Genomic DNA, 144,179 nt, shown 5'->3' with positions numbered 1-144,179 from the left:
TTGCGTTTATTGTAAACAGTAACGCAGAAATTGTCATCCAAAGTTGAGCTCGGATATCGCACGCACTCACGGCCCTCCGCGAGAAACTTTAGCCAGTACTAACGCGCTAACACGGCTATTATCTGAGCTTTGTTTCGGCCTCAGCGGGCGTAAACGTCCGCTTAGACGCATATGCCCGTTTTCCTAATCAAATAAAAGCCATCACGTGTGTCGAGTTTGTATGAGCTCTTATGCGGGCGCATCGCCAAAGCCTCCGCGAGAACGAAAGTTTGCCGAAGCCATGAGGAAAAGACCGCCACTCCAGTAGCGCATTCCATGCGCATGCGTCAGCAGCAGCACGGCAGAGCTGTTTTTGCGTTGATTCACGGTACAGTGGGGCTGCAACGGGTACGACGACGACGGATGAAAATCGGGACTGCGTCAACCCTTTAAACGACAGCAGCGCTCCCATCTTCCAGGATTCCCTCCGCTAATTTTACGGTCTTCCGCATGCAGCGCCACCAGTGGCATTCCCAAGCGGGTTTCTCAATTGCTCGCGCGATGCGCCTGATATTTACTAAAGAAATCCTCGGTCACGCTGGCGAGAACCGTTAGCACCGTTAGCAGTTTGATTGGGGTGATTGCGGCGTGCAGCTGCGAATGTTTTCATATCCCCGGGCTGTATTTCCTGTTCGACGAAGTGGAGTTTTGCCAGGAGGCGCAAAAAAGGTCAGTGCTGCTTATTTGTGTGCTGGTAACGGTTGTTGTTCAGTGACATCCTTGTTAGCTGCGTCCGATAAACATACCGCTTCTCAGCCCGTTGTTCGTGTGTCGTCCATGCTTGTGGTCGCGGCGTGTAACATTTTGTGTTGGAGAAACGTTTGCAGCCGTAATTTACCAAAACTTCTGCGTTCGTGGGTCAGAGTCGGCTGGGCATTTCTGGCTGCGTACGTTAGCCATTGCTATAAGGAAGTTGCTGGTTTGCGCGTTTCATGATTGGATGTACCCTTACTGTGTGGGTTTGCTTAGTTGTATATTGACGGTTGCTGTGCATCTTTGCGGTAGCGAATCTTCTCGGGTTAGTCGCTCGCGATAATTGCGCGTGCACACGTGTACAACTTCCAACTAAGTTTGTCGGAGCGTTCGGCCTTAGATTTATTTGTAATTTTAAAACTTGCGTGGTAATTGCGGCGTTGTGTTAGTCTGCTGAGTAGAATGCATTTACTGTGCTTAACAGACCGCCGACCGGGAGTCTTCGACCTTGCCCGTTGCGCGCAAGGTAGACGCTATTTCGAGTTCTGTTGATGTGCTTTCAAGGCGTCATCCTACGTTAATATGTTCCATGTTTTCATGTTTCATATTTATGTTCCATGTTTCTTCCAATCCCTTTGACCAATTGAGATGATCTATTTTACATTGCCTGAAGTGCAGAGAAATGGAAGGGGCAGTTGTCTTAGCAGTACCGCAGTAACAAACGTTTCTTTTGTAGAGGGGAAGAAATGTGGAAACACGCAGCGGGTATATAGAAAGTGTGCTGCCGTTTCTATGCTGTTAATGTCACTGGTAACTTGACACTTCAGAATAATTATCCATATATCCATAATTAGTGGTTGCTACTTCACGAACCGCGTTAGAAATAAGCCACTCTTGCATTTTTATGCCGTCAATGTCGGTGGTAACCCGAGAGTCGAAATAACTTCCGACAACGCTGAGGTGATAAGTTCTTGCATCACTATGTGCACCCAACATTAACCCATTTCTGTGCTTCCTTTAACTTAGAAAATATACTGCGAAAGCAGATTGCTACATTCTGTATTCGATCTGTATAGCCTGTCCAGATGCAGACTATGGCTGACTGTGGAGACATTTGTCTCTACACTAGTAGTTTGCGACAATTGTTTTCCTTTGTCTGAAGAACAGAAATTAAAACGAATTATTTCCATTCCTTACATATACCTCCGAAATCATGGCTGTGGCATTCACTGTGGCTGAAGACATCTTCGGCACGCCGAGGCGTCGTCGTGGCAAGTGTGGCAGGTTATGAATTCATTGTGAAAGTCATAAAGCCACGAAAGAGTGCCTCTTGAGTGTTGCGTATTATACAGACGTTCACCACTCCGCATGGAGCAATGACAGGTGAGCCTCAAAACGTTCAAATATTTTTATATTTAAAATTGTTTCCCCTGAAAACGTTACCAGGGCTCGTGCTGCAAAATAAATTTTAGCACAACTAATCAGGCATTGTACGAGATCTTGTAGTACCCCCTTCTTAAAGGGAAGCGTAAATTTATGCTTCGATATTTTTATACTGTTTTTATTTTCTGGGAAATAGGGCGGACCGGGACTTAAAACAACGGAACAAGGAATGCATACTGCCATTTTCCTGGTTCTTGAAGGCGTGTGTACACCGTTCTTGAAGGCGTGTGTTCACAAAAAGGAAACACATGAAAGCCATTGTACGGGATGAAATCATTACATTCTACAAGTAAGTACGCACTCCCAGTTCTGGAACTTTGATGGTCCCTTTTTAGGTAGTTGCAATATACGTAATGGCTTCGGAACACCATTTCAGTGACAACTTGACCTGTAGGTGAAAACGACAGTAAGAGCTTTTGGGAACACGTAGGCAAAACTTTCCCGGAAATGCACTCCGAGGAGGCCCTGCCAGGAACGCCTGCATCTTAATTTTAGTTGGGTAAGTTGGCATTTTATTTTTGTGGGACTGAATTTATGGTAGTGTTTACTGAAGCTGGCATTTTATTTTTGCGGGACTGAATTTGTGGTAGTTTTCTTTGCAGCAAAATCTTACTGTTAAAAAGAAATCGTGAACTCCAATATTGGTAAATACCTTCACATTCAGCCTGTTTCGGATGCTGCAACATGTGGACAGAAAAAAATATTATTTTGCATTCAAGTTTTGCAAACATGTTGCTTTCACATTAAGGGTTGCTGCTGTGATAATACGGCACCACGGCCACGCCCACTGCGGTTGATTTCCAGAATTAGAGAACGGCCATTGACAGCCTGTGCTAATATTTTTTGTACATTGTTAGCCGCATTCCCAGAAAAGAAACCAAGAAATCGCTGATATTTCGATCAATTACTGTGCTATAAAAGGGGTATCCTAAGCAACTCACTCATTTAAGGCCATCGTCTAACAAAATTTTCTTGTTCCTTCCTTAAAGGTACATGATGTGGTCCAGTTATTCTCGAGGTCCAGTTATTTTGAGAGAAGAAAATAGCAGCGTAAATATTGTCTGCAAGAAACACGTCATGGATTTTCCGCCTGCGTTGTCACATCAAGATGTGGTCATCCTCCTCGCCGTATATTTTATCTTAATCTCCTGAAACTTATGCGACTTTGGAGAGTTCTTGGGACTTTTGCAGAGAGTTCTTGGCCATTTAACAGTGGCCTGGTGTCATTTAAGTTGAAAGCTCTGTTGAAAGACTTGGTGTGGTCACTCTGCTTGGTGTTTTAAATTATTGTTAGACGTTGAAGCCTATTCGGAAAGATATGTCATGGTTCCAATGATTGGTAGATGCAAGCGGCATGTCAATTGCAAAAGTGAAGTCGTGCTTTCCTTTGCAATTTTTCATTATTGGCACAAAGCGCAGGCTGCCTTTGCAGCTACTCTGTTACTCTGTTAATGAAGTTAATGGCACTGCACTGTAACGTTTTTATTTTTCAAGTGCAGCTCGAAATTTTTTTACATGGCAGTGCTGCTGTTGAGGGGTGCAAACGTGAGAGTAATTATTTACACAGACGGTTTGGGGATTTATTAATCAATTTTTGTACTGTATCTTAGCTGACACCTAAGCCCTAGAAGAATGCGAAATATACATATTTGGCTTGAAAAAGTTGTTTTGGACTAAGTTGCATTTCTTGCTTGTTAGAGGCAGTGCTTTGGTCACAAGCATACTGTTGTCATGATACTAGTAGGGTTTGTATAGCGCGGAACTGTGAATTTTACCTCAGATAAATGTTCCGGCTGGAAATGGTCATTTTCTGCCCAAGTGGAAACAGATATGTCTCCGTATCTCAAATGTACGCAATCATACGGGCGAATAAAATTTGCTTAGTGTTTTGAAAAGCATTGTATCAGTCCTAATGGTCGGTTTGGTATGTATTTAATGCGAGTCTTGTTTCTTTTACATGCAGCCAAAACCCAGAACAGGATGCGGCGGATGAAGCCAAAGTCTCTGTGTGCCGCTCCAGGTATCTCAGACCAACTTTTATATAGAACTGTGCTCCGATAGGCAACTGTTGGGAACTGTCAGGAACCACACTGCTGCGGCGGTTTCTGTTTTCCAATTGGTGGTATCACTGTGGACCATATGTCAAGGCTGTGTTAGAATGATGCTTGCGGTTTCCTTCTGATACCAATGCATCCGCCAGCCTGGCAAATGACCTCAGTTTATACCAACAGGAAAGCAGATATATTGGAGAAGTGGAGTCCCATAGACAGCTTCTCAGCGCCTATCGGAACACCGTTTTATATAAACAGCTGGTCTGAAGGTACCTGGAACGGCGCACCGGATAAATCCATAATCATTTTACGTGGATCAGTGTTCCAGTAACTTACACTACCCGTTTATTTGGAACAGTGATCCGTATACTTTTATTTGGAACGCCGATCCAGATAATTTAGCTGCAAAAATATGTGGTGCACTGTTCCACTTACATTTTCAGGGTATGTGGAACACGGTTCCAAATATATAAGTGGAACTTTTTTGCGAAAAAGTTCCAGTGACTAAGTGGATCTTATGTGGATCCAGATTAAGAGTGTAGAGCTGACTAGACAGGACTGGACAGACTGAACTGAACTTACTGAATGGACCCTATGACTGGAATGTTTGAATTGGGAAATCTGACATGACACACTGATTGACTAACACAACGCCTAGCACCAACTGTTTGGCAGCTACTGAATTTTTTTTATTACATTCACTTTTTAGTGTAGTTCTCTCAGAATCTTATTAAGTAAAAAGGACTCGAGTCGGCTTTTGCAAATACTGGGTTGTCTCCCAATCACCTTATAATATTCAGCTTTTCTCACAATAAAAGTCGCCAACGAAATTGCAAATTACTTGGGGCATTTTGACTATCCCAACACTCGAGTAAGGCAATAGTGGAAGGCTGGTTAAACTACTTGTATACTGGAGTCACCGGTGTATGTTTGGTCACTTGACAAACATACAATGACGATTGAGGATCAGTTTACCTTTACATCAATTAATGAATTCACAAAGAGAACTTTCTTTTAATGAAAACTTTGCTCAATGTGAAGACGCAAACACAAATTTAGGGCTTTCACATCGGAAGCGGCTCAACGATTGGTACTTTTTGCAAACACTGCTAACGCATTTAAGGAGAATAATAAGTGTTATTAAGGTCCAAGAAAACTGTTGGGTTGTTACTATTAGCATTTCCCAAAATCCGGCATATCACGGCGCACTATGGAGTTCACACTTCGCCGGAACACGGAAGTGCTTCGCTGCATCTACTAGCAGGGTATCTTAACGGCGCTGCGTTAGAACAGCGCAATGGAGACTCTTCAATTATCGTGCGCTTCACATCATCTTAGCAGCGGCGCTTTGTCTACTACTTGCACTTTGCGGCCGTTGAAGAGCTGTCGACATCACCAGCGCCGTAAAGAACGTGAGCACGTACTGCGGTACTGAAATTTCTTAGTGTTTCTGGTTCAATCTATGGTTCATGCAGTATGGCAGGAACACACTGCTGTTCATTCCTGCATCGTGCATCACAACATTGCAGCCTTAGATATTACGAAGAGCTGCAGAACACGCAGCGCGGTCATACCCATCACTTAAAGCAACGCAGCGTAAAGTTCCGGCGACCTGCTTTAGTTCATTTTATTGAGCCTGACATTGATAGCAGTGAAATACTGACGCGCTCAATGCTCGCCTAGTGGCAATATACTTTCGCCTAAGAACTCTCATACTTGTTGCGCATTTAGACAAAGAATAACTTGCGTCTTCTAGTGCAGGCACTTGCATGGGCCCTGTGAAATTCACCCTGAAACAAAAGACAATCCCAATAACCCAATACAGTGGAACCCCGTTACTACGTTTATCATGGGACCGCAAAAAAAAGTAGCAGCCGGGAAAACGTAAGAGTGAGGGAAGCAACGAAAATAAGCCGGCGTCTATCCGTCGTCTTGAAATGACCCGCTATCTAGAGCTTCCTTGTTCCAAACTTGGTTTCTGTCCGCTCCGATAAATGTAGCGGTCGTTTTTGCATTTTTATGTGGACATTTAGTGTGGCCAAGGTCAATTAAGATGGGTGTCAAGCCATGTTAGTCGTCGTAAAATCACTGTACTACTTGGTCACCGTCACCTTACTAGTGAAGGTCGACGGCCAGCAGCTCCTGGCACCCAGAGCGAAGGATCTCTGCTCACTTGATGGATTCCCGAACTAGGGAACCACTCCCACTTGAGAAAGCTCGAATAAAAGTTTCTCTCTCTCTCTCTCTCTCTCTCTCTCTCTCTCTCTCTCTCTCTTTCTCTCTCTCTCTCTCTCTCTCTCTCTCTCTCTCTCTCTCTCTCTCTCTCTCTCTCTCTCTCGGCAACAAAATCAGGCATCCTGAAATCACCGCACCACTCGCTCACCGATCCGACCATCGCGCTGCGCGAACACGGGAGTCGTGATACGGAAAACCAAGGAAAGCAGTGCCCCTTTCACAAAAACGATTTATTTCTTCAATGTGAGGCTAAGTCTCTAAAACAATTGAGAATAGATGCTTGCCGTTTCTTTCGCCCGCTCGCAAGCACCACTCGTTTCTCAATAACCTGAAAGGCAGCATCGCTTTCAGCGTCACATTGACGTGCCACGTATCTTCAAAGGAGGTCCATTGCCGCCACGGCTTCTCCAAAGCTTGTAGTATCTGGCAAGTTCCTAGACACTACACGCTTTAGAGAAACTGGCGCAAGTGATGGTATGGGTAGCGTAGAACGCGACGAGAGTAGCAAGGAAGGAGCAGCAGACGACGAGCCGAGACCGATCTCAACGCTACCGCAGCGCCACCGCCTGGTCGGCGGCAGCACCGGCCCGCGCCGCGGTAATGGGAGGCCGCGCTCTTTGCCAACTTTCCTAATCTAAAAACGCTGCACGGTACCATTACAACTCTGCGGCGGCGCTAACATCACGCACTTCCGCAGTTCCGAAGTAAAACTTCTGTTGTAGTAAGCACAGCAATAATGGTGATAGCAGTTTCGATGGATGGCAATCTAATGACGGCCTTTCCAACTCCCTGGCGGCTTCTTCTAGCAAGTTCAGAGACAAAGACTGGCCAAGACTCATAAAAAGTCAAAAGGGCGGTACCCAAGCTGCTTTGGAGTGTCAGGTTCCGACGCATCATGGGGGAACAGGTCCAGAGTTGCGACGTTACAGCGGGCTTCGCAATACATTACATCCTATGGGAGCTATGCCGGGACCGATTATAAACAAGGTAACGGCCAGAAAAACGCAACAGTGGGGAACGTAACAGTGGAGTTCTAGTGTAGTTGTCTTGGTTTTCGCCCAATATAAAGCTTTTTATGTAGGCGTAAGGGCGTGTGTTGATTAAAGGAGCCATGAAGAGAAAATACAACTTTGTTTAATTTGAAAGAACTGGGATTCAGTATCTCACTCAGCTGCATTAGAACCACAAAAGATTAAAAAAAAAGCAAGTATTTAAAAACTTTCAAATTTTGCGCCACAGTGACGTGTTATGAGCCAGAATGACGTCATACGGGCCAACAATAAAATGTAATTTTCAGTGCGTTAACTGCACGTTAGCATTCCAGTGATGCGGTCAAATTGAACTAGATGCCCCATTACAGACTTCCAGTCATGTGTCGTCGCGACAGATCAGTTAGGCGGCCGCCAATCGCACAAACAAGGTTCCGTGACGTCATAGAAAAGTTGCGGGAAATTGGCTAGGGGGTCGCCATGGCTTCACACGTTTTGTTTAATATCTCCGTTATCTTTTCGAAGATTGCGATGATATTGGTATCATTGTTATCGGGACTAAGCATTCTTTCTTATAAACCCAAGTTGTATTTTGTCTTCATGGCTCCTTTAAGTATTTAGCACCGGGAGCACGCAACTTGCAAACGACGCGGTGTGGCAGTGATGACGAAATGCGCGCGGAGAATAGGTACTCCCCCGGTTATCACACGGTGCTTGCGTCTTATCTCTACGCGGTGCTCCTAAATTAGTAAGGTAGTAGCTGCAGCCGCGCGCTCATGTGCTTACCCTAAGCATGAACGCCGTAGTACACGAGTAATTAATTTGCTTGGTCAATGACTTTACGTGCCAATTTAAGCTATAAATAACGAAATATTTTCTACGGACGTTCATAATATTCTGCAGGCCCCGTCCTTTTTCGTACTTAATTTGCTGATTTATGTAACATACACAAGTTCATACACTGGTTTTGCGAATTTTGCATTTACCCACCCTTAATTAGAGAATCTGGCCGATGTGATGAATTACTTTTTGCGATTATTTGTTAGACTTCTCGATATAAAATACACAGGCATCTGCTCTGGTACATAGCAAAACTACAATTTAAAATTACTTGTATCACTTTTCTTGAGCCTGCCAAATTACCTTTTACAACGGCAGACAAAACTCTTCACAGCATTTACATTTCCAGCACAGACCGGTCTGACAAACAGAATTTTATTTCCAATATTCACTTGCACTGTCCCTTCAAAACTATTTATAACATTCTGCCCTCCCTGCATGTTTAAATCTTCCTCCAGAACACACTGACACATTTTATATGCTGAAACATACCCGATAAAAATTGCATTAGACGAACAGTTTGAACCATATGGAATGCCCTAAATAAATCAATTATTGAAAATGTTAGGGTGACAGCCCTAAGTGACCCAATTTCCAAAAAGCCGCGATTGTTCTTCTCTTGTTAAGAAAAGGGCCATCGCTGAAAACAGTAAATAACAAGTGATAGTGAGACGATGAAAGTTCGGCCGGGTTATAAACAAGAGCAGTTCAACGTGCTATTGCAGCGTTCTCACTGCAGATTTTTTTTTTCAGATGTTTGGTCCTTGTTGGGTTGTTTTTATTTGTGACCCATACCATGGTCGAGGCCGGCCAAGGGGTAGCAGCGTGGAGTAGCTGATATGCGCACGACCCACAATACTAAAAAAATTACTGCAACGTGGTGTGTGCAACGCAGCATCTAAACGTGACGACACTTCAGTACAACTGGTGCTTAGCAGCTATACATTACATGGTTTTATTGAATCTCCGAGTTAGGCTAGCCTTCTTGCAGAAGTAAGTGCTCCTTAGGATGAAGGAAGAAAAGGCACAAAACAAATGCAACCAGTGTGTGACAGAAAAAAAAACCAGTCCAAGTTATTCCCAGCGAAAAATAATAAACGAAAGCCAATAAATGAGCCGAAATGCAATGCAGCCGCAAGGGTTTTTTCTAAGAACCACATGGATTTCCCCCTCGAAAGCGCGAAAACAGTTAGGAGGCTTTCAAAATTTATTTTCCAGATTTCATTTTTAATGCCACACTGAGTAAAAGGGCATACTCTTATACCGGGAGGAATCACCCAGTTATCATATTGGCACCCCTGAAATAGTTTCAAGAATAAAAGCGGTCAGTCCTGCGTCAACGCAAGAGCGGAATTGTCTGCGCGCTGGTCCGGAGCAGAGGAGACTGTCTCGGTCGTGTTCAGCATAATGACTCTGTAGCCTTTATCCTTGGAATTGGGCTCGCTCCTTTTCACATGAAAATAACTTCTCAACCACAGTGGGCCTCAGGTTCACGATACAATGCTCCTTTCAGATATCCATGGCGGGGATAATAACTTCATTCAGCCCTAAGGAAACCAATGAACCCTGACGTAGTGTAGAACCAAAAATATACTCAGATGAAGGTGCCTGCAAAGTAATGCCACCAGTTCTTTTGAGCGCTTTTTGGTAGAGAGATGGAAAACAAGTTGTGTTCATAGAATACAATGCCCTCTATTTCAATTCTTAGGTTACATAGCAGACATTTCAATTGTTTCAATGTATAAATACGACGACCTTCCCATACAAACAACCGAGAGAAGCGTGGCTGTGTATCCACAGTAATGAAAAGCTCCATTGTTTGTATTCTTTAAATGTTATGAAAATTACTGGTAACTTGTATTTTTTACAGCTGATTGTCTATAAAAAGCCCAATCCCTACTTTACGCTATCCACAGACATTTCTGTATTGCAAATACCGCCGCTGCGTAAGATTACTGGTGAAGCTGTTATCCCTTGATATTAGAATGGCTTCCTTATTATTACCATGTATGCTTTTTGCTTGCTGCATCTTCATAAAGAAAGCAGAAGCGACCGCTGTAGTCGACATGAAAATGGTAAAGTAATTTACTTTCCAAAATGTTCTTTTTTAGCATGCCCAAGCTACCCGAAAAAGAGCTATTAAATAATTGTGTCAGTGCCATCAAGCAGAATGCACCAAAAAAAAAAAAATTTAAAGGTATTCTTTGTATCAGCAATTTCGTTCCTTTTTATTTTCATAAAAAGCTTTTTCAGGTGGGAATATGAAGCTTATGTTTCTCCTGAGCGTATTGTACGAAATATCTAATATATTCTATTTCAGATGGCACCTGGGGTTTGTGCCAACATTTTACATATATACTGTAGTTGCTGATTGTTCTTGCGCTTCATCTGTGCGAAGGACACTAAGCCGAAAGCATAGAATAGTGAAAATGTTCAGGGTTCTACACTACTTCTTGTTTTGAAAGTTCATCGTTCCTGGGCGTCATAAATAGCCTGAAGGGGAAAAATATTTTGCCACTATATGCGTTCTGCTCCTACCGCAAAAAGGCAGCATCGGTTTTGCAAGCATTCTTCTTTGTGCGTATGGCAAGCACTTGCAATTTCAACACGGTAGTCTTTCTGGGGTTGCTGAAACCTGAAATTTTGGTCTGTGGTCGGTCTTCCATTTTCGAAATTCATCGACCGGCCGAAATATACAGCAATTCTGGAATAAATACAGGCAGAACATTTCCAAACCCTGCAATCTCTCCCTGTATTCCATACTTGTCAGCAATGTTGAGCACATAAAACATTAATCGTACTTGATGCAAAACAACAAACCTACTGGTATTAGGCAGTGTTTTTTATGTCATGATAGATGTGAATTTGATCTTTGTGATAGCAAATAAAGTATCAATGATGAAAATCGCATTTTAAACCAAAAGTAACAAAATAGCTCGCGATGGAGTATGAACCTCGTCGCAGCATTCTGAGTTCAACGGAGACAAAAGCATAAGCTGTACGGTGCGTGAGCGGCCGAATGCGGGAAAATTGAGTTGATTACAGCAAGCCTGTACCGGGTTGATCTTGGGTGGGGAGAGACAGACGAGGAAGAGTGAGAATTGATAGGCGGTAAAAAGGGAGAAAATTACGTGGCATGGGCGGCAGAAGACTGGCGTATTTCGACAACATTTGGTGGTAGGAGAATATTGGCCGGCATTTTGCTCCTTGAAACCTAAATGAGCGAATACTGAGCGTAGCTAACTCTGTAACTTGTTGTTATGCTGTGTACACTGCAAATTTCCTGAAGTGAAATTACACGCATACGCACTACAAATTTTACAAAAGCTTGTGTTATCTGCTCTTTGAAACGCGTAGCTTTCAGAAAAGTCACGCTTGTATTTTTTTTTTCTCTTTATGAGCTTTTCTGGAATACACACTAAAGCTTGACATTTGGTTTGTGGGGAACGCATTATTGCTTGTAATGCAATGCGGAAGAATTGAACGGAGTAGAAGAGGACCACGAGCGGTGAGTAACAACAGGAACCCGTCCTTGCAACCGTTTCTATCCACGCTTATCTCGCAGTCGATTGAACCTTTTTTTCTGTATGCTACCTTCTGGTGCCCTTCTACGTTTGCGGTCACACTTAAAAGCATGATTTGATGCAGCTAATACAAGGGCGGTAAGTAAATGTCGCTGGTGCTAAAACAAAATGCCTTTGTGTATATTGGCATGGATATAAGTAAAAAGTAAACAAAAACTTTCACGCACAACATAATGACTAGTGCGCAGTCCAGCAGACACCAATTACGCTTTTCGGATAATCACCCTCTTTAGCGAAAACCCTTTTGAAGCGGGTGAATATTACTCAAAAACAAGGTCATAAGACGAAACAAACGGTTCTTTTAGCGTCATTTCCAACGTAATTTGTCGCGCAGCCCCCGAGAAAAATAGTAGACAAGGTAGGCATGCGTACGCTTTATTCCCCGCGAAAGAAAAAAATCTCTGCGTTATGTCCTATAATAAAAACGTAACCAGGTTAACGTGCTAAAAAATACTCCCAGTAATTTCTGCGTGGTCTACAAACACCCGGTTTTGTGCGGGCTTCACTTGATAGCGCAGGCGGGCAGCCCCGTCTATTATGCCGTTAGAGAAATAGCATACTGTATATGCAAGGGGACCTGAGAAAATGTTGAGGTACAGTATGCAAAATGAATTTGCGACCGAATGTAATTACAACCAGCACCATCAAGCGATATCAAGAGACCTGATTTTCTGAAATACACAAGGCTTCAGTCCTTTATATTACGGGAGTGGAATGCGTGACGTCGCCGTGGGGGGCTGGCTCTCTTCAAGCAGGAGGGGGCCTATCTTTGCCACTCAAGATAAATAGTTCTTGTGTTCAGTATATGTTAACCTTGGTACCTTTACGTCGTAGCAGTTTTTATAACTGCAGTTTATCGCTGTATCGCTGCAGTTTATCGTTTTATAACAGTTTATCGCTGCACCCCATTATCGATCTGATGGTATCGACCACAGCCACAAAGTTGGAATTGACATTTGCGACACCCAGCATTTCTTTCACTCTTTCTTGCCCAAGACTAGTAGGGAATGGAATCACCTTCCTTCTAGTGCTGTATCTATTACTGATAACGAACAGTTCCGAAATTTTATTGCTCGAATTGTATAAATAGTATAAAGTCTATAGATCTGTATAATCTGTAAAAATTGTATGAATCTGTAACTTCTCTTCTCTTGTTATGACTGTGAGTTGCTGTTTTTTTCTCGTTGATCTAGCTAATATTGTATAATTAGGTTATATTGTACTTCATTTTTTTCTTGTTTGTTTACCTGTATTCTACCCCCACTCCCCTCTGTAATGCCTTTGGCCTTGAGGGTATCATAAATAAATAAAAAAAATAAATAACGTTTCAATGTATCTCGTGACTCTTGTTCTGCTGGCATGTCGTCAGATTAGGTCGGTGCGTCGGTCGTTGTGTTTTCAACACAAATCAAAATTCCCCAGCTGTTCGTCAGTTTTTACAGATGTCTTCAATTTTTTGCCACTCTTCTTCGCAGTTTAGCAAGTAATTCACTATTAGCCACCACGTTTCCTTACAGAAACAATTTTACACTGATTTTTTGAAAAGGCGCAGGAGAGATGATCCCATTTAAATATATTCTTTCTTGAAATTGTATCGCAAGAGCAACGTTTTCTTTTCCTTTGGGAAAAACCTCACCCAGAAGTGTTACCCCGAATGATAATTTTTTTCATTAGGGCTCCTTTTAAATGGCCGTGAAAATAGATGCAGCAGCTAAAACAAGCTTTTAGAATATTTTGGCACTCAGTAGGGAATAGTAATCTTCTACGGTCTTATACTAAATTATTCGGTGTACTAAGACGTTTTTACAAAGACATTTTTAACGAAATGAAAAGAAACTTAAAACTGCCGCAATTCGACGGTCTGATTTTCAGTCGTATTAATTTGTATTGTGTCTACCTTGCACAAAACATGCAAATACTTACACACAGTTCTCTTCTGTCAAAGTTCTACAATGGATCTGCCTTCGTTTGGACTACCAATGGGACAGTTTCTGACAAAGGCATAATGTGTAAAGCGGATAGACTTGAATCTGGATATCAGGACATAATTTATTTCCACCGTCAGCTTTTGGAGAGCGGAAAGTGGTGCGTACTGTCTCATAACCATCGATTAACCTTGGTTGAAAGTCTTTTTTTGCACGACTTTTCTTCCACGATGTTCGAAGTATCCTCTGAGTGTTTACACAGTTTACACAGATTTACACAGTTCAGTTTTACAGTTGAGTTGAGTTTACAGTTTACAGTTGAGTTGAGGTTTACACAGTCTGAGTGTTTAGACAGGTTAATTGATATCGGCGCTCCCTAAAACTCGAAACTGATATTTCTACAGGACTGATCGCTACCTTGAAGGAAAGTTTGATTCGAGGAGAATTCAAAATAACACTGCGAATATGTATGTCCGCAAAAGAGGTAAGCGTTCAGTTATTTTGCATGTACCATATACCTAAATCAAAGTTTCAGTAAAATATGAACAACAATACGTCATTATTATTATCGCCCAGTGAGTTTTTTGATTGGCTACTGCCATGGTTTCTTTTGAAAAGCCTATTTTTTAATCTTTTTGTGTGCGGTAAAATTTTCCAACTCCCCTTCAAAGTATAACTCCATGTTAACGTTTACACTGCCACAACAAGAAGTTCAGACAATTGACACAAGATTCTTTTTTCAACGCGAACTTTTGCAGCACCGCCCCTCGCTTGAAAGAACGGCCTATCTCAAGTCTATCTCTAATCTCTAATCTAGCCCATCTCTGATCTAGCCTATCTCTAATATTATTGTAAGTGCTGACATTGATCCGACATCTACACCATGGATGGGCAATCCGTGGAGTGGGGTCTCCCAAGAAGACGCTCCCTGAGCTCTGCTGCTCCATTGAGTGCTGTGTCCAGTTTTTGTGCACAATTTTCCCATCGCGTCCAAGCAATAAACGCTACTTTAACTATACGTTTATAATTGATATATATTGTTACCGTCTAGAGACATGCAGAAATATGTTTAGGCAGGAGAAAGAACGACAACTTCCCTCCAGAACTAGAGATACGTCAAAATAAAAAAAAAAGTAGTAACACGCTGACGCTTCCTCTAATAATAAAGAACCGGTAATGCAGTGTACACACCAGATACAAATATTGAGGACAAACGGAATCTCCGTATAGGGGTCTAGTGCTCCTTTTTAAATTGGTTGCGGACACAAAAAAATCGCTATCCCTCCTACACACTGCTTCCTTAAAATGCACCACTGCATTTTAATCTCGACCCCATTCTTAGCGAAACCAAATCCTCGTTTAGGAAAAATAGTAGCATCGTCACTTTGACGTAATTTTGGTAACTTTGAAAACAACCGCAAACTTCTCGTGCACCTAGCTGCGTTAACCGAGGCGATAAAATCCAGGCTGTTGCATTTGCGCAATATCAATGGCCTTAGCTGTGTGGTCAGGTGAGAAGAAGCTTAGGTATCAAAGTGACGTGGTGACTTCCCAGACATATTCTATACTCGGAACTGTGTAATACGGCACAGAATAATTAGCTATAAGCCATAAGCCATAATTTCCCTTTCAGAAATCACCAACTTCTCTTTAAAGTACGCTCTCAATACCACCCTGCAAGAGGTATGCAGAACTTTCCGTTCTCTTCAGTGGAAGATAATTCTGAACTAAATGCTAAAGTTATCGAAGCAGAGGCACGAGCAGCCCCCTTTGACTCTCGGTCTAGGTCGGCTGCTGGAGCAGACGGCATCACAAACAGGAAACTCCGTAATCTAAATGACCCATTTATCTTACCACTCACAAAGTACCATCATCATTTCTGGAGACTAGGCCCTATAACTCAGTTTTAGAACCATACTAAGATTTCTTTTATACTCGAACCGGTAGAGCCGGTCATCATCAAAAATCTTCTACCCATCTCCCTCACATCATGCCTTGGAAGAGTGTTATAGCAGATCATCCATATTCGCCTGACGGGTCACTTCACGTCTAATAGTTCTATTCCGCATTCTATATTTCCTATACATCAGGATTCTCCACTGGTGATATTCTTCGTCAGTTGTGCAGGGATGTACTTACTCTCCATCAAAACTGTAAATATCAATTATACTTCCCCTAGACCTCACGAAGCAAGAAAATCTATCACACAAGAAAATCTTGCAATTTCGGGCAACAATCTTCCCTGGAAAACGTACTTACAACCACGTCGGCCACTTTCTCACGTCTTAAATTGCAAATAATAAACTTCTAATCAGACGTTCTTGAACTTCCCTGAGGTGGCAATCCCTAAGGCGGCCTAATGTTTCCGCTGCTGTTTGTTATCGCCCTTCTCAACATCCGCAAAAGGGTAGAAAGAATCGCGCAACCTGAGTTTAGCCTCAATTCAGGCGATATCACGCATAACGTACCTAGCGGTAGCGATGCCATCAGAGAATGAACCCTAAAAGCTAGTTTCCAGGGGGTTTTAAAGGAGGTCCTTGCAGCAGGCCTGTACTTGTGAGCTCAAAATTTTATTGCAATTGTTTATTGAACCCCCTCCCCCCTCCCCGGACATAAACATTCAAATTGGAACTATAGTCCCGTAGGAAGGAAGCATCAAAATTCTCGGTGTCCTTCTACGGCGCAAAAGAGAAAACACTCAATTGATATTGTGAAATGTATCGTATGTAAATCGTATGAGCTATTTCGACGGATCACCGATCGCCACATGGCACTATAGCAAGAAGAGAAACTTCTGCTGCTGCAAGATTTTATGATAGGCCGCGTCATGTACTTCATTTTACAAAAACCGAGCGTAAGAAAATTGATTCATTTGACTCATGATCAAACTGATTTATCTTTATATTTTGAAAACCGAGCGTGAGACAATTGATTGCATATTTAGACAACCTTATAGGGCTGCGTTACAAGTGCCCATGCACGCCTCTACTGCTCGACTGCAATGTCTGGAGGTGTGTAATACGGCGGAGAAAGTGGTGGAAGCCATTAAAATTATCCCAGTGCCGAAGCTTCGGCACGCCACCACCCGGAAGCACATAATAGGTTGTCCGGAGCTGCACGCTCCTTTTTATTACTGAAAAGATACCCCCTTTTACTGTTTAGCAATGCTTCTTTTATTCAGCAACATACCGCGCAACATGCACCCCATCCATCACAAGGGTTACAGGAGCAATCAGTACGAGAGCTGTCTATGCGCTTTTCTATGACAGCAGATCTACTCTATGCCTTCGAGGAGGACTGTCGGCATCACGACGGATACTCACTGGCAGTGCAGTACGACCACATGCCCTCTCTTCTCACCGCCCGCCCTGGTTACCCTCCTCTCTATCGGTACCACCTGTCCTACGAAGGCGGAAGAAATGGTGATTGCCTTAGCTTTAACACAACTGCCGCCCTCCGCATCCTTAATCTCTGATTCAATCATGGCGATTCAAAATTTCTCTAAGTTCTCTCGGACAACCCACTAATCACCCCGGTCGAACTGATGTGGACCCCAGCCTATACCGGTGGGGGGGGGGGGGGGGCGAGGTGGCCCACGTTACTGCTGGATAACTGACTATCGGGGCTCACCAGAGCCCCGTCCCCGAACATTATGCCAGATCGGCTCAAGATAGCCTTCAGGGATATCACGACATGGTCGCACACTGCCGTCTCGCCGGCTGGGCGTTTTTCCCGCTCATGTCATCTTTCATAACACGCTGGAACGCACACGGCTACTATTTCAGACACTCTTTCTTCCATGTCCTTCAGTACTCAATCCTATCCATCACACAGTACCGGCCCCCAACTGCTCTTCGTTGGGTGGTCTAGCCAGCATGTCCCACTCTGTGTGGTCATGACCAAGTGATCAGTTCCCCTCAATAAAGTGTGACGAGCAATCGAAAGGCGCCTTGCGTAGCTGAGATCCAGGGATCGAAATCTCCTTGAACCGAATCACCGCTGTCTCAATCAGGCCTATTGCAGTGAAGAAATAAAAATGTAGAAATAGGACAATTGCGCAGTGAAGATGTAATTTATAAGAATCCCTAAGCTGTTGCCTAAAGAGTGCATGGGAATACGTACACGCCTCCAGAAATTTTTTCTTGCGTCAATTTCTCCCATCTTCTACCCCTGGTTCCACTTTAAGGACCTGCGAAACTGTAAATGTTTTTTAAACACTGCTGTTTTTTTTCTGAATGACCACTGGGCCAATCTTCAACATTAGGGAAGTAAAAACATGTAGTTTAGATGGGGCCGACAACCCATCCTTTCATTTACTGCATTGCCCTCTGCATTCACAATTGAATTATAAGGAAAATCAATGATCATCGGAAAAATAGGGCAACTTATAGGATTATAGGGCAAATACGGTAAATGATTCACAATCGGATAATAGGGCAAAACAATAAGTTTTAGGACATTGTTTATGAGCAATTTCTGAGAAATAGACATCTGCTGAAATAAATTTGTAGCATAAAATAATCCGTTCACTTCACAATTGCTGTAACATTTTTGTGTTGATGTGTTGTTTGAAAGCGCCACTTTCACTTGCCCTTTTCTATCCCAAAATCTCTCAGATGTGCTGGTAGCCTGTGATAGCGAGATAACGTGCAAGATAACATTACGTTTCCTTTACTACTTCGTAATATATTCCAAAACAACGTGATGAACAGCAGACGCAGTTTCCGGTTTCGCTATTGTACCGTCTTGCATATTTTCTCGTAAAATTTAAATAAAATGCGCATTTTAGGTCTACTATTAAACACGCCACCCAGCGCTTTTTAAACGTCGTGATGAAGAGGGAGACAGAAATAAAACTACCGATGAAGTATTACCTACAAAGAAGACAATTACGCTGCAGAGATCAAGTATTTCAACGGCGGAAGCACCATCCTATCACATCAATACGCAGCTGAGCCGAATTTCCGGTGTGCAGGTGCAGTACCTAATTGCATGTTATCAGGTACATGAGAAAGAAGGAGAAAGATATCATCACATCAGCCAGGCAACCAAACTGCTCTCTCATAAATTGCTTTCTGCCCTCCTCTTTTTTTATTTTATGAAGCTTTCGGCAAGGCCGAGCATATTCATAATTTCCATTGATGTAGTTAACATCCTTTAACCATCCCCCAGTCTAAGTCTGCCCTGTGTAGGTTTCTTTTTATTGTAGAGCTCTCGGTTGTCAGTGGTACCGCTAAGGGTGCACGACGTGAAGGATGTCGATTTGCGGAGGGTGGGATCAGCATAACGACACTAGGAGGTTCTTTTCTTTGTTTTTTAAGACCAGGTCCCCTACAACACGGTGGGGGCACTAGTATTCTTCGGGAACCTTATCAGAACGCGTATGGTAATGCCGGACTACAGCGTAGCACGACAAAACCAGGTACGAAGTGCCGTGGGCTGTGTCGGCGGTCATAAAAAGAGGTGTGCAACTCTGGAGATGACAGTGGGTCGCAAGTCATGTGAAGGGAAATGTAAAGGCGGGCGATGGCGGCATATTGAGATGCTTACGCGCTGTTTCTGAGTAGAGTGTTTTCAAGCGAGGTCTTCTCACCACTACAAATTAAGAACTTAAAAGGCGGCAGTCTCATGACGGGACAAGTTAGAGGATAGTATAATGTGAAGCAAAGCAAAGTCCCAGTGGGAGTAGCATTTAAAAACGTACATTTAGTGCATACCTCGTAAAGCCTGGTTAGCGCATCCTGTTCTGCTTGCGAGCGATAGGAAGTAGTATGTTGGCACGTCGTAGCACAAAAGCGGATGAAGTGGTTGACTGTTTCCGACAGCAAATACTGTCCTCGCTATGACAACAGCCGGTGAGGAGCACCATTGTGTTAGAGAACATTGGACAAAGGGAATCAGGGACGTGTGTGGTGCAGTTGGTAGGAAGGACCAGCGTATTGCGTATCAGGTTGCATCATCGCGGCCACTCCGATTCATTTCTTGCTGAGGAAGGGGGCCAATCAGATCTAAAGTGACGAAGAATGGTTTTACTGGTACACCAAATGAACAAACAGGCCGTGGGCGCAGCCTTTAGCACCTCACTTTGTTAGTAAACTTCGCATGCGGCTACCTAGCCATGTACGGGGCACCAAACCCTCGTAGAGAAATTTGTCGTCATATGCTACCTTTTATTCGGGAAACCTCCAAATGCTCTTCCGCTGGTAGGTTATGAACCGGCTCAAGGACATCAAAACGAAGGTTCTGAGGGGGAGCTTCCGAATTTTTTAATATTATCGAGGTAGCGTCGACCGGCGGTAGGGTCAGTGTGATTATCCCGTTAGAAGGCGGCGGAACTAACCAGGGTACATCGCACTGTCCTTATGCACAGAAGAAAGCCGCCAGTTCAACTGTCGTCTCCAAGGGTGTTCGCCTACGTGAGACATAACGCTTTTACGCTTGAAATCAGGCGCCAATCTCATTGCCGTGAACAAGACACACGAGAAATCGCTGTTACTACCCGGCGAACATGGGCGGCTGATTACAAGCTGAAAGGGGTTGTGCCTTACTTGCGAGAACACCCTAGCAGATTACGGTTGCACTAACGGCTTTCTTCAGCGCATGCGAATTGTGTAATATGTTCTTGCTCGTTTCATCGTTTGCTATCATGATAAAGCACGGGCCAACCCGCAGTTTGGCGCCCCCTATGTGTTTTGTTTTAATTCCGTGGCTGTACAGCAGAGAAGAGCATGCTCCGGGCCATCCGGGTCGACTTTGTGATGGTAGAAGATACCTAAAAAACACAACCTGTATGGAAACCACGCAACTGAAAGATCTGAAGGCTGGATGGTTTGGGTGTCAGTGGTACACCGCAAAGAGTAGTCACGGCACCGCTCGTAACAAAAGCGGAGGAAGGAAGAAACAGTCAGTAACAAGTCCGATTGGCAGAGAACGACGACGGTATGTTTAAACTATAGAACAGGAATATCTCTGGAAGTAGAAAGACCGAGCCTCAAGCGTCAAGTGGGATCCTTCAAGAATGCAACCAGCGTAGCAATTGCCATCCACCAATGTAAAAAGTGTGGGTCCTCAGCTATATAGGCACGTTACGCTGATGCTTGCCTCGCAAGCAGCAGCGCCATTGTCTGTGTTGTGGTAGTTCGGGGGGCCATTTCTGTTGTGAAAGATTCCACGTATATCACGGGCTCGGTCCTTGCCTTCATATTACTTAAGTATCGGCGCTCTTTTCGAGACACCAACAGCCGGGATTATCGCATCTATGGTAACGTCATTATAACAAGGCCGAGAAGAACGAACAGCTTAAGTGGTGCAGGCGAAAATACGTCAGTTTCTGCTATTGTAGCCGACTAGTGACATTGCAGTAAATGCAAATGGCAGGGAGTAACCGATGCATCCATCACAGCCGTCTTTTTACGGCAAAGCAGTATATGTCTCACTCCCCCTCTGCTCCCTCCTCTCCCCCCCCCCCCAATATTCATTCCGCCGCTCCGGGGCTCCCCCTCACTACTGCTTACACCTCTTTCACAGCTACTTTCCCCCTCGTCTCCACCGATGCCCCTTTGGAAAGTTGCGCATTCGGCAGCTAAGGGCGGTAGTGCGGTTATTAAACGATTGCAAAAAATAAAGAGAAGCCCGGATGGCCATAAAAAATGCACTGACGATTACTACACTCCCTAATATGAAATTTGTACGCAGCGCGAGCTGCACTCTTCTCGGTCACGGTGCACTTCTGCTGCGTCTCACTAAGTGTTCGCGTGGTCAGTGAGCGTACGGCGGCTTGCGCTACTCCGTTGCTACCTCGCAGTGCGCCGCCGGCGGCGGACAGCATGTTGCAAATCATGTTTGAACCTCTTGCGCAAATGTCACGTGGTTCGGATTAGCCCCACGCAAGGGAGCAGCAAACATGTTGTTGCATATCGTGTTTGAACCTCCCGCGCAAATGTAACATGGTTGGATTAACGGAGAATGGAACAGCGTCTGTGGAAAGTGTCAGAGGGAGGGAGCTCCTTGGTGGCGACACATGAAACATGTGTGAGGGAAAAGCAGTGAGAGAGATGACGCTGTAGCTGCACGTGTCGTACTCCAATTCACCCTTCGCTACACCCTCCTCTCCGTTTTCTTTCTTTCGTTGCTGCTGCATTCGCTCGCTCGGTTACGCGGCCATAAACAGACGCCGCTCCCGCAAAGCCCAGGTAATGGCTGCCAAAGGGCTGCCCCCTAAAACGACCGAAACCCGCCGTCGCAGCGTATGTCACTTCTAAGAACGCGTAGACGACCGGTTACCTGTTTATGCGTGCGCAGTTTTGTAGTCAAAAATGGCGGTTGGGAGGAGGGGAGGCATGCACGCGTAGCTGTAGGATCATGCCCTACTGATGGATGACACGCTGTTGTGCTGGTACGAGATTTAAACACGGACGTTAGCCGGCCTAATGGGACCTGTCCGGAGTTCTTAGTGGTAGAGCGGATTGGGTGTGTGTGTTAGGCTAGGTTCCGATTACCGACAGGAAACCCATGTCGTGATCTATGGACGTAAAAAAAATGCCGTGTCACGCATTTCGGTTTGCTGAGACGTGAAATAAGGTCATTCTTTGAGTCACTGCGACAGTTGCAGCAGCAGTCTGAACCCGACCTTGCACAAACAGTAAGATGCTTACGACATGGGAGGGAATGAGGCAGTGCCATGTTTTTTTGCAAGAACAAAACTTGGGTCCTTCAGAGGGTCATTCAGCTAATGGGCAAGGAATCGTGCGCTCCGTGGACTACGTCCAGCTTTGCAGGTCATCCTTCTTCACAGAGTGGAAAGGCACTATTTTTTTACACCATGTCTCAGTGTCAATCCCATAGATTATTGGCACGGCATGCTTCAGGCAGTGGATGATAGCTGCTCTAGAAATCGATGCTCCTTTATCGATGCCCTAGCGTGTGCTGCAGACACATTTAGCAGGAAAAGTTCTGCGCTCACTGCGGCCTCTGTGCGGAGCAACGTGACTAAAGGTGAAAGGCTGAAGATTCATTCCGTTCATGTCGAGTGTGATGCTCCCACGTTAACCTAAGAATAATTTTAGGAGATGAGCCTTCGTAGCCTTTTTCGTCCATGTACTGTAGGTCGTGCGTCACGCAGGGACGCCGAGCAGGAATATAGGTAACAGGCGAAACGGCCTATTGCGGCAGGCGCGAGAGAACAGCCACATGATTTTACATTGTAAACAAACGGGAACTATGAAGTCTTGTAGGTGCCGCAGCGAAGGAGAAGGCATAGAGGTCCTAAAAACAAAGTGATAATGGTCACAATTCCTTCCGAAGCTGCGCATTTAAATGCCGACCGTGCTGCTACGAAGTTTCTTCTCCTGCTCTTCCTTAACCTTGCCCAAGCCTTTGTTAAGTTATCTCAGCCCACTCGGCAAATTTTCTTGTTTTACTCCGTGCGAAAATGGAGGAACAGCTTCCCAAGGCCGCCGGCAGCGCCGCAGAAACGTGTTCACAAAATGTCCTATTAGAGGGCGCAATGGTCTCGCACGTTCTTCCGTGTCCGACTCGGGGCAGAGGAACCTGTGTGCTCAAGAGCCGGGATAAAAAGAAACTTCCTGAATATTTCACCTTATCTCTCCCCAATAGGAAGCCTAAAAGGCAAAGTAAAGAAGACATTGATCGAAAAGTTTTCATTTGTTCATTTGCAAAAAAGAAATGGGGTTGTTTACCCACGGGTGACTCATTTTGGAGCCAGAATGTTTTGAGACACTTTTTTGTTTGAGTAAGCAAAACAAAAGTTATAAATGGCCCTTGCTTCACACGAATTGCAGTCAAGTTCATGTAGCTGTAATACTCGACCGCGATTTTGGGGGTCGGCAAAGAGACCGCAAACGATTGCATTAATGCTGATACCGGCCATATTGTTGACCACTATTATCAATTGGTGCTGATGTTCTTCGCGCTAAAATTACAATATAACTCGTTTCATGCTTCATTTCAGTCGATGTATAGCTCCATATATAACGCTCACTTGTTGTCCTCTCAAGTTAGAAGGCGCGAAACAGCAGAATGAGTCCCAGAAAAGGCTGCTGTGATTTCCGAACCTTGACACGCTTTTTTAGTTAGAATACTACATCCTATGGAGATCACTGCCTTGTTGAACGTTGTAACAGTGAATCTGTTTTCTGTTACAGGTGGGGGACCAATAGATTATGAACAAATGGTGTACATGAATCCCGCAGGATCCTGTGCCGTTATACATACCGCATATCTGCATCGTGAGTTAAGCATATTTTTATAATTGTTCACATACAATTACAGTAAACAGGCTACTTCTGCATTCTTTTTACTGGGGCGCAGTATATGTTTAACCCTACAGTTTTCATTCGGGTGAAGTGGATCTAGGCAGAATCTCACCAGCACGCCTCATCGCCACCACCGACCCCTATTTAACAACTGTTATTCTCCACTCCAACCCCGATGCGTCATTCACAAGTTTCCGAAACCGCTGATAATTGTCCTAGCACCATTTTCAGCAACTGAGCTTTTAGCTCGCAGAGGGACGGGTGCGTGTCATTGGCTGGGAGGAATTATAGTGGTGATTCAAAGAGCGTCGGCATGCAGAGTAACGCGAATAGATGCGAAAACCACACAAAGCCTCTACCGCAGAAAATGCAGCAAGATTTACTTGATTACGAACGAGATTTTGTAAGTTTTGTATATTTCCATTGCGGTGTCAGTCTCGAAGTGTGTTATACACTCTGGTTCGATAACGACGTCATCAAAATCGAAAACGCTGAAAATTGTAACAGAAAGGTGGCAGTGCTTTGGATTCCTGTGCAATAGTTTTCGCAAAGGTTTTCCACCAGTAAATAGTTTATGGTGTGCGAAACCTGCGAGCCATGGAAAGGCCATGAGTCATTCGCTTTCTGGAGTAACAGAGATCATTATGTTTACAAGGCCACGAACGTCGAAAGGAGAATCAACGTCGCCGAAGAGAGTCACGAACTGACAAAGAAATTGAAGCTGAGGCAAAGTGGCGAAGGTTAAACCGTCAAGGCGACGCACAATAACGCAACACAGACGACGCCGTGAGAATGCGCCGTTGACACGCCACCAGCAATGACATCGCATTCAAAGGTGCCCCTTCAAATTTGTAACGCAATTTTCTCGATCGCGATTTCGGTAGCAGTTGCGAAGTGTGCGATAGACTCTGGTTCGACAACTACGTCTGCAAAATCAGAAATGGTAAAGATTCTGAGGGAAAGGAGGCCTCGCTTCGGGTGCTGTTTGCAACATCCCGCAAATGGCTTCCAATGTAAAGGAGTTCATGGTTTGCGGAACGTGCAAGGAGTCCCTACTAAAGAGTATAATCCCCAAGTACGCGACCACCTTCGGCTACGTATACCCGCCGCGCCCGTCTCATCTCCCTTGCGGGAACGCAGATAAAGAGCGCCTGATCACACCCCGTGGGCCGTTTACGTGCATAAGGCGCCTCTCACTGCCGTGGTCAGTACGCCATTCCAGGCAAGATAGAGAACGTTTTCATGGATGTGCAAGGAACCATGCAGACCCTCCCTCACCACATCTCGGACGACACCGCTGTGGAGGTTCAAATGAGGTACCGACGCGTACACAAGACGACTTGCAAGTGCGGAGCGGTCAAGTCCGGAGTGCATGGGTTGGGACTGGTAAGAGGAGGGGGATTGTGCGCACACACAGCTATAGGTTTCATTATCTTACTGGTGACATGCCCGTAGTGCTGGTTGGAGGTTGAAACGAGGATGCCAAACGGCCCAATGCGTCCTGTACGGTGTCCTCAGCGGTAGATCGGATTAGGTTGGTGTGTCGCACAAAGGTAAGATGCGTAAGACGCGGAGGGAAGTAGGCAGCTTCATGTTTGTCTGCTACAGTAAAGCTGGTCGTTGCACGTTGCACTTAGCTAACAGGCTTGGAAGTATGCTCTGTAGCAAATTTCAAACAAACGTGTATTGTTTCATGCACTCCGTGGACTGCGCCCAGCTTCGCAAGTTATCCTTTTACACGAAGTGGAAGGGCACAATTTTTTTGTTTATTATTGAGCTGAGTTGTAAGAGGGAATTTTATTCTACAAATAAATTTGAAATGATTTTATACTGAAATAAATTAGATGTGCCGTGTTATTCGTCTTTGCGTAGATGAGCTGATGCTGTTCCCAGAAACTAGGAGCTAAAGAGTGCTTTTCATGTAGTTATAAGCAACTGCTCTTGCGCGTTAAGCTATATCTGTTAAATCATATCACGTAATTTATGAATTCCCAGAAGCAAGTGCTCGATCACTTATTTTCTGCACATAAAGGAAAGTTAAAATGAGGCATGTATTTTTGAAAGCCCAGAAGAACGTTGGTATCGGGTGCTCAACGTTTCCGGTTTAGGACGCCCAGAGTGTATTAGCAACGCCAGATGCTCCAAAAAATTCCATTCTTATAAATGAAGGACGTTTTCGTTCCACTGCTAGCTCACTACGGTATTAATTCTAAAAAGACCTGAACTTAGTTCCCCATTTGCAGCATAAAGCAGACATGCAAAGGGCTCATAAGGAGGCAGTTTTTGGAAAGCTGTGTTGGAAGGAAACGCAGACGTGCTCACATACCCAGAGTTCTCTACATCAGTAAAACCCGTTCACATGTCTACAAATCACAACATACCGAGAGGCGTGAAAAGAAGAGTGGCATCTCCATTAAAAACGTAATCCAGTATTTACCCAGAATACTGTTTTTGTTTGGGTGATACTTTTTTTACTTGAGAAGTACATAGATTCTTTATCACAGAGCCTAAGTTTGATAAAAAAAAACAAATATTTAAACCTCTCATATGAAGTATCTTAAGCCGTACGTAATTATTAGTTTGGTCAGTTTTCATGGGGAAAATACAGCCTTGCTGGATGAAAAATAGGATGTCTTTCAGTGATTACAGTGTTTTTTTCGTTTATTTGATGAGACGTGAGTTAAAAGCCTAAAAACATATAGACGTGTACGTAAATATTACTCCTCTAGAATGCATTCAGATGGTGTGTCACACGCCCTGCAGCGTATAATAAAGATTGGTAGCACCCACGTCACGTAGTAACTTATCTTATAAGCAACGTCAGTCAGGAGTAGAATTTGAAGATCATAGAAATGTTTTTTTTTATCTCCGTGTCCTGCCCTTTGTAATTGCAACAATTTTCTTTTATAGGTGGTCAACAAACGCTGTGCGAACTTCGTGTGAAGGGATTCAGGTTTCTCACCATACCAAGAGAGTGCCTTGACGCATTCACAAGAGAATGTTCCTATCCCTACTTTGCCCTTTACACACACAGCTGCCGCCTGCCTTATTAAACTGATGGAGGCGAAAAGCAAGAACGATCGTGTGTTCGATATTTCGGCGCATGTTAAAGATCCCCAGGTGGTCAAAATTATTCCGGAGTCCTCCACTACGGCGAACCTCTCATCACCTGCGTTGCGTCTGCGCGTTAAAGCATAAAATCAATCAATCAGTCAATCAATCAATTAGTGCCTTAATAAATAGTACATTTTGACACAAGAATAGCCAGGTATGTTTTTTTGTTTTTTTATTCGTAAGTTTTTGCCTAGAGAAATTTCAAGCACAGCTAGTGATCATATTTCTGAAAAGAAATATAAAGTAATCCGTCAGAACAACTGGACCTCTAATAAAAATTGGGAGGATACGTTTAGATTGCCATAGGCCTATTTTGTGAGCAGTACTAATATCCCCATTCATTAACGTGCTTCCCACATCTTTCCTATATTTTCAAATGGTTAGTTTTTACTTCGCAATTATAAATATGTGTTAGGGAGGAGTTAGGAGGACGTACGACAGTGCATTGAGGTATGATTGCTAGGTTACATGAAATTAAGAACGAAACCCAGACTTCAGTCGATCGCGAGGACTGAGCAAAGCGTATTTTTTATTCTTCTTGGCTTTTGGTTTGACCTTCTATTACACAAAAACTTAACCACATCCGCTGAAATAATATGTACCGGCGATTGGTCACAGTAATTTCAAAGTTATCCCGAACTTTCTCGCTATTTGCTAGAAGAGTAGATGGTAGGATTGTTACCCTGACTAAATGAGGAAACATTGTTTTTTCTTTAGCCAAAACACTAAGATGTATCCTCATCTTGAACTTATTACAGTCAAATCTCGGTACAACAAGCACCGCATTAACAAACTTTTCAGATTAATGAGCATTTAAGAAATTCCACGTCGACTGCTTATGGTTTTATCGTAAAATTATTTCACTACCACGTACTTCATAATAGCGAATTTTTCAAAATAACGATCGTTTTATTTAGTTATGTACCATGTTAACAACACCTCAGTACTACGAACTCATATTTTAAAGGCCGGAGATTCTTAGATTTCCGTAAAATAATCGCGGCAACCGGAATTGTATGCTAGCAGACGACACGCCAAAGCGCAGCGCCGAAGAGGACGTCTTGCAATTTGCTCCGCGGAGCGCGCGCGCCGATGCGACAGAGTTAAAAAATAAGGTGAAGAGAAGGGAAAAAAAGGAAGAATGGGTAGACTCCTCCGTCCAGACAGCCGCGGCAAGGCTATTCGCGCGCCCCACCCCGTGCTTTTCTACGTTCCGCCGCTGCTCGGATTGCTTGATGGACATTCACTGACATCAGCGAAGCTTACCAGAGACGACTATCTCCAGAGCGTGAGCGTTCAGAATGAAGAAGGCGGAGAGGACGGCATGAACGACGATGCCTCTGAGGGTGCCGGGGCAGCACTCCAAGACTGCGATGAGCATGTGACGACTGCGGATGTGCTGGACAGCCTACGAAAACCACACATTTCCGGGGAAAATCCCGTGGCCACGGAGTCAGTGTACAGGAATGTGGAAGAGTTGGGAGACCTTCGTGCTTGGAAACTTGTGCCACACGCACCAAAAGAAAATTTCCAACTACTTTAAATAAACGTACATTGTTTCATGTTCAGTTCTGCAGTTTTTCTGAAAAAAGACTTTAAGGATGCAAAGATCTATAGGTAGGTCGTATTGGTCTTTGAAATATTATTTTTTGTCTTAAATTTTGCGATTTTTGGTACAACGATCTTTCAGAATAACGAGCAATTTTCAGCGGTCCCCGTAAGTTTGTTATATCGAGATGTCACTGTAATACCAACAATCTGAGGCACTTCGCCCAGCCAGTAGCGCTGTAAAGTCGACCCGAAATGGCTATGAACGCCGTTGATCTCTCCTAATATGAAATCAGTTTCATCTGCAATCTAGACGGCTATGTCACACCCCAACACCTAAAGACAATTTTCATCCTGACTGAACACAAACTTTCAAAATCATCAAAGTAGGGTATACAGGAAGTAAAGTGTCTCAGAGGTGGGTGCACTAAGAACATGCGTAGCTGTGGATCGTAAATGCGTCCATAGTGCATTTCCACTCTATTTTGGTTTTCGCGACGCAGACATATTTGAGCGCAATATAATTTACATTTGCAAAAAGCCCAGTTTTAGATTATTAATAAAGTTGGCGCAGCTTGCACTAGCAGTGAGGGCTGCTTCCGTTTTTGATACGTTTTGCCAGATTTTGGTAGGCTTTGCTATGTTTTGTTAGGTTTTGCGATGTTCTTTTTAAGCTGGGATAAGTGTTAAGGTGTTAGGCCAAGTTTAGCCGTATTTTAGAAGCGGTTCCCGTTGGTTCCTCACTCTGACAGGGCTTCCATAAAAAGGGGGGCAGAAGCTGGTTCCACTCCTAGCTCGCTGTTTCTCCAACCTTGAACAAAGAGTGCAAGCTTCGCCATTTTGTACCGAGAGCCACAACCCAGGTAGCCCAAGTTTTAATGACGCAAGGACCAGTCAAGCAATTTTTCACCGGTCTGTTCCGATCGGTTCTCATATTTGCTCACAGCTGATACTTGGAAAAATATACTTTCCTGAAACCAGCATCGCATAGCCGTCTTCAACGGCACTGTATTACAAACGTCATAAGAGTGTTTGCAGTGTTTTCCTCCGCAGATACATATTACTTCTGCCAACCCATGATTTGCGGCAGTCAAGACAATGTGCTCAGCCCTGAGTCACGAGGTGCGGCGTGCCGGTCACGGTGGGAAACAAAGTGACCGCTTCCGAGCAGTGTCGTTATAGCTTTGCGAGGCTGTACTCCGCTCATGGGCGTCCGGAAGGGGGGGCAACTGCCCCCCCTTCGAAATTCGGATATTTTATGCACTACAAAAAAGCTGCACAGATTGGTTGGCCCATAATTAAAATAACTTTGCCCTGAAGAACGGAAGGGAGGAGAGAACGACACCGGCGTTCTCTCCTTTGTCCCGTCCTTTAGCGCAAAGTTGTTTTAATTATGTACGTGAACCAACTAGCCCAACAATCCACGCTACTCAAATGATTAGCACAATCAGGTTCTGCGTATCTATATGGAACGCCCTTCAGGACTGCGGTCAACATTGCACTTTATACACTGACTAACATTGCCGGTCATGTGATGGCAGGGAAACAGACTGCCTGTGCTGGCTATTGAAGATACAGAACAATTCTGAAAGGTTTGAATTTTTTTGTTTTGTTTTTTCTAAACTCTAGATTTATGCAGTCTTACCGCAAGAGCTTCAGTTTTCCGACAAATTTGCAGCGATATATAGCAAAAACTCTTCACCGCTACACCTAGTAGCGAGAGTGTAACATTCTCCCGTGCCGTCCCATTACCTTGTACCCTTTCCTTCGAAATTGCGAAATGTCGGCACCACCCAAGCCCCGGATTTAAAGGTTTCGTTTCGGGGCCCGAAACAAAACCTATAAATCAACCCTTCAAAACGCTTGTACGCCTGTACTGCATTGAAAGCCAGGGAGGCCAGTAGTATCTTTATTGGGTGAGCCATTTCAACAGACTTCATCACACATGTCGTCTCGCAATTTGCCCAGAAAAACCCGAGGCGTCTGCAGCAGCTATTCAAGGAATATTGACGGAGTGCAGTTCTATGTATGTGAACGTATTGTGCTGTGTGCTGGTGATCAGTTTGCGTGAGTCGAGAACGCTCACGCAGCAAGACTGGCCACTCATTTTTACAAAGTGACAGTACTTTTCGCTTTTTTTTATTATTTTAGTTCTTTTTTCGGTAATAAAATTCAATGTATATTCTCGAAGTCTGGTTCTTATTCGCTGTTTGTACTTTTTGTAACCACAAATAGAGCCTTCTATGTGCTATACAACCGCACTCCCTACCCTCACCCCCCCTCACCCTCCCCCCCCCCCCCGCTAATGGATGCCCCCCCTTGCAAAAAGTTCTGCGGACGCCCTTGACTCCGCTTACACAGTTGCGCGAAGTTATGTGAGTTCAGGCGTGGCTTTCGTGCCTGGTGGCTCGCACTGATGCAGTTTTTGTTCTTTGCATATTTGTTGGAAACGCTTCCGGATGATGTTCAAGCTTGAACAGCTTAGCTGTTTAAAAAATAGGCATGATCGAAAGAGGCGGCATGGTAAAATGAATGCAAAAAAATTTGGGAGGGGGAAATCGTTCGTATGATCAAGGATTCCCCAGCCCAGCTATTTAGGTTTCGCTGGGTTCAACACCTTTGCAAATCAGAATATGATTGACCAGAAAGCCGTAAAAAAAGTTCGCCAATTCCGCGATATTGTTCTGAAGACTAAAGAAACAGTGGAGCTGCTGGTCTTGACTAGCTTGGAATTAGCTATTCTTAGGCTAGCTCTTTTTTGGAGCAAGATGGTTCAATTGGGAAGTTTTTTTTCATCAAACTTTGGTAAATCAAAGTCCATAATCTACCTTCCGACAACCAAAAATCCAAACTGCCAAAGTCTGCAGGCAAAGCCCACTTCAAATCAGTCCAAGTCCAAAGCCGACCACCACGAAACGAATGCATAAGAAATGCTGTGCGCCCTTAATGCGATGAAAACGCAGTCCCATTGGGCATTGAGTGCAGTGTTGTACGGAACGCCGTTCCAAGGAACAGCGTTCTTCGAACAAGTTCCTATTTCGGGGAACGGAGGAACGCCACCGCTCCATTAAGAGAGGGTGGAACTGTAACGGTAGCTTGTTACGTTTACGAACGAAAGGCAGAGGGAACAGCGTTCCTTCCGTGAACATTCCATCTCTAAAATTTGGCTGTTTTGGGAGCCAAGGGTTTAGAGCGATGAAGCTTGTACAAAATGGCACAGGCCGCTATTGTATTTATCGTCTTACAAGCTGCCCCATTTCCCCGCCTTTCTTCAGAACGTGCTTCTTCGAAGGTCAAAGACAGAATAACCACGCAGCGGTCCGCAGCCTGTCGGGAAGGCTTCAGCGGGTGCGCACGGCCATGTCGATACGTCGGCTGCAGATGCGCATGAGACAGGTGCTTCGGCACCCCTTTGATTCTTCTTCTGCCGCGACCTTTTCTTTTGTGCATAACAGTGTAACGTGAAAGCCGAGCAGGAGAAGACGTGCCTGTATCGTGTTCATTGCACATGTGTTATCTACTGTACAGCCCACCATGCTAGCCGAAGGGGCAGGACGAGACTACTCTCCTATCTGTCAATGGACACCTAGGTCGCCGGCGTAACGGTCACGGCGTGTACATTTTTGAAATACACTGCTGCAGCCGCAAGCGAGGCGAGAGCTATCTATCTCATGCGTAAGAGCAACCATCCTTGAAATATGCAAGCCGATACTGATCTCGGACCTTCTATTGCACTACGGCCCGGACGAGTCACTCGTACGCGCCACTGCAAACTTCCTCATGCACCAAGGGTACCATCGGTTTCGTGGTGTGCCCACTGCCATGTTTGCTTTGAAGATTGGTTTTAAGATTTTGCTGGGAGCTATTCCGCCACATTTCCTTCGCATCATACCAGTGCAACAATTGTGGTGTATTGTTACAGACCGGTTCCGAACAGTGCTTTAGCCAGGCACCGATGGCGAGTCGAGTAGCGTATGCTCACGTAGGGTTACCAACGGTCCCGGAATACTGGGGCTATCCTGAATTTTCATACAATGTCCCGAGTCACGCGCCGTCCCAGTCAAGACAGTTATATGTCCCGTATTTGTTCCGGACTGCCCAGTTATGAATTTTCTCGATATGCAAAGCACGCTCAACAAGGCGCGTCATGCTCCCGAACACATAGTTAGCGCGAACTTGTCCAGACACAGCTTTAGGTAAAGCTGAACTTCCGCGTGATATGCGACAACATTTGCGAGTACATTCTCCAGCAAGAGCAATTGTTGCGGCCAGCATGTAGCCAGATAAAGTACCACTTGAAGAGGTCGCAACAATAAAGAAACAATGGGATTGCCTTAATGATTCCGCAACAAAGAAAGTTGATTTCGTTGCCTTCCCATTTTAGGTTACGCTACTTTTCCCCCCGACTGCCTTCATTGAAGAGTTGGTAACCCTAAGCTGGTGGCTGCTGCCGTGCGCAAAGTGCCTCCGTTCTTAACACGAGAAACCGGAGGCCAAACTTAAAAACTGTAGCATAAAGTTACAGATAAGGCTGTGGCAGAAAGGCAACCATGAACTCTAAATGCCGTAGAGCAACACTCTAACACTCTGAAGCTCTGTTTTTGACGCACTGGCTCTGATGCTTGTTCTTGCGAGAATTTTAGCAGCAAACCACAACGATTAAAGTTATGCGCAAGGTACCACAGAGTGTTTCCATGGCCGCCAAACAAAATACACTAAACAACCACTGTCCCTGGAGAGCGCGCGTTGTATGAGAGCATGCGGAGGCAGTCTTCTCAGCCTTAGGGACTGAACCAACCTATCCTCAAGTACAACACGGTAGTATTTTCCAGAGCTTCGTGGTAGGGCTCTTCAACACTTCAAAAAACAATTTCGTCTGTTCGAAACCAATATCTATGTGCAACTTTTGCTGAGTTCAAACAAAGGACTCTACTAAGCTGCGAATGTGTATTTTGGACATTCTTTTTTCACTCATTCTGTAATATTTAATCAGCATACTTTACACGCCTATGTATTGTTCCTTTCGATGCGGTTACTTGAGCAAGACATTTGTGTTCGTGCATGTAACTTTATATGTGCACCTCTAAAGAGCAGTATCCTGACTGCGCATTTGAAGACCCAAGTAGAAAGCGTCATACGTTATGCACCTGTAATCGACGAGCACCACACGTGCAGCTAAAAATGCCAGGAATATGTCCGGTGCTCCCTAAAAAGATCACCTAGGAGAGTTACCTTGAATTCTCCTCATCTCCAGATAATCGACTGCCGATAGTGATCTTATTCGTATAACATACGTAGTTTGATGTGAGTGTCCGATTTCTCACTTCCTTTCGCCTCAGGATTATCCGACACCACCTTTTTATTTAAAAAAAAGCAAATGTAACGCTCATATAACGACTCGTTATTATGTTAGAACTGTAACTGGAACGCGTTCCTTTCTCAATATAGGAACTTGTAACGAGCACTCGTATCAAATTTGGGAAGGAACGAGGAACGACCTTTCGTTCCTATTTTAGAGGAACGGGTGCAACCCTGATTGAGTGTTATCCGTGCAAGTAGACGTGAGACCATCGAAAATATGGTTTTCGAGTGTTGGGATGGGCGTTTTTTGAGGATGTGCTTCAGCAGACCTGCCTTTGGACTTGCCTTTGGAAAAAAAATTGCCTTTGGACGCCGACGGTATGAAGTTCCTAATCATCGAGAACGACGATGGGGTGCCGTACGATGTGTTTGTTTGATTGACGCGCCGACGCAACGCAGGCGATGAGGCGCGCCGAAGTGGAGGGCTCCGGATTGATTTTCACCACCTGGGGATCGTTAACGTGCGCCGAAATCTCGTACACACGGGCGTTTTTGTTTTTCGCCTCCATCAGAAAAGCGGCCGCTGCGGCCACGATGTGCTTATGATTCTGGCTTTGCACGGTACATGTAAATTGCGCATGGCAATGCGCCAATGTGATGTTGATGCGAAGGGCGTCAAGGAATACGTTCTTGATTATATTCTCTTAATTGTAGGTGTTTGTAAGGCTCAACTTGTGCCCCGTGAATGGTTCTCCGTAATTCAATCACTGACAAACCGTAAAAAATTTTAGCCGTTTTCTGCTACCAAATACTTTTTGTAGTTTTATGAAGCGCTGTATCTCCTTTGTATGCTTGTTTATTTTTCCTTGTGTTCTTGTTTTTTTTTTTCAGAGTACAGCAATAAAGAACAGAAAGCGACGATGATGCAATGAAATGGACGCTGTTTTCAAACGGCGATTAACCCAGGTTTCATTTATTCCAGTGGAAGCAGTTTTTAGGTGCGGAGTACCTTAGGACCGCACAATGTCCGTCTGAGTCCGTGTGCAAAGGATTTACAATTGTAAAAATCAAACAGGCACCGGCAGGACTTGAGCCTGTGTCTGGTACACGAGCCAGAGTTAGTGTCAGTCGTCTTACCCAGTGGGCTAGAACCGTGAGTTACTACCCGAGAGTGAAACGGCTGACTCCCTCGCCTGTAACGGTGCGGAGTACCTTAGGGCCTCCCAATGTCCGTCCGCGTTCATCCGTGCGCACTCCACCATCAAGCGAAAATCAAGCTAAATTAGATTTGAGCTGTGAGTTGCAGTTTCATTTCGGGAACAATCAAGGTGCAACTCAAGGCTCAAATCGAATGACGGTCAGGTAGCAAATCAGATGTCACTCGGGGAGCAACTTCGATACGATTTTGAGTCCCCGTACTACGCTCGCCATGATCCACTGAATGGACATGCTGGCATCTTTTCATGGTTTTTCTCAAGTGGCCACCTTTTGCTACTGAGTTTGCACCACCACCTCTGAAAAGTTTCATCGCCGTCGGAAAAAACGGTCTCTGTGGGCAAAAGCGCCAACGCCTAATACGCCACGGGCAATCGCCATGCCAATCGGGCATAGAGCACAGGGATGAGAATTCGATTGCGAAAATCGCAAAACAAGCATCGAAACCACATTATGAATGTAAGGCGCCTGTGAACAATAGGACACCCCACCTCGGGTTCCTATTAAAGAGTATGCTTGCAGATTACCTTTATAAGCTAGGCCGGACTGGTGTCACCAAATAGAGCATTTTGTGGCTCAAGGCACTAAGCGCATACGTCCGGCTAGAGAGGACCCATCATTGGCCGCCAGAGAAGCCGAGCATAGCCCAAATAGATACATTATCATATTACCGCCACTGACGCGTGCAAGCCAGCAACGGCGACCATTTGCTTGCTTGCTTGTTTATCACGGTTGCAAGGTTGCCGCATCTACGGCCTCCCCGTTAACTTCTACCGGGTTTTTTTTTACCACTACTACCGAGATGCAGAAAAAGATCATAATCGCAAACACTTCTGTTGCTGAGATTCTGATAAACGCGTTATCTTTTATTACAATTTTGAACGACTTCAGTAGCGCGCAGCCGCTGAGCACGGCTGACAAGCTATGCCTACGGGAGTGTACCGAATAGAACTCATAACAACAAAATGGCGGCGCTTATGAACCGTCACAGTGTAAACAATTGTCATGTAATGCAATCTGACCAATGATCATGGGGGTGGAACGGAACAATAGCACAAAAGAGTGCCGATACTCTGTATCTTTATCTAGTGACACTACCCGAGCGCAACTGACAGGCGAGTCAGGGGAGAAATTCTGCTTCTTGCTACGCTTGTTTGCGGACGACGGATGACGACCTCCGTTCAAGGGGCGGCTTTGCGGGCCTTGCGGCCTGCAGTAGAAGGGGGATTAAAACAAATACGAAAACAGGGCGCACAGCCTCCGAATCTTGCTGCACCACCTGGCTGCCAAGTCAGTAAACTACGCGCATGTGAACTTCTTCCAAAGCGTTGGAGAGTGTGGTCAACAATTATGGTAAATGCTTCATCAAGAAGGGATTCCGGTCATTTGTTTTCTGGCTACTTTTCACGCTGTGTCGCTACTGGGTAACATGATCGCTGAAGGGCATCATGCTGGCAGCAATCAGCCAGCAGCGGCTTTAATTCCGAATGTAGTAGATAACAGAATGCTCAGTGGCGACAGACCTTAAAAAGACGCCTTAAAACAAGTGATCGGTGTCACTTCTTTATCAAGCATTTCCCCTAACGGAAGCCCACACACTGAAACGCTCAGAAAGACCTACGCATGCGCGACGTTTACTGACTGTGCAGCCAGACGGTGCGGCTTCCATCGGAGGCGTTGTGCTCATTAGATCGCATTTCTTTTAATCTCCCCTGTACCAAACACCTTTCTACCACTACCTCAACCCATATTTCTACCGCCTTCGCTTCCTTTTCTTTACCTGCGATACATATGTGGTGCAGGAACCTATTTCCCTCTCACACGCACTCATTCACTCACCCTACGAGTGAAGTCCGGAGTTACCGTTGATGACATCCCGCACCATGTGCACGTCGCCTGCAAGCGGGCCCTTGTTGTGGTGCCCGGACGTGTACTGGTGTGTTTGCGCTGCCACCAGAGTGGCCACGTTCGGCGGGAGTGCAATGTCCGACTCTGCGGCTGTTGTCGCCGCTTCGGCCACACCTAAAGTGAAGGCGTCCGCCCTTACACGAACGTGGCTGGACAAGGGGACGATTACCATAAGGCAGAGTATGTAATGGACGCCGAAGACGCGGAGGGCGCTTCGAACTCCAATAATGACGACGCGACGAAAGAGGTAACGCCCTCCGAACCTGCAGCCGCCCTGGCACCAAGCAGCACCTGGGCAGCCACATCGTAAACGCGCACCGAGACTGCGGAAAGCCAGGTCTGCCTTCCGATGCTGTCCAGTGCGAGCGAGGGCATCGGACCACTTCCTCTGAATGACGGCTGCGAGCGCAAAACAGTCGACGTCGAGATGGCAAGTAGGTTTCCCGGATTAGTAAAAGGACCATTAAAACGAGCAGCGGGAACCGCCGACCTAACACACGAAAGCAACGCCAAGCCGAGGGGCGACGAATAGCCGGCAAAGACTCCCAGGCACACTCGATGGGCGGCGGCGAAACCGAAGCCAAACTTCAACGTGGAGCGGCCTAAGATGCCGGTACTGGCCATGCAGCGGGAACAAAACGTCCTAAAGTTATTCCTGAAGTGAAGTACAACGGGCAGCAGCGTAGTGCAGAGAACCTACGTCGGAATGGGGCATGACACAACGAATGGAATTACCGAGGCCGCTGCAGCAAAACAAAGGGTTAGTGGCGCTGCTTTCGGTACTTTGATCTCGGGGCGCCAAAATTGTACAAAATGCTTTATTTCAACCGGCCACTTCGCATAGCTGTGTTAAATGCTGGGGGCTTGGTGCTAAGCGCGAGCAATATCAGCTACGGAGGATTGGGTATGCGGAGGAGTAAAACATTTTATTGAATCCCAATCTGACTCCGTGTGTGGAGGGGGGGCATTCTTAGCACAGGAGTCCTTGGCTCTGGCTGGCCATCCGGGCCCGTTTCACCAGGTGAGCGGGGAGCCGGGTTCAGGGCTGGATAGCTGCGCCGCCCACTCTGAAGGGGAAGTGTGGGGATTGCGAGGTAGTTCAGTTGTGCGGGAGCATTCCCATACGATGTTCCCTTACGGGTGTTCCCATACGATGTTCCCATTCCCATACGATGCTCCCATACGGGAGCATTCCCATACGATTTGCCCCATACGGGGCAAAACATGCACTGTGGTGAGTGAGAGGTTCGGAAGACCAAATGCCATAGTGCATTGTGGGGGAAGGTCCGGGTTTGAAGTTGGCGGAGAGCGCGTTCGTCAGCCTTTGTTGGAAAGGGGTTGGGTCGCGAGAAGGTGCGACGAAGCAGCTTATAATGTGTGGGAATGTCGTTGTACGTTAGTAGGGGTTGGGCATCCAGGGTGGGAGGAGGGGGGTCAGCGGCAATGTGCCGGTGTATCAGTTCTCGGGCCGCTTCGTGTGCCACTTCATTGCCGGCCAATCCACAATGGCCAGGAGTCCATAGAATGTGGCACTCCTCACAAAGGTAAGTGGAGTGTTCAATGACGTGTAGGGCAGTGCCAGGAAGTAGACGTTTTTGAAGATGTCGGCAGGCTTCCTCCGAGACCGTGATTGTTGGCACGTAGTCGCGACGAGTGGAGGTACGGGAGAGCGCAATGGCTATCTCTTCAGCTTCAGTTTGTGTTTATGTCAGCGTGGAGGCAGTAGCGATAATGCGTTTCTGGTGGTCGACAGTGGCGCGTCATAATTTTATCGCTTGGGACATGGGGATGCGTGCACGTTGGTGCGGGAGGTGCGACGACCGTCGTTCCTGCATGTTCCGGAGTAACGGGGCAACTTCTATGCGAAAGCGCCGTAGGGGGGAAGGCGGGCCACTCGGTGTTGAGTATGGGTCGGATAGCCAAGGCGAGCTTAACTACTACAGGCAATGGGCGTAAGCTTAAGGCGTTGTAATTGCGACAGTCGTTGAGCTTCGCACAGCTCTGTCAAAGTATTATGAATCCACAAGCGTAGAACAAGTCAGTAGTGCTGTGAGTGGGGAGGCCGAGTTCAGTTTTGTACGCTTGCATAAATAAAATGACCGGTATCTTGTCCTCTGCTTGTTTGAGGGACAGGTAAGGAACTCCCTATGTGAGGCGACTGGTGAGGGAAGCTTGAACCAGACAGGCAGTTTCAGCTTCTTTGAGACCACTAGGTTAGTGGGTGATGCGTGTAACTAGTTGTGCCAATTGAGTAACTTTACGTTGAAGCGCCAGCATTGGGTTCGAGCCTTAGCTGTCTCGTGGGATTGCGAGTCCGAGTACCCTTAGATGGGTTACTACAAGAACGGGGCGAGTCTGTATAGTAAGAGCCGGGTCCGGCATCGGCACCGCGTGTCGTCCCCGAGATTTCTGCTGAAGGGTTAGCTGTGCGGATTTTCCAGGTGAAAGTTCAAATCAAGCCCCGACTCATACACAAGCCGACTTGCAAGTACGGAGTGCATGGGTCGGGAGTGCCAAGACGAGGGAGGGTTGTGCGCACACACAGCTAGAGGTTTCATTCCCTTACTGATGACATGTCGCTGGCAGGAGGTTCAAACGAGGATAACAACTGGGCCAATGCGTCCTGTGCGGTGTCCTCAGTGGTTGAGGGAATTTGGTTGGTGTGTTACACAAACATGAAATGCCTAAGACCTGGATGGAAGCAGACTGCTTCATGTTTGTCCGCTCCAATAAAGCTCGTTGTTTCAAGTTGCACTCAGCTAACTGGCTTGGAAGTATGCTCAGCAGGAAATTTCAAACAAACGTGTTGTGTTTCACGCCGTGGACTTTTTCCAGCTCCCTTCTTCATCTTTTGTGAAGCAATTCTTCTACACAGAGTGAAAAGGAACTATTTTTTTTAAGATAAAGTCAAAAGCAACTGCACTGACCTGTGGAGGATCACGACTCACTTTTTCTGCCCGAAACAGCAATAAAAAGGTAACCTATGTGCCGTGCAGGCATGTTTTGGAAATAATCCCAAGATTGACATAGTCTGCTTATTTTAAACATGTATGGGCGTTTCCGAATTCCTTATAAGCACGGTAACGTTATGATAAAAGCCTTCCGTAACCATAATAATTAATATGCTACAATGTGCTTTATTTCTTTAGTGTTTTAGTTTTTATTTATCTAATTGTGAAAAGTTTTGAGGGTAAATTCTTCCACACGGTTATCATAAATGATAATTTTATCCTCTGAAGCTTGTCCACAGTGAAGCGATGGCTCCAAAAAACCCTCCGGAATAAAACGTTCTGCAAATTTGTTGACAAACACCTAGGTGAACATCCTGACTTGCCATAACGTGAGTAGTCGTATCTTGGTAAATATTGAATTCGCCAGCGCCTGCTGTTAACAAAGGGTAGGTTACAATATTATTCAGCTTGTTTAAATAAATATAAATAAAGCACATATATTTTACTGAATACCTTCGGAGTTAAGGACCAGAATTTATTTTCTTTTTCTGGGAAAACCGATCAGTACTTCTAATGTTTAGAGTAACACTTCTATTCTAGCTCATTGGCGAAAACTAGCACTCTTACATTTCCCCCTAGAGCTTCGTATATTTTGAAGTTTCTGTGGTATTGAAGGCGTGTAGTCTAAAATGCCACGAATTACTTTTTTTCTTTCCTAACAGTCTTACAGTATTTAGAGCATAGCTCTTTATATTCCTGCTGTAACCTACGTTTTGTGTTTTTATGTATTTTGCGTAGCAACTTGTATTCGTAACAATTAACCTTTTCGTTGTACGCACGAATATTTTGTGTGTAGTAAAGTTGATGCAAACGCTCCCTTCTACATCGAAAAAATTCTTTGAAACAAGACAATTATATACATGCTAGGAGCATGACTCGATGAATCCCGGGTAGGCCGCTTACTATTCACAATAATAGGCATAACAGTTGTTCAGTTGCTGCGTACGTGTCATAAGTAGGTAGTTCACCTTGAAGTTGCACACACTGAGGATGTCCGGCCTGCTGTCAATATATGGGCTTCTACTGGATGCGTGTGGAAACGGGAAACGCCTGGAACTCGTGTGGTATTGGAACTCACCTGTACGAATTGTTCAAACTCGGTTCGCTCAAATGACTACTTACTCTTTGAAGTGTAATCTCAGTAGGTATGAACGACACTCATGAGTGATGTACAGCGGCCCAGCCGGGCATAGCTGGGTACTACCCCTAGTATATATGTGTATATATACCGGTGGTACCCGGTGATGCACGGAAGGGACACTATACTGATGACACTAATGGGCTAAAGCCTGTTCAGTTATTTGCACTGAATAGGTAGTTCACCTTGAAGTGGTACACATTTATGAACTCCCACGTACTGCCAATACATGGGTTCCTATAGTGAACGTGGGGTGATAGTAAAAGGCTTGACCACGTGTTTTATTGGGAGTCTCCCGAGGCAAATGGCACCAAGCTGGTGCGCTTAGAGGAGTGTTTACCTATGGGAAGTGTTATCTCATTGGGTGTGAAAGGCTCTTTTAGTCACAGTTTTACGATAAATAACATGGGCTGCTACGCGGAGGCGTGTCGTTGCAGAACCTCCCCACAGATAGCGAAAGCAATGCGAACGCCGGCAAATTCAGCTGAGTTTCACGTCCAAAAATGTGAAAATAAAAACATCTCGGTCGTGTCTTCATACGCGTGCCAGATCAAAATTGTGGTATTGGTTTCTGAACAAGTGTAAAGCCAGCATTCCCAAGCAAAAACAATATGGATAAATCTCAGGGCTGTTAAGGTATTTAGTAATATTTTAAAACACGTCATTGCCCCAAACCTGATTTTCATTGTAGGTGGGTGTTATGGAAATATATTTTAACCCGATGATTAGATACAACAATAATTTAACAACAACAACACAACAACCAGTTCAATGTGTGAACTGCCCTGCTATAAAAAATGCATATATAAAACTATTTCAACGCGCTTGACGCTCTCCCGAGCGTATATTTTTTTATTTCGGCAATAGTTAGCTCCTACACTTTAATCAGTGTGCTCATCAAATTTTAAAACGTTTTATTTACCAGTTTTGATAGAGGTTATGACCTTTTAGGCCTTTTTGGCTCGTCAGGCATGCCAAATAGTAGGACATTTTTCTCCCTTTTGCCGGCGTCGCAGTGCGAAATACTTAGTATTATTTTCTGTACTTGTGTTACTAATATTCACTAGATAAAACCTGTTAGATAAATCAATCACTCAAATATATATGGGAGAATCGTTCAGAACACCGATTTTGTATCGAAATGCAGAATCGGGCAATTGTGTTGGTTAGGGGAAAACCCTAAAATTATTTTCGGTATTGCCAAGCGATAACAAATCAACGAAAACATTTGGATATTGAACCATAGAAATAAAAAGAGCTAACAATGTTGTATTTACAATAAAAAGGTACTATAATTCCAACATTGCATGAACTCCCTTTCTTTTTGTTCTGTTCAGTTTTATGTCATCCTTGGATTTTAATTCACTGTATGTAATCAATATTATTCGACTCACCTGTACAACGTTTGCTGCGGTATTATTTATGCAGTTGGACTAAACTAGGTTCGGGTATTGACTCAACAGTTTGTGTTATGTATTATGTGTGCTGTAGATAACTTGATGGTGAGTAAAAAAACTAAAAAAAAAATAAATCGTACAGCATGAGCCGTCCTCTGGCTTACCCCTGCTTCTGTAATTCAAAAACACACAGACCTGCATGACTTTGATTATCCTTGCACACCTCTTTTATGAGATCCACGTCATGCCAAAGGTAACCTTCGCTAGGATGGGGACCACCCTGAGACCCCAGTTCTGCGATTCACCGGAATTCGTCCAGCTGGACTCAAAAGTATACTAGACTCCTAATGTCACGCATAGTAGTAACGCTCTTCCCCCGGATTACTTTACTGAGGCGCACTTTAGCCCGGCTGCACTCAAATCGTAGTTGGATACTCGGTTTGGCATCCGAGGCTTTCCTTTAGAACAAAGTTCTTATAGCTCCACTTGACATCCTTGTTTCCTTCCCCACTAGGCTACGTGGGTTCGCTACGGCCGTAACCTATAGCCCTTATGCTAAGTCTGCGGCCCTCTTGCGGCCACTGCGAGCGCGGCTGCGATTTGCATGGGTGTAACTGGAAAGCAGAGCAGAAAACTGCAACCAGTGTTGTGTGACCTGGCGCCTGCTGTCGTCCAGGTTGCCCGTATACTGTTAGGTGCCATGCTGCACAAAATGGTAAAAACGATGCTCAAGAGAGAGAGAGAAGAAAAAGCTCTAGAAGTCAAAGTACCAGTGTTTGTGAAATCGCAGGTTCCGCAACGACCCTGACGGCTGCTGCTTTCTCTTGTATGCGTGTCGCGTGCACTGGGAAACGTATCTGGTTTACCTTTGTTTATAATAAGGACAAAAAGAAATTGTATCTGTGTGATGCGAGAGGTTTTACCAGAAGCTTCATTCTTGTCTTAGATCTGCCGGTTACTTGCGACTAACTAAGCGAGGATTGCGGGCAACTACAGTGGTAATCGGTGCCAACGGGAAGTAGGCTCTCAAACTTTTTAAAGCAAATACTAAATGAAATGGCTACGTACAGTGTGTCTAATGGTGATAGGTAAGAGATTGTTTTTGTTCGTTCGGTGTGTGAAAATATTTCATTCTTCGAAAGGAAACAATATCAATTGGCGTCGACGGGGCCTGGTGCAAACGCTCTGTTCGCATACACTCTTTGTGAGCTCCATGCAAATAGCTGCTACTATGTGGGGCCTGATGTGATATATGCACTGCTTGCTAGAATGAGTTTTCACATGCCCACGTCGACAGAAATCTTTCGCCGTAGGTGTTTTATTCGACGTAGGCCCGCTCTGCTCGCACCAAATAGATGCGCAATAAATTCAAGCAAGCGTGTAAAACGAACATTACGCCCTATTTCAGCCCCTGCTATCACGTGATTGTGCTTGCTACGAAGGAAAATCATCTGGCACAATAAAACAGCAAGAGCGCAGAGCACACGCGCCGCAAAAAAACGACGCTATCCAAATATGCTGTACAGCTAAATTGAGAAGATGATAAAAGACTCAGTTAAGGTATATTTATATACCGGTACGCTTAGATGCTTTATTTCAGTGCTTACCGGAATAAATAATTTTTGAGCAACGTTTATTAGGGTGGGGTTGAAGAGGAAGCACGAAAAGCAGGAGGGAGAGAAGCAAGTGACTGTTTAATTGAATATGTGGTTCTTTGTTGCCGCTACCATTCTTTGTTTTTATTTTTTTAATATTTATCTTCATAGTAATCAATGAAGGCACTTATCATATCGTGTTTGCAATACAAGCTAGCACAAATTTTCAGTGAACAATCCCGGTTAAAGCGACGACATTTTTTCGCCCCTTCAATGCACTCATCACGTCACCTCATTTTTCCATGTATCATTGCACTGTACTCCTGATGATGAAAACGAATGTAACGCAAGGCTGATTGCCCCAAAAAGGAACTCTTCATTTAACATCAGCACAGCCCGAGTACGTCCACAGCACTTCACCGAAGATCATTCCATCAATTCGGTGGCAAACTTGATACTCCGCTCCAGGCGCCGCTGCGATTCCGTTTTGGACGGATAACATGTGTCCGCAAAGCCGTAAGGGAACCAGCAAAATCAACAGAAATCCACACACAATTCACTCATCAACATGAGCGAGTCAGCCATACATAGAAAAACACACGGATAGCAGGCGTATCAGCGACCGGGACTAACATTGAAAATGCCGTCCAGAGGATGGTTCGCTTTGGCTCCAACAGAGGGCAGCACGTTTGCATAAAACGTATTATACCAAGAACGCACACCTGCGTGCAGCCGTGTCAAAATATGGTCAGTTCCCTGTTCAAAAGGGGCGCATACGTTGCCCTGAGCTTATGACACTCTTTTGGCCGTACGCAAAACGCGATTCGACGTAGTGGTACGGGCGAACGAAAACGCCATTTTAATGAGCCGTTCCTACATTGGCGGTGTGCTATCTGAGGGGTGCCCCCTTGATCCTCACGTCAGCTTACGGACTCGCGCCACTGTCGTCCGCTACACTTCGCTTGCACTGTCCGCAGTTTCATTGCTCAATCTCGCCAAATGGGGAGAGCGAAGAAAAATATCGGACGAGGTTAAAAGCGAGATTGTTTAGTGAACAAAGAGAAGGCTATACCGAACACAGTCTAACATTTTCTGCGACATTGGCTGGGGCATGCGACATTGGCTGGGGCATGCAGGCGTACTCGCACGAGAAGACAAGGAGAACTGGAGATTCATTACTTTCTAGCAGCTCTCAGAGTTTAAAAAAATGATTTTATGGTCTTTTGCGAACGGTTACTGATAACTGTAATAATTTATAGCAAACCTAGCACCAGGAATTACTATTGGTCTTGCATTTTCCTTGCAGTCAGTTATTAGCAGGTGGCTTGTTCTTGTTTTAGAGATTTCTGGTAGAAACGTCAAACCTCTCAATACTCGCAACAATAACAAGCTCGAACTTCGTGAGCTTCGCACAGGGTCGACTTCGTGTAGAGTCGGAAATGTTTCACCCCGACTGATAACAAAAGTAACAACTCTACCTGAAATCATGTTTTGAGCGTGGCACGTATTTTCTGATAAAACTTTATGCGCACGTGAACTCTCTTACGGGCGACCATCAAACGTCGACCGAGTGGAACAGCAGCGTCAGCGAGTGCCAGTGGGACTGAGGGCAAATGCCAGTATCCGTACGCCGACATCGCGGAGACTTGTTTGAATACCCCCTACCCCCCTCCCCGTGTACGCGCTCACGGCCAATTTCTTCCACATATCATGGTATTGCTGTCGAAATGCGCCATTTACACAGTAAAAATATGAATAAACAGTATTGCCCTGGTAAATTAGCAAAATGAGAAGCTATCCTGCCGTATAAGTCTTTCGCAAGCAATGTTGTTTGCTGCAAGAAACAAAAATGAGCGAATAATTCCGGTGCCACACGAGATGTGCAAAAGAATACATTTATTTTGTTCTATATATAGAGAGAGTGGCCGTGCGGGCAGGTATACACAGCTGTTTTAACCCACTCGCCAGGAACAAGCAAATAACATCTCTCTTCATTACAAATTCACCCAGTCGCGTCTTCGACCCGAATCACAGCATGTCGGTATCATGCACACCTCCCATGGGATATAACCAAACGCCTTAAAAAGAAGTAGGGATTGGCCTAAAACACTGTAACGCACCCCTTCATCTATCAACAGCGATGTTTGAAACGTTCCACTGTCTTGTGTGGAATTTTTCGCTGCTATTTTTATTGTTGGGGCTCACAAAGTTTTGGTGACGGGACGGTGGCCATCAATGAGACGAAGAAAGCTTCGTTTAAACAGACAATGCTTCAACCGTGTCGGAATCGGGAAGTCATATAGACGTCGGCTTTGCAACGCGAGGGCCCCACGTTTGATTCAGACAGGTGAAGCGTACTTTCTTAAGACGATTGATGTGTCTTCGCTTAAAATCATCATTGTTTTGTGAAGCACTTTGTGTAAGGTTGGTTTTCTGCAGTTATGTTTACGGGACGTTCGCAATCAGTGAGGCACAAAAATCTTCGCTTTAAAGGATTATGTACGCAGTCTGCTCTGGAACAATTCGGAACATCATCGTGTGGAAACGCCTTCTCAAATAAACCCCAATGCTGGGTTATTTTGCGTGTCCTTTACGCTTGTGATCTTAGAAATACCACTCTCGTAAAACTAAGAACTATTTAGGTGGCACGCGCGTTCTAATTTGTTGTCCGAAGAGTAACGTATACACGGAAATTGCGCTGGCACCGCTAATGTTTTGAATCTTCGACGCTTATGGCTAGGTCTTTCACCCGTCGCTTTATGCGCGGTATGGATGGTACTCTTGAGTCTGTGGTTCTCACCCGTGTGCGTGGCCCCTATGATGTCAGTGGAACCGTTTGCAGCCCTACCTTGCCATTTAGAAGTAGCTTATAGCGTATAATCTTCGTCGCTTTTCCCGCTAGCACCGCCATTTACACCGCCTGCGCTAATCTTAGATGCGTTCCTAGTGAGCACGTATATATTGGAGAGTCCTAGAAATAGAGTGCTCATTCGTGGCTGCTGTCAGAAGACGGGTGCATAAATGATTACCGGCTGGTTGAGTGCGTGTTTGTGACATTGGCCTTGCAATTTTAGGGGCAGTCCTTTGGCGGCCGTCTCTGGGCTGAGACGCGTTGTCGGCGTAACCGAGTGAACGATAGCAAGGCCTACCAGTTACACAAGAAGCGAACGATAAAAAAGCAATGAAGAATAGTGTCGCGAAACTGGGAGGGGAGGGTGGTTTGCCGTGGCGGTGCGAGCCAGCACTCTCCGAAAAAGTGCGCTGGGGAAAGGGGGGGGGGCAGTATGCTGAGCCCGTACAAGGCGCTTGACCGCGCGACGCTTGCCAAAAACTTGGGGGGGGGGCAATGCACGTGACTATAATCTGCGTTTACTTATGACGCAGTTCGCAGTCCCTTCATGAGACGCACTTCGTGCCGACGAAGCAGAGGGTCATTATCGCTGCTGTTGAGAGAACCCACGAGTGAGTGCTGTTTCAGCGTACTGGTGATGCGCCCAAATATCTCACTAAGGAGTATTGTAATCACCAGTCAATTTTTTCTATTTTCCAAATCTTTACATGGTCTTCTCCCGGCCGACAAAGGCAGTCTCATATAAGTTGCTGCGTCCCGTTTATTTTTTGGTTTGTTTTTTACAAATGTTTTTGTGGCTGAACAAGCAGACCCACAAAACGTTCCGACAGACGACACGGTAGCAGCTTCACTATAAACCGTTTGGCGTTAGCTGAACGAAACTTCGGCGGTGTTGGGGACCGTGTGTTCCTCACCAAGGGTTTTAACATAAAGGGCGTTGTTCTAGTGTACGTGTCAAATCGTTTACAAATGAACTGGTTCAAACTGTGGGCTCCAGAGACCTTGCTTGTCCAAAAAGACCCGGAATAAAAAGGGGCTAATGGGGCCGTGTTTGCCAAATACGATCCTGCCATTGAGCCCTTCGAATTTTATGTTGAACTTTGGCAAGCACCAACTGCAGGCAATAAACACATCGACGTGTGCGTGGTACACAAGAGCCGACCAGTTTTGATTGATCCTTTCAGGGTTCATACCCCCTCAGAAAGGAACCGCCGATAATTTAAATGTCGTAATTTGACTATATTAGACAAGAATTTGTAACCCGCACAACAGGTGTTGGTAGCTTTTCTGCTTGTGCGTATAAACAATTTATAGATTGGTTCCTGACTTCTTTTTGGGTAACTTCGGGTTCGAGGATTATAATTACACGAAATTATCCTTACTAACCAACAATGCGTCCCTGGCTCTGGCTGAATAGGGTGGGGTGACCACGTGGCCATTCGCATTGTGACTAGGATGAAAGAAATTGTTTTAGCAGCATTACTTTGTCTATTAGTTTTATCTGATGTTTTGTTTGATACACACAATAGCTACTGTGCCCAAAATTTATCTAGCTACAATACTTTGTATGATAGTTTTATTTTGTGTGTGGTTTCATACACCGAACAGCTTCTCTCACCTTCAATTTCACTACGACAAAGTGGATCATAATTTTTAGTAGTGTCGCTTCATTCGGACCTACAATTAGGCAAAATGCGCAATAGTTCCTCTGGTGGTGCAAAGCGTGTGATGAATTGGGCAATGCTTAGGCCAACGCCTTAAACAGTACAAAGCAACTTGCTTAAGTCACACACATCAGTCTAAGCAGAGCTGGGTGTGACACGTGTGCCCTACATACAAATATACCTAAAATAAAGGTACGAGTACTTTCCGGAAACACAATTCATTTTATTTTTATTGCATCAAACAGAAATTCAAGACAAAATGCTCTTTAAGTACCAGAAAAGTTCAGGATTGGTTGTTGTAATATGCCTTCGAATCTAATTCATAAATTTCCCCACACAATGGTTCGCTGATGCACGTATTGTCCGTGAAAAAATATCAGAAGGTATATTAAGTTCCGGTATGTAGGAGCAATACTCTTTTGCGTCTTTCGTTGCGATAATATTTCCAAGCTAAAGCCAGAAAATACAATAATCATGGTTTCAAACCCCAAGGCTGGAGTACACAAAATTTAAACGGGGTCTGTGTTCTCCCTGTGGAAATAAAGTCATCAAAAAAGTGTCTTTTCAAGGCTACATTACTGGGAAAGGTTGGTACTTTATTATCTTCCCTTTCCCCTCTTTCTCTCGTACATAAGGTCACTTGAGGTATGCGGTCATACAGATTCTGACTTAGGTGAAGTACGCTTGGCGACGATGCCTGCTTTATGCTTTTTATTAGAGTATTTTTTCCCGCAAACTAGATCGCCTTCTGTTACCTTGTGTCAAGCTTTTGTGCATCATTGTTCTCAAGATTGCTGGTCTTCTATAGGACATGTCAACTTCCACGTGTTTATTTGTCCGTGTGGCCATGCACGGAAATTCAAGGCCGGTTCCGTGTGCCGTTCAAGCTTTGTACAATGAGCGACAGCCTGTCCAGGCTTGACACAGCGCCGGGTAGGTCACACGGTGCAGGACCTGCGTACGAAAAGAAGACCAAATTTATCATTAAAAATTCTATACAACTAGATATAACACAGCTAAGCGGAAGTGGTTACATGTCTATGTGAATATAATGATTGTTTAAGAGAATATGGATTAAGGTAAAAATATTGCATATATCAGCCAAGTGAAGATCTCGATCGTTCAATTTTGTTACATGCACATATACCATCATCGACTTGGTGTGATGACCCATGGGATGTGCCAAGTACGGTGTAGTCCTTCACGTTACTTGGAGCTGTTGTATGGGTTACGCATGTCGCGATGCAATGCCATAGGTGTTTTAAAGAAATAGGATGCCTTATTTACCATAGGCGTTGTAGAATTCCACAAAAATCATGAAGGCGTAACAATTATTCTTACAGCCAGCGGTATTTTTCCAGTCGTAAATATCCATTAAAACTGTGCAACCGTGCTATGATATAACTGGTAGGGTATGGGTTTTTTTTTTCCTTCCGAACATGCACTAGTCCAATCACAGTGAAAGGAAATGACTAGGAACGGGGTTTCTTTTATGACCACAGCACGCCAATGACCATTCCCTTAGCGAAGGTGGTTGAACATCTCGGATACGGTTACTTGACGTCGGTGCCGTGTTGCGCCGGAAGGTTCGAGGCCCCTTGACCTCGACACACAACATTCATTTCAGTGTACAAATAAAAAAAACACGTACCCACCATTTCACGGTAAGCATGTCTGTAATCACTGCCTAGCGAAATACAATCTAGTACAACACCAAACTGCAATTAAGACCCAATAACGCTTCAACAACCAGACATTTCATAGAAACGCACGTATCCACGCTGTGCTACTTATGCAATGATAGATCGTGTTGCTGTAAAACGTTTTTTTAAATGGGGATTCAGTTCTAGAGCTGCTTTTCTACATCTCAAATTTACAAGTGCATTTCCCATGCTTACTGAAGGGAGCCAATCCTGTAACCATGCCTTGCACGCGGCGACTAAGGACAAAGTCAACAGTCGTGCTTAAAACTAGTGTCCTAAAATCAAGGTGGCGTTAAACTACCAAGGTGCGTGGGGTATGGCAAAAACTTTTTAATGCGCACATGACTCAAAGCATGTCCGTCCATCTCGCCGCGACAACAGCTTGAACCCCGGTCGTCCCCCGGTGCAAGAAACACGTAAAAATCGTGCTGTTCGAACATTGTTTTCACTCTGCGCTCTCTTGTTAAGTGATCCCGTGGCCCTGAGTCACGTTTCGCAATGGCACAGAAGGCCATGTTAGATCTAGGCGTTATTCTGTCTTATTCTGTCTTCCCCCCGACATACATTTCACACCGCACAAGCCACCCACTTCAAGTGTCCCGTTATCGCAACAGAACTGTCACTTTTTCCGCTTCTTTTTTTCGTCGCGCGGTCAAGGATTGGAACGACCCTTCCTGCTCCATTGTTTCAACCACCTGCCTATCATCCTTCATTGAAAATGTTACAAATCACCTGTGCTGCGAAAATTAATGTGTTCAAATGTTTTCTTTTCCTGTGTATCCACCGCTTATGTAATACCCCCCAGTGGGGTCCTTAAGGAAATAAAAATGAAAATGAAACGAAATGAAATAATTGCACTGCTCGTCTGAGATTTTGTTACTTATTACGTTTGCTTTTACTTTTGTTAAATTCCTTTAGCTCTCTCAGAGGTTGTTTACACACGTAATTTCAGCTTAGGAAGTGACAGTATCCTACTGCCTTTTTGTGTGATAGGATCTCCGTAGCATTGGTCACTGCTTTAAAAAAACCTATTCTTTCTGTTATCCCGGTCGGCTCAAGAAAAAATTTCAACTGCAAGTTGGCTTGCGAGTAAATTTTGATACAGTCATAATCTATCGTTTACTTACGGCAAGCGATGTCTGATATGAGAAAGCTTCCCAAGTAACATAAATTTTGCGATGCTACTACGTGACAGAGACTACAATGAGACATGAAAATGAAATTTTTAGATTTTTTTTCTAATTTTGCAGCACGATCTTTGCAATAATTGCGTGCGTTCGTACTCGGGTCACCATATAGACAGGCGAATTACCCCACCGAAACAATCGCGTCAAGTACTGGTATACCTTTTAACAATAATATTAGTCACCTAGTACGCATATCTGTTACTGCCTTTTTCTCGTCGCTGGGACGTAGCAGCAGAAGCAGCAGTATCAGCAGCACCTGAAGCACGTAATCTCCAACTCAAACGAGTGGATTTGGGCCAACCCATTTTCCCCTCACATGCTTTCAGCATTCGCCTACAGAGTATGAGTACTGCTTCCACAAACGAATGACATTCTTTTATTTTTACAGCAAAGCTGTTAGCCTCTGGATGGTCAGAAAATTTTATGTCGTAAACAAAAAGCCCAGGCAAGACCCAGTATACTTGTCGCCCATTATACTTGTCGCATGCATCAGGCCAATCAGGCGTGCAGCACAGAGCTCAATATTTCTGCTTAGAAAAAGCCACAAAACGAGCATCGAAACTGGGTAATGGATGATAAGGCGCCGGTGAACAATGTGACATCGCCCTGTGTTGTGGTAAAGATTACATTTGCAGCTTCTCTGGAAAGGTGAGGGATGTTGACGTCATTTGAGGGCTGGCGAATGCGTCAGGCAAGCCTGTACCTAGCAGTTCTCGACCGAGACGTCGACCGCAAGCGTCAGGAATCAATTTGCTATCTGAGAAGCCGAGCACAAGCGACAAGCCCGCCGACAAAACGAAGAGTATTTGATACCGTCGACCATCAGCATGTGTCCTGATTTGCAACAGCTTCAGTGGACATCCACTGTTGCAGGTCGGGATGGCATGCATGTTTTTTTCCGCCGTTTTTCAAGCGGATGAGTTTTGGTGCATACAGGACCACATATATATATATATATATATATATATATATATATATATATATATATATATATATATATATATATGCGCTAAGCATAAGATGTGTTGTTGCTTGCGGCTGTAGAGTGCTTGCAATCAAATTTAGATTGCTTGTTAGGTGAGACATTCAGATTTATAGTTTATAATTACCGCAGAAAAACGCAGTGCCTTCGCATTTTTGCAAAGTCTGTGAAAGAAGAGAATCAGCGAAGCTGTGGTGCGTAATGTTAGTCACGTTATGCAGTGAAATGTTATATAATATATTTTATGCAGCTTCTCTGAAATAACAGTTACACTTGTTTTATGTAGCAATGCTCCCTCCGTATATGGGCATGTATTGATAGCAGACCGTAATTCTGTACCGTTTACAACTTTACCGCGGACCAAGTAGCTGTGACAACTAAATGAAATTTGGCCTAGAAAATTAGAGTAGTCTCAGAGGCGAATTTTAGTATAATTTCTTTCGGCATAGTTTTGATGACACCAAATAAGAGCCGTTTTCTAAAATTCTACCCATCTATTTTACCCTAACTTTCGTGACCCGGTCTTTTTGACGGCAAGGATTGCTTTTCGTAACTTTCGTGCGCGAGGAACAACTTGCGGTATTGCTTCTACTGCTTCCGCATCTGTCTAAGGCTTTACTGTGCACCCACGATGTGGAAACCCAGTGTACAAGCAGCAAGCTTACTCTGATCTCCTAAAGTTGGCTTCACCTCTAAGGAAAAATGTATTGCTGGGAATACACTTTTTCAGGGGGGAGAGCGTAGGCCGTCTTGTATCAAGAGAATAAAGAAACTTGACATTTATTTTCTATAAATGATTTCCTACACGCCCAAGGTGTGGCGCCCTGCTTTACGACCCCGGGTATTTGTGCGGGCGCCGGAAGGCTTCACTCCGCTGGCTTGCAATTCTTGTCTACATCGCTCTGTTGCTGGAGATGATCTGCTACATTCTTGCCATAGACAGCACCGCTGTAAAACGTGTAATCACGTTTGGAAAAATGAAAATGTCATGTTAGGGAATGTACCTTTATTGATTTATGCTAGGGTTAACGCGACGACGCTACACAGGCGATGAGGTGCGCCGTAGTAGACGGCTCCAGATTAATTTCGACCACCAGGGGATCTTTACCGTGTGCCAAACTTTCGAACACATGGGCGTTTTCGCTTCTTGCCTCCATCAGAAAAGTGGCCGCCATGGCCGGGAATTGAACCAGTGACCTAAACCTTTACCTTAACGATCGGATACGCCGGAAAAGTTTGAGATCACGTACAACTTTATGGTAATAGCGGTTCTGCAATCAATCGCTGGTTTAAGGCGCCGTAATTGCGCTCACCTATATATGCTTATTTCCATAAGTTCATTTATTTTACCGCAGTCTATTTGTCTACGCGCTTATTATACTTTCCGGTGGCAGGTTTTAACTAATTTCGCCCTCCCGTTTTATATTTGTTTGCTCTTTGAAAATAGTGGCGACCAAGTGAAAAAAAGCACCACGATGTAAACAAAATGTGCACAAGGGATGACTATGGCTTTGTACTGGCCATTACATCACAATGCGCATTACAAAGAGGTTGTCATCGTGAACTGCAAAAACATGGCACATTCAGGTGCGAAAGTGTGTTTAATATCATTATTATCACACTCTTTCAAAGCGGTTTTCTCATTGCAGGGAGGTTTCCGCAGGCTTGACCGTTGAGCTATATGCTTTTCGGCCAGCTTGCGCCATTAACCTGAAAAAAAGGGGCAAAAAGTGTGCCCCTACCCCACCTATTGCGTAGACAATTATTCGGAGGGGAACTGTCGCCTCGGCCCTATGTACGCCGGCGATAGCATGTGTACACAAGCATCATGGACGTTACAATGCCAACCAAGGGTGAATAATGAAGTTAAAAACCTCTTAAATACAGTAGGGTTCCCTGGATTAGTAAGCTAACGAAAGTCGTTTTTTTGAGCGAGATCTAACTCTTCTCGCACGAGGTGAATAATTATTACGAGAAAATTCATGCCTTATACTCTAACAAGAAGGGAGGGTATGCAAATGGTGTTCATTTTTGTAGCGGCTATTGCTGCTCAGTGTGGCCCTATTAAAAGTTTGCATTCCTTGAATATCTGGCCTTAGCCAAAGCGTTATCCGCTTTGACCCACATTTCTTTTTCTTTTTGTAAACGCGGCTGTTCTAAGAGATTTCGAACCAATGGTTTAATTTAGCATTTATTCCTAATTATACGTGTTCACTAGTTAAACCTGTTTCTTTTTTTTACTTTTAAAGATGACCCAGTTGCACTGGTGTTCAGACACTTTCAAAAATGGAAGGTATAAAGCATAAAATATAATCTGCAGATTTGCACTGCAGAAGTCGAAATTGTTTTGTTGTTCCCAGAATCTGTTTGATCGAGATTCTAGTAAAACGTAAAGCCAACATAAAGGACAGCCGGGTTATGACATCGCCAGTGAGTCCGTCTAAGCAGATAATGATAGAATGGTTTCTGTGACAGATGTATAAATAAATCTCGCGAAAGCCATCCTTCCACTAAATAATGGCGACTTGTACAAACAGTGCAACCAGGGGTATTCGTTTGGAACGGTTTGCCACTGTATAGATTTCATGGGTGCCTTCTAATATAAAAGTAACACATCGCTCTTTGGCCCGCCTACAAAGCGCAACCACTGCAACAGAAAAAGCCGGGACTACCAAACCTCTCGGTACGTCAACATTTATGTGCTTGTCCTGTGTATATTTTAGGAGCTCTGTATTCGAAGCTGTATGATGATTCCACCTACTGCCCTCCCCGCCACCCCCCGACGTCCACATTAAATCCATTCGTGTATTGCCAAAGGAGGTAGTGCAAAAAAATGAAGTCGCTGTTTTATTTAAACTCAAAAAATACTCAGGCAGAGTGTGTGTGTGTCTTTTTACTGCCATGTTAGGTCGAATTTATTGAAGTAACACCGTGAGTCGGCCTAGTTGGAATCTATCCATGGCTTTACCGATGCGCAAACAAACGAGGACGAAGAAAGAACCAACACGGACAAGCGCACTAAGCGTTTGTCCGTGTTGGTTCTTTCTTCGTCCTTGTTTGTTTGCGCATCGGTAAAGCCACGAATTTATTGTTTGGTTCATCAATCAAGATTCTTTAGTCTCAGGTCAGCCATCCGTTGGATACGTCTTCCCTGCAATTTATCCTAACTTGTTGATTTTGCTCATCGGTTCTTATTGGCGACGAACTTGCTTTGAAAGCTTGGCAGTATTTTTGTTACGGCAATTATTTCAGGCTTTGAACTTTTACTTACAACCACCGGCTTTTTCAGCCACCTCTATCTGAAAAATAAGAAATCGTTGTACCAACACTTCTGCCCACCAGAGGGAAGGAAGAGAACGCACAAACATGCAACTAGTTCTTTAGTCGAACAATTATTGCATGCCAACAAGTTTCCAACAAGGCAACCTTAGGCTCATTTAAAGCAAACACTGGTACATATCACAGGTAAGTAGTGTTTGCTTGATATTATGCCTTTCTTTGCGTGTACTTAAAAAGCGTGAAATGAATCCGTATATCTTCGCAACGCCTACGTTCCAAGCGTTCTCATTATTCCAACCCCCCTAGTACAGCCGCCGTGTTACGATACAGACCCCTAGTGAAACAACGCAACGCGGTGGAAAGAAATGTGGCAAACACGCGCCGGTTCCAGAAGGCGCTGTTCTGGAGTCATAAACTCCTGATCGCTTGGTTGAATTCCCAACCAATTTCGAAAATGCCCGTTCTGTGACTTGGTGGGTGCAGAATTTTTTTTGGTGACAGGAATCCACGACAAAACTTGAGACATGAGAAAATATACCTCTACTGGTCGTATAACCAAGATTCTCTTTATCAAAGCAACAAAGAACCGCCCACGGTGAGTACATTTACAATACCAAGTAAATTTATATCACAAACGTTGTTACTAAGCCAACAGCGGATTATGAAAAAAAATTGCTGTCCCGCAATGAAGTTCCACTTGAAGTATTTTTTTCTTGTACGTCAAGCTACACCGCTTTCAATATCCTTTCCCATTATGAAGCAAAATTAGAATGTACCTTTCTTGGCTTATAGGTTGAAATTTTTGATATATTCATCCTGGGTGCAAAATATTCCAGTGAAATTCTGTGGTGCGTCCAAATTACTGGTGCCGTGCAAGATAACAAGTATGATATTTGTGATGGTTTCATTGTTTAGCACGAGATATTATTTATTTTCTTATTTCTGCACAGTCGGTACAATTGTTTGAATGGCGAATACTTTTAACGATGGGAAACCATGGCTCATGCATAGAAAAGGAAAACAAAACGTCCAATGTCACGCTAATACGAATCATATTCAGAGAAAACGTACTCGCAAAAAAATCTTTTACAAGCACTTCATCGCTAATGCCACAATTCTTTGTGTAATAAAACAAATATATGACACAGATAAAAAGTAGGTGGCATCCTGAACTCCGCTTTTCACATTAAATTCATTTATTTTTAGGATTTTAATTTACGGCCGCAAAAGCACATCAATATCTGCAAGCACTAACTGATGTAACTAACGCCAATAAGTAACTGCAGTTTATGTCAGCTTAGTCTTAAAAGTTGCGGAAAGGAATACATTTTTCAACTTTTTTGGGGGGTTTAGAAATAATTATTTCACAGCAGACAAAGAAACCGAATGACGGCTTTTCTTTTGCAGATGGCGCGCAAAACAGGAAAGAAACGGCTAGAAGCGCGCAAAGTTATAGGAGCTAAAGCTGTCTGCTGACAGCTGCCTGCAGGGCGAAGCTCTGAGCGCCGCTGAATCTGGATGGCTCCCATAAAAAACGCCAGGGAACATAGCTGCTGTGTCTGGTCTCCGAATGCTCCCCCGTGCGCGCGTGTGTTTCTTTGCTTGTTGCTTGCAAAGGACGCGTCACCAAGCAACAGAAGCTTCTAGTTTGCTCTCCAATTTGTCGCTAGACTATGCAGGGTGCCGCATCGCAACCAGACGGCGTTTGGAGGCTCATGCTGCCTCTGTGGTTGATGTACGGTCGGCTGTAACGACAGTTCCATGGCTCCCTTCCAGATGCTTAGTCGCTTTTTCCTGCATTTCGTTTCTGTGGCAGCGTGCCGGCCGCATAGGCTCTGTTTCCTCATACCTCCGTCTATACCTATGAAAACTGGTACGAGTCGGCATTATACCAGAATGATATAACAAATATTTTGTCTCCTATTAGAAAAAAAAGAAGCTCTGCCTTTTTTGCAAAACAAACCTTAAGGTCTCTTCGGTCGGCAATAAAACGGTAAATGTGAAACGATGCGTATAACAGACCTAACAGAACCTCCGCAGTGCAGGTTTTGAAGAAACTTTGGACAGAGGAGTCTGGCTGGGCCATTGTTGTCATGTATCGCTACCAATCCCATCTTATTGCGAAAAACGTTTCCTTGGGCTGCATTCAACTTCAGGTAGTTTTTTTTTCACCCTAGAAGTTTGCTATTTTGATAGTACTGGCGTTTTGGCGTTTTGAATACGAAGTTTTATCGAAACCAAAGCTAGAACGTGCGTTTACTCTATTAACGTAAAGAAAATATGGAAATGGAGGATAACCTGAGTAAATGTATAAAATTTGGGAACTCTTTTATAGGCTGCACGAAGTATTGTTGGTTTGATTTCCCCGAACAAATCTTTATTTTATGGCCAAATGTTACAACATGAACTAATATTTTTGGTAGGGCGCCAAATGCATTTTAGGGAAATGGAAAGGGAGTACAGATTCACATCGCCCTGGTACGTTGAAGTCGGGAATCTTTTTTCATTAAGTAACACTGTGCAGTAGGGCGGGGTGTCAATGAAACTTTTAAACCGATCAATCGGAGGTGATGAAGAAACAATACACCAGTAGATGGGGGGAGGGTGGAAGGGGGGGGGGGTTGTGGTTTAAAATAACATGAAAAAATAAACTTTCGGGTTAATACCCTTTTTTGCCAACTTGTCTTCAACACGATAAAGTTGACAAAGACTCATTATTTAGAAAATAATTAGCTTGAATTCTGAGCCACAGAAGTTTCCCACACTTTAATACAAAATTAGCGGGATGGGCTCGTTCAGTTTTTCTAGGTGGGTCAAACACTTCCTCGCATGGCATAGGTGCGATGCGAATGCATATCATTTTTTCCTCAGCACAATGCTTCAAAGGAGCCTGCCCGGCGCATTTCTTGTCGTCACTATAAGCTTACCATTTTAAACATAATATGCACAGGTTAGGGCGATGTACAGCGGAACGCCTGAACACCGTCGGATAAGCTCACATAGAGCTTTTCGTCACATGTTTTGGTTCACTGGTCGGGTCAGAGTAGAACCGATTTTCTGGTTAAAAATACGTAATCGTACAAATCGCTTTCATTTCTTATTTAGTCGGGCAACCGATCAATCACCTCACTCGCACTGGCCGAATCGTTTTTTTTTTTTTATTGCGGAATATTTAGGCGTGCAAGTCAGTATAATTACTGAAGAAGTACGTTCTGCGCAAAAGCTCTTTTCGCTTTCGTGATGATATTAGTTAGAAATAAAAACATAACTCCCAAAGAGGGACTTTTTATAATAGCAAAACCTTGTATGTTTTCTCTGCCATGCCCACCCCAGATTCTCGAAGTTAACATATTTATTCGCGAAATTAGCTCAATGAGCATAACTGTATTAAAAAAACATTAGAGGTACCCATACGGCAAAAAGGGCTCCTACTTGCCTGTTGATAAAAAAAACCCCCAGAAACTACCGTGCCTGAGGAAAACTAAAGAAGAAAGTAAAGAAATAGAAAGAATTCCGAATGACTTTGACAATCACACACGCGTACTAATACAGGGCTAATGCAGGGCGCCCGCGCTCTAACTTACGAAATGCCTTAAAAGAATATAAAAATCAAGTCGCGAATTTACCGGATTTTATTATTATGCGTCGTCCCGTGGAAACGACATAAAAATAAAACGAACAAATTCCGGAAATTTCAACTTAATCTGTTATAGGTGGTCGACTTGATCTCGACTGAAATTTGAAAGACAAAAAAAAAGACGTAGGTTGGATTGATTCTACCTGTTCGTTCAGCAACACCCGGAGAACTAAATGTTAATTCAAGAAATTGAATTTAGGCACCCTCTTGTCAAGGATTTTGCAGATTTTTCTTGACTAAGCGGAATCAAATCCAAGATTTTTTGAGGATGACGGTGCCAGATGCGCTGAAGTTGTGTGTCCCATGTCCGTGTTTCAATATATCGAAAAAATTCTGAGCTTTCCTGTAAGGTTTGTCTTTATTTTTCTTATTAGGTCCGTGTGAACGTTCCAGGTGCACGAGTTTTCAAACATGAATATCTTTTACATTTTTGTACACTTTTGTTTCCGTTTTTGTTTTGATACTTGAACACCGCTTAATTATGTTTGATGGGAAGCAACGTTTCCGGCATGAACGGAGAAAACATGCACAAACAAAAGTACTAACCTGAAAAATGAAAATCAGATGCTATTGTTTACCGCGGGTATATGAGGGCGTCATTCGTGTATAATTTAAGAAGGATAGAAAGAGCGAGTTCTGTTCTCAGGTTTACTTTCTGCAACAAAAACATGCCATTATATATTTGGTTGATTTTTTGTTTACTTTTAGTGTAAGGGTTTTAACCGCCAGGGCACAGTCACTTATTAGTATTCGTTTTCCTCACAAACTTCAAATGACCGATCTGGATTACAAAATTCAACATATCCATTCTTGGAATTTTGTGTATAATCCTGCGACAGCGACGTGGAATAATGCCTAACGGGTGCAACCTCTTAATTGTAGCCTCCAAGTCCAAACGCTTAAACGCCAGACCGCTTTCGGGAGACAGGCAGTCCGCTGCCCTACGGATGGCCTCGCCCCTCCTACCCAAAGACAGCTTCCTCACACAAATAAGGCCAACAAAAGAACAAGACAGCCACACACTTCAGGCCGCCTTTGCGTATCGTGTGTTTCCTTTCAGAAAACGATCTGTTGGGGCGGGAGCAGAGGGAGAGGGCTACGGCCATCGTAACTGCTCGGTTCAAGCGCCCCTTCGCCCTCCCCTCGCCAGGCGGGCGCACGACCTCCCCACCACGCTGCGCCGTACGACACGGGGAGTGCTCCGCGTATTAGGTTTCCCCCTCCGCGGTCGGGCAGGAAGCCCCGACGCCCTGTCGCTTTATTGCCAGAGCTTCCACTTCGCGTCCAGTGCCTTCACTGAATGATGAAGCAGTTTCGAATAGAATGGCTGCCGTATTCTGCGGCCGTAAACAACGCCAAAAGCCGTGCTTGTCGCCTTTCTCTTGCTTATAACCGCTCTACCGTCCCGCGGCACTCAGACGACAAAAAAAAAATAAAAGCTGCATGCCGTTAACCGCAGCTTGTAGTCATGAATAGGACCAATTTTGTTGTCTACTTGAGACACTTCCCCCGCAATGAAGCATTCTCAACCGCGCTTGCGGAGTCCATTTGGTATAAATGAAACGCACGCGCTTATCCGTTCGTCTAGCAATCACAGGAATACTCGAAATGGTTCACCAGTAAATGTAGTGGTGTTCCTTGATGTTGGCATAGTCAGCGGTATATTGTGGAGTTAAAACAACTGTCGTTTTGTGTTGAAAATATTTAATTCGTAAATGACATGCCTACGGTTCTAGAAAACACCTGAGGAATTTTTCATTTGAAATTTTGTATACCATTTTTTTTTCAAATTCCCAATGGCAGGGAAAGAACATGCTACGGGAGGAGAAGACGCCTTATTTTTAAAGGCAAAATTAGTGTCGTGAACTTTAGAACCAAAGAAAATATTCACCTTAAAATGATAATGAAATAATGTAATACCAGCCTCAAGTTTTTTTCCCAAAACATTGCAAAAGATGGAAAATGTGCCAGGCTAACCAAAAATAATATTTTTCTATGTACAATTTCTTGTTTTCAGGATCAAAGTCCGCAGTCATTCGAGGAAAAATCCACACTGATAAAACAAAAGTAATATTTTTAAATTTTTGAGCGGTTGTTCTCGCCTGCTCATAGTTCAACTTTTCATGCGGCTAAAGACGAGTTTTGCAGGGCGTCGCTGAAACCCGCAGAAAAAAACGAAGTGGGCTTTATTCAGCGGTAGAGCAATAGAACCTTTTTTTATGAACTTCTAAGAATATAACCTGGTTCAGTTTTCTGTGTCTGAATTTGACACATATTCCCCGAAAATGTTCCCGCAAGCATTCTCAACACATTCGACTAGTTTACCATAAACCGTTTCAAGGCTCACACTTGGTAGTTTTTTTTTTTAATTCACTCCCAAAAACTGCTTCGTTAGCTTTGAGATATAACTGGAATAAATGGCGAACCTTTCACTCAGAAATAGCGAGAAGCAAACGTAACCCGTCTTTTCGCTGAGATTGTACCTTACAATCCACACGTTTGTTTTTTGCGTTGCCCTCATGCTGACTCTGTAGTTATTATACGCACAAATCTGCGTTCGCTTAGCTTGTCGACCTCGAAATGAACTGGAGGATAAGACTCGCGAGATTTGGTTAATAAAAATAAAATTTGTACTCATTTCCAAGTATGATGGCTGTATGAACACTATAAGTGCAGGTTTATGGTAGTTCATGTTATTTATGTAAGACAGCTTTTACGCTTATGGGGAGTTAGTTTCTACCGGGTATACTTTGGATAGTGACTGGAACTAAGTACGTACAAATTTACTGCTGTCTGCAAAGAATTACATTCGGAATAAAAAAAAAAAGATCTTCCGGCTTTAAAATGCTTTAAGTGCTTTTAAAGTGCTTGAAAATGAATTTTAATTCGAAAGAGGTCAACAATGTTACTATAGTGTATTGGTAACTTGCTCTACTAAATCATTTTTTTGCCATACAACAAAATATTAAATGCGACGACCGAGCATTTATCGCTCAAAAGGAGGGCGTTCAATGGCGGGCGCGCTGTTTCTGCGTACCAGAAATACCAGCTCTATTCAGCCCCTTCTTTCGTCATTGTGGGTGCCCTCCCACGCCATATGGCGGTGCTCATTAGGCCTAATTGGCAGAAGGGCACCCGCGCTTTGGGGCGTCAAAGCCGGCGTGACGTCCGCAACCGAGTGAGCAGCGGCGTGAAGCTGGTACGGCGTTACGGCGCCGGCCGTAGCGGTTCACTGCACAAGAAGGACCCCGCGACAGCACTGGCGTGGGTGACATTCCCGGACGCTGCCGGCTTCTATTATCGCGCTGGTGCTGTGATCCTTGTGAAAACTTGATGCTGGCGCCGCTTACTGTGGAGTAAAGAGACCTAGAAATGCCTTAAAGGATATTTGTAGTCTCCATCCAAAAATTTAGTTGCCATCACTAGAGGGCAATGGAGCAGAAGATGATAGGTGTAACATTAAGGGACAAGAATAGAGCGGTGTGGGTTAAGGACATCTGGGGTTAAGGACATCTTAGTAGAAATTAACAAGAAGAAATGGACGTGGGCAGGGCATGTAATGCGAAGGCAAGATAACCGTTGGTTTATTAAGGGTAACAGAGTGCATCCCTAGAGAAGGCAAGCGTGGCAGGGGGCGGCAGAAGGTTAGATGGACAGATGAGATCAAGGCGTGTGCGGGCTACATTGTCGCAGTTATCACAGTACCGGGGTAATTGGAAATTAATGGGAGAGGCATTTGCCCAGCAGTGGGCGTAGATAGGCTGGTGATCATGATGACAGAGCTTAACTGCTCAAAACAGTACGCAACCGAACACACGCCGAGAAGTCTTCGCTTTCCACCGGAAATCCAATAAGCGTTAAGATTAAAATACAACATTTTGGAATGGAATGTTCGGTTTTTGAACGTCCAAATACAAAAACATACATATTACAGGAAAATTAACCCTAACACAAGATTTCTACAAATGGCAACAGAGATTATGATTTATTATTTGGGAATGACCATGCTGCGACATATCAGGATTTAGCATTTAGGGCTGGCTTGAGTAGAATTATGAAGTAAGAATCGCTGTCAGCAGTAAAGCTTGCCAGGTTTTTGGACTTCCTCATTTTGGGGAAAAAATGAATAAATAATAATGCAGGTTCCAATTGAGTAATATTTCAAAGTAAGTGCACGCTTTTTATAAGTGTTCTTTCTTATTTGTTCGAGAGGTGCAAGGAAAGAGGAATGATGTTTTTCTCGCCCCAGAACTTATAATGTGTCCAATGTGTGTAAGTTTGGTTTGAAGTAGGCGGCATTTATTTATCCTGCTATTATCGAGAATTTCCGTTGAACGGTGCATTTGGTTTCTAACGACGACAAAATCAATATTATTGCTTTTGTGGGACTGTTTTATTTTGGGGACGTGTTTTAATTGTATTTAAACAAACAACTTCAGCATATTCAATGCAATACCTCACGTACACATCGACTTATTTATTTCTGAAAGCTGCTAGTTCTGAAAGCGGCTAGTTGTTTTCTGAGTATCAGAAAAGGATTCGCCGCGTATTTGCTTTATTTGCTGCAAATGTCGTGGAGAAACGATTGCTTCATAGTGACCCCAGACATTGTTGGCTCGCCGCGTCGTCTCCCTCAAGCATTCTACAACAGCTGCCGGCCGGTCGCCAAGCTGCGGCTATGCCGAAGCCGCTAAGGCATTATCCGGTGTTCCCAGTGGCGGTCCCAAGGGGGGGTGAAGGGGGCGGTCGCCCCCCCCCCCCCCCCCCCAAAGAGGTCCTCAGTTTCTTATTTTTAGTTTTTTTAAGCATTCCACTTGCGTGAAGTTAAATACCAGCGGGTTGCACCGCATACGCGCACACGCCTCCATGGTTATCACCACCTCCGCAGAATTGGCGCAAGGAGGGGAGCGAATCTTTACTCGCCTCGCCCCCCCCCCCAAAAAAAAAAAAAAATCGCCCCCCCCCAAAACCGATCTCTGGGACCGCTACTGGGTGTTCCCCGGAAGATGTCGTCCGACGGGCGTTCGCGTGTGGGAGTGTGGGGTCTGCGTGAAGGCAGACGGAAGGTATTTGTTGCAACTTGCGTTGTCTGTACCATAGCCTCCTGAATAACGGACTGTGCAGCTCTATCACCCAGATAGCAATCGGAGCAGCCCGTTCACAGGGGGGGGGGGGGGGGCGCCAAGTTCCCAGGTTTTCTGATCGCCTTGCCGATGCGAATTGCTGTTTCAACCGGAGGGGAACTGAAATGCACCTCGGTGTCGTCTGCTACGCGAAGGCGTCTTCCAGGTACAAAAGTCCGCAAAACGACGAGCTTGGACTTCATGAGTCAATTTTTATGACCGAAGCTTTATGCGTGGCGTTGCAGAACTACTAAACGACGTTCAAGGCACTGTTGCCGCCGGCACGCTGGCCATTTTGGGTTCACTACGGTAGTTTCACAACAAAATGTATACATGTCCTCACGGTTGTCACTGTGATAAGAGCCAGTTAATTTTTCCGCTCTATAGGAGTTGATAACTGAACCATAATGATGCTGACTTCGGTGTTTAGTGAAAATTGAGGCATATATATACATTTTGTGGAAAGAAGTCCAAACAGTTGAACTCCCCCTTTTTACTTGCGAGTCCATCCAGTCGCGTTCTGCCGCTAATATTTTTTACGGTCTCCGAAAGAGCACGCCCCCACTAACCCCCTTCCCCTCCTCACCATCCATTTCTCCGTCGCCGCTGCTCCACGAAATGGTGCCATCGCGCATGTAGTAGATATATTGACGTTGTTTTCGGCAATGCCGGGATGCTGTGCAAAGAATGACGACTTCAAGCTTTAGCTAAATGCGATATTCAGTATTTGTGGGCCCCTCTTTAAGCTTAGGATGAACATTCAGCATGCACTTAGCTCATTTCTCGCTCTACTTCTCCTCGCTATGCTAATTCTTGCCTACTTTATCACATACTGAATAACCCATCAATTTTCAGTTGGTCACAAACCCACTAGTGGTCTCACCCGTAACATTTCTGGCTGAATAGAGTGAAACAAAGAAAAAAAACGTTTGGGTAAAACTATTTACGAACAAAAAAGGTAGCCCGAGAAAGACCATCTCTTGTGTAAATATCACTGTCAAGTTCTAGCGTCACCCCAGCCACTTACTAGAAAGTTTTATTGTGGCCTCGTCCATTTGTATGTTTTTTTGTTCCAACAGGAGTTGCACGTCGGTGCTACAGCCAGAGTATTCTTTATACAACACGTATTTCGTGTTAGCAAAGGTCCTGGACCAGTTTTTTTTTTAAAATACCGATTGTTTCCAGGTGTGAAGACAAATGTTAACCGTGCCCTCGCCAACACAGGAGAACTTCTGGCACTGAGCGGGCCAAAAGGCGTTATATAGGCGGCTATGCGAGTTCGCTCGCGCTTGGACACGACGATTAGCGAAGTTAGTTGATGGGCAGTTAGGTTTTGGTGCGCAACCAAACGGCCGACGATGGAGTCAGTCGGCGTTCTTGCGTGATGACTGGTAAAATGGAAGTAAAGTAGTTAGTTACAAACTGCAGGGAGCATCGTTTCCTTGGCCCGCCTTAAAATGCAAGTCCACGACATTAAACCCTTTTCCCTTTTGCGTCTACATATCCAATCGTACGCCTCTACCTTCGCTTCTCCCGAGAGGAAGGACCTGAAGGGTTGTTTCATTCAATTTCCCTACGTCCCCACTGCGCTCGCGCTATGTGTTGGAACGCTTTGTTCCTGCTGTGCGCTTGTCGATATGTATATGGCTTTACACTTCACTCTTTACTCTTATCTTCTACACACAATTAAAAGTGTTGATTCGTTTTAAATCATATACCACTAAAACCCATGCAAAGTGCATTCTTATTTAAAAGAATGCTTCTACTCTTATGTTATATACTTAAGTTTTACTTTCAATATTCCCGAGGTGTTCCTCCCATCGACTAATGCTGGCACGTACCAGATATGGCAGCAAGTATAGTTTGAAAATGTTGCCTATAAATCATATACGTTGTGTTCACACCTTGTTTGGTATATATTTAAACACGATTGTTTCTTGGGATACCTGAACGAGAAAAATTTGGTCTGTATGTGTGTCTGTCTGGCTGCCTGTATATCTGTTCCTCCATTCAGCCACCCGGCCAAAAGGTGAACATTTCTTGAACGAGACGTTGATATAGGCAAACCATTTCCAAACAACGTAATGTGGTGGCAGTGTTAATACTTTTCAACATTGCTGCGCGAAAAGAAAACTTTTTGAACATTTCATGCAAAGTATCAAAACCAAAGTCGTATTTGCGTTTTTTTTTTGTTAAAAGTGGCTGTCTACTTTTTGTGACAGCGATAAAAAATACCCCTTGAAAAAACGTTTCAACCCTAAATTGCAGCAAGCGCTCACGGCGCCTTTTTGGGGGGGAATTTGAAGAAGTCTAGCAGCAACAAAATGTCCCAGTAGATGGCCCGCGACCAGTGGAACGCGGCAAAACTGAATTCTCTTGAACAAACCTTCACTGTGTTTATCGGGACAGGAGCGAGAAGGGATGGAAGCAGCATAAGAAGTGGTGGGAAAGAGAATAGAGACACTTTTGTTGCAGAGGGGGCAGGCCACTATCGTCTGCCGGAGACATTTACTGCGAAGTGAGGAGATATGTCCCCCCCCCCTCTTTTTTTTTTTTTTTTTTTGAAAGAGCGGTTGAATCGACTGCCCGACAGATAGGCTGGTGAGAATGGTCAGGTTTAGAAAACCCATTGCTCTATTCTGGGTGAAGTCGTGAGTTCTAGATATATATATATATGTAGGGTGAATCATTTCTCTTCCGCCTACCGTCTCAGAATTTATAGCATGTTTAATTATAGTAGATTAGACGAGGGTTATTAAATAGCTTTGTCGTGCGTTTTTTTTAAAGAAAACATGCATACAAGTGCACATTCCAGAAGCTACGTGAATTGTAAATGCCACATTCTTGTAGGTGTGATCGCTGGTATAATAAAATTTTCGAACTCGGTTTCAAATTTATTTGTCCGAGATGCGCAGTCTACAAAGAACGTCCGTGTTACCCTTTAGGAAATGGCACACTGCAGTCCCTATTTAAGGTTGGCGGCAGATTTCATATTTTACCCTCCAAGCTGCAAGCTGCAGTTTGTAGTTTGACCATTTGACCGCAGCTTGACCGTTTTATTTATAGGTTCGCCCAGAGCGCACTGTTGTGCATTCATATGAATGGGCTACTCAAGTTGGGAAGAATGTATAGCAAAAATAATTCAGAATACGTGTCTGATGGCTCGAAAATGTTTATTCAAATCTGCAAAAATATGATATGAAATATAATATTTCACGAGTTGCTATCTGTCATTTCATGGATTTGACTTTCTTTTCGCAGATTATCCCCACCTATATCACATAAGTGCACCATCATTATCAGGATATTCCCGCATGCGCTTATAATCAGCCGGCTGTTCTGGCAGGTTCAGAGTTCTGAATGCGCGCCTTTCAAATTCTCACCAAATATAGAACTACTTCATTGTTGTAAGGAGTCAAAGAATGTATGTAGAGAGACCAAGAGCTCCCACAGTTTGGTCGTGCGAAGCGGAGCCAGCGAAACGCCTTGGTCACACCTCCGCGACGAATAGCGCGAGTTCCACCATCTTCCCGGCGTTCGCGGTCGCTTCGTCACAGTCAAACGGAGCTAGCCTGGGTCGCTAAGGGGGCCCTTCCATCTATGCCTCCGCTCTGAGTAGAACACCCTGCGTGCAAGACCTTCCCCGCAGGACACCACATGTGCTCATCCATCTGCGGCGTCGTATCATCGCCTCCGTGTTTCCAATGTCGGAGCAAGCCGAGTCTCATCGGGACCCCACGAAGGGCCCAGAATAGAGTCTCCTCCTCTGGCCCGATTCACGAAGAGTGGAGGCTAGCTTCCAAAAGTGACACACTTCTTTTCAATTGAAGGATTGTTGTTGTTTTTTCATGTTCCCTGCGTGAGGCGTTCTCGTCGTACAATACACCTTTGTGAACTACATTTTTCTTACGTGTTTGGGACTATAAAGTTTAGGTAGAAGGTTTCTGGTCATAAAAAAAACCCACTGTGCTTGACCCAGTCTTCTTTCAGGGGTGCTGTAAGATTTTGGTGCAATTTGAAGACAGTACAATTTGTTTTGAGCCCCTCTGTACTTCTCTTGCATTGACGTTTTCATTTTGTAACCATCAGCGTACCAAATCTTTCAAAATCTTGCTTATATCCGTTATTGTTGACTTGGTTAATAAATTTTTTTTGTGAGCTTATCTATGCTGTTGTGGCAAAAACTGCTGGAAATGGTATCCCCGCACATTAATTTTATGACGGCAAGATTCGCCTTGGCTGAATATTTTAGCCCCGCAGTATGTATGCATCTGCGTGCGCGCACGCACACAGATAATACACACGCACGCACATGCGTGTGCATGCTTGCGCGTGTCTGTCCGCGTGACCTTATCAAGCACCAAAAAATAGAATTCCTCTATGTGGCAAACAGGCAGTTGTATATCACGTTATAGAAGCATTACTCACTTTTTTAACATACCACATCCGCCCGAAAACATTCCATGTTCTGCCAGATAGAGCCCCATAACTCCGTGAGCAATTAACTCAGGTCACAGTGCGGCGGACACCAGTTTTATAGAGTCTGGTATAAAAGCCAAGTTGCAGTGATCGTGTATCCTAGTACAAATGTATTCTGAACGCGTTAGGTACCATTTAGGACCTGGGGAACTACAAGTACTGCTATGAACTGGGTGGTATCTTATAATTACGTCTTCAATGAAGTTTCCTGCCAGACGAGGCCCAACTAGGCGGCCTAAATCACCGGCAGTAAGGAATGGGACGAGATAGGTTAACCGGATTGGTCCTCCTGTGGCGTGTGCGTTAGGGTTAACCAGTGTTGCCCCCCTCCTTCTCCGCCGAATAGCCACCGGACGTCTCGCTTTTGACGACCGCTCAGCAAGCCTTGATGTAACTTCCGCCTGATTATGCAGCCAGTTTTGTTCTTAATGTTTCATAACCACTCGGCGGTTGACGCTGGTTGCTTCAACAGCGCTCCAGAATAATTAAGGCGTCGTACGTACTACCTGATACTCATTTCAAATGGGGCTGCGGCAGAGTCTTCTTGACATGTAGTATTTCCCGTGCAGTTGGCCTGTACGTGGATATCAGAATTCGGCTCACATATTGAAAAAGGAAGCTTGGCTAAATGTCTTTCCTACTATGTTTTTCCCACGAGGTTTTTGCGGTGAGAACTGTCCTGGCCTAGCATGGAGCGCGAACATGTGTTATCGGCGGGCGCAACCACTGTATTTATTTTCCCATTCAGGCGGGCCGCAGAAAATGTCTTCCCGCTTATCGCGTGGTTAGCGCCGCTACCTGTGGTCGACATCAAAAGGTCAACAACGATTACACAAAATAGGTAACTAATCTTGAGTGCGAGAGTTTTGAAGGGTTCTGCCCAAACAGTTGTTGATTTTACATTTTTATCAAGTAGTTATTTTTTCAGTTGGTGATCTTTATCAAAAGCATTTATGTTCCCATTTGAGTATTGCCACGGAGGCGTTACGACGAAGATGAAGTCTCTCGTAGAAGACGTATCTTGTTAGCGTTCAGATGTTTCTGTGCGCTGACCTGTGGCGTCGTGAGTGCAAGTACCGTAAATTTATTAAAGGGACACTGAAGTGATATGTAAACATTGCGGGATTACTAGCGCAAATTGTAGTCCGGAGTCCCCAGGCCATGTTTCGACCACTCTAGGCGCGTTTACGCGATTTTATTTAGTAGAAAAACTAATTCGAAAATGCTGTCCTCCTCTCTTTACGCTCGCCCATTTTCTGTGGCGTTTTCGTGTGACGTCAGGAGGGGGCTGGCTGCGCTACTGCACGGCTCCCCGGCCTTCAGACAGAGTCAGTCGGCCCAGCGTTTCGTCTGCCGGCCGCCGACGGGTCGTCGCAATTCGTTCGCTTAGTTGAAACGAAGCCAGGACACGTTTGTGAATGGAAGAATGTGCCTTTCTTTACTTGGTTTGTTTGTACACTGTATCTAGCTCCAAGTCAAGGTCGCTTCACACAAGCGCTGCACAAGCCCACATGCGACGCTTCGCTGACTGGTACGCCAGTAGGAAAATATAAGGCCTCTTGAAGGCGGGAGAAGAGTCAGCGAAGTCAATATAGGTACTAAGGAAATAAAATCAACTGATATTTTTACCGTACAGCGTAAAACTAGGGCGCGGAGAGCACTTTTTTGTGCTGGGCGAACAAGCACAGCGGCACGGAGCAAGAGTGCACAGCGGTCAGCAGCACGACTACGCATCTGCGAACGCTTTTACGTCTACGAAATGCAATTGCTAGACGTGAGCTACTGTGGAAACTCGGGCGACGCTTACTGCACGAGCGTAGTACAACAAATAGTCACCTACGCTGCTTGAAATGCCAAAACTAAATAAAAGTGTTATCCGGTTGTACAATATATACCCTATATTACCATCGCCAGCGGAGCCAGCTCTGTGGCCGAGTTGTTTGGGGCGCTAGATATGCCACCGCAAGTGTTTTGCAAGTCAGGAGTTCGAATCCCCGCGGGTACGTGCTTTTTTTTTCTGTAAGTTAACTTTTTTGTTTTCCGCCGATGTTTTCTATATTGAGTTCACCTTTTTTGGGGCCGCAACGTTCATGGCTCCACGAACTAGTTCACAAAACGCGCGCAGTCTGGCACTGGCGCGCTGGCGAGTTCTCGTTGGTGTGCTGTTGCCATAAGCACCGACTGCTTGCAGGCAGTGGGCACAGGCCAGAATGAACAGACCCTTGGCCTGGTACGAACATGCTTTTTACGATACAGGCATGAGGGAGGAAAGCTCCAAATATGGGGGAAAAGCGCATGACATTTGGGCGTCTGCGGGTACGCGGAGGGCGTTCATGCACTGCGTAGGTCTCGGCTAGTGAATGCTACGACTACAAGCCGTCCTGGGAGGCTTATCTTATGCATTTTACAGCCGACAACATGGCAGAAGCGCGGTACGATGATTACTGAGATATTGAGAATGCCCATCCAGCAATGCCATTGGTTATGTTTTACAGAACCGAAACCGAAACCGAAACTTGTTTGATTGCTAACCTTGGGCATCGTCCAATCACGGCGCCCCTCCTCCCAACGTCACAGCCTTAGTTGGTGCGGCCGCCGCAAACCGCGCATGGTAGTTTTTCTTCTTTCGCGCTTTGTAAAATAATTACGGATTTGTCAACCGGATAAACGATGAAAAGTGTGCTAATTTGAGCCAGTCTACGCAGTGCAAGCAAAAACGGGAGTTTGACAAATTCACTTCAGTGTCCCTTTAAAAGAACATCCGGTATTCGACTTGCAACAGTATTAGGGAGGGATGCCCCAGGGAATAAAAGTATTGTATTCTCTGTAACCTTTTCTCCCGAACCGTGTGCTGTCGGGGCACAATTTGGCGCACCAACAGACAGCGAAGCGAAAAACTACAGTTGTGCTCTCTGGAGGCACGGCGCCTGTCTAGACCGTTGCGACGTGCATGGGCGTACTTGTTTACCCCCATGAACGGAAATTCTATAACTTGGGTAGCCGCACTACGATCGCCAGTTACGCCCCACGGGGTGACGCCTTTGTAGCATTCCTTTCGCAGCTACGCCCAGTCTACCGCAAGACATGTCTATTCACCGTCTTTTGTGCATGTTTGCTTCATTGTTGAACTAATCCTCCCTCAAAAACGTTCTTTTTTGTTTTGATAGAGTTAGGAAAAAAAAACATTGGTGCCATCCCGCACTGCAAAACTGGATGCCCAGGAAAGCTGTTGTACACCACTACAAATGGCGAAGGTGGAGGGCGTAAAATGGCTCCAGTCGTCTCGGCGCGCTTGTCGCTTGCTCTCGGCTAGTGTCACTAGATGAGGGTACAGAGTATCAGCACTGTTTTCTCCTGTTGTTCCGTGCCGCTGCCATGAACTTTGGTCGGTTGGCATAACGTGACATCTGTTAACACTGCGAGTATTCATGGGCTCCACCATTTTGTTGTTTATGCCTTTTAGTGGGTAACTCTCGTATGTATAGCTTATTCTACCTGCTCTGCTGTTGCGCGCGACTGACATCGTTCTGAATGCGAATCAAAGATTACGCGTGTGACAGCATTTCAACAGCAGAAATGTGTCCACAGACATGGCAACAGCTGGGTCCTTCCCAGCCTGACCCATGCGCTTTACCGTTTACCAGGAACCCAATGAGGGGGGATGGGGTCCCATTGTTCACAGACGCCTTCATTATCATGCATAATGCGCCTTCGAAGCCTCAGTCGTGGTTTCTTTAAACTAATTTTGTGCTCTGTTCTCTATGCCTGGTTAGACTGACGCATGCGCTGGGTGACTTAGGGCTGCACCATAGCGTTTTTGCCGACGGAGATCATTTTTGCCCACGTGATAAAACCGTTGGATGTAGAGGTATACAGCTTTGCTGCAAAACCGTAAACATCAAAGAGGGCAATACCGGTAGCGGCATATCAACACGCGGATAACAAATGCTCAAACGTGCACGCAATCGGCGCCTCCGCAAGGCCGGAGTAATGCATTTGTACTTCAAAGTATGGTACACAGGCGTCGCCCCGTGGCGCCGTAGTGACAATTAAAGCGCGGCTTCCAAAAGCGACAAAACTTGCGTTCATTCGAGTAAACAAGGACGCGCATGCGCGCCACATTGGTCACGACAGAAGCGGCGGTGCCTCCAGAAAGTACTGCGGAAGTTTTCGCCGCATTCTCCCGTGGTCCGAAATAAGTGTCTCTGCTTGTGCTCTAGCTTCCAGTTGAGAAGTGGAGAAAAATGACCAAAGCAATGCATGTCCGATTGGTCAAACAAGCAGCCGTCCGGCGTCTGAGTGACTGCTTTTTACATTTGGGAGAGGTAGGTGACATTGTTACTCTAGATTGAAAGGGTCGATGTTTTTCATAGCACGAGGCGAGAAAAAATGTTTGCATGTTGAAACAGTGGCAGGACCATTGGCTGTGGCGTGAAATTCTGTTCCCCGACCGGCGAAAACGCCCGCCACGTCATTTACGCACCAGGAGACACCTACCAGTTCGCTTGAAACTATTTTTGTTGTTCCGAGCAACTACCTTCTAAAGGAACGTCAATGTTCCGCGTCAGTAGCTGGGCGTGGAATTTTGTGTTTTAGAGCTAACGGCCTATAGGTTCGAGGTACAGACATTGCTAGCTTTTTTTTAAATCGTGATGTTTTCTAGCAAACTATTTTCTTAGGTCAATTCACGTACTCCTTGGTAGATATAGATGGTTTGGTATCTTTTACTTCCGTTGGGGGTTTCGCGCGGTATGCGAATCCCTTTAATCAGCGTTCTGCACCACAACAGAAGTGCCCTGTTTGCACCTGTCTTCAAAGGGAATTTCGCAGCGGAGGCGCCATCCACACAGAGCACTGACTGATAGGGAGGGAAGGGGGGGGGGGAGGGCATACATTTTATGTAGCACTGAAACGACTTCGAGACATTCTAGTGATAACGCAGCGAAGTACGTACCTGCACAATTGTATCTGCCAACAGCAAACGCCACACCGTACTCCCCCACGCAAGGACGTCACCAAACGCAAAACAGAAAGCAGCACTCCGGAGAATTGAATGGGCCCTAATTTTTACGGATTCCCATCTAATAACGAAAGTATGGGTGCTCTCGGGTTTTTGTTTGTATAAGGAGTATATAAATACGGGGAAACGTTTTCCCTAGCTTGTTGTTGCGCTGCGAAGGAAAAAAATTACACCATCTTCCCGTGGGGAACCCTGATGAGGATGCGAAGCATCGTGGCGGTTCCGTGTGGTTCCATTGTGTTGCCGTTATGTTGAGTGATCTGGTTTTTACTAGCGCCAGAGGGAATTCCGCGTCCAGATCCACACCGGTGGCAAAGACACGCAAGTGCTGTTGTGTTACGGTGAGTAGGTGGTGGTTCTCGAGGCACCGAAACTCGTCCATCATGTTCTTGTCGATGTTGTCTGTGTGGTAGAATCGGTAGTCTCCGTCAGCTTTGGTGAGGTACAGGTTGTTGACATTGGTGCACCGGCTGAGAGTAATGTACACGCCCTCCTCTTCGCAGCTTTGTCTTCTCGTTCTTGTTCTTCTTCGGCGATTCCCCTACGGGAAGGTGACGACGGTGGTTGAACGCGAACCTATCTCGTGATGGATTCTTTGGTTGGCCAATCCCTAGGGGCATCCTGCCACAATCAGCATCAGAGGCGCTGAGGACGGGGCTGGTTGAGCTGCAAGGCGCGTGGCGCTTCCCGCCACAGCTTTCCCACGGGAAATTCAGCATCCCCCTCTAAAGTTTTCAGTTCGTCGTTTCCGTTGACGTTCAGCTTCGCGTGCCTTCGTTGTATCAGTAGCTTCTTGATGTAGTTTGAATGAGTCAAGGACATAAGGCGCTTTCGTAGCACTTGCTCCTGTCCCGGATTTGTAGCGTAATGGGAAGAGCACCGCGTACCTTCCGTTGCGGCCAGAGAGTTGTGGGATCGAAACCGGGCGCCGCTAACTATTTCTTTTTTATATAGTGTAGTATCGCGGAGCTGTGGGTGTAAGGAGGAGAGTTGCGCATGCGCAGTGAGCGTGTGGACGGCGCCGCCCTCAATGACGGATGACCAGGCGAGCCGAAGAAATGCTCCGTATTTAAAACAAAATTAGAGCACCTAATTTTGGTGCTGAGAATTGTTGATGGCTAAACCATAAATTTAATGCCTTATTTAAACTTTTCACTGCAAGCGATGCACACGCAGAAAAATGTTTTCTGATCAGTTTACCTTCACGATAAACCATAGTTGTCCCTAGAAAGTAAGAAAAAAAACTCAGCCATCTGGAAGATATATTTAGGAGGCGCTGGAGGGGGGATAATTTTGCTCCACGCGATGTTACACATCACGCTACACATTACGCTCTCACAATACTTTCTGGCGACCCACTTCAAGTTTCTTCTGTGCTCCCAAAGTTAAGAAAAAACATGGTATAAGTGTGCGGCCTTTCGCAGTTTTCGTGCATCACAAGCATAGCAGCTGCAATGACATCGGTGCGAGGCCTATATAGGATATTCGCGTAACACTTCCATCAAAGCCCCTTCCGTCTAGTAATGACTCCTTTAGGTACAGGTCGGCTCGTGTGTGAACGGAGCTCAGGAACGGTGTTCGATTGCATCGCGGCGTCGCCTATGAACGCTGACGATAAGCAACGTCGCATTCAGGGGATGCAACAGCGGCGTTCCCGGGATCCGTGCGCACTGATCCCACCACATTATTATATATCCTAATCGCCGCTCTTCTTGTATACCTGACTGGGCGTGACACTTTTCAAAGGCAGAGCTTGCCTGCACCATGGCCTTGGGCACACTGCCACTCGCAGCTGCCTGCGGCGACCGTATAGCCGCCGCTTTGGAGTTTGAAAATGTGTGCTAGAGAATCAGCTTTGTTGCAAGCACTATAGATCAGCAATCAATATGCTGCTCATGGACGGCATAGTACTGCCGGCCTACCAGGATTACCAGTGCATTCCGCTGAGATATACCAATCAAGCGACAACAAAATGTTGCTGGTGACAATACCTAACACATTCCAACAGTACATGTAGGAAATTTATCACTTTAAACAAAAACACTTTCAGACATTGCTTTTGTGTTCGGGGTTGCTGTGCCTGTGCTTAACTAACGGTTGTAACCAACTAGCACAGCAGTGTTCATACAAAAGCTAGAAAATAAAATAAATTCCTTTCCTTAAGACAAAGCTTAATAGCACGCGAACGTTCCTTCATTGCGACCTGAGCCAAAGTAAAAGTCGAAATTCGAAACTGCTTCGATTGTGTCAAAATGGCGCCATCGGATAGGCGTCGGCTTCATAACACGAGGGTCACAGATCCGATTCCGACCCCTGGAAGCGTTTCTTTTATTTGAGCCGCTTTCGTTTTCTATGTGGAAACCTATGGCGCTGATAGTCGTCGTCATTTTGTGAAACCCTTTGTGAAATGTTCGCTTTCATCGAGGGCGTTTGCGCGACAAATGAGGACATCAGGGAGGCAGAGAAAGGTTCGGTGTCGAATGCGCCTGCCCGACAAATTTTTGCATTCCAGGCTGAGATTACTATGCGGCCTGTGAGCAGGGACATCGGTAGTTGTATTTAAAAGGCGCAACATGGGACATTTTCAAGCATGCAACTTCCTCGAAGTAAGAAAAATTTCTTCATATCTTCCTAAAAAAATTGAGAAGCCCGATTGCTTTTTGACACCAAAACTACGTCATACGTCCGTCAAACCCTTCGCCAAAAATTGTCCGACCGATCCTCAAACCTTCAAATACCCAACTCGCAAACTAAGAAGGAATACATGAGACGAATTCTTGCGCACCAAGTAAATGTATCTACGAACGATCTTTGTGTATACCGCTCAGTGGTTTATGAAGTAAGGATATACCATTTTAACCATTCTTCATGATCCATGCCTGTATTGTCTTATCCCAAAACCATTTCTTTTTGGCAACTTTCAAGAAACAGTTCGACACAATGCAAGCCCGGTTTCTTCGACGCGTTGTATGTCCAGAGACCTTAAGAGACATATTTGGCCGACCAACACATCTATAGAGCAATATAAAAAGTTTTTACAGGACGCCATTGGTAGAACTGAGGAAGCTTTCGCTCTAAAGTACTCGACAGACACTGTCGATGGGGACACCGGCGAGCGGATATGTAAACAGCTAAAGCTTGACTTTGGGCTAGTTAGGCACACGTGACAGCTTGGGAAACCGTGCGAAAAACATAGACAGAGATAGGGCAAACAGCGCCCAACAAAGTAGCCACCTTGTGCGCCATGGTCAATGGTGGAAAGGATCCCAGGGCTAAGTGTGCGGAGAAGCAGGAAAAAGGTATGTTAAATGCGTGGACAGTATACTTTACAAGATCCCACTTTCGTTCGGGCGGGTCTATGTTGGCCTGAGTGACAGGTGCCTTAACGACCGTCTTCGTGAGCACGCGTATAACATGCGCAAAGGAACAAGGAGCAATCTTGCATTACACTGCAAGAATTGCAAAGATTGCAACCCCAAGCTCAACGAAACCCACCTCTTAAAACTGTACCGTAATGCCCGATTCCTCAAAATCTTTGAGGCTTCAGTTATAAGCATTAAGGGAGGAGGGATGCGTGAGTTAGCTTTCCGTTGCACTCTTTGAGTGGGAGATTGCGTATCTGGCCGGATGAAAATATTGTTTGTGTGTTTTGCCGCCCTTTATAGCCAATGCCGCTTTTTAGGCTTTGTTCATCTCGCTTTTCTTTCTCGCACTGGCGTAAGATTGCGTTGTTTCCCTCTTGTATATATTGCCAACTCTAATAAAATTTCTCCAGTTGCTCGTAAAAACAGTGCTCGTGCCTGTTTGCCCTCTCTCTGTCCAAGTTTTTCGCACTGTTTCCTAAGGTTTCATGTACACAGCGCCATCGGGCAGCTAAGCGTTGCCTTTCTCAATATGTCAGTCCTATAGTCAGACACGACAGTAGAGATCCGATTAAATATGTCAGATATGGCGGCGGAAATGAATGAGCACGCTTCATCAGATCCTCGCTCGTAGCTTCCGGTCGGCGTTTCCAAACGGCGCAGCTATGCAATTCGGTCCCCACTTGCGTGTTCCGTTTACTTTGGCGTGGACCTCTACGCACTGATGTTCATGAAGCCAGCCCTCTAAGTTTAGGACGAAAATTATTCTGTTTCAATATACTCGCGAGTAATGGCGACATTGTTCACTGATTGACTTTTTCGGTATTATAATTGATGTCGTGTTACCAACATTACGGAAGGCACTGAACAAACTCCTACAGATTGTATGCGTGCGCAGTAGTTGCACAGGCAACAGAATAAGGTTTTCTTTGCATGTTTTGATAGAGATGGCTTTGGTGTCAACCTTCTTTGTTGCAGGGCATGGAAGCCCAATTTTCAGCCTCATATACGCATTTTATATGTGCTTAACCGTGACTTTAATTTTAGCGTGTTTCCTTGAGGAAGTTCACCGAAGAGCGAGTTTAAATGAATGCGCAAGTGCTTCATTTAGTCAACAATCTGGGTTTGATTGGAATCGACACTTGCTTTTTGCCAAAAAGCTCAAGTTCACCACCTAGAAGTCCGCCGTGAGCGGCCACTTGGAAAACAGGTGCGTCAAGCACTTTTCCCCTGAACACAACGCTGCAAAAATGCTCCTCCATTTTGTGCAGATGTTTTGTGCCTTTGGTGCCCTTTGTAACAACTGCATACAAGTTGTGCGTTGTCTCAGTTTTGTTTGTATAACCTTAGTTGCACCATAAGGTTGTTGAGCATTCCGTTTTTATACAAAATTGTCATGTGGTGGCAAGGCAAAGAGGAGGTGAACCAGGCTATAAATTGGAGCGTTCAATTTACAATACTTACGCGAAGTAATCTTAAGGCATCCACCTGAATGCCGACGTACAGCTACAAAAGAAAGCTATACGGCTTTCTTAATACTTACATACATACTTAAATATTTACAATACTTACAATACTTACATACTCATATACTTACAATACTCAATACTTACAACACTTACATGAAAGCCATGAAAGACGCCGTGCGTTCGGTGCCCACACACGGCTTCTTGGCGTCCTTTCTAATTCCGCGTTATTTCAAAATCTCTGCTGCCCTGTTGAAATAGTTATGTTGTTGCCGATAAACTTTACCAATAAAAATCCCGTAGTCCGGTGTTCTGGGAGGAAAACAAGACGAGGGAATTTATATATCCACATAGGAGGGCCTGAAGAATGTAAGCCACCAAAGCTCGATAGGCCTCCCGATCAGCTTCTCCCGCGGACTAAACCAGTCTCTGATAAGGAGCGGCAGCGGAGAAAGGAATTTAACATGAGTGGAAAGTGATATAGGATAACCAAGTGTTTGTTCGAGGTAGTCGGTAATTCATAATAACACTTTCACACGCCAAATATGTAGAAAGAGGAAGTAAAGGGCAGAGACATGGGCTCACTTCTATATGTCCGCTGCCTAGTATTTCGCGCTTTAAAGTGTTATCGTGATATAGGGTGCTGACTTTGAAAGTTTCTGACTCCACTGGTTTGTTAGACATTTTTTACCGTTATGGGGCATCGTCATTTGCGTTTTGCTGAAAGTAGCCATAAAATATACATATATTGATTCATTTGAACCAATATCGCTTCGGGAAAATAGTCTGTTTTATTCTCCTCGGTGTTCAATGTCGATTGAAAGACAATACCGCTAGATTACAGTGGATATATTATGTCTCCATAAAGAAAGTTTACATGCCTACTTGTAATGGAACCAATGGCAGCAGCAATTGTTGGAAGCAGTCGTTTTCACTCACTAGTATTCAGCAATTTATAGGGCACAATACATGCAACTTGCCAGATCAACAACGCGTGACTACGAAATAGTCTCCCGGATGGTCCGCAAGCAATGACCGACAAGAAATATCCTTCATTTTTTGTAGTTCTGATGGTGAGTTTTACGATTAAAATTAATACAAAGAATTTCTAAAAAAAAAACAGGCTTTGTTATGGTGGGTCCAGACGCTGAAGCTATAAATTTTGGCGAAGGTAAGCGAGAATACAAAATTTCCATCAAAGTATTTGTTTTATGTTCGCAATGCCTCATTAGGTTAACAAAACGCTTTATTTGCAAAACGCTGTAATGTGTAAAAAGAGTTAAGTACTGATCTAAAATGCAGAATATCTCAAAAACAGCTACAAATGCCAGGGACGCCGGTACATATACGCATACCGTCACTGTAGTTACAGTTCGCTTCATGGAGCTTCAAAATTGTTAATCCTTCGCAGACGAGCCACTAGGGTTCACTTACTTTGTTTAAAAACGCAATCACCACAAAGCATGAGCCCAGGTTTTCTTACGCACTTCCCAGTGATGTCTTGTTTCTACTTTTTGAAGTACAGATTCCACTTTTTCATGTTCTTTAAGGTTACTTGGTATCATTTCATTCTCAAAAAAGTTTTTTCTGCAAAAAAACAAGTCCTTCTTTCACTTACATCACGGCTTTCACAAGCTGGGCTGATTCCAAAATACGCCCTTCGGACACCCCTGCAGCCTTCACGGGAGCCGTGTTACGCAAAAAAACTGCTCCGAGTCAATGAACGTTGGGCACCAAACTCCAAAAACGAAAACGCGGCAACAAGAACGCTTTTAATAATCAAGAAATCGCTGCTCAAATAATACGCACAATCTCCCCTCCTTGTATTCATTGTCAGTGTAAAAAATCTGCAGCTTATCGCAGCCTTCCCTTTGTGCCCCGCTCCACCGCTCCAGAGAACTGAGACAAAGTGGCGCTCAGACGTGCAAGGTACAAAGCGTTCATGTTCTGCGGTCATGCCTGAGGTACAGAAACAAAAAAATATGACTTGCGCAATGAATGAGGGGCGTTTTTACCCTCGACAATCGCGAGGCGCACAGCATTACACAAGCGGGCGAATCCCTCGACCCATTTTTAGAACACCTATTTTGGTTGAGCTCTAGTGCGAACACCTTCATTGTGTTCACCCAAGCTCTCAGCATCCTCTTGGAGTCGTCATCACGGGGTTACTTTGGTGAGACGCGCATGCCGTCGACTTTACCGTTAGAAACTATAACGAGCGGGCGACAAGCCGAGAGGCTACCATCGCAGCATCAAGCATTGTACTAGATTTTAAAAGACTGCAGCGCAATGCCGCCCTTGAGTGATACCTACGGGGTGCTTTCTAACAGCCTCCCACCGTCGTGACGCAGGATTAGCCTTGGTTGATTCCGGATTGAGGTTGCATTTTATTCAAATTGCGTGGGTTGTTTGCATTGATGGCTACAAATGTGCCTAACACCACGAAGAAACATTCGGAGACATTTCATCGTGTGCAGGCGGATCAACACATCAGCTGCATTAAATACATAATACGCACGTGGTAGAAGATCATGCACCTATTTATTTTTGGTGATCATTTGGCACTCAAGCTGACGACTGCTTTGTGATTACTTCGAGCATCTTGGAAGTGATTGAGTTTTAGCCTAGCAGACAAAGACGGCGTGACCGTTTCCCCTTCCTAGAAGCTCCTCATAGCAGCCTGTCAGCAGATGGTTTTTTTTAACGTTTACATGTGGAACGTACATAAAACGGCGTAATTGTACGGTCGTTCTAGAAGCCAGGTGTCTATTATTATTCCCAGACAGAAAACTTTGATCAAACTGGAGTTAGAGCAGTCTTTTGTTGCCATGATCGATGCGTTGATGCATATACATTGACAGGAGACGGGAATTCAGAAACATTTTCAGCTGTACTGTGAAATAATTACTATTAAAGAACAAGGAAATCAACGGTGGAGACTTGATAGCGGTCAATTGTTATATAACTGTTTTCATGAAAGTTTGACAAAGCGCAAGTTACGGCCGTTTCCTGGAGAGAATTCGCGATAAAGTTGGTCTTGCCAGAAAGCGTTCTTTATAGAGAACTGTTGACGTGAAGTACGCGCACAGAACGTTTGCCTTAAAAAGTCTCCCTCTGAATTCATGAGGAGAAAAAATAAATCGCTATAAGAATTTTTTGTCGAGCTTACACCTGCCGGAAGGCACTGTGAATCTGACAAGCAAGTCAAGGGAGAAGCATTCGTATGTATAAAACTACTTCCACACTAAGCTCCACAAGAATGAGTTTCTCTTGGTCTCGTTTCTAAATAAGGGTTTCGCTATAGGGCTATGGACATGAATAATGACGCTTGTTCTTTGAGTTAGTGTCGCTTCAACATCCGCGCTTTACAAGGACGATAACACATGCCGGAAGGCCCAAAAGGGGCGCATTAGGTATTTAAAACTTCCGAAGGAAAAACCCACCAAGGAGTACCAAATAAAGCAAAATACAGTTTGAGATACCGGCCGGATCCGCCAAAGAGCCGTCGTCTGACAGCTCTGACGAGTGGCATGACGCCGCTCTCGTTATTCTCTCCACCGCGGCGTGGGGGAGCGGTGAAAGCGTCATCCGGTAGCCGGCGTAACGCCCGTGGAAACCTGAGGGAGATACCACACACGTGCCCGACTGCGAAGAAAGCGGCCCCGGCGGCGTTGTTAAAAGCCCCGAGGAAGGCGTCTTTGAGGCGAGACAGAAAAAAAAAAGAAAAAGAAAATTGGCTTCTTCACGGCGGTGCAACGTTCCGGGTCATGTCATGTGAGGACACGGGGGGATTTGCGTAGAGTGAGACGTTGCGCACGTGAAACTTTCACGAAGTTTCACGAAGCCTTAAGTTTCACAACTTCAGGCTTTCGCAGTAATCAAGACATTGCCGATTATAACTCAGTATAAAAAGTGTCTTTACTAGACTTGCCCGTTTACAACGTATTTAGCTGAGAAAGGAGTAGTATTATCAGGTGAACAAATTGGTAGTATTTTATTTTTGTAAAACTGAAATTTCTTCGTTATCCTTGAATGCGGTGAAACTTACATGCACATTAGAGATCGAGTAGACTCTAATTGGAAATCACACCACAACTGGCCACTCAAGGGATAATATAATTTGGTATCGCATGGCAAACAGGATCATCTATGGAATCTTTTGGGTGGCCATGTTTATAAACCACCCCTGCTCGCATCAATCCATAATAAATATTCACCACTCACGAGGAAGTCAGAAAGAGCATGTAAGTATTTCCCAAATAGTTCCCCAATCAGCCCCGACGTTCAGATATATGTCTGAAATAGTTTTCCGCTGTGCTTTAAAAGACAGTAGAAATTTTACTAAAAAAGGGTTGGTAATTGTTTTGATAATTTTTATAATGGCGGTAATTTTGATGAACCGAAGTATTTTACCTAGAACACACGCCCTTATTTTGGGAAATTGTTTGCACGCTTAAACTGCCAGATGATAATAAAATAAATTGTCCTACCCTCATTGCTGGTGCCGTGCGTGCAAAGTAAAGGTGACAAACCCAAGCGTCTCAACCGCTGGGTACGGATGATGATTTGTTCAGGGTATAGATGGCTTGGTCAAAGCGTTGAATTCATTTGCGTAGTCAACGTTAGATATTTGTTTGCCCAACGCTAGCACCACTACACTACTCACACACTTTTACTAGATTGGTTGCAAATTGGCCACCTTAAACCCATTCCTGAGGCCACGTGTTGCCTCTAATTGTAAATGTAGTTCCAAAACTATCTCCTGATTACAAGAAACCCACATTTATAGGGAGCCCTGGGAGTTCTATCACGAAAAACAGGACAAAATTGACTATCCATCTGCCACCAACGCCAATGAGCCAATTCTGGAATAAACAAACGAAGCATCACGAGAACAATATTACATGATAGTGGAAGCACTTGCCCGAATAATCCATCTGAATAACGCCGCATAAAAACAGTCAAGCTGTTCCCACTAACCGACTGACATGACTTTGATGCATGGCGTCAGCCAGCACCGGAGTCATCTTGATTATTCTTGAGAGGCGTAGTTTATATACAGTACCTTTTTAATATAAAATAAAGTAGTAGACCATAAATTTATTTGAGATAGTAGTAAAGCTATATATTTGCAAGCACTATTTTAGCATGGTTCCGGCTATAAAAACCGGCATTAGGTTGTCAAGGGGTCTGATTATTTTGCTAAGTTGAAAGCCTCATAGAAAGAGTACCGCTAATTCTGTTTTTCGTAGTTGCCGGCAAGAACTGAAAAGGAGTAAAGGAGTAAAAAGTAATGTTACCAGTTTTTAAAGCCTTCCTCTCTAAATTACGGAACACGTCAAAAAAGAGGCGAGTGTGAACCCCATGCTGCCAAAGGATGACGGATGTAGCAGCAGCAGTACCGGTGCCACGGTATGTCTCGCCCACGATTAAATAGGTTAACTATTTCCTTTAATGCATAAACATCAACACAAACGTAAACTCACGCCAATTAGCATGGCGCGAGTCGCAGTCTACAGCTGTTTAATACAAGGGCGATTCCACACTCGCCGTGAGCCAGAGGTTAATGTGAATAGAAATATTGTAACACATTTGTGTTGGTTTGCTCCTTTATAAAATGTGTTGCTGGTAGTGACGAATATTAGCAATTGCTCAAGATTGCGGACGCCTATATTCACATGATGTTCAAAAGATACGACACTGAACTTCATGAGCTGTAGAAATTATTGGCCCATAGATTTCAATCCGCTGCCAGAACGTTAGGTCTTTCATAGGACCTTAAAATGAACCTTGCTATTCTTTTTAAATAATGGAAATACCCGCAGAGAAGCTGTGATTCGGCGAGCTAAGTTTGTTCGTGCATCCAGAAAGTTACAAAGCATTGTTGCCACAAACGATTCAATTACGTCACGTTGTCGGATGGATGCGATCGCCTATGGTTTACTTCAGAAGTGTTATGAGTCTTCGTAGCTAGATAAATAGGTGAGACTAATAAAATAAAAAAAAACTAGAATGAAGAGCTGAAGGGAAAATACAGACTAGCTTTGTTTTGCACCAAAGACACTGGTCACTGGGCGAGTGAAAAACAGTTTGACACTTCGGTACCTGTCGGCAACCTTGTTCATAATGATCATGTGCCGTGGAAAACGATGCTTTTAATCGGAAATTACGCGGCGCAGTGAGATCCCATAGATATGGTGCAGATTGCCGTCCGTTCTGCTGTTAGTGTCGTGCGTTGAGTGAATAGTGAGGAAAGCGAGCAGCGATCGGCGCATGCTCATTGAGAACAAAGTCGCCGGAGGGGGGTACCAAAACGTCAAAATGCTTTTTTGACTTCATAAATGACCGGCGGTTTATTGGTGCAAGCATGCTTTTACCTCACCGTATGGGATTTCGTCAAAAACTAGACTACAAGCAAGTTTCTAGCACTGTTTTTTTTAAAAGACAAGGAGCCAACACTGTTCTTCATTTGGTTTCAATGGCGAAGTTCAACAACTTCCCTGAGGCTATTGCCGCGGTTGCAAGCTTTAATTTTACCTAAAGCAGTTTTTGTAACAGCAGAGCTGTTTGCACCTAGCCTTATGTGTCTGTCGCACCAAAAAACCTGAAAAACGGAAGAAAAAAGTTCGATCCAATCCACGCTGTGAAGGTGGTTGGAAAGCAAAGCTTTAAACGACGCCCACAACAATGGCCCATGCGACGTCACTTGAATTCACACACGTGGCTATAGAAAGAGGGAAATCAGAGATTCTGCCAGCCGTCACTTGGAATTCGCGTGGACGGCATCCCGAACGCAGCTGCGTCGGCCACGGCCGGGCTAGAGCAGTGGACGCCGAAGCCGTAGCCCGGCCGTGCGTCGGCAGAAAGAAAACGGAAAGAGCACGCTTTCGAAGGATGAGGCAGCGGAACCTAGCCATCCTGATGTGCAACCTCATGGCTACACCACTACGCCACACAATCGCAGTTACCGAAACAGTTCGGCATGTGAGGTTAGTGATTCCCAATTATACAGATTTAAACTGGTCAGTTTAGTAAGTTTGTAATTGCGAGAAAGCCGAGGGAAATATTATAATCGCTATGTTACAGAACCAGTTGCTCGTTCCACCTTTTGCAATATTTCTTAAAACCCAACCGAATTGGTATTCACCAATTTAGAAAGCGGAGTCGCAGTCGTGGCAACCAGTCCGCAAAAGGTAGCATTTCTCTAGCGGCAGATGTCTGTATGGGGTCCCTACATTTTGTTTTCTTTCCCTGCAAACCAATGCTTAACCCATCTGTGCCGTACGACCTCTTAATTCCGTCGGGTCCGGGCTACCTAAGAGGTGCTGTCCAGCAAGTTATGCAAGGCATGCGAAGGGAGTGAGGAATAGACGCGAAGCACACCAGAACAAGCCAAAAACAACCGTCGCTAAAGCAAATGAGAAGCCGTCCCTCCAACGCGCCCGGTGGTGCGAGCAGGCAGCTGCGCGCGGGGAACGTTGGGTAACAGCGCCCTATCGCCGCGCCATCTACACTGTACTCCAGGAATGAAAACCGCTCTCCTACTCCCCACCCGCGTTCGGAGTTTCTTGTCCCGCACGCCGCGAAAGAATCGTTGGCTCGTAGAGGTAGAAAGCTTTGCTTTAAAAAATGTCGTTAGGAAGGTCCGGGAAATCAAATCCAGAGTGAGTTATAAAAGCGGCATTTATCCGACTGCAGTGTCATCGGATTCCGGGCGCACAGCAGTACCTGTGGCTTCGTATCGCGGGCGTTGTCTTTGGATTGGGCTGGTTGGTTCCAGCGCGTTATGAGGCGGTTACCTTTGCGTGAAATGTGAAAGCGTGCGTACTAAACGGTCCGGGCCTGCCAGTCAGTTGAGAACTTTCAGCGGCAAGTTCGGAAATAAATGTGCGGTGTAACCGCCGCGTCCCAGACGAAAATAGACGGCCCGCAACCACTGCGGTATCTCCATCCTTGCACCACTAGTGTAAGTTGCGTCCTTTTTTTTTTCTTTTCCCTCAGCCGCTTTCTCCTATTGCCTGATGTGACAACGAAAGAATAAAATTGGTTACCCGGATAATATCTGGAAAACAATAGAAACGTCTACACAAAAACTCTCGCCACCACCTGCAATCGTACGTGCCGGTACCACGGTTCCCATGTGTTGAAATGGATGCGCCTTAAGTGATGTAAAAAGAAACTTATTTGGGGAAACAGAGAGTTTTAGCATAGCGGCTAGCGTACGCTAACGGTACGGCGGCGGATTACCGGGACTCGAGAGCGCATGCGTGCGCGGGGAGTTCGAGGAGGTCGGCCCTCAGAGGAACGAATGCGCCGGTTTCCCGAGGCATGGGCGGCCGTCCCCGTAGAACGAGTGCGCGCCCGCCCAGTGGGGTCCCGGAACCGGCTGCTGTAGCGCTAGCGCCCGCTATTCGCTATGCTAAAACTCACTAATAAAGGATGTATTGCCCTTAAGGTATGTACTTTAAGGGGTTACTATGTAAGAAACGTGAACCATGTTAAACATTTGAATGTTCTTGTCAATATTAGGCTAGTGGTTGTGCGGGCGAACGGTGTCAAAAGGTCGCTTCTGTTTCAAGATCTAAAAGACACGTTCAAAGGCTTCTCAAATACAGGGAAGCAAAGCTTGCTAAATAAATCAAAATTTCGTTCTCCAAGTATTGGTAAAGCAGGCGAAAATAGGTAAAGGAAAATGTATGTTCTTGGAAAATGTATGTTCTTGACGACTTTTGAATTAGATTTAACCTATTGCTATAAAATTGGAGACACCCACATTTATAGCTTTTTTATCAGGAATGCCTTTTCCAAAACTATGTCTGGCGGCACCTCAAAACAATAAAAAAACTAAAACACATTACGCCTGTTTTACAAAGCTTCGCACAGAACAAAGCATATTTTATGCAGCGTTAATATAAACGTGATTACCTTATTTAAAGCAAACTTTTAAAAACGCGAGCACCGTACCTGTTCGCTGGAGTAATTATGTACGCGACTAATAAAAGCACCCTTGACTCAGAGACAACGGAATCACGGTTCCTTGCTTCGCGAGCCCCGAGACCCCAATGCACGCAGCACGCTCCATGCCGAAAACAGAGCACGCACCTACTACGAACGTATAGTCGAGAGAGGTGGCCCGCTCAAACTCCCCGCCGCGGGCGGATGTGTGAGAGGAGCTTCCTCTCCGTCACGGCTAATCACGGCGGTGGGAGACGAGTGTCGGCCATAGGGGGTTATTCGCCGCCGACGCGCCAGCGTGTAGCGTCAGGATAGCACCTTTCTCTGCAGCCGCCGCACGACAAAGGGGGAGCTTTGAATCAAGCCACGTGGCCGTCTTCTTTTACTCAAGCAAATGCCAAAAGAAAGGAGCTGCAGAGGCCAACCACGGCTTCCATGGCAAGAAGCTGTATGACGAAATCAAGAATACATTGTGTTACTAGACGAGATACAAAAATGGAGGCAGAAACCGACGGATGCTCCTACATATAATGTTTGCCGAATGTGAAGATGGGAGAGTTGCTGCAGTGCAAAGACAAAATAACAGCCTAACAGTCTCTCTCGTTATGACAATGTCTAGCTTTGTTATAAGTGGTAGATCTTGAAGTACGGGGATGATTTCTCCTGTCCTTTCAGGGCAGATGTAACAGTAAAAACCTGAATATCGTGGCACTTCCAATAAATGGATTTCGTTAAAAAGGTTTTACTGAACGTTTTCACGATATACAGATTATGCAGATCTATAAATACAACGACCACTACACATTTCGCTCTCTTCAATTCTTGCCCTCCCTATGACTCTCATATATATATATATATATATATATATATATAAGGTTAGTAGAGACAGAGACAAACGACAAAGACGTAGAAAAGAGAAATAAGTTTACTGACGGTTGTTATTTCTATATTCTACGTCTTTCTTGTTTGTCTCTGTCTCTACTAACCTTATGGTTTTCGCGCTATATATATATATATATATATATATCTATATATATATATATATATATATATATATATATATATATATATATATATATATATATATATATATATATGTGCTCAGTCAGTGTGCTCAAAAACCCCGAACCGGAACTGAACCGGAAAAAGAAATAACGGTTACCGGTTCCTGCCGAAACGGTTCGACCCTCCGTTGTTGATATTGCGCCGCCAATGCAATTCAGGCATTTTTTTCTTTCTTTCACATACCATCAACTTCATTCCCGCCCGCCCAATTTTCCCTCCAGACATGGCGATACTAGCGTTCATCCTGTGTTTTTCTTACTCGTGTGGTCCGTCTTTTGCGCTGGTAAAATGTACCCATTATCGTCCAACCAACTAGCCCCACTTTCCGTCATTAATTGAACACCATCACGCTCTATGTAACAAAAGGGGAAATGAGTGAGCACCAATGTAGTAAGGGTCTGTTGCTGCTAGAAGCGCGAGCGTAGTGCAAGCTGACCATAAAATGCCATTCCCTGTAGCTTGCAGGGGATAGAAAACGACTTTTCCCGTCTCTGGCTGCGACTTTCTTGGAGCAATAAGGCTGTAGGAGCGCTCCACTGCGTAACAGCGAAAGCCCACACCCTATGTGTGCAGACATTTTACATTTCGTAATTTGTTTAAAAGGTCCGACATTTGCAAATTGTTAATACTTGACAAGTGTGACCGCAGGAGCTGCTCAGTGACTTAACCGTTTGCTGGTGGCGCAGTTTTGTCTCTTTCAGATCTACTTTTTTCCGAAGGTGAACTACTGCCCAACTCGCTACATTACTTCTACTGCTACTCGTTCCGGAGGGGAGTACTGCTGTGGGCGAATTAAAGAGCGTCTACCCAAAAATGTCTCATCTCGTGCTCCGCGCGTCAAACTTCCCTTTCATTTTGTAACAGCATAATCTGTTATAATATTCCGCAATGCAGAACACAGAATGATGGCCGGGGGTCAGGCGGTACGATGAGATACTGTTTCTAATGCACACATCCGGTATAGCTATCGCCGAAGAATTACAGAGCTCAGAGCAATATTGCAGTGACTGAGCGTTAACTAAAGCTTACTTCTAACAACAGTGTGGCTAACACATTCGATAAGATAACAGCTAACAAATTATTCAGGGTGACCAAATATTCTACTTCATTGGTAGTATTTATGTGCCTGTTGTAGGATTTTTTCTTTTTAGATACTACAAAAATCGTGCGCCATTGGTGTTAAGCGCTGGTATTTGAACGCGTCAGTAAGCAGGAATAAATTTAAGGCTTCAAAGTTAGCGTGATTGGCGATTCCGTAGCCATGATTGTGATTTCAACAAAGAAGGAAAGGGCAGAAAATACATCCACCATCATATCTCTTGGCGGTGGCTTTATGAATACCCCCGGGCAATGACTCGAGCGTCTACGACATGTCAAGAGTGGTCGACCAGCGTTAAACTCTCTAAAGCTACCTATGGCACCAAGACTGCCAGAACACCAACCCTTGCTATGCATGTAGCGAGGGTCTCTGCATGCTATGCATGTATTCTGGAGGTCGTGGGTTCGGATCGCACCCAGCGGTCCTTTTTTCCACTTTCTGTCTTTCAAAAATTTTTATCTGTTGCAATACCTACTGAATTGTCCTTGTCCCCTTTGCTTTCCTTGGCATTCTAGGCGGCCAGTCCTTACTTCTGTATTATTTCAACGAAGCCCTCATTTCCCATTCTGATTCGTATAGATATATGTATATATATATATATATATATATATATATATATATATCAAGGTTGCAGTCGTCATTGCCAGTGCTATTCGGCTTTTTTTTTTTTTCGAAATATATAAATAGGGCCGAATGACGTGTGCTTGTCACGTTTCTTTGATTCATTGATAAATAAGCGAAAATATAAGTCGAGAAAAAATCCGCCGTTTTCCGGGAGCGGGACTCGAACCCACATCTCCGCATAACCGGTGCGGTGCGTTAACCAATTACGCTATCCCCACAGCGGCTTCTCTCTCGACTTTAAAGCGGGGGTTTATATTTACAAGAGCTCTGCGGCCGGTCAACTAGCGCCGCCCCTCGACTACCGCGGGAGACGTAGTCGAGGGGCGGCGCTCCCGCGGTAGTCGAGGGGCGGCGCTAGTTGACCGGCCGCAGAGCTCTTGTAAATATAAACCCCCGCTTTAAAGTCGAGAGAGAAGCCGCTGTGGGGATAGCGTAATTGGTTAACGCACCGCACCGGTTATGCGGAGATGTGGGTTCGAGTCCCGCTCCCGGAAAACGGCGGATTTTTTCTCGACTTATATTTTCGCTTATTTATCAATGAATCAAAGAAACGTGACAAGCACACGTCATTCGGCCCTATTTATATATTTCGAAAAAAAAAAAAAAGCCGAATAGCACTGGCAATGACGACTGCAACCTTGATATGTATCTTTACCGAGTCCCTCGTCCCGTATCTCTCTGTTCTGCTACATGCATTACGAGGCACTGGCTCCAGCAGTTCGGATATGCCAATTGCTAACCCCGACCTCCGACCACGTTCTACGTGGCGGCCGCTGGGAAAGAAGACGTTCTACGTCTCCCGCGGTAGTCGAGGGGCGGCGCTAGTTGACCGGCCGCAGAGCTCTTGTAAATATAAACCCCCGCTTTAAAGTCGAGAGAGAAGCCGCTGTGGGGATAGCGTAATTGGTTAACGCACCGCACCGGTTATGCGGAGATGTGGGTTCGAGTCCCGCTCCCGGAAAACGGCGGATTTTTTCTCGACTTATATTTTCGCTTATTTATCAATGAATCAAAGAAACGTGACAAGCACACGTCATTCGGCCCTATTTATATATTTCGAAAAAAAAAAAAAAAGCCGAATAGCACTGGCAATGACGACTGCAACCTTGATATGTATCTTTACCGAGTCCCTCGTCCCGTATCTCTCTGTTCTGCTACATGCATTACGAGGCACTGGCTCCAGCAGTTCGGATATGCCAATTGCTAACCCCGACCTCCGACCACGTTCTACGTGGCGGCCGCTGGGAAAGAAGACGTTCTACGTCTCCCGCGGTAGTCGAGGGGCGGCGCTAGTTGACCGGCCGCAGAGCTCTTGTAAATATAAACCCCCGCTTTAAAGTCGAGAGAGAAGCCGCTGTGGGGATAGCGTAATTGGTTAACGCACCGCACCGGTTATGCGGAGATGTGGGTTCGAGTCCCGCTCCCGGAAAACGGCGGATTTTTTCTCGACTTATATTTTCGCTTATTTATCAATGAATCAAAGAAACGTGACAAGCACACGTCATTCGGCCCTATTTATATATTTCGAAAAAAAAAAAAAAGCCGAATAGCACTGGCAATGACGACTGCAACCTTGATATGTATCTTTACCGAGTCCCTCGTCCCGTATCTCTATATATATATATATATATATATATATATACAGAAATGAGGGTTGGCAGTCAAGAACACCTCGGAAAGCAAAGGGGAGGTTTTGTTAGCTCATTGAAACAGATAAAGAATTGGAAAGAAAGAAAGAAAGCGAAGAAAAAATGCCCGCCAGGTGGGATCCGAACCCACGACCTCCAGAATACCGGTCTGGTGCGATAACCACTACGCTACCGGCGGGGCTATTTTCTCCCCCGCTTTCTGGGGTATTTATGTCGATGTAATTTTGTTCCTGTGCTTGGGGGTGGTAGCCAGCGCCACTCTGACTTCTCGGGGTGAAGGGGACCTTCTTTTTAATCCCCGCGCCGTGACTCGAGTGTCTACGACATGTCGAGAGTGGTCAACCAGCGTTGAACCCTCTTAAGCTCCCTATGGCACCAAGACTGCCAGAACAGAGGCCCTCGCTATGCATGTAGCGAATCAGAATAGGAAATGAGGGACTCGTAGAAATAACACAGAAATGAGGGTTGGCAGTCAAGAACACCTCGGAAAGCAAAGGGGAGGTTTTGTTAGCTCATTGAAACAGATAAAGAATTTGGAAAGAAAGAAAGCAAGCGAAGAAAAAATGCCCGCCAGGTGGGATCCGAACCCACGACCTCCAGAATACCGGTCTGGTGCGATAACCACTACGCTACCGGCGGGGCGATTTTCTCCCCCGCTTTCTGGGGTATTTATGTCGATGTAATTTTGTTCCTGTGCTTGGGGGTGGTAGCCAGCGCCACTCTGACTTCTCGGGGTGAAGGGGACCTTCTTTTTAATCCCCGCGCCGTGACTCGAGTGTCTACGACATGTCGAGAGTGGTCAACCAGCGTTGAACCCTCTTAAGCTCCCTATGGCACCAAGACTGCCAGAACAGAGGCCATCGCTATGCATGTAGCGAATCAGAATAGGAAATGAGGGACTCGTAGAAATAACACAGAAATGAGGGTTGGCAGTCAAGAACACCTCGGAAAGCAAAGTGGAGGTTTTGTTAGCTCATTGAAACAGATAAAGAATTTGGAAAGAAAGAAAGAAAGCGAAGAAAAAATGCCCGCCAGGTGGGATCCGAACCCACGACCTCCAGAATACCGGTCTGGTGCGATAACCACTACGCTACCGGCGGGGCGATTTTCTCCCCCGCTTTCTGGGGTATTTATGTCGACGTAATTTTGTTCCTGTGCTTGGGGGTGGTAGCCAGCGCCACTCTGACTTCTCGGGGTGAAGGGGACCTTCTTTTTAATCCCCGCGCCGTGACTCGAGTGTCGACGACATGTCGAGAGTGGTCAACCAGCGTTGAACCCTCTTAAGCTCCCTATGGCACCAAGACTGCCAGAACAGAGGCCCTCGCTATGCATGTAGCGAATCAGAATAGGAAATGAGGGACTCGTAGAAATAACACAGAAATGAGGGTTGGCAGTCAAGAACACCTCGGAAAGCAAAGGGGAGGTTTTGTTAGCTCATTGAAACAGATAAAGAATTTGGAAATAAAGAAAGAAAGCGAAGAAAAAATGCCCGCCAGGTGGGATCCGAACCCACGACCTCCAGAATACCGGTCTGGTGCGATAACCACTACGCTACCGGCGGGGCGATTTTCTCCCCCGCTTTCTGGGGTATTTATGTCGATGTAATTTTGTTCCTGTGCTTGGGGGTGGTAGCCAGCGCCACTCTGACTTCTCGGGGTGAAGGGGACCTTCTTTTTAATCCCCGCGCCGTGACTCGAGTGTCTACGACATGTCGAGAGTGGTCAACCAGCGTTGAACCCTCTTAAGCTCCCTATGGCACCAAGACTGCCAGAACAGAGGCCCTCGCTATGCATGTAGCGAATCAGAATAGGAAATGAGGGACTCGTAGAAAGAACACAGAAATGAGGGTTGGCAGTCAAGAACACCTCGGAAAGCAAAGGGGAGGTTTTGTTAGCTCATTGAAACAGATAAAGAATTTGGAAATAAAGAAAGAAAGCGAAGAAAAAATGCCCGCCAGGTGGGATCCGAACCCACGACCTCCAGAATACCGGTCTGGTGCGATAACCACTACGCTACCGGCGGGGCGATTTTCTCCCCCGCTTTCTGGGGTATTTATGTCGATGTAATTTTGTTCCTGTGCTTGGGGGTGGTAGCCAGCGCCACTCTGACTTCTCGGGGTGAAGGGGACCTTCTTTTTAATCCCCGCGCCGTGACTCGAGTGTCTACGACATGTCGAGAGTGGTCAACCAGCGTTGAACCCTCTTAAGCTCCCTATGGCACCAAGACTGCCAGAACAGAGGCCCTCGCTATGCATGTAGCGAATCAGAATAGGAAATGAGGGACTCGTAGAAAGAACACAGAAATGAGGGTTGGCAGTCAAGAACACCTCGGAAAGCAAAGGGGAGGTTTTTTTAGCTCATTGAAACAGATAAAAAATTTGGAAAGAAAGAAAGAAAGCGAAGAAAAAATTCCCGCCAGGTGGGATCCGAACCCACGACCTCCAGAATACCGGTCTGGTGCAATAACCACTACGCTACCGGCGGGGCGATTTTCTCCCCCACTTTCTGGGGTATTTATGTCGATGTAATTTTGTTCCTGTGCTTGGGGGTGTTAGCCAGCGCCACTCGGACTACTCGGGGAAAAGGGGACCTTCTTTTTAACACCCGGGCCGTGACTCGAGTGACTACATGTCGAGAGTGGTCGACCAGCGTTGAACCCTCTTAAGCTCCCTATGGCACCAAGACTGCCAGAACATAGGCCCTCGCTATGCATGTAGTGAATCAGAATAGGAAATGAGGGGCTCGTTGAAAATTACACAGAAATACGAGTTGGCAGTCACGAAAACCTCGGAAAGCAAAGGGGAGGATACGGTACGGCATTGAAACAGATAAAGAATTTGGAAAGAAAGAAAGTGAAGAAAATATATATATAGAAATATATATATATATATATATATATATACAGAAAGATAGGTCGGCAGTCTACAACGCCAAAAGAGGCATAGGGGTGTGGTTAGGCTCTTTTTTTCTTACTACGGTTAATGAAGTTATAAATAGCCCAGAAAGTAAAGGAGAACACAGTCGCCCAGATAGCCGAATTGGTAAGGCATTCGAGATCTAATACAAAGGCGTAGGTTCAGTCCCCACTCTGGGCGCGTGTTTTGCTTTCTTTCTTTCTTCCTTATATTTAAAAAAATGTTAACTTCATTAACCGTAGTAAGAAATAAAGAGCCTAACCACACCCCTATGCTTCCTTCGGCGTTGTAGACTGCCGACCTATCTGTCTGTATTTCCTCAACGAGACCCTCATTTCCTTACTATATATATATATATATATATATATATATATATATATATATATATATATATATATATATATATATATATATATATATATATATATATATATATATATATATATATTTACTTTTCAGAACCGGAAGTTCGACGTGGCCCACCACCAATAAACCAGAAAATATTCTTAAGGTCGGTGAAGCCTGCCATCTGCCTTCAAAAATGAGTTTCCGAGTCGTTCACCAGATGCCTCCACGGATACTAACACACGGGCAAGCCCTTGGGGGTCGTTTATATTGAGGATTTTAAACTCAACCAATTTGGCGCAATTATGCCATCGTAATCGCAATGCTCGTGGTTGGGTTCAGCAGCCAAGTGCTTGTTTAGTGAACGCGTGCTGAATGAAACATGTCATTCGCCCCTTTGAAAATTGCTCCTACTCTGGCTCGGTGCCATAAAAAGGGTAGAATCTCGTTAGATTATAGTTCTTCCCTAATTGAAGTTCCTTAATTGTTTCGATCAGCAGAATACGCGAGTATAGAGGTACCAAAAGGATTCCCAGCGTGTAGAACAGCGGGTGCCACACAAAGAAGCTGTTTTTTTATCAGATGTAAGACTATTTAAATGTATTATATTTAAGTTCAAAATCACGAAGACATACTGCATTTAGCATACAATGCCGTAATTATGCGTTCGCATAAAACATTACTTCGAATGAATATTATTCAGACAAGATCTTCAAGACGGTTTGTAATTGTGACGCCATTTTTCTTCAACGCATTCAGCCTTGATTATAAATTGTTGTAAACATTACTTACCCTCAACGAGTAGGCGTATTCATTATGTTACTTTTCCTTAGGGTGTGGACATTACCTCACTCTCCACTCAGTACAATGTAACGGGTCGGCTGTCATCCACTCAAACGCAGTAATTTGGCCTGCGTCACCCGGGGTTACATGCAGCCATTTAAAGAAATTTTTGCGGTAGGTTGCTTGGCGGGGAATAAAGGGTCAATAAGGCGAATGGTAAATTAAGGATGAAGGTGTCATACAGCGAATTTCGTTTTCCTCCGCAGATCGCTTACCCACCTTCATAGCGATGTGACGTGTTGCGAATTTTGCCGCAGGAAAACAAGAAGCTAAATGAACTGGGGCGTGCGCACACTTGCGCTGGGCTTCCCCTAACATCTTCACTACTGTGACCACTCAATATTATGTGGCGATGAAGTTAAACCTGCCACGCTCCCTTGTAGTTCCAGATTGTGCTGCTGCGCATTCACACGTAGGCTACGAAGCGTACACACTGAACACGTTTGATGCACCGCGCAACAGTCACAATGGCTGCAATAATTACTCTGTAGACCGTTTTTATAATGTGTAGATTGGATCAATACATTCTGAAGACCAGAACCTCTCTGCTCTCTAATTCAAGCGCAGTAGCACATTATAGATCAAAGAGCAGTAATATTGACAAGTTCATGAAGGCTGAAAACAAGATGGGGAGTTCGAATGAAGTTTACTAAACTAAAGAAAAATGTTTGGTGAGTCTCAAAGATAAGTCTCAACGAGTTTGGTCAGCTGTGAATATTCCTTTAAGGTCAGGTTTTCTTGTTCCTAGTCCTCTGTCGACAACAAGCACTAGCGAAACAATGCACAAATACAAGTCTGGCTACTGGGCAATCCCTATGTTCACGGGTAACTACCCCATCTTTTTCATCGACCGACTGAAACAAAGGCCACACAAACCCATATATATATACATACATACATAAGGTCAGTGAGACAGAGGCACACGAGAAAATGCATTAAAAATAAAACTTTACTGAAGTTTCTGGAAGTGGACTTCATTTCCTCAGAGAGTATACATATATATATATATATATATATATATATATATATATATATATATATATATATATATATATATATCAGAATGGGAAATCACGCGCTTGTTGAAAATAAGACAGAAATAAGAGTTGGCAGTCCAGAAAACATTGGAAAGCAAAGGGGCGGATGTGGTACGTCAGTGAAACAGATAAAGAGTGTGGAAAGAAAGAAAGAAAGTGGAGAAAAAAATGCCCGCCAGGTGGGATCCGAACCCACGACCTCCAGAATACCGGTCTGGTGCGATAACAACTACGCTACCGGCGGGGCGATTTTCCCCTCCACTTTCTGGGGTATTTGTGTTTAGGTATTTTTGTTTCCTGCGCTTGGGGGTGGTAGCCAGCGCCACTCAGACTACATGGGGTGAAGGGGACCTTCTTTTTAACCCCCGGGTCATGACTCGAGTGTCTACGACATGTCAAGAGTGTTCGACCAGCGTTGCACCCTCTTAAGCTTCCTTAGGCACCAAGACTGCCAGAACAGAGGCCCTCGCTATGCATGTAGCGAATCAGAATGGGAAATGAGGGGCTCGTTGAAAATAAGACATAAATAACAGTTGGCAGTAAAGGAAACATCGGAAAGCAAAGGGAAGGATGTGGTAGGTCATTGAAACAGATAAATAATTTGAAAAGATAGAAAGAAAGAGGAGAAAAATGTTTTTCTCCACTTTCTTTTTTTCTTTCCAAATTCGTTATCTCTTTCAATGACCTACCACATATATAGATGTATATATCTTTACATCTTTGTATGGATGTATACATGTTTATATATACATAAATAAGTATATATATATATATATATATATATATATATATATATACAAAGTAGAAGTACACTCTTCGGAGACTTTATTTCCAACGTTTCGACCAGAGACAGGTCTTCCTCAGGATATATATATATATATATATATATATATATATAGATATATATATATATATATATATATATATATATATATATATATATATATATACATCTTTACCGGCGGCATGCAACCCTTCCGGTGAATGTAACATTAGCCGGATTTCACCTATCCGGAAATCGTGAATTAGCAAGGATACCAAATATTTTACTCACTATCAATGACGCTGAATGTGTTCTGGCGAATGCAGTCTGACAGGGTGCTCCAGTTGCGCCTGGTGTCGTTTTCTATCCTCTGGAAAGAAAAAAAAACACAATTCAAAGGTGGGAAGCGTGCTTTTATCGAAACATTCAAATTTTTATGAAGTTTTAACGGATTCAATAATGACGCGTGAGGAGTGACGTGGTGATAAGCAAACTCTGTGAAAGAGGCAGGGTACTTGCGCAGAGCACGTTTTTGTTCCTGGCTGTAATGTAATCGATGTGCGGCGTCATAAGAAAGCTTGGTCATACTTACTCCGCCGTTAACGTAACACGTGAGAACGCGCCTCGAAGAGTGCTCGGCATCATGCAGGCTTGCGCTTGGTGGTCGCAACAAATACCAAGAAAACAGTTTAAGTGCGTTCCGGAATCTAGGGGAGAGCATTAGACAGCACGCACTACTTATGCTTATTTAGTCAAGCCGGTTGCCGCTGGCTCTAGGGCGTGCTCACGCGTTTAACTTTGGGAGAAATGTGAAAGCCTGGGCACAAGATGGTCCGCGCCTTGCAGTCGTTTAAGAGGACGGCGACGATGTAGATGTATATTACGACGACTACAGCTACCACAGTGAAAAGCGACGACTGAATATGTAGATAACAATTTCAACCGTTATTGAATGCGCTGTGCTGTGTCCTCCAGTACTTACATAGAAAGAAACCCTTAAGCTTCGCTGTGGTTCAAGCCCTGCGCGATTTAGTTCGGTCTTCGCCAATGTTTATGCGATATTACTAAAACAGAAAATATCTCTTGTAATTCACCACAACCACCCGGTGCATTCACTAGAATCGCCCATGATTCAACTTAGGTTCAAGCCGAACATATAATGATATTTATCATTGAAACTTAAAGCAGTAGTTCCGGCAGTACTCACAACGTCACAATTGTGACGTTGTGAGTACTGCCGAAATAATTATATGGCAACGACAACTGTGTATTTCTGAAACGGGCAAACAGAAATTGGATACCATAGGTTTAAAGGTAGTATCAGGAGAAAATACAAGCTTCAATCATCTATTTTATTCTGTACAGAAGGGCTTTGACCATCCGATATCATTGCAACAGAAACGCCTTCGCTGTAGTTTGCTCAGTGGTGAATAAAGAAAGAATACACCAGGAAATAATACAAGCATCAATCATCTGCGAGGTCGCGTGCGAATTCAGTGTACAAAGGATGTGTTGCTTCTAGAACGCAAAGAATATGGCTAAACGAAAAAATATGTAAGGAAAAAGTGAGCACCCACGATACCCTTTCCCACGGTGCCCCTACGCCATTAGAAGACTATTATTGGTGATTGGCAGCTTCCCACCATTACCCATTGGTGGCAGCTTCCCACCATTACCACCATTACCCATTGTTTTCCAGATGTATTGGATAATCTTTTATGTTTTGCCATATCCTTTCTATGCTTGCACTGAGTTTACATAGTGGTTGCTCAGTTATAGCGACCTCAACAAAGACGTGTGCTGGCGATACGGGTGGAACAATCTTGTGTTTTCCAAAATAATACGATTTCCATATAAAAGACCATCCTTATGGGGCGAATTAGTAGAACTGGAATATAAAAACAGCGCTCTTGCAAATAAAACAAGTTTTACGCTAACTTTGTTGCCCTTTGCAATTTTCGATGTCACAAAATTAAATAAAATGAATTTCTTTTTAATGTTGGAGAGCCTACTAGAAAATATTGCCTAATCTTCTTCAAGGATAGGCGCACCACAGTCCAGGTATATAAATTGTTGGCTTGTTTCTCTATCAAAGGTTGTGTTTTCTGCTTCTGGGCGGGAAACGGAAGGGGCACAAAATCTTCTTGAGGGACATTCAGGTGTGATTGCTGGAACGCCTGTTCAAGATTTCTTGTGTCTGTTGATATTTTGTCTGGTTTAATATAACCTTAAAGACCGACCGGTAATTAGAAGAACCTTAATTGCGCTTAAAATTTCCTATGATAACAGTTCATTGTAACCTGTTAATAATTGCTTGAGAAACAATTTAGCGTGCTCTGATTTGTGTGTGTGTGCTCTGGTATGGGTAACGAGATGACCGACTACAAAGAACAAGGGCCTAGGCAATGAGTTCAAATATTTTAAAATAGAATTACGAAAACAGGCGCTGCTTCTCTGACAATACTTTCCGGCTCAACACATAACGTTCAACGTGAAAAACAATTTTTTTTGGTGCACCGCTTTGTTAACAAGAGTACGCTTTCAAACTTTCAAAACAAAGGGAAAAAGTTGAAACAAGATAAATAACAGAAATGACACGCTATGCAGTTAAACCTAAAGTGCTACCACCTCAAATACCCTCAGGGAAGTTATATTTTAAGTATTCCTTATTACATGTATTGTTCATATCCGGAGGACTGAAAGTTGCAAGGCGTAAACGCTGGAAAAAAGTGTGAAGTCATAAACGCAGCGTTCCGAAAATTGTGGTCAGTACGACCTGGTTTGTTGATTACAGAAAAACCCAGTTGCAGTCGTGTACAAGGTAAATCTGTTAAAAATTTCGTTATGCTAGAAACAATCGTGTTCGCTGTTTTTTCGTCTTTTTGTTTCCATGGGATTCTAAAAGTTACATTAAAAAGACCGTTTAAAATTCCGCGTGTCATGTGGTCGAAGGGTTTAACGCCAATGTTTTTATTATTTGGTAAATGAATTTTAGTCGTAAAAATTGCTGTGTCGCACCAAAAAAATATAGCTTCGGTTGCAGTTCGGGTTTGGGGGCAAAATTTTTTCGCTGTTTAGATCAAATCCAATATCCAATTGGTTCGCGAACCATTTCGCAAGCCTGAACGGGTTCGCAAATCGGTTCACAAAGATTACTTATTACCCAGTGTGAGAACAGTTTACTTCATAGTTCAGAGGAACCGTTCCCGAAAAGCACATTTGGTTTATTCAAAAGACGGCATTCTCCCAAAATCCATCATGTCAGTCTTAATCTATAAGAATTAGGCTAGATAATTTCGAAAATGAATTAAATTGTTGCCTTTTACTCGGCAGTTTTTTCCCAGCCCTTATTACGTCATATGGACATATTAAATTCGCAGCTACAGACCAGAATCTCCGCTGAAATAAATAACTGTAAGATGTAGTGGTGCCTCCAGGCTTGGTTTACCGTACATTTTGATTTTTTACATGCAGTTAACGAGCTGATATTTGCTCTCCACATTACATCAGCACTGAGGTCGGGTAGACTAAAATTTCAGGGCTTTTATATGAAAATAACATCCTACGTTATCCAAAATAGCTTACAGCGAGTTACCGCAGGCTGTTGTTTCAAACATTCGTAGAATACGGTTTATTTTGCTTTAACGGTTGCTTTAGTGTCCAATACAGAGCGTGTAAGTAGACACAGTTTGTCGAATAGCGCCGACCACGATCTTAAGCGATTTCGGTACAGAACTGCATTTCACGGCCGAAAAACAGGGTTCACCCTGAATTGATGTACCACTAACAATATACAAAAACATTTACGAAATTAGGAAAGTTGGCTACAATGGGTAAGCATTCTTGCAGCAATACTCTTATGTTACGAGCCTCTCAGAGTCAGCATACCCTGTACACAGCCGTAAATGGCGGGGGGGGGGGGGGTTACCCGGACTACCGGACTATAATACCAGGCATGATCGAAGGTTTAATATCACAGTGTTAAAGCAGCGTGTATTCGTCTGTATTCGATGAAACTACGAAATGCCAAAAGTAGGTACTTTTAGAGCGACGGTTGTGGTTGCACGGTGACGCCATCGGGTGGCGTGCCTCTCCGTCAATATTTTTATCATTACACGGGCTCATTCTTCTACGAGGCAGTGGGTGCTTCTCCCTCAGAACGACAAGAAAAGGCAGAAAGAGGTCAAGTGAGACAGTATTCACTACCGCGTAGAAAGGCATAGATGTCCTCCACCTGAGCAATCCCTCAACGATATTCAGCAATCCACTTTAAACGAAGACGACCTCCTTCCGTAGATTACCATTTATTGATCCAGAAGGTTACCTACCCTAAAGCTCATCATACCAAGTTAAAAGAGCCTATTTGGCTACTATTCTATCGTTGCCCCGAGAACCTTCTTTGTTGCGGTCTGCCAATACCTAATATACAGCAAGGGGAAGCTGCAATCCTGAGCACCGACCCGTCTATGCAAGTTTTGACAGTGAGAAGTTGTTTCGAACGTGATGTTTTTGGCAAGTGTGGTCTCGTCATCACAACCAGAAATCAGTGACGCACTATTTCATCCTTATGTTATGACGCAATTAAATGTTTATTCATTCATTCATAAGCGGGCCAATATAGTCAATCGACCAAGTATAAAGGGCTAAGAAAAATTTTGCCTCAACATTTAGGTTTTTTGTTGTGTGTATAAAAGTAAAATATTACGCAACATATTTATCAAAAAACTATTGTTTCAATTTTTACCGTTCATTTTGTGTAGATGCTGAATGGCTAGACCTGTTCATGTAAGCGTAAATGCTATGTTTCATATCGCCTGCACGTAGCTGAGAATGCGATTTTCTTCGGGTGACTAGGAGCAACGTACGATTTCAATTATTGTACGCATTTATTTCGTCAAGTTGCTACCACTATAGACAGGACGTTAGTTGTGTTGCGGTTGGTGTAAGGGTAAAAGTCTATGGACGATCGCGAAGCTGACGGAACATAACGATAAAAAAATCCGCGAAAAACTTTAACCCCGCTACAGAAACAGCAAATGGCTGAATTGTTTCTTCATATACTGGTAAAAATTATTTATTTTTCCCGTTGACAACCCACTGGTGCTCAGCTTGGTAAAAAAAAAACCTCTACGGGCTTGGCATCACTTTGGGCAAAAATATCTTTCCACTACCTGTTTTCGGTTCGGTGCCATTTTGGTTGAAGAAAGTTTGTAGCGTTTCCAAGTTCTTTTCGTTTATTTGTTTTGTATATAATTGCCTGTGGTCACATTGTAGGCAAGCTGACTTAACTAATTCATTTACCTAATAATAAAAACGTTGACGTTAAAACCATCGACCGCAGGACACGCGGAATTTTAAACGGTCCTTTTAATGTAACTTTTAGAATCCCATGGAAACAAAAAGAAGGAAAAACAGCGACTAAGTGCATTGTTCTATATGCAGAAACACTACCACAAAACTAGGAAAACGTAAAAACTGCATGATATACAGATCTAGTTAGAATACCCGAGTACTAATTTGTGGAGTAGAATAAATTCTGTGCGTGTATTAGCGACCAGGAAGCAGCTGCTATACATCGTACATGTCTTCCGGCTAACAAGGAAGGCCAAAATACTATAACCGCTGGGGGAACTACGCTGGAGGACGCATGTGTAAGACAAAGTAAAAAAAAACTCAAATTTCACTGCGGAGTTTATTTCATTAGGTCATACATCGCCTATGTTGCACACAGTAAAATATTGAGACATACAGTCTTAATAGATTTGCGTAGCAATATTGTTTTAGCAGAATAGATGAGTTTTCCAAACCAGCACAAGAACCCAGGACGAGCTGTGAAGCTAAAATTCAATTACGTGCTTCTTACGAAATTAGGAAACTGAATACCTTAGAGGTTAAAGTGTGGATCATAGTCGCGAAGAGGTAAATTTTAGGTTTTATTCGTGAAATACTAAAGTATTCAAGTAGGAACCCTAGGTGTGATCTAAGCTAATACTGTGAGGACATGATACAATACGTCTGCTAAACCATTTTTCTTTCAGTGTCGGTGCATCAACCGGAAGGACATTTTGATATCTGGTGCTTGACATTAGTGCTCAGTGCGTTGTGAAGGCAACTGCCATCAGACAAAAAAAATACTTACACCGAAAAAATCCTAGGTAACTGGAGAAACTAAATACACAAAATCTCTTCGCGACACACCCTGCACTGGAGGTAAACGGGGCCCCTACCTAGAACACACGATACTTCCGCATGGCTGCGTGACCGCCAAGAAATTCAAATGAAGCACTAGAAAAATGTGACTCCCCAGCGGCATCGCCAAGACTGTCTTATGCCAGACAAGCACAACATTTCACTCTGCTTGTTAAATTTCGAACTGCGATTTGTTGTAAAGAGCATGGACAACTGACAGTTACCGATGATGCTGAAACCTATACTTCGAATGAACGGTATCCTTGCTTCCGCCTTGCTTCAGCCTTGCTTCAGTTTAACTATAGGTTCATAAACACACGAAAACGCAACAAAACTGTTCTCTCACATGCGGCAAGAAGACACTGCAAATATTGCCCACTTTATCAACCACTGATAACGCCAGCTATCAAAAGAAACAACATTGTCCTAATATTACAGCTAAACCTTTTCCTGTATACCGGTGAAAGGAACCACAAACGTTACATTTTCCTTTAAGGTTACAAGAACGTCCTCCAACTTGTGAGGCTAAGATCCGCAGCTAGTAGGTAGTGGGTGTAAGCAGGAAGAAGAAAAGGTCATCATCCAAGGGCAGCCCGAGATATTTACATGAGCGTTACGCACTGTTCTCGTGGAGGTGGGAACAAGAGTTGGCGTTGTGACTAAACTGCCGCTGTTCAACATAATACAAGAGAAGCCACAGACAGGCTCGGGAGAAGTGGAACTACTCTCCATCATCCCAGAGATGGTGCTATTTCTAGAAGCCGGTCGCGCAGGAGGTGATGACAACACCGGCGCTGTGCTCGTCGAGGAGAAGAAAGCAGCGCCTAGAAGCAGCGTCTTCCAGGACGACTCCCAGGAGCGCCATTAACAACGATAACATGTCACCAAGCACCGACCATTTTTTTAAGCTGTGCAAGATCACCAGTTATATTTAGCTGCACATCCGAATGCATATGAGCGGGTTTTGTACTCATTGCCCGATGTAGATGATGAACACTAGAAGAAGGTTGGCTTGGATACATTATTTACGGTGAAACAGCGATTCCTACGATCCTTAAAAAAGTAGACACAGGCAGAACGGACGGTGAGGCTGTCTTTTTTGTGTAACATATAATTTTGTGAGTGCTATACAAGGTGTGATGGCGGGTACTGTTCTGGCTGGCTTTTGAGCTCAATAACAGAAACAAGCATTTAGCGTGTAGGCCGACTTTACGAATGAGAACGGAGATGGATTTTGTCTGAAATTTTTATCGGATTTAGCCCTCTCTATTTCCCGCTATTTGAGATGTGAATATTTTTGAACTAATTTATATATTCGCGCTACCTGAGATATTAGGCTGGACCAAGTGATGCGACCAAGAGTGACTGTTCCGTTTGATATTATGTAGTTCCTAATTATCAGTTCCCTAAATATGTAGTGTGTATTTTTCTCAAGATAAGTAATTCGGGCATATTTTACTTCACAGAATTGTGGCAATTTATGTGACGTTAAGCAGTGACTAGGCCGTGCGAAAAATGATCAATTACCACTGTGGCACTAATGTGCAGTCGAATAAGGATTAAGTAAGCAAAATTTGTCAGGACCTTCTTTCAATTTTAGATCTGACACGCTCCTCGAATTTACGGTATTGCAGCCAATAGAATAAATTAGAATACATATACCGGATGAACAATTCTTTCTCCAAAAAAAGAGCACAAAAACCAATAATTTTGCACGGCATGCAAAATTCACTAAGTGTAATATGTAAACTCTGCAAACGCATTTTTGGGGCAAGGGGCAGTGTTCTTTACTTAGGCATGCAATAGAGCCGGTGATATTTCCCCACTGACACTCCGAGGGAATCTCACTCATTACCGCTGCAACTAGTCCTAGATGTAGTTTTTGTAGCTGAAACGTGAAATACCAATGCCGCAATCTTTTTGATCCCGTTGAGGTAGTACATGTATATTTATTATCCTTATATATAGGAACACAATGTATGCCTAATATCACATGGTTAATATTTGAAAGCCGCAGGTTTCTAGTTTCCTTTTTTTCCATTCCGTCCACTGTTGCATTGCAACAAGTATATTGGTGATGGGTACAAATATTATCAATAAACCCTGCAATGCAACTTCGTTTTAGCTGTTCATACCAGGATGTTGTTTCCCACCGTTCGGAGAGGGAATCAGTCCTCAGGGAATAATTGAAGTACCATTCCTTCCCGGAAACCCCTACAGATCAATAAATATTCTAATTGGCAGATGACTCCAATGTAAGACTCGGTATGCAAAGATAAAATGCACAATTACTTTTCCCGGTAGCCTTTTTTTCTTAATGGTTAGTTAACAAAGCAGATTTAACTCTGGTATTGTGGTGGCCAGCAATAACCGATGTAGTAGCGCTACTAAGTACCAAGCAGCAGTAACGAGTCCTGGCTGAGGCAGTTATACTTGTGTTCCTGAAAGTGCGAAAAGCAAAAGAGCGCAAGTGTCGAAAGTATTGTTTGATAACCAAACTGGGATGTCGAAATTATTCCGCGCTCTTCTATTACCGCAGCCCTCATAGCCTAAATGTTGCTTGGGTGTGAACACTGTAAAATTTAAATTTGAACTCTTCCAAAAAAGCGCAAAATCCGCAACCGCATTCGGGCATAAGACGGTAAAATCTGTGTTCATCCAGTAGCTTATTAACAAGACAATAGGTAACCGTTCAACAAGGCAACTGCACGTTACTTTGTAGAGTAAGGCGACACCTCAGCCCGAAAAGATATTAGGTAGGTAGCAGTCTAGGAATTTAGTGGAAGCAAGTGCAAAAGTGCAAGTGCAAAAAGTGCAATCTGCAAGTGCAAAAATGCTTACTCTTATTTCCCTTCTTACAACATCTGCCAGATGATATTTGTAGGTTTCTTAAAGAGGGCAATTGCGGCTAAGGTAATAGTCATTTCATGGCAGCTGGAAAAAATACTTTCAAAGTGTGACCCTTCCTGTCACACGCCACGAGATGAAAGAAAAGAGAGAACCCGCCCCCCACAGTGCCAAAAACCCTGCAATTTCTGCGTGTCCCAGTAGCAGAATTATTTGCACCAAATATAAGGGGAGGTTGGCTTTTACAGCTAACAAACATCGCTTTGGGAATGTTCAAAACTTCAGAAGAATAAATTGTTACGTGGCGGTATAAGTGACGAGGCGATCTACGGTTCATGGTGAAATGGGCTATTTTCAAAGTAATGCGATCGACGCATTTACAGTATGTACAGATGCGTCCTTAGTAATTGGACCAAGAATTTGTTAATATCCACAAGTATTTTTTTTACTAGTTTTATGAAAGTCATTACCACTTTACAGGAAGCTTTCTCTATAAGGAAATACTCTTTTAAACGCACGCCAGTGCAACCAGGCAGCTTCCCAATGAAGAAAGTTTTGAAAATTTGCAAGACCGTGTTCTAATTACTCTAGATTGCACCTGTACACGGCGGCCATCCCACAGCACGCGCCGACTCCACGCCAGCCACTCCTTCGTCATCGTCGTCATTGTCGTCATTGTCGATGGTGTGCCACGACCTCATTGCGTATTGCCGGCTATGTTCCGTAATAATATTTTACGGTATTAGTAGTGCAAAAGCTTAGAAAGGGCCGATACCACACTTCACTGGAGCGAGTCGTTGAAAATCATGGATGTTTTCCGATTTACAATTTACCGCCAACATAATGATGATGCCACAGGAACCGGCGACGAAGTTCCACGTTGAAACGCCAAAAGGGTTGGGAACGCCCGCTCTCGATATTACAACTGCTTCACCATGCACGGCTTAGTGTCACTGTTCATTGAGCAAATAAACGCTCAAGATTGGTCCTCCCACTGTGTATCAGATGTTTTCTACTCTTTATTTGCCCTTCTAAGTGAATTTGAAAAAAAAAAAAACGTCTTGTGAATGGCAACGGCTAAAAGTTTGCTGAGGTATTGACGATGCTTTGCAGTTTTTATAGCCGTAATGTAACCACGTTCAACTTTTTATTTGCATTCACAAAATTTGTTATTACCCCTTTTAGACAGTCAGAATAGGGAACATTCAATTTGATTATTTAATGAGTAGGTCCCTAAAAAACATTAAATTGATACAGCGCCCTCCTGAAACAGTAAGGGCTTCAGAGATTACAAGTATTTAGAAAAAAAAACCCAGAACGCTTCAGCTTAACATTCAGTCGTGGATCGCAATAGCCTGCCAAGACTGTCCCGCTTCCCATAAAAAGCTTTTTCAACTGATGCCTACATTACAGTATAGCTTGAGCTTATGTAAGGAAGAACGCCTTACAATCATGGGTGCTTACAAATATAAAAACGCCTTACAATTATAGAGATGCCTTACATTTATAGAAACGGAATTTCTACGGGAATGTTCGCTCCCGAATATTTGTTTCTAAATGGTCACCGCTTCCCACGACGCCGACTTTTTGGTGATTCCGGCCGTTAAAACCATGCCTTAAAAATAGGGTCGAACATATCGACGCGATTGAATTAAAGAAAGGGCAGCATGCAAGGCACGACTTTGCGCACAGGAAGAATGAGTTACCTGAGGTGTGATCTCGGTGTTAGGCTTAGATGTCTCGAAAAGCCTACTCTTGCTTCGCACTCCATCTGCTGCTTCCAATAAGTCTTCCAGTCCTTCAATATACTCGATGGCATTCCGCAGAATTTCAACCTGCAGAAAAGGAGTAAATCTTGAATATATTGAAACCGAGAGCACCATTTCTTCCTTGCTCAAATGTAATGTTTTGTTTACACTGTGAATAAACTTCACTAATAGAAACAATAATACCCATAGATATTTTCCTTAAATCAGAAAGCTGTTTCTGGCGGTCAGAAAGAGTTGTCACACTTCGGGCAACCGGCTTCACTGCATAGCAGAACACGCGCAAAGCTGAAACAAAATCCGCCTATTTGCAACACTGAAATATTTTGCGAATATAATATCTTCATAGGGGAACATCAAAATTATCTGAACAATTTTTGAACATTTATAAAGCCTCTTTAGTGAACCGAATAAAGATGAGTGGTAATGCTGCGAACATTATTTAAAGCGAACGCGATAGCCTAATGGATTTTTCATCTGTGCTCATCTTTTTTCCGAACGTTGCAGCCGCGCCACTTACGACCTCACCAGCCCCTAGTACACTATCCTACAAAGCTCGTTGCGCTCCTTTGCCTTCACCATGAGATGCGTTTTTTTCTAAATAAGGCAGATCCACCTAAATGTTATGTCAAAAACAAGCAGAGGTTTGTTACCGCACAAAAATGCAACGCTGTCAAAGATGTTATGTGATATACTTTACATGTCAGCTAGGAGAAGTTTATAGTCATCAGTAATAAAAACTTATGCTGTTAGTTTGACCAACATTCGAATGATAAGCTTGTATTTGCTCATGTTGAATTGCAACAATCAAGTTGATGCGGCATTCCTATAAAAACTTTGTTTAAGTCGACTTTCGAGAATGGTGCAAAAAGGTTTTAGCGGAAAAGGCATTAAACATATGCATAATGGCTCCAAGAACAGTAGAGCTGTACATGGAGGGCAGGTGAGTCATCTTTACACCATTAAATGCTCTTTTTGAATTCTTGCCTAGTATAATGTTCTTAGACACGCGTGAACGCACTGACGAAGTGGGCAGGCTTTTCATTGCCTTGCCACGAATTCCTAAAGCGTTTCCCAAGAAGGCTGTTAATATCTTCTTCAACTTAATGAAGTGGTTCGTACTCACAGTGGAGTGTGTGGGGTGGGGATTTTCCAGGGCTTGTAAACGGCAACTATTTTGTTAGGTACTAAAAGAGTAAATATGGGAGTAAAATATACCCAAAGCTACTCCTAGGGACCGGAGAGTCAGATGAAATCATTGTTTCATTGTTTCAACGAAACATCTGTTTCATTTCGTTCACCTATTCCGTTCACTTCATCGTGGACGTCTCGGGACAAATCTTTCGCCGATCTCCCAATTGCCGTCGAGCTTTAGTACAGCGGCTTTGACTTTGTATTGAGTTGCCGCATTCACTCCGAATTGATGCCAACAAGCCAAACTTTCGTTTTAACATTTACCGACCTTCGTGTTGCTACTGAAGTACAAGACGGCTAAAATTAACGAGTGAAAATGTGTGCGTCAACATTCTTTTCAGGAGTCTGAATCCTCACACGAAACTCTTAGCGTGTTAGCCTTGGCGAGCCTAGGGCGTAGCGCACACAAGTTTGCTCAATTGCTCTTTTCATAAGCATCGTGGCCGCTTTCATTTGTATTTAAATGACTGAGGGGTCAAAAGTTTCCCTAGTGAAAGTTCTGTATATGCTCAGTTATAGAAATACGTAATTTATTCAGAGTATGATACTCCGAAGCATTACGAAAGGAGACCTTTTTTTGCAAACGCAACGAATCAAACAATTTGTTGCAAAATCAACGGTTGTCACTGTTTTCGCGTTTCATCATCGCATGGCGGGCCTCCAGCTGGATGAGCAGCTTCAGCTGTTCTTACGGGCGCAGCTGGCTGCACGGACCGAGTATGTTTTGTACCCAGTGAAGCAGTTCACCATATTTAGTCTTGCTCAACGTAAACAATCTTTCCTCCTCTCCTGTACCTAACAACAGCGAAGTCATTCGCCATATGTTTCCTCATACTTCGTGCATACGCACATTACAGAAGGAATATGAAATTATGTTTTACGGAGTGAAAAAAAGGGGAATGTTTCAAACATCATGTTTTATTCTACAATGGTGCGTTCTACAGAAAAAAAGCTTTTCTCATTGAGGACTGGTTATAGACTAAGAAAGAAATTCTGTATTTGCACAATTCTTCATATTCATCATGACGGTACTCCACCATGATTATTACCTTCTGTCGTTGCCTGGGAAGAAGCCTAGCGACGCGCACAGAATAAATATGGCTTCCGTGGCAAAAAGATGTCTGGTGCCTTCTAACTCTTGCCTGGCATGGGCTCTACAGCTGTTGACCCGCGTGCATGACCGGATTGCCATTGCACATCATCGCCCAGAAATCGGGTGCAGCGCCTTCCACTGACTATTGTAGCTATTCTGTGCGCTCTGAAAACCGGCATTGTTTTTGACTGTCGAGTTGAATTAGTGTTCGACGCGGCGGCTCATTAGTTTCTTTCTTCGATTCGCCAGCGTAGTGATTACCTGCAAGTGATTATGTGTAGAGATTACGCGTGCGCAGCCGGCCGCTGCAGCCTAAAAATACACGAACTTCGCAGCCACGTGACGTTTGCTTCACGTAGGACCTTTGCAATGCCAGAAACGTTTGCGTTCTCAGCGACACTGTAAGTTAACATCTCCAACTTTGCTTCGGAGGCCCATTCCCTGTACTGTAGCTTCACTCATCAGCTTACCGCGGGCACATTAGTGGCTACCGTGACACGATCGCTTTTGAGAAGCTCCAGACTGTTTACATGACAAATGTAGCTCTCGACGCTCCTCCAGAAACAGAGGCTCTAAGCGCGCCGCAAAACTCAGATGTGCCCTCTATTGCTTGACAAGTTTATTGGCGAGCGCTGTGCGAAAGAACGTTCTCACATTACTGACTGTATTGGACACTCCCTGGAATCGCACGTGTGGAGCAACCTGTATGTAATGATTCGGCTGCGTTTTATCTCTCTTATTGCTCGAACGCGCTCCGCTCTCGGAGAGAGCCAGTTTTGGACATCATCATCACCACTGCAAGCCACCATCATCATCATCCACCCTGTGAATATCAGAAAAAGCCTATCCACGCGCACAGAATAAATCAGGGTTCCGCTGGGCCCAGACGTGCGGTGTCATCCCTGTCCTGACTGGCATGCGCTTTACAATATAAATATGAAATAGTTTTGGAGGATGTGGTTTTTTAAATATACAAGAATGGCCTGTTGGATACATATGGAGCGAGTCGTGTAATGCGTTGAGTCGGACAGTGAGACAAACAGGAAATTCTGTAGAATACCACCATACAATGCTTACGGAATAAACCCTTCGAATGGATGTTTTATTCTCTGCTATACATTTTATAACGGGGCTGTGAACATGCGACGAATATGCGCCGCGCACTTGATAGAAACAGCTAGCGCAAAAATAAGAATAAGCTCCGGTGCACACGTGACCCAGATACATGATACAGATGCTAAAACTAGATAGGTGGACCCTGAATACACAGCACGTGTTAATAATCATTGTGTTTATGGAGCCGGATGACTTAACATGATGCGGGCGGCACTTCTGACTCTGTGATTAGATGCTCCCGAAAGGCCTTCAGCGAGGACCAGAGAGAGGAAACACACTGAATCAGGTCACGGACGAAAGGTATCACATAGTATATTGCTGCATGTGTGATTGCGTGGGAAGGTTCCCATGCAAATTTGGTGCTTGCATAAGGCTAGTTTAGTCTATGCTTTGAGTTCGCCGTCAAGGAGCCGTTAATAATTCGACATTTTTGACGCGTGCAGTGAATTTGATCGGGGACAGGGTGTTGGAACAAAATGGCTTTTGTGGCGAGTTCTATTTCGTTCCGTAAATGAAAGTCCTGTTCCGCATCAGCTCCCGAAAAAAATAATGTCTTATAACGGTTCAAGCTGGTTCGTATTTGCACGCCAGAAAAATTGCATCATGTGAAATTATGTTGACAAACCTTCAGAGTTATGAAATTATGTTAGAAGGATTAAGGGAGGCATAAATTTTCTGAAAAATGTCGGTTAAGTAGTTCTAACTCCCACAAAATATCCCAGGGCACTTAAGCACTCCTTGTTGTATACCTTTTAGTGGCGCAGTTGCGAATGACGCTTTAAGTTTCCACCATGCTTTACAGAAACTACATTCCGGCAATCCGCAACCTGGCACACAGGTTTGATTAGATTTCTAAATATTGCATTTTTATTCTATAGTCTTCAGTCGCGCTTTAGAATTTTCTGGTTTATTCTTATACAACACGCTCACTACAAACATTCCATACGGCTAATATGGGTATTTAAATGACAGAATAAAGAAACATAAATACAAATCAGTCAATACATTAGTGGTATAAATAAATAAAAACAAACAAATAAAAAAATAAACAAATAAATAAATTAAAATGAATAGATAAAAAAATAAATAAATAAGGTCCTGACTTCTGAATCGCACCCAGTTGCGAGCAGCGATCACACAAGGAGTTCAGCACTGCGCGTATCGAAACAGAAGTAAAGAGTACGGAAGCAGGTAGCAAGCCTCCTGAAAGAGAAAGGGCGCCGACTACACGAAAATCAATTTATGTAAGCGCGTCGACGGCAATATCCCCCCCCCCCCTTGCATGGAAGTTGATATAAATCCTGAAATACCCCAAATTTCCTCAAAAACTGAAACCTGAAACAATTTTTTTTGTTTCGCTTCACGGCGCAATAAGAAATAACGTTACGTTTTTGTTTTTATAAGGGCCAAAAATATCGTTTTTTTTTTGTTTTTCGGTTCCGGTGTTCAATTCGTTCCGACATCCTTGTGAGCAATCCTGACAAAATATATAACGCTTTTAGAGTCGCGCGCTGTAATATAGCAAAAGTCTTGTTGGTTTATGAAACGCATGACGGGGGGCTTTGTCATAGGTTCGTAAATAATATTGTCGCCTGCTTTAAGTCTTTGCAAGAAAAACTTAACAGCAGATTGATACTTAAAATCGGTACTTGTTTTCCGGGGAACTAACAGTTCCCAGCCAACTGCATTATGTATTGACTCCTTAGGGAATACTATCAAAGAACTCATTACCTCTAAGGCCCTTATAACACGCCTAACCACATTGTGCTTGAAGTAGGTGTGACCGCAAAAAAAGGAACCAATAAATAGAGCGAACTTTCCGGTTGCGCTCAGCCCAACGTCACCAAGGAGGACAAAAAGATATCTCAACAATAAAATGATCACGTAGCACTGCATCCTATGGCATGAGGCGTTCTGCTACTGAGTAAAATACCGGTTTTCGTCCAAGGTGCGGCAGCCGTTTTGGTGAAGAAAGTGAAAAACGAAAACGCCTGCTCACCAAGATATTTAGCATATTGAATAATAGTTACGCCGACAAAACCTGTCTGTGTCACCCACACTGTGGCGCGGAACATAGCCCAGGGATTCTTTCTTTGGGGGAAGCACCCGCAATTTGAGGTTAAAACTACAATCAACGTGATCCCGGCCACAGCACAGTTATGCGATCTCCAGGAAAGACAAACAATACCGCTGCAGAAACGCGTGTACTAGCGGCAGATTTGGCGGTCGCCGCCAAACGCTCCAGCTCTTTGGTGAGATCGTTGAATCAGCGCGTCAAAGTGGTTGATGGGTTGTTGCTTACCCTGCTGCGGCGAGTTAAACGGGGAGACTACCCTGTCGCAACTTAGGACGTCGTTTTAGACCGGAAATGCAGCTTTTTCACAGCGGAGCTCTTTAGGACGAGCAATGTCTGTCCGTCGCACCAGAAAACACTGAAGTGTAACGAAAAGTGTCGAGGAGGCAAGGAGCCTACAAGAATGTGTTTGGGGTTCGCACATCAAGAATGACTGAACAAAGAAACTTCGTCAAGATAACGATGGTGACTCCGCCGAAATAATGTCGGGTCCTCCCTATACGGGGCAGGAGCACCACATTCGCCCAATTGGGGACTCGAAAGAAAAAAAGATAGTTAGGAAAGACCCCAGAATCGAACCCGGGACCTTTACACTGGGAAACCCACAACCTAATAACTGGAAAACCCAAAGGCCTGAGGGTACCAATTAAGCAACGGCGGGCGCAAATTGGAAAGCAAAAAGAACGCTTCAAATGGTTGGAATCCAACTTGGAAACCTCGCCTCATGAAACAAGCGTCTATCCGGTTGACCTATCGTCGCATACTGTGCGTACAGCGTTGTCATTGTATTCGTAGCGCGGGCGTTGGCTTTGGACTTCACCGCGGGTGGTAGCGCGTGCTAACGCGGCGGTGAGTCAGAAAATAAATGTCAGGTTGAGCAGTCGGGTCTCCGAAGAAGGGAGAGGGGTCGGCAGCTCTGGTGTCTCTCCAGCCTTGCACCACTACTGCTAGCTGCAGCAATTTTGTTTCTCGAATTTCGAGAAATTCGTCTTCTTCCGAGCCAAATCGAGCTGGATTCAGCAGAAAATCTCCTACGCATGCGTGAGATTTCATGAACATTTTGCCACCGTTTTCAGGTATTTTAATAAAAATTCTCACGCGCGTATGCTCCTCCAGCTCCACCTGTATTAACATTGCCTAACGCGTGAGCGAAAAATGGCCAAACAGCCAATCTCTTGCGTCTCTCTCCTTCCTTCCCCGCTCCGTAGCCTTCCTACGCGCTTTCATGTCCGCAAGCCAGCGCCGCTTCTCGGAAACTATGCAAGATAGTTGACAGTTTGTCTAGCGCTCCCCAGGCGGCGTTCCTACGCCTTGTTTCCTCCATGAATGTCTGTCTTGGTCTGCCGCTGATAAAACAGTCTGCCACGGCGGTCGCAAAACCACTTGTGCTGCCGCAAGCTGATGCCGACTTTGCGCGCTTATCTACTTGGATCACGTGCCGCGAAATTTCCTTAGTGGGCCATCCCCCTCTGTCCCCTCTAAATATCGGCCTTATGTTGTCCGCGTTGTTTGCACTACGCCCCGGTACGTGCTTTTAAAATTGAGAACTGTACTATAGAAGGGACAAGACAACGTCGCTGGAACCTTGGCTGCTCATCCTTTTGTTTTCTATAATCTCCTAACATTTACAAGCAAGATACATTTTTTGGAAAGTAAAGCCAGAAGTGAGCGCTTGAACAAAACTTGTGCACGCAAGTTTTTCTTCACTAAGTCTTCGCCAGAGAAAATATATCAGCAAAATGAAGCCTGCACCGTGCGAAAATTTAGTTTTTTTTGTTTGCTGTTTGTCTGCCCTACAATAATTATGTTCTTACACTATTTCACTTCCGCCTTCATCAGTCATCTTTCCAAAAATGCAGCAGGTACGAAGCGAGCGACACGTTGAACAAGATCCCCAGTGCGCCCCCGAACTAGCACCCCGTCGCGGCTATGATCTGAGCGAAACGGCTCTTGATACCTACAGGAAAGCTGCCAGACACACGCAGTAGAAGTAGACGTGGGTGCAAGCGTTCGCAACTCGCGAGCAGTGAAGTAAGGCTGGATGTCCGGCGGCGAGCGCTACATAGCGGATAAGTGCCTGAACTAAGCGGCTCTACCCATAGTCTCCTGTTATATAGGAGGCTATTCCCTACCACTCCCATTGAAAAGCGTTCGACACGTTAGGCAATGCTTATACAGGCGGCGTTGGCTGGCAGCACAGTAGTCACACTTTTTGTGGGTGCTGTATCATTGCGAAAAAACGACTATATGCTGTGTTTTCTTGTATGGCGCGGCAAAAAAAAAAGCCCACCCATCCATATGTTCGTATCTTTCTAAATAAAGCCGCAATGGTTGCTTTGATTGATTGTAGGGTTTAACGCACCGACGCAACGCAAGCGATGACGCGCGGCGTAGCGGAGGGCTCCGGAATAATTTAGACCACCCGGGGATCTTTAATGTGCGCTGAAATCTCGTGCACACGGTCGTTCTTGCTTTTCGCCTCCATCAGAAAAGCGGCCGCTGCGGCCGGGAATCGAAACCGTGACCTCGTGCTCAGCAGCGCAACGCCTTTACCACTGAGCCACCGCGGGGAGTGAAGCTGCAGTGGTGAGGAGAGAAGATAAATTTTATGAACACTTCGGCAGTCTTTTCATTTTAGCGGTCTTTCTGTATGTTCGACAGCGAGGACGGGATGCATAAGTACAAACTGAAATACAACACTTTTTGGCGCTTTTCTGAAAAAGCAGTTGGATAGAAAACGTAGAAGTGTGCTTTTCTTTCATTCGGAGTCAATATTGTGAATCTGATTATTACTCCTGATTTGGCGCGTAGCCTTCCGTGGAGCAATTTATTGCACCAAACACATACAAACTTCAGCGCAACATCATTCACTGCAATAACGTCGGGAAAGCTGGAGTGCCTAGTACGCCAGAACTTTTCTTGCCCCTTTACAACATCCCTTTGTTTGTTTTATGAGAGCCAATGTGTGCCAAAGAATAAAATCGAACGGGTGTTACTCCAAAAATCAATATTTTCCACTAACTCTCCTTGGTTTATTTAGGGATTCGCTTATAACCATTTTTGCTGCTCACTTTTCAAATAAACATATTGTCTGCATGGAATGCTTAATTAGCCTTTTTATATTAGCAGTTAAAGTAGTAATAATCACTATCATCATCATCAGGCTGGTTCTGTGCACTCCAGGACGAAGGCCTCTCCAAAAGTTGTAAGTAATTGAAGAGTATAGAAAATGTTCCAATACCCGTAGGACGCACGTATTACATGTGCAGCTGAATGCTTGGTATGAAAAAGTACGAGTCAAATAGGGGCTGCTATAAAGCGACAACTACAAAAAGGAGAGCTGTTATGAGGCTACAACTAGACAACGCTGCGTACAAGCTGTCAGCTATGTAGTCACGCGGGCCCTTTCACTGCATAGTATTGCTTGCGCAGTGCGCTGGTCCTTCCAGATGTTTTGACACAAGAAAAAAAAACGTCTTTAAATACTTCGCGCAAGCAAAACCACGCGCATGAAAGAGTCTACCTTACCTTTGGCAACCTCTGGTTGGGGTTGGAAGAAGTCCGTCGTTTCAGTGCTTCAAAAGCTTCGTTCACGCGTCGCAGTCTTCGTCGTTCGCGGAGAGTGGCAGCTCGCCTCCGATCGACGGCCTGCGTGCGTCGCTTGCACGCGCGACATGCCCACGCCAGGCACCTTCGTGGCCCTTGGCCGCCACCCGTCGTCGCCCCGTTTCCTACTGCGCTGCACGGTGCCAACACGTGCTGCTCGGACCCCGGCTGTGAGCCCTCGCCATCTGCGGAGCTCGGTTGTCTTGGCTCTGGGCTGCGGCCGTCGCTCACCTGCGAGGCAATGAAGCCACCAAGTGGGAGTTGTGAACGGCACACATAGCGTCTCACATTGGGAAGAAAGGACATTGGGAGAGTTACAGGTAGACTATCATTCGAAGTATCTTCACTCGCAGCCGACCCCCACAAGTTTTTAATGGTTGGTTCTGTAAAAATATTCTAAGCTTTTTGTTATTTATTTAAAGTATTAAAATAAAACATAAGCAGTGAGGCACGGTTGACGTTGGGTGTTTTACTGCGCAGGTTACATATAATTACAATTATAACCAGGATGCAGTCAACCGCCATGTAATTAATATCTGGACTTCACAAAGATGTTCAATTCCCCAATGATACCATCATTGAAGCCAATCTGTGTCCTTCCTCTATGTAACGAAGGCGTTCGGGGTTTAACGTTTAATTAAGCAAGTTAATCACCTCATCAGTCATTGATTTTGCCCTTTTACTAAAAAATCTACCAAACAAATGCATTGATTTAGCTTATACTAGAACTACTGCAAGGAGCCAGCAGTCACAAAAACGTCTAGAATTGACTAAGGATGAAATTCGCCATAATGATGAGGAGAAACGGAGCGGCTGGCGCCACCCCGTGCTAATACATCTGCCAATGTGGTTTTGCTTGTGTAGCGTGACACCACACTAGGTAGCAAAGTAACTACACTTGACTTTGCAGCGACACCATCGCCATCGTCATCATGAGCGCCAGGATCATCCTCGCCGGTGCCTGGCCAGCGCCAACAGTTCCTCGCGACAAGGAGTTCGAACACGACTGCTCTCCAGGGGCGGTCGTATGCCATCGCCACTCTCCAAGTTCCACCAGGGCCTAACGCATACTAAAATGTAGGAGAGCCACAGCGCATAATCGAGTCCACGGCTTCGTTTCGTACAATTGGTGACCCGGAGGTTCTGCACCTGATACCCGGCCAGCGGCACACCGACATGTCGAAGTGGGGGGACCATCCGATACCGGTGTTCGACGCACGCAACCTCAGAGGTTGGTTTTTCTAGCTTGAGGCCTCCTTTTCCAGGAATTACATAACCATTCAGCCACTCAAGCACTCGATCCTCTGGGAGACGCTCCCGCTAGAGCTCCGCTGCGTCCTCGCCATCCCACGGCCCAGCGAAACCCCCTACGATGACCTTCGCGCTGCCGTGCTCCCGCTCTACGGATTCGGAAATTACTGGTTTCGGCCTGCAGCAAATAAGGTACCCGCGCGGTCCGCGCAGGCTTCGCTGCCGCGCATCGAACCTTCTGCACCATCAGCGGCGTTTCCTTCCGCGAGTATCGCTATCGTAGACTCCACAGCAAGCGCTGGAGCGACACCTACACCGACGGGACTGGCAGCCGACGACATCGCGGATGTCCATTTAACACCGCCCACCTCACTCCCTTTTGTCACTCCACAAGAAAGCAGCGGTGAGCTACGCAATATCGAGGCGGCGTCCTCACTTTCTCCTCGGCTGGCGGCACTAGCCCATGACCTCTCCACCGCAACGCTGCTCCCTCAGTGCCAGACTACACTGCAGGTGCCGTTAACCACGAATGAGATGCACATGAACGCACCCACCATCTGCCGTTATGACGACGCGTCTCCCGTTCTGGTGAAGCAACAGCAACATTGTGACTCTCAGGCACGACACCCTGATCCGCCGCAACATTGTGGCCACAGTTACCGTTCCTCCACGTGACCTGCCCGACAATCAAGAACCATGTGGGCTAGCGAACCCTGAGCGATTGACGGTAAACTCCTCAAAAATTGCGACGGATGAAGCTCTGGCGGCACCAGTGAGTAAGAACCTGGAAGGTGGCATTCGTACTCCTCAGCTCCTCCTTATCCACTTGATGCACTTGAATCTGATCCTTCGCCAAACGACGCCGTGTCTTCTGGCCCGAGTCAGGGCAGCTACACGCCAACGCACAAACGCCTCGCTCCTTGCGCCCAACTCGTCGCTCCACATCAACCCAATCCTTCCATGACAGTGTGGACGTCACAAGCTCTGTGGCCGCGACATTTCGTCCGACCCTATCGACAACGATTCGTTCGAGTTTGGAGGGCAGTCACCACTCTTCTACGTGACTCGCCTACCTTTACCCAATATAAGCAGCGTCACTTCATGCCACCACGACTGTCAATGGGCTATTAGTCGCCCATACTTAGGCGAACACTGCGCCAATTACGCCGCGCACGTGGTCGAGCTCCGCGCAACGACAAAGCTGTCTACATGGCGGAGCTGCTCAACACTCGTACGCCGTGTCTTTCCGGTTCCTTGGAAGGTTTTGTGGCTCAGACAGTGCACTTGAACTTTGGGGGACCTCACTATCATCTCTAGGCGCAGCTAGTAGCTTCCCTCGAGCGATGCTAATTTTCACCTGCGACCCCTGCACCACCCCCAGCAAGGTCCCCCGAGGAAAATGCACTTAGCGGACCACCGGACGCTCTCCCTGGACCGACTAGGGCAGTATGAGGACATTGACCGCGGAGAAATCTTACTGGTAATCGGTGTTGTACATACATACCTATATATAGTTTTTTTGTTCGCTCAAAATCCGTCCTCTATTTCTAATAATGCGCTACGCGCTAGGAGGGGAACCCTGTAGCGACACCATCACCATCGCCATCATGAGTGCCAGGTTCATCAGCAGCGGTGCCTGGCAAGCGTCAGCAGTTCCACACGCGAGAGATCGAACAGGGCTGCGCTCCAGGGGCGGTCGAATGTGTACGCTGCTCTCTAAGTTCCGACCCGGCGTTCCGCACCGGAATAAATGTAGGAGAGTCACAGCAGCATAACCGACTCCACGGTCCCTTTCCTAGAACTTTTGTTTGCCCGCACCGCAAAATATCATAGGGTTTAACTTGTGAGTGCGGTCTCGGTTCGAGACATAAGTTTTGATGTGCTAGGGTGACGTGTCAGCGTGTTGTCGCAGGTCTCCACTGCAATCTCTGTTATCGGTTCGTCGGTGATGAGTTCTCCTCATACGAAACGGCACGTTTTGCCCCGCCACGGCAAGCTCACTCTCTTAAATGGTATCTGCGCTGGCGAGACGCAAATTTTCTCACCCGTTAAAGAATCCCAGGTAGCACCCTCTTAACAATTTTGGTTAAGGAAAAAAGCATCAAGTTCGCGAAAAGGCACCCTTTCAGCACGCATTTGGTTCTTCAAATGCGTAAAGGCACCGCGAAGTGTCAAAAGCCAAAAGTAATTCTTGAGCTGCCTTTTTCTGAATGCGCGAGTTAATAACCTGGATTCTTTGCAGCGCCAGGGAATACATAAGCTTGTACAAAAGCAGCAGGTGCCATTCACACAGTTTTTCCCAGGGAAATAACTTCTTGAAGTCTGAGTTCACCTTCACCTATTTCCAGCACTTTCGCTTCGTTTCTGCTTAATTCTCATGAGCCTTAACTCGCAGCCTGCATTTAACCAAAACCTGTATGTAACGAAAAATTGTGAACTTTTGCCGAGTTTGTCACATCCACGTTTACCACCTGCGGGGCATTATTCAGCGTCTAAGTGTCATTATTATTATTATTGCCGAGTTTGTCATATCCACGTTCACCACCTGCGGGGTTTTATTCAGCGTCTAAGTTTGCAATCTACAATGTATGATCTTTGTTTCCCAATACCCTATTAGACGCGTTGCGGGAATGGTGCTCTTTAGGGGAATCCGGTGGTTCAACTTCTCACCAACAAAGTCGAGTAACCAATCAAAGCCGCCAGGAAAGCAAATTTAGGCATTCTGAGTAACGTGCGAACATTTTTATTCGAGGAGTCTTACATGAAGCAATATGTTCGCGTCCTAAACTGTTGGAGTTTCCGAAACAGAGTTCTGAAGCGGCGTTGCTGCCTTTACCATTGATAGTCGTCAAGATTTGAAGTTGAGAATAAGCAGCAAGACTAGCCGCAAAGGTTTATATTCGCTCCAGCGCAGAAACAGGCCATCTACGCTTGTGTAGCTCAGAACAGGCCGTGAAAAGCTGAGGCTGCGTGGTGCTGTTGGTAGTAAAGAGCTGTACACGGCACACGTACGTCGCGATACTTTTCTTTCGTGACTAGATAAAGCCACTGTTCCGAGAAAGCCCGGCGGCGGCATTATCTTGTCTCTAGCCTCCGCTCTAGTTGCGAGTAGTACATCTCTCAGTGACATAACGACGGTGGTCATGGCCTCAAGGCGCTTTTCGGCCCCCGAGCTTCAGATGCGCGCGCAAGGACTCATGTACTGAGCCCATAAAAGTTCGGGAAATTCCATTTCCGCAAATCTAACGCTGGATATCGGGTCGACTGAGGATCCCCTACAATTTCAACTTTACAATCACACGTCTAACTGGAATAATTAACAAGTAATTACCAAACACACGGTAGCTGGTACCCTCAGTAGTACACGGAGCTCGTTGTATTGCGCCGCCATGGCCACTGATCACTTCACACAAGAAAAACAGTGTAACCTATGAAAGCATTTTTTTTTTAAATTGCGTAGTCTTCCCATTAACACAATGTATACTGTTGGGCTAACGAAGCTTACGGTAGACTCTACCGGCAAATTTACGGTGTTTCAATACAACGACGAGGCGTACTTTTGTCGCCATTAATTTCTGTTTGTATACAGAACATCTGTGGCGTTAGTTTAAACCAAAAGCATTATTCGGGTGAGTCAAGTGGGAATTGGTCATATACTAACAGTATACTTTTTTATGAACACGCGCGGAAAAATGAAAGCTATAAGAATAACAGGAAGTGACTCTGCGTGACCGACCGATCAACGGAGTGACTAAGTGACTTGGTGACCATCCAATCAACAGATCAAGTAATTAATTGTCTGTGCGAGTAACTAACTGCCTAAAAGATAAGCAAATGCGGCATAATTCAAATGTTGCGGAATAAATTCTTGCTGGGGTATTAGCATCTTGCGTGGTTTTTACGTCACAATAAAAAACCTTGCGTTAAAGGAAGCCCATTCCAGGACTAATTCACAGCTCCTGTAGATAAAACATTTTAGATGCGCAGTACCTTAGGACGACATAACGTCCGCCCGCGTCCGTCCGCATAGAATTTACAATCGAAAAAAATCACACAGGCACCGGCAGGATTCGAGCTTGTGTCTGGTATACTAGACAGAGTGACAGTCGTGTGGGCTACGACAGTGAGTCAGTGCCCAAGAGTCAAACTGCTTACTGCCTCACCTGTAACGGCGCGGAGCACCTTAGGACCTCCTAATGTCCGTCCGCGTCCATCCGCGCGCACACCACCATCAAGCGAAAATCAAGCAAAATTCCATTTGAGCCGTGAGTTGCAGTCTCATTTAGGGAATAATCAAGGTGCAACTCACGGCTCAAATAGAATGACAGTTGGGGCGCAAATAGGATGTCACTCGGGGCGCAACTTGGATACCATTTTGAGTCCCCGTACTCCGCAGCCTCACCATCATCCATGGAGTAGAGATGCTGCAATTTTTTTATGCCTATGCCATTCCGGAATACGCCGGTGCGGATTATGCAAGCACGGAAGAGTGAAATTTAACAAGAATTGCAAAATTTTGCTATTTGTTTTTTGGTTTCTTGTATTGTGGAACAAGGGCGTGAGGTTATATTTTAAGTTTCGAAGCATTGCCCAGCAGCTACTGCGTTACTGGAGTTTCGTCGAAGATATTGCCTTTTTATGTACCTATTTCTTCTCGTTAAGAAATGTCTGTGCCTGCACTATGCATCCAATCTATTAGTCCCAATTTAATAACAAGAAAAGAAACTGAACAAGATTTTCCCTCTAAACCACCTGACCCTCTTCAAAAGAGACGGCTTCATTGCACGTTCGATTAATGCCAGTGAGTAAGTGAGCGTACTCCTCGTCTGTAAAACTGTCGAAACCGGAGTGTTTGCAAAATATTTAACTGTAGATCAGTTTCTGCCGCACTAATTAGGCATGGTAAATCCAGGGGGGAAGTAATTGCAGCTTGCAGCAAGGAAACCGCACTCCAGCGTCTTTCCAACTACTAGACACACTGTCCTTTTTAACAAGAGCTTTTTAGGCCAATCTTTGTCCGTCTGTTGCCCTAAAAAACCTCTAAGCCAAATAAAAAAAAGATGTGGTTGGAGAGTCCGCGGGAATCAAACCCGCCACCATTACGTCATAAAACGGGCAACCTAATCATAGGGCCACCCCAAAGGCCCGAGGGATACGCGGTTAGCTGCGGCGGAGAACAATAAGATGTGCTGCAAACTGGAAAGAAAAAAAGGTGTCCCGTGGTGGGAATCCAACGTGGGCCTTCGTGTTCTGGAGCCGGCGTCTACCCGATTGGGCTATCATCGTATTCCGGGCGAAGAGAATGTCCTTTAGGTTCGTAGCACGGACATTGGCCTTGGACTTGGCTGCTGGTTCTAGCGCGTGATAACACAGTCCAGTTTGGGGAGAGGTGTAAGCCTTGTGTAGAAAGGATCCAGGCCTGCCAGGCATAGAGCACTTTCAGCAGCAAATTAGGAAAGAAATGTGAGGTGCAACAACCGGGTCCCAAATGAAAGGAGATGTGCCGCCAGCTGTGTTGTGTATGCAGCCTTGCCCCACTAGTACAAGGTGCACCGATCTTTTTCTACTGCTTGCAGCAACCGGAACATTCATCAGTGATTAATATAACCATTGCTTTTACTGTAGTCTGCAAAGGTTCCTTCCGTATCGTCTATCCGGCATTACGCAAACATTTGGGAAATTACTTGTACTCACTGATCTTTGGAATGTTTTCGGCAAAGACGGGGTTGTACGTTCTACGGTTACTCTATCAAACCGCGTTCTTTGAGGTTGTGAATGTATGCACCCTACGGCATAGGAGGTGCATCGAACAAAATAGTTTTCAGCGGTTCAAGACAGTATCATTGCTGCAAGTTTTGGGAGAGTCTGGGCGCGCGTATTCTTAGTAGGTTTGATTATGGGCTTCAAAATTATCTTGTTTGTATTTAAAGTGTAGAGAGCAATATAATATTAGGCTTGTAGATTAAAGCAGCTTTAAGAGTACAATAAGATGCCAATATCTGTTTTTTGAGAAAAAATACGACAGTTTAAACGTTTTGAAGGGAAGTTGCGCTTGGTATATGGCAAAGATGGACACAGGAAAAAAAATAATCATGGTGTGAGGGAGAGTTTTTGAGCACCTAGTACTACACGCAAACCCAGCATGAGATTCAGGTTTTAGAAACATCTCTCAACTAGAGCACGTGGACCAGCTTGGGTGTTCGCACCCTACTCAATTCTCCATCGTAACTGCGCTTTCCCGTCCATCCTGAATGAATTTGTTATTCCTTTCTGTCTCTACTATTGGTGACTTCGCCTCTTAGAATAAATCAATGCGCCATCTTGACGTGAAGGTGTGGGTTTTTTCTGTGGCCGCATCTGTGACCAATACCCAGCGCAACTTCCCTTCGAGAGATGTTGCACCAACTAGACGGATACGAAGCATTACTCAGACGCTTATCTGCTCTTAGGCTGGGCTTCTTGGCTCGCGGCACATCCTAGTACCAACTTTCTTTACAGGAGCCTAATCAGCTCGATTTGATCGCTTTGTTTAGTGGTGAAACAAATTACGAAATTTGCAGCGTGTACGTTCCCGTTGTTTAATAAATGGATAGGGAGTGTTAGCGGACCGTTTTCGACGGTCCGGTCCGGCATCGGTGGCCCGCTCATCGCAACCGGAGGCAACGCCTTTTGCGGCCAAGCGCACCACGCATTGCGCAATGTCGCTTCCGCTTGTTATCTGATTGGAGCGGACCGTGAAAAACGGCCAGCTAAAACCCGCTAATGTGACGACGTTAGAAGCAAAAGTGTTCTCAGCGCTGAAGCATTCTTACCTTTGAACAATATTGTCAGTGACCTTTGGCAGCTAGAACGGTTGATGAAGCTAAGCATAGCAGCATACCCAGCTACACCGAATATCTCCCTATGTGAATATGTGCTGCTGTAAAGGACGCTGATAAGCGTCCTTTAACAGCATCGACACTTAATCATCACTGCACGGACGATAAGCGAAGGGAGAAGACCTCCAAGTTTTATCTGGACAGGCTGCACGCCATCAACCTGCCATAGCGCCGCTTGTGTTTGTTTTGTAAATACATCTTTTGACATCCTATCTTAGCGTTGTCGCGAACCATCTTGGATGAAGGTGTGGGGTATCGATCACGGTACTTCCGGTTTGTTGGACATCAACTGCTGCTAGATACTTCTATCAGCAGAGGTTCTTGGATTGCATGTCCTTTTCCAGCTTCACCACATTAGCTCGCCATCTTGGCACCGCGCGCACGGACGACAGCATCCGGCAGCGATATTACTGACCAGCGACATACCTGACTGTTCGTCTCTACGCGGCCGCACGTTATCGTTGCCAAGGTTGAAAAACGCCCCCCTTGCTTCTTGTCAGCGAACTGCATCTTTTAGACATACTCAACGAACCATTTAATCCAATTGTATTGAACATCAGGTCCGTTTACGTTGTCCTGATACGGAAGTTGTTGGATTGCGATAGCCACAAACTATGCTTCACCGAACTCCATCATAAGGCCCCCGCCCTTATCCCCAAGTCGTTGGATCGCGGTATCGACAGGCTACCTCCACCAACACACGGGTTCCCCACGAACTGCGCTGCAGATGTCGCCGAGTTCTTTACAATGTTATACTGCTTCACAGAGTCAGTTCGGTTTCATTCCCGGCCTCGTAGGCCCCTTTACTGAAGGAGACGAAATTTGAAACGCTCGTGTGTTTAAGGTTTAGGTGCATCGTAAAGATACCCGGTGTTCAAAATTACTCCGGAGCCCTCCCCTCGAGCGTGATTCATCGCCTGTGTAGCGTCAACGCATTAGACCTCCTAGCGAATCAATTAGTATACGGTGCTCCTCACTAGTTGCTCACGCACCGCGGCGTGTACTTCTTGTCACAGGTAGTGGGCGACATTTTTGCTCTGGTGAAACGAAGCAGAAACTGACGACCGTATACCATCCTCAAACAAATGGACTTACTGAGCGGCTCAAAAAGAACATCACTGACATGCTTGCAAGGGGCGCCTCCAAAACCATTGGGATTGAAACATTACAGTATCATATGTATTGCCTACAATATATACTCGCACGACACTGCTTGAGATTCTAAATTCTTGCTTATTTTTGGTCGTGATGCTACCTTAGAGTTTCAAACCGCACTGCCTGATTTGACTGAGCCGACCACCCTGACCTCGCTCTCCAGGTTGCCCGTGCATGGCTCTTGGCATAACAAGGATCCCAGAAGTCTCAATACGACGAGCCCCACTGGCTTGCAAACTTTGCTCCGGGCTACATGGTTCTTATGTGAACCCCTTTTCACCGCATTACAATGTCTGAGAAGCTCATGTCCGCATTCGCTGGCCCTTAACGCGTCGTGCGTTGTGCGTTGCGTCCCTCCCGTAACCTACGAAATTTTGCCTCTGGCGCCTCCAACATAGTCAATTCACTTAACCCCTTAGCTCGTCCGCGTGAGCCACCCCAAACCATACCCCACACGGGATCCACTTGCTGCTGCTTGTCTCCTATAACAGAAACCGGGACGATGCTTCTGCGCTCGGGGATATTTGAGATACCCTGGGAAGCTTGCTACAAAGGTTTATGACGCTAAGCATAGCCGCATATCCAGCGACTTCCGATTTCTTCCTATCTGGATATGTGCTGCCGTTAAAAAAGCTGATGGCTTACCGACAAAACCAAACGAAGTCGGAGCATCAGCTTGATAGGCTACGCGCCATCACACTGCGGTTACACCGTTTAGTGAAGCGTCTCTTTTCTAAAAACACCTCCTGACATCCATTCTATGCGTTGTCACGTGGCATCATTTTGAACTCACAGCGACGAGAAGCACCAGTATAGAACAGTGGTAATAGACTGGATAAATAAGGGTGCGCAAATAGGCGAAGTCTTGACAATAAACAAGCACATTCTTTTGAAGCTTCTTTAAATATGCTGAAACCTCTAATAAGAAGACCTTCCAGTTGGAAACAAACGCGGAAAAGTGTGAGCTAGGTTGATCTAAAATAGATAATCTTGAAAACACAGGGAGGTTCACAATGAAGACTGAATTAGGCGCTTTTTCAACCTCATAAGAAACCGCGCACACGCGCTCATTCCTCCTCAAGTCAGGCCACAAACGCTGCGGGAGTGGACCCATCCCGAAGGGTCTACAGAACACAGGAAGATGGTCCTCGACTCTCTTCTCGTATATGTTCGAGAAGCCGCCGTACAGGACCACATTTAGTCGGGACAGTCACCCCCCCCCCCTTCCTCCAACTCCCTTCCCCCATCTCCCCCTCCGGCGATGACAAAGGTCAAGGCACGGAGTGTATATAGGATTAATAAATACATACTACAACAACAACAACAATGTTTCGTTACTATACGAACAAACACATACGTGTGGGCAAAACCGGGAGATGTTCTGTCTTTTATTTTATAAGAGGTAGTATGGTTGGTAGGGGTCGATTATAAAATTTACAATCCACCATAAACTGTAAGGAATAACTTGCAGTAATAAATACCCATGGCCCACAAAAAGGGTTCAGGAGTTTTGGGCCCTCTTTTAAGAACAAGCCACACATGACATGCACTTTCATTTGATTTCAACTTGTTTTCGGAACACAATTTTTAACAGAGATGTTATTTTATGTTTGTTGCATGTTTTAAAGCAGGAGCATGAGCTCATTTTTTTGTCCCAAGTGAGTGGTTTCATATTCTTTGCTCTTCTCTTTTGTCTCCTTATCGATGCGCTTGTACGGTATTGGAGGTTTATCTTGTACTCAAAGAGGAGGATGGAGTTAAAGCGTGCTTCGCTGTTAACAAAGCTAAGTTTATTTACAACAGCGTGAAAATAAAGTAAATAAAAACGCCTTACACGTGCTGATGTTTTGGCTTTGTACACGACCTTTGCTTTTATACGCCTGGAGCGCGGCCTGTAGGGGCGCCGCTGAAATCCCCCTAGCGGCCCGTTTCGAAAGCAGTCGCGGGAGTCGTCGGCTCGCTCACTGCGGTCGCCGTTAGTTTTGCGACACGTTCGCGACTGATATTATCCGTTTGTATGCGTTGGAAATGCATATTTATGTGAAGCAGTCATTCTGTTCGCAACTGTGGTGTATTTACGAGAGTGTAAATGTTTCTGACGCGATCTTAATGTGGTACATTCGGTTCGCATAAGCGCCAGGTGTGTGTCACAAGCCGGCGTCACGAAACCGGCATATATGCATAGAGATGATTGGAAATCCTCGGCTCTGAAATTTACTAACGGTACCCCCCTAAGCAGCGTTCGTTCAGATGCTCATGCATACTACAGCTATACACTGCGATGTAAATCAGTTTCGTGTGCTTTCATAATCTAGCGGAGCACTCATTACTGACAGCCCGTCAGTTACGCTTCACATCTCGGATATTGATCACTACCCTGAAGAAGCCAATGTGGCATAACTTTTATGGACATTCTACGCAATAAGTACGATGGATAATGCAAAATTACATGCGGGAGTCAGCCCAAAGGATTTACGGCTGGGTAGTCTTGTGGCGAGGGGAGTTTGAGATTCCTCAAACAGTCATCGGTTGCATATATCCTCCGCTTATATCCGCGGCCGTGACTAAACGCTTCTTCGAAACATCATCATATGACACAGGGAGCCTGCAGAATTTAGCACAAAAGTGAAATCAGACAGCCTTATCAGATACCACACTCTTCCAACGACAGCTTTTATCGCTTGTGAACTGCATGCTTCCTTACTGTATGCTTCAAAAAAATGTGTCCTCCGAGGGACCAGCTATCAAACTCGAAAAACAAAATAAAGGTGAACGCGCAGCCTGTGTGTGATTACTAAAACAGTCATTGCTTGATTTCGCTCCGCATTTGTACACAACGATAGTTATGCGGCTTCCTCTTCCTCGTCCCTGCCTTGGAAAATATCAGTGCATTTCGCATCTCTTTGGTCTAGTGAGTTCAACCTTGCTGTAAGACGAACGTCTCTGGGATTTCCGAAACTGCACTGGTTTTTTTTTTCCATTCTCACACGAGCTATTGCATTGCTTCCGTACTTGGCAGACCATTTATTTTCCCATGGTTTCATTACTCTCCTTGGTCCATGCTATCAGGCGGGAGTGGGCACATATTTACCGACCCACAGACTTGGAATATAATTAACATGTTCGCGTGGTCTCTATTTCTATAAAAGGCACAAGTTATTGTCAGGTGTTAGGTAATCAATTCCCCGAATGATATTTTTCTCCGACGTGTACATTCATAACAAGGCCGAACTCGTTGTCCTCGCGGCAAAACGAAACCAACCTCTCATTGTGCCAGTATTATGTATAAACGAGGCGTCAATAGAATTCACTTGCGCCTGACGTATTCTTAGGTGACAGTAGGGATATGCCGCTGCCGTCGCTGACGCCCGTAAGAGCGGCGCAGAAGGGCGCAGTACCGCGTGTCCGTTTAGCTCTTTTTGGCGTTCGAGTTCTCTAATCAGGACGCAGCTGTTTTTGAAGTGCCCTAAACGTACTATTTGCTTACAGACATCACCGTAACCAAATGTTGAGGGCGCTGAAGCCAAAAAGAAGCAAAAGAGACCCGAAACACTGCATGAGCCGCTATTACCTGCGCAGCGGACATCCCGTAAGCGCCGCGAAGAAGCGGCGGGAGGCGGCGCAGCGATCGCGAAGCTCGAGGCGTATAGCTTTTCTCACAAGATGCTCGTATTTACTACTTCACGTCCCATACTACTCCAAAATTATATTAAATATTCCTGCTCCGGTTTTTTGTGATAAAATATACTACGCTATAACGAGACCAACTGTAACTACTACTATGTAAACATCGCTTGTTTTGAATTTTTAGTTCTCAGTGTTTCTAGATCAATATGGTTAGATTTAAAAAATTTTCATTAGCAATCTTGCCACACATTCAAAAAGATGGAAAAATCTACCGCAGAAAAGTATCTCAGCATTCTCCTTCCGTGAATTGTGTATGAAATCACTGGTGGCACGAAAGCCGTTGTTTAAACCTGTCCTTTCCTACTCTAATTAAACCAATTGCAGTTTGCATCAGTACAGCGCTGAGGGTTAACTGGGGCAAATACATGTGAGTATACTGAAGATGGCAATACTTCTGCGTTCCTATGGTTATTAAAAATTTTCGTCACGTCACTACGTCCGTAGAAGACGAAGAAGGATAGAAAACGCATGGCAGTCGGCTTACCATTACAGCGAGCGCAGTAGCCCCGCTTCTTGCACAGCGTAGATGACACAACCCGCCGCCCTCCCGATCTGGTGCGACTCCGAAGCGGGACTGTCCCAAGGAAAGTTTCGCCGGAGTGGGTGGGCGTGTTTTTCGTCGCCGGACGGCCCATGGGCTGGGCTACGTGTTGCGGCCGCCTCTGCGGGGCTCAAACGCGGCGTGCGGGCCCGCTCCTTCTAAATCTTAGCCTGGGGAGAGCAGGAGTTTTTTGACACGCACACCTCTACAGGACGCGTTTTCGTTAGAGAGTATGGGTTTTCTTGTCATTTGAAGTATAGTCTCGATAAAGAAAGCCGGAATACATACACGCGATTTAAGTTCATTGGTTCCCCTTGGAAAATATTTTTTTAGCCTCTAAAATGCCGCGAGTCCGCGAAAGTGTTTTTTGGAGTTGCTATGAAGTTAGAACATGTATTAGTTACATGAGTGGGCTTACAGATACCGAGTAAAATATTAGATAGGTTGCTTCACTCAGTGTCTTCATTGCAATAATGGTCGTGAAACGTTTTATGAGTTCTACCTGTACATTAGCAGAGCAAGGAAGTTGATTTGGGCTTCTCGGTTACGCGCTGTGGGCATCACCGATGCTTCATGCCATATGCGGATTGTGTGTTGTGTGCTTCGGTTTGCGAGCTGCACTCCCTCACCAGCTTGTGATGGCTCTCGCTACGGCAGCCATACTACATTAACTATTCTGTCCACACTACTCTACCCTCGCCCGCACTGCGTTTACCGGCAGGTTTACCATGACAATGGGCCTCACCATATCCACGCGGCTTCCGCAGTGCATTTCTCACTTCTCATTTCTTACTAATACATGAATAAAAACAGCAGCGATGAGGGAAAACGATAATATCGTTGAGTGTCACGGACCAGTTGCGACCTGACTGCTGTCCTCGATTGTCGAGCGTTTGGAGTTTGTGGGTTCAACAGAAAGTTAGATGCTACGATGAAGGAGGAAAACTGACAGGTCTAGGTTTTTTGCTAAAAAAACACTTGAGAGTTCGGAAGTTTATTTCAGCGAATTTTGCTGCGAGGATGTTCAATCGAAAAGTACAAACCAAGTGTTCTTTTTGCTTCGATATTTTGTCCAGCGGATTGTTTCGTCAATTTCTGAGCCTGATTGTAGCAGAGGTGTTACTTCGTCTTTGATAGGTATTCTCAAAATAAATGAATACAAGTAGTCTGCATATACTTTCGTACCGTAGAGAGCTACCTTACGCGCGCTGTTTCAAGGCCCCTTATACCCGCGCGTTATTCGTAGATATATAAACTTTTTATAAAGTTTGTGTGCTCAAAAGGCTGGTGTCGTTATTTCATAATTGAAGAATGGTGGAAAAGTTTGTGTATTCAACCGTACGCTCTCTATCCTCAGTTAGCAAAACGTGCGAAGTTGATGAATCACTAGGTTTATTCTTCTAGGTAGAAAATTGTTCATTTCGATATGGTTGTTTTTGGAGCTCGGAGCCAAATCGATGCGACTGCATCTTAGATCACCATAGACAGCATTATTTATTAGCTGATTTGTTGCGCCGAGCAAACAAGTTATGCGGAAAAATAGAGAAAAGTTGCTATAACGCCGTTGCTGAAAGAAGGGCGCAAAGCATGCAGCTAAAACACATCAAGCCTCCAAAAAACGTTTTTTGCCTTCAGTCCTATTCTGGTCATTTCAGTGCTTTCTACGCCAGCACCAACACGTTAAATCTCAGCATCTTTCCCGCGTATGGTTTAACGTTGGAATAATTTATCGGGTCAAATACCTTTTCTGCCCTTTATTGAATCCTTCTTAGCCATATGTTGGCTTTGGCAGTTATTTCTCGTTTTTTATTTTGTCGTAATTTCTGTCTTCTGTCCCTTGCCCACCATGAGTTTAGGTTTTATTCATTGTACAGTTTATCGCTCACGTACTTTACATCGCAACATGTCACCGCTTGCGTCTTCTTCCATTGGCCCCTGGCCACCACTGGCAATATCATTATTACGGGATAGAGTGTGCATACATAAATAAATACAATAATCTCTCCTTAACTGAAACTCGGATATCTCGAAATATTCGTTAAGTTGAAAGTTTTTCTCGCCGTGCATTTACCTCCCATTTGCGCTATGCATTTATCCCCGTTTACCTAGAAACGTTTTTTTCCGGAACCACGCATAGATAAAAATGTTGACAGATATAACACAAGACAAAGACTCCTAGAGGCAACTCGTAAGGTTTCTGTTTAACAACTTAGCTACCTTTACGGGCGAAGGCGGTCGTGCACGGCGAATTGACACGGACTACGGGCTCTACGAGGCCGATGTCCCCGTTACTAAAATGCTGTTCGGCGCCTACATAGATGGGATAGTTGTGGACGACGCAGCTTATCCTTCAGAAAATGAGGAACATCGTCAAGCGCCTACAACGACAGAATCAAGAGACATGTGCTGCAGCTGCTTCTCAAGAAGGTAAAAAGTAGCGGTGGCGACCTGCGATTGAGGCGATGCATTGAGCAGCTCGAAAGCCCCGTCCTATGATGAGATGCAAACACGACCCAGGCCAGGATCACGCAGTTCTTTCTTGTACAATAAGAAAAATGTTTTTTTCCTGTGAATTATCCTCCCTTGATTACAAACGCCCTTTACTGCTGTGCACGTTTTGTTGCCAACTCTATCACTTATGTGGGTGACCTGGCAAGAATTTTTGGCTTTTAGCTTGACTCAAAACACCACCATATTTTCAGCTTATTTTACAATGTTGATTGAACTGGTGTTTATTTGAAAGAATCATTTAAATAAATAAATAAATAAATAAATAAATAAATAAAAAGATAGATAGATAGATAGATAGATAGATAGATAGATAGATAGATAGATAGATAGATAGATAGATAGATAGATAGATAGATAGATAGATAGATAGATAGATAGATAGATAGATAGATAGATAGATAGATAGATAGATAGATAGATAGATAGACAAAAAATAAATAAAAATGCAAATTTGTACCCTAGATCTACGATTTTTATAGGTAATTCTATCAAAATTTAATGCCTTTATAATATAGTAATATTTAAAAGGCCCCGTTTGTGTTGTGCTCAAGCGAGACACAAAGCAGCTGCTTAAACAATGAAGCTGTGTAGGGGCCATGGTTCCGTGTTGGAAATAGAGAGTGATTTATATACGGCGCAAAAGTAAGAGATAACTATAAATACGGAGCCAGGCTTACGTGTAGCGAAGCGTGGCTTTCACCACGTAAACAAACGCCCTTGTCAAGGCCTTAATAATGAGAGACTACAGAGGAACCACGCTGGCTCCGGTCACGGAGGAAAACAGCACCAAATATTTTGTGGCTTGAATGATATTACATTCAGGATCGCTAATGCATGGGCTTTTATGATAAGTTGTGTTAAATCCCCGCTTTTTATTGAGTCATTGCGGATGTTGTTGTTGCAAACGTTTATTAAGAAAAGAGGGGAGGAGAGTTGGGTTAAAAAGTGGAGCACCGGGTGGCCATCCTATTCCGGTAGACCGCGGGCTGTGGCTGCAGTCTTCACCCGGAGATTCAGGGCTTCCTGTTCTTCGAGCTGGCTGCCGCGCAGCGCGCGCTCCCAATGCTCAGGAGAGGGGGAGAGAGAAGTGGGGAGGGGGGATTGGACGGACATGTCCAAACTAGGTGGGTGGTGGTGTTGGGAGAGTTGCAGTATGGACAGTTGAGTGGGTAGAGGGTGCGGGAGACATAGTGAAGGCGGGTATGATTGTGGTACGTCCGTGTTTGTAGGCGGCGCCATATGCGGGCGTCGGCGGTTGTGAGGGAGGGGTGTGGGGGGGGGGAGGGATAGAGTCGTCGGGAATTCCGGTAGCGGGCTAAGATGACCGAGTACGTTGGGGGAAGGGGGGGTAGGGTTAGGTCTTCGTGGGCCGGTACGTCGTTTGTCTCTTCTGGGAATGCCCGGTAAGTGAGTTCGCGGGCGATGGCGTGTGCCACCTCGTTCCCATGAAGAGATGTGTGGCCAGGGATGCACACTATACGGGTCTTTGGGACCGATGATTGGCGTGCTAGGATGTTGGAGCTGTTTCGAGTGATGCATCCCGTGGCGTAGCGGCGGCAAGCGGACTGGGAGTCGGAAAGCACTGTGATGTCCGATGAAGCTGCGTTGGTGATGGCCAAAGCGATTGCAGCCTCGTCTGCGGTATCGATAGATGTGGTCGGTATTGTGGCAGAGGCTGTCATGGTGTTGCTTGAGTGGATTACTGCTGTGGCATGGGCCGGGTATGTGCGGTATGGGGCTGCGTCAGTGTAGTAGGTATCGCGGTCGGCGCCGTACTTTTTGAGGAGTAGGCGTGCGCGATGTTGCGGCGACCTACGTTGTAGACCGGGTGCATATGTTTGGGTAGTGGAAGAACATGAATGACATCTCGGGCTGGTGTAGAAAGGCTGCAGAAGGTTTCGCGGGTTGGGGCTGTAGGGTGGCCCAGGCGTTTCAGGAGGTGTCGTCCAGTAGCAGTTATTTGAAGTTGTTGAAGTTGGCTGGTAGTGTGGGCTTCAAATAGTTCCGACAGGGTATTGTGGAGCCCAAGCTGGAGCAGAAGATCTGTGGATGTGTAGGCCGGTGGGCCTAGCGCTGACTTGTATGCTTTGCGTATGAGGATGTCAATCTTTGCTGATTCTTGTCGTTTCAATGCCAGATTAGGTGCTCCGTAAGTAATGCGACCTGTGAGCATAGCTTGGAGTATGCGACACGTGTCTGCCTCTTTGGGGCCGTGGGGGTGAGAGCATACCCGTTGTATTAGGTGCTTGAGTTGAGCCACCGTTTTCTGCGGGCGTGGGAGGAATGCTGCCCCCGATCCATAGTGGTGATATTGCATTCCGAGGATGCATAGTGTGGGTAATTTAGGGACTGGTTGGCCATCGTTTGTTATTTCGGGGTCTGGTGTTGGTTGTAGGGGGCGGCCCCACGTTTTATATCGGAGTATTAGGAGGGCCGACTTGGCTGGTGCGCAGTGAAGACCACATGTGCGGAGATATGAAGCGACGGTGCCTGTAGCTTGCTGCAGATTGTCTTGTTGGAGGCCTGGCGAGCCTTTGTTGGTCCAAATTGTAATATCGTCCGCATAGACTGCGTCGGAGATATCTGGGATGTTTGAGAGCAGTGGTGGGAGTCCGGCCATAGCAATATTAAATAGCAGGGGCGAGATTACTGGCCCTTGTGGTGTTCCTTGGGCGGGTGTGCTAAAGCGATCAGACCGATGGGGGCCGATGCTTTTGTGGCCGTACGATCGGTTAGGAACGCGCGGACGTATTTATAGGTGGACTGGCCGCAGCCTGTAGTTTGTAGTTGATCGAAGATTGCTCTCTGGGACACGTTGTCGAACGCTCCTTTAATGTCCAATGTCAATGTGGTGCTTGGGTGCGTCTTGCTGAGCTTATCGATGATATTCTCTTTCAGTTGTAGGTGAATATCTTGCGCTGATAGATGCGCCCGAAAGCCAAACATGGTGTGCGGGAGTCGTTCTGTATCGTTGAGGTGGGCAGTTCGGCGCCGTGTGACAAGGTGCTTTAGTAGCTTGCCGGTGCATGACGTTAGAGAGATTGGGCGTAGGTTGTCCAGGTTAACGGGGTTGTTTGGCTTGGGGAGTATGCTGATGTCAGCATGGTGCCATTGGGGAGGGGGGTAGCGTGCCATTGGCCCATTCGTGATTCAAGGAGGACATCAATGTGTTCTTCGTCCAAATTGCAAAGGAGTTTGTAGGTGATGCGGTCGTAGCCCGGGGCTGTGTTGCGAGTGAGGCTGGATAGGGCCCGTAGAAGTTTGGTGCGGGGGAAAGGGGCGTCTAGGGCCTCGTTCGGGGTTCCCTTGTAATCCGGGTGCGGCGAAGGTGTAGTCGTTGGGAAGAGTCGGTTTCGTAGCGAGGCCAGTAGTCTGTAGGGCAGTTGGGGATTGTCATGAATGAGTGGAGAGATTGTTTGGTTGGTGGCTGTTTTAGAGGTGCTGGTGCCCATGAAACCTCGGAGAATGTGCCATGCTCGTTTCGCCGTGAGCGTCCCGGCGAGTTGATCGCAAAAGGTGCGCCAGTTCTGATTTTGTAGTTGCTTCGCATAATCTAGAGCGGTTTTGGTAAGATGTGCTATGCAACGGTTCAGGTTGCGGTTATGTTTGTTGCGTCGCCAGCGATTTAGGAGGCTACGTCTCGCTTCCCAGAGGTGCATCTGAACGGTTTTACTTGTCTCCTGGGATGCGTGTGCATCATCGCCGAGGAAGCATTTCCTTCTGCCTAATACGATGCCATTCATGCGGCAACAAATTAGGCAAGTGATAATGTCGACAAAACTGAACATTAAACCTAATGTTGTGATAAAAGATACTAAAATTTTGCTGCAAAAATGCTATTTAGTATAGCCAACTTTATTTGATGATGTTGATCGCAGGTAAACTGAAAGGAAAAACGCTGGGGTCATCGCGTTATGACGCCGATGTCTATCTGATTGCATGGTCCCGATATGGTCGATGCACTTTGTATTTGGAGAGAGGTGATTTAGCGGGCACAATTAGACGCACAAATTATGCACTCTTCCTTCTAACAAGGACTATAGTTGAACTCGATGCTTTTGTCCTTCAAAATCTATTTGTGAAAGGTAAAAGCTGCTGTGATGAAAATTTCAAAATGGGTGCGAGTCAAAGTCAAAGCTCAGCGAGTAAAAACTTAAAAAGAGACCAAATAAAAGAATCCCTTACGAGAAAGTTGGTCCTGCAAACATTGTCGTCGTTGGATGGAGGAGTCCGCTATTTTTTACAGGACATTTTCAAAATCGAGCACTTCACCGCACAGCTACTTAAGCGGTTTGAAATAGTTTTCTAAAAAAAGTCATTCGTTGCCATTGGAGCAAGCTAGTTGCTACAGAAATGTTAAAGGGAATATTTTTCGTCCTTAGTTTGGACATTTTTTTACTGATCCCTGAAACTCAGCCGAACCATGCATTCAATGTTCCAACCCTTTCACTTTGCAAAAAGACTATTTATTCTAAAGCTCCCGCGCATTACATAAACTTTTAAGTCAGGGTTTGTTTTAGAATTCACAAGCCCCTGCTTATGTTGCCGACTTGCGTAGCCATATTCGTACTCTAGAGGCGAGCACCCAGACCCAGTTAGAAATGTTTCCTAGCGTGAGCTAGACTGGCTGAGGTTGAGCAGTTTCGCGTGCCTCCTGGAGGGCCGTGATGGCATGCGCGATGACCAGTGACGTCACACGTCGCACAGTACGTTGCTCGCTACCCGGCGTCTCCCCAAACCCCACGCGCCCAGGGTCTTCGCCAAACTCCGTTCTACACGTGGTGGCACGGTCCACTTTATGATCATGCGAGGGGTGGCCGGGTGTGTAACCGATGGATTGTGCGTCGCATCAACACCGGCGTGCGCCTGTGGAACCATCTTAGCACTGGGGCGATTGGTGAAGCTGCGCCGGAGCCGCTTGATAAATGTACATGTGCCACGTAATGCGCCTACCGTGTGTGCGTCATTGAAGCACCAGTAAGCATGATAATCAAGCTAATGCTATATAACCAGGAAAGGTAGGAGTAACCAGCTGAACCTTAGGTCACGCTACGTATATCCTGGCATAGCCGAGCTACGCCACTGCTAATTGTTTTAACCTAAGCTGATGTGCAGACTCTTTGCAAGTTTATTTTCTGTAAAACAATTTGTTTCATAACTCCCGAAAGTAGCACGCCGCCAAAAAGTGCTGTTTTCATTTTCCGGCTTTGATGTCACACTTTCGTAGGGTAATATTTTGAAGATATGAACGCTGAACTAACAGTTTATTTTGAGCTGAGCGAGTCCCACAACACTTTATTGCTCCTGGACCACGTTCTATATTGACTATATTGCAGTGATGTACCCTTCTTTGACAGCAATAAAGTTTTATTCTATTCTATTCTATAATGTTATATTCTAAATAGTGAACGTAAAAATGCGCGCGTTTTCACTTCGTTTGAATGCGTCCAATGTTATGTTCTTCTAAACACAAATATTTGCAAACGAATACCACATGAGTAACATTCAGGGCATTAGATTCCCCTATATAATAACAAACTGATAGACGGGTTGTGCTAATGCGTTTCCGAACACCGTAATGAAACGGGGTCAATGATAAGTGAAAGTTGCGATCCCCATTCTGAACGACCCTTACGAGGTCAACGCGTCTGCTGCCAGCACAATTCTTTTTTTGTCCCAGGAGTTTCCGTGGTGCCGAACAGTGTCGTACGAACGGCGGCTCGCTGAAAACGTCTTACCTTCGAACAAAAGCCGTATCAAATTGCGTTCCATGCGACGTATTGATGTGCACGCCTCAAAGGCGCGTAAGAGGTACCTTGAGCTTTGAGGGGAATTTGTAAATGTTTATTCACGTCCAGTGGCGGGTACGCGAGCTACTGCCTTCAGCTCTAGGTGAAGGAAGTGTAGATTATTAGCAGTAGGCGGTTGCATGTGATAATGAATAACCTCACTACAGTAGCACATTAGATTAGCTAAGGCTAATAGTAGCTGTGCACCGCCAATGAGCGAAAACCTGCCTTTTTACTTTGTTCACACCTAAACTTTACCCCGCACGAGGTACCTTGATTAATCTTGGTGGCGGTGAGTGTTGACACCGCGTACCCCAATCTCCCATACTTAAAGGCCAACTGCACTCAAATTTTATGTCGATCCGATTTGTTTTTATGTGTAGTACGTACCACCCAATAGCTGGGACACGAGTGGTGGCTTCGTGAGACGTTTCATTAACCAGTTACAAGCATTTGAAAAAGCTCCACAGCGGACCACGCTGCATATGCCAGCGGATCGCGTAAAAAGCCGTGACGCGCCTGCGATGCTCCGACCATCCGGGGCGTCTTCCTCTGGCCAGCCACACAACTGGAGAACCCATCGAGCTCTGCTGCTAACGCTGCACCCATTTGCTGGCCCGTGCGCACGTAGAGTTTGCTCGCAGGCTTGCTCCCGAGCTGCTGACCTTCCGGTCGCATGCTGGACGGCTGACACATTCGGTTTTAAAATCGCCAATTTTGGCTGACCGCTTGCGGCGTACATGCGCGTATTTCAACTGTTGTGTTTGGCATCTTGCTTTCTTTTCAGCCAGACTATACGGAAATAATGTTGCGAGGAGGTCGAAATTTCGAGTACAGTTGGCTTTTAAGCGGTTACCTACCGTGGCGGGAAGTGTAAAGGTGAATCGTTAGAAGCCGCAAACAGTGGCCTTCGGAGTAGTGGTCAGGCTCCAGAGGACGCGCTCCCTGTCTGTTTATCAGGCAGGGGGATCCGGGACTTTGCTGACCATGAGGGTAACATAAGTGAACTTACTATTCCCTACGCTCGTTCATACTAAGCTCTGATATATTTGTTAAATTTGTCCTTCCATGTGATTGGGCCCATAAAAGGGCCCGATCAAACCTCGTAATCTTCAAACTGTAATCTTCAGATGTAATCTTCAAACCTCGGTCCAACATGAAGTTTAACACCCTGGACAACTTTCTCCGCTTCTTGGGGATACAATCCAAAAGTAAGGAATCTCCAGTTGCCGGTGCGTAAGTTTTCCTAATTCCTAAATCCATTGACATTGTAGTCGGTGCTAACTACGAGGCAAAAAAACGGACGTCAGGTGACGTGCTTGTTAAATTATCTACTAATAAACAATCAGCCAGTTTTTGAAGCAGACCGAATTACTTGGCCTTGAAAGAGCTGTAACGCCGCATCGCAGCCTGAACAGCTCGCAGGACGGGATTTCTGAGATGGACCTGCTTAATGAAACTGACTCTGGCCTCGTCCAGGGCATGCGAGACCAGTGTCTTACTCCAGTAAGAATAACGATTACAGGTGATGGAAAAGAGATTAAAACCAAACATCTGGTCCTGCCGTTTGACTGAAGTGTCTTACCGACACCCGTCTCTGCGGGCTTCCTTTATTGCAACGTCCGAAATTACATACCGAACCCACGCCACTGTTTTAAGTGCCAGTGGTATGGACCCAGTCCCACTAACTGCTGCAGAACACCCACATACGCGAAGTGCGCAGGACATCATGACACCTGTGAGAATTGTGGTACCAAAGAATTATACTGTGCTAACTGCAAACAACCTCATGCTACATGCTCTCCGAATTCAAAGCAGAAAAAGAGACCACAACCGCGCATGTGCTGAGATTACTGAATTTTTTTCGTAGAGAAAATTAACTGAGAAACGCGCAAGTGCACATGCACGGATTTTAAAACGTTGGACTTATTGCAATCATATTGCAAAGAAAAACAAGCGTCGTTTCGTGTCACTGGTGAAGTTCTTGCGCAATTCACAAATATTGCGTTGCAGAGTTCTCCACTTTCAAGGTATAAAACTAAATATTGTCACAGGTGAGAGAGATGGACTCACAGGGTCACACAAACAGGAGCTCTGTTTTTGAACAAGTGGCGCACCGAGTGGCGAGCCAAAAACTAAGCGACCCCCTTCTTTTTTCACCATGGGTCATTCGGGCGGCTTGGCGGCCCTGCCAACGTCACCTAGGTAGCGCATACCCCTGTGGGTAGTGGCCGTCTTTAGTGTGGCGTTACTCCCTCGCTCACAAAAGCATCGACTAGATACGTACGAAAAATAAAGAAAAAAGTCCGCAGAAAACTGTCAAAGTCAGTAAAACGTAAAGTCAATGTGGAAAGTCCAGTATGGAAAGTCCAGTATCGTCTTGGTGGGCAGGCGTTTATCCTTATGCAAGGTAAGCCATAATCACCAATAAACGCGCGTGCAGTATGGCTACATTCGAGGCACGTGAACTACTTCCAAAACGACTCTCTGAGAGCGAACAGTGTCTTCGGGTAGTACTTTATACGTAACCTCGCTCAGATTACGCACTCCTTTATACGGGCCAAAGTATCGGCGGAAAAGTTTTTAGATCAACCTCGAATGCGCACAGGGCTTCAGACCCAAACTTGATCACCAGACTGGTAGACCACTTCCCTGTGGCGATGGCTGTATGGGCCTGAGCGGATTTTTTTTGTTGGCTCATAATTGGGCATTTCACAAATCTCGAGCTCTTTTGTTGCAGTGTGCGAATTTGTCGCTTGAAGTGAGCGGTTCAGTTCCACCAGGCAGAGGCATGGCATCAAGCATTGTCGTGACTTCGCGACCACGGACTAGCCGAAAAGGTGTGAAGCCTGTTGTTTCTAGTGGTGCCTGATTATATTGAAATATAACTTAGTGTAATTAATTCATCCCAGTTGTTGTGGTGATCGTTCGCATACATAGAAATCATGCCTGCGATGTTCTTGTTCCGGCCAAACGGTCAAAACGTTGGTGTGGGGATGGTATGCCATTGGGCGGCCGTAAATGGTGTATGTTAGCGTCGTGATCTCCTCAGTAAGCGCTGATGTAAACGCGCTTTACCTGTCGGGAATCACTACAACTGGGGCACTATGTCGAATAGCATTACTGCGGATAAAAAATGCGCAATTTATTCTGATGTTCCTCGTGGTAGGGCTTTATTCTGATGTTCCTCGTGGTACAGCTTTTGCCTCGCAGTATCGCGCGAGGTAGACAACAGAGGAAATTAGTGGAGCAAAGTCATCCCGTTCTGTGGAAACGGCTGGTTTGGTGGCTCTTTGGGCTTCAAGAAGCCCACCTGCTTATCAGGTGGTGTTTTAAGGCGCTGTCAATTACGACACGTTGTGACGTAGAGTCTGACATACGCGAGTACCTTTGGCCCGTAATACCTCTGGCGAACTCGGACCGTGTGTGCGAGTGAAGCAGAGGTGTCCTGATGAGGGTACGTGGTCTATGAAGTCGCGGAGGCACTTTGGAACTACCAGAATGTGGGCAGCTCCTGTAGAGTCAAACCCTTTTTTGTACCGCACCCCGCAATGAAGGAACAATGACTGAAGGGAACGCTTGAAGAGTCTCCGAAAAGGCGAGTTACATCCCTCAATGTACTCGATGAGTGGCGGAAGCTCGGAATCGTCTCATTGTTTCTGAGCAAGGTCTGAGTCTTCTATGGCAACCAGGAACGCACTGTCGTTTTCGGAGTCATCAGAAGTCCGTTTGGGAGGAGCACGCGACAAGCAGTCGGCGTAGCTGTGCCGATTCCCGCATTTGTACATGATGGTAACGTCGAACTTCTGATGCTTCGGGCTCCACCATTCGACGCGGCTGGTAGGGTTTTCAAGACTTGCAAGCCAGCATAAGCAGTGGTGCTCACTTACAACGTGAAATGATTGACCATACAACAAGGGTAAGAACTTTGTGACCGCCAAGTACCTCTTTTTTGTCGTCGGTAGTTTGTCTCTGAACGTTTTAAAGTGTGACTTGCGTAGGCAATCACCCGCTCGACTCCATCTTGCCACTCTACCATTACGGCTCCAAGGCCCAAAGTGGCTGGCATCTGTGTGCAGCTCCGTCTGGGCATCTTCGTCAAAGTGTCCAAGTATTGGGGTTGTTTGCAAGCGCA

At 45.0% G+C, this 144,179-nt stretch overlaps 1 protein-coding gene across 1 annotated transcript; it reads right to left on the bottom strand.

The window, feature by feature from the left end:
* Positions 1-49,053: 49,053 nt before the first annotated feature.
* On the bottom strand, positions 49,054-131,764 carry LOC144141875 (myogenic-determination protein-like). The gene is made up of 5 exons (XM_077673353.1): positions 131,688-131,764; positions 118,155-118,463; positions 109,090-109,218; positions 98,639-98,717; positions 49,054-49,769 (listed from the first exon to the last, which is right to left on the bottom strand). Exons 1-5 carry the CDS (start codon positions 131,688-131,690, stop codon positions 49,675-49,677), a joined length of 615 nt encoding a protein of 204 aa, XP_077529479.1. The 5' UTR covers positions 131,691-131,764; the 3' UTR covers positions 49,054-49,674.
* Positions 131,765-144,179: the final 12,415 nt, after the last annotated feature.

Source organism: Haemaphysalis longicornis, unplaced genomic scaffold (genome assembly GCF_048455015.1).
Source record: "Haemaphysalis longicornis isolate Haplotype H1 unplaced genomic scaffold, Haemaphysalis longicornis Haplotype H1 scaffold_6, whole genome shotgun sequence".
NCBI lineage: Eukaryota > Metazoa > Arthropoda > Arachnida > Ixodida > Ixodidae > Haemaphysalis > Haemaphysalis longicornis.
The sequence above is the reverse complement of the archived record's forward strand: the minus strand, read 5'-3'. Positions and strand labels throughout refer to the sequence as shown.

What these genes read in the sequence shown, in the direction of transcription:
- LOC144141875 (XM_077673353.1), bottom strand. An exon ending in ACACCGAGATCACACCTCAG is followed by an intron (nt 98,718 to 109,089) that starts GTAACTCATTCT and finishes TTTTCTTTCCAG; the next exon opens with AGGATAGAAAACGACACCAG. An exon ending in CACATTCAGCGTCATTGATA is followed by an intron (nt 49,770 to 98,638) that starts GTGAGTAAAATA and finishes TTTCGTACGCAG; the next exon opens with GTCCTGCACCGTGTGACCTA.